General features: G+C 40.9%; 3 protein-coding genes across 4 annotated transcripts in view; 2 read left to right on the forward strand and 1 right to left on the reverse strand.

The window, feature by feature from the left end:
* Positions 1–14426, forward strand: part of LOC123775057 (uncharacterized) — a 39745-nt gene extending 25319 nt beyond the window's left edge. The window contains exons 2-11 of the mRNA XM_045769854.2: positions 1398–1513; positions 1849–2039; positions 2638–2824; positions 3385–3545; positions 5009–5096; positions 5998–6128; positions 6946–7084; positions 7633–7862; positions 8654–8829; positions 11207–14426. Coding sequence (XP_045625810.2) covers positions 1398–1513; positions 1849–2039; positions 2638–2824; positions 3385–3545; positions 5009–5096; positions 5998–6128; positions 6946–7084; positions 7633–7862; positions 8654–8829; positions 11207–12558 — 2771 coding nt within the window. The 3' untranslated portion in view covers positions 12559–14426. The remainder of the gene's footprint in view (positions 1–1397; positions 1514–1848; positions 2040–2637; positions 2825–3384; positions 3546–5008; positions 5097–5997; positions 6129–6945; positions 7085–7632; positions 7863–8653; positions 8830–11206) is intronic.
* A 3068-nt stretch (positions 14427–17494) lies between these two features.
* On the reverse strand, positions 17495–78099 carry LOC123775055 (uncharacterized). Of its 2 annotated transcripts, none has more exons than XM_069319338.1 (8): positions 77960–78099; positions 62954–63053; positions 48074–54607; positions 45481–45698; positions 43131–43306; positions 40338–40548; positions 37632–37772; positions 17495–20164 (listed from the first exon to the last, which is right to left on the reverse strand). In XM_069319338.1, exons 3-8 carry the CDS (start codon positions 54264–54266, stop codon positions 19982–19984), a joined length of 7122 nt encoding a protein of 2373 aa, XP_069175439.1. In that variant the 5' UTR covers positions 54267–54607; positions 62954–63053; positions 77960–78099; the 3' UTR covers positions 17495–19981. The 2 variants fall into 2 exon arrangements, with proteins under 2 accessions (XP_069175439.1, XP_045625804.2); XM_045769848.2 differs by having other exon boundaries at positions 48074–54893.
* Positions 30419–34949, forward strand: LOC123775056 (uncharacterized). Its single transcript, XM_045769851.2, has 4 exons — positions 30419–30554; positions 31787–31978; positions 33908–34138; positions 34510–34949. Exons 1-4 carry the CDS (start codon positions 30444–30446, stop codon positions 34690–34692), a joined length of 717 nt encoding a protein of 238 aa, XP_045625807.2. The 5' UTR covers positions 30419–30443; the 3' UTR covers positions 34693–34949.
* Positions 78100–123875: the final 45776 nt, after the last annotated feature.

A 123875-nucleotide genomic window follows, 5' to 3' on the forward strand; every position in this document is an offset into this window, starting at 1 on the left:
AATTCCTGGGTTAGTCTTAGTCAGCATAGTTTCAAGTATGTAATATTTCATGCAAGGAAATTAGACTCCAGATTCTTATGTGTAAACATCCCTGGATCTCCCCCTTTTGGCCAGGTCAGAGGTCAGTCACATGTAATTAATAACTCCTCTCTTGAAGAGTGTAGGGTGAATGTCAAACAAGCTTTTTGAAATATTTCTTGAGTGTTTGTACACTCTTGGTGGGTAGCAACAGCAGATCTCCCCCTCCCCCTGTGGGGGTTGTATATAGAGGTCCTTTAGTGACTTAGAGAGGCAGAGTGCGGTACACCGGGATCGAGAGCGGGGCTGTGAAGAACATCTCAGCCAGGGAGAGACAGATAGCTTAAGGTAATGTGTGTGATCTCTGAGTTTTTGTTCCATGTCCAAATTTCTTAACTTTTTGCCAGTGATAGGGTAGGATTTATAATTGGTGATTGACATAATTTTGGTCTCAATAAACTTACGTGAAATTTCCCGTCTGTGTCAATTGTTGAATTCTCTTAGCCTTTTGGATATAGTGGCTGACAACCGTTTTCATAATTAATGACAGTCATAGAAGTACTCTCCAAGTCAATCAATGTTTCTTGCCTCGTTGCTTGATATAGTTTCAATGGTCAAAGGCAGATGGTGGCAGCGTATTTAATCTTTGTGTTAGCATTTCCTTATTGGCAGTGTACCTTAATTTGGTTCCGGTGTAACCATCATATGTCAGCTCATAACAGTGTTATCAAGGGCAACCGATGAGGAAGTGTTACTCAGGATAGTTTAGTGTTCCATTATAGTGGTGTTCCATTATAGTGGTACATTTTAGGGTGGTGTTACCTTAGAGTGGTGTTACATTAAATCCATTTAGAAATTGATTTAAACATAGTGAGTTTAGAGGCGTTGCTGGTGTGGGTTACTGGTGGTGTTCAAGTTTATTAATAGTGACAATAAACTACATCTTATTGTATTGAGACTGTATTATTGAGACAATAAAAGGATAGTGGCATAGGCTATTTCTACCCTCAAGTGTTTGTTAATAGATGTAAGATATACAGATATATACATATATATATTATTTTAATTTGATTTAGATATATGAGTTGTTACATTCTTGTACAGCCACTAGTACGCGTAGCGTTTCCGGCAGGTCCTTAATCCTAATTTTTCCCCGGAATACGACCTGCTAAATCGTTTAACAACCAGGTACCCAATTACTGCTGGGTGAAGAAAGGCTACGGTTAAGGATTGGCGCCCAGTCAATCCTCCCCGGCCAGGATACGAACCCATGTCAAAGCGCTCGCGAAGAGCCGGACGAGTGTTTTACCACGGGGAGGGAGGGAGGGAGAGCAATACTACAATACATGTGACCACATATGTGACCCTCATAATGACAGGTGTACCGGCGCTTGAGGTGGTTGGGACGAGGCCTCCTTCCCTGTACTCTGGGCAGCCTGACCCTCTGACCTCTGACCTCTCCAAAGACCAAGACCTCGCCCATCCCAGCAACACAGTAAGTACACTATTACTTTCCTCACTTTATGTACATAACCCGTTATACTCTTGACCAAGTGTGGATAGCAACCAACGCTTAAGCTGCCTCATAGACACTTGACAGGAACTGACGCCTGACAGGACGGCTGACAGAAAAAACGTCCTCGCGGTCCGGTCTCCGACCAGGCCTCCAGACCTACACTTGAAACGATTCATCGATTCCTCGTTTATTCTGTTCCATAAATCAGCAAGTGTATACCAGTAAAACAATTGGAAGGTCTGTAGAATATCTTACCAAAGGGCTTGGTTCCAAATATGATGCATTTCTCACTAATTCTTTCTCTGTTCCTCCAGGTGGCGTCGCCGGAGAGGAAGACGGCTGCCGCGGGTGACGGCGGAGGGTCAGGGAGCCGAGGGTCACGTGAATCACGAGGGTCGCCGGTGAGGAATGAGGAGGGCCCAGGCAAAATGTCCCTCACGCTAAGCAAGCGTGACCTCCTCAACCAGATGGTGACCCAGACCAAGCAACACCGTCAACAGATCAGGTGAGTAGACCTCACCTCGTGCGCCAGCTTCGGCTCATCATCCTTGCAAATATTTAAATTACATCTTGGTATGTCAGGCCTATGAGAGGCTAGGTTATTTTAATGCCTTAAGCTTGAGGGAGCCGGTCGGCCGAGCGGACAGCACATTGGACTTGTGATCCTGTGGTCCTGGGTTCGATCCCAGGCACCGGCGAGAAACAACGGGCAGAGTTTCTTTCACCCTATGCCCCTGTTACCTAGCAGTAAAATAGGTACCTATGTGTTAGTCAGCTGTCACGGGCTGCTTCCTGGGGGTGGAGGCCTGGTCGAGGACCGGGCCGCGGGGACACTAAAGCCCCGAAATCATCTCAAGATAGCTTTAGTAAGGAAACCCTAGACCATCCCTGGCGATTTAAACAAGCCAATCTTCCCTACAATAGATGGAAGGTTGACTTATCATCACTCACTACAATATACACTACGTATACTTCAAGTCTGGAGAGTGACCTGAACTTGAAATGCGATGAGCTTGAAATAAATGCCCTTGGCGAATGAGCAGAATTTGAATTACGTGCACTTGGTAGAATGAGTCAAACTTGAAATTCACGAACTTTTGCAGGAGTCTGGAGAACGAGTTGGAGCGGCTGCGGTCCGGGGACATGTTGAACAAGTGTGAGGTGAGTGTGTCGGGCGTGGAGTGGCGGCCCGGGGACGTGGTGGGCGAGGGCTCCTTCTCCACCGTGTACCGCGGCGCCTACTGCGGCACGGAGGTCGCCGTCAAGGAACTCAAGTTCAAACTTTCTCAGGTAAATATCTCTGTTTATGTACTTGATTGTTATTATGTCACTTGTTAACTATTTCTGGGTGTATCACTTGATTACTTGTTTGTCATTTGGTGGCTGTCGGGTAAGCCAGGGTAAGAGACTGTCAAATTTTAACTGTTCATTCACGGCTTGGGCGGGTAGGCGGTTCCATTGGTTTACAACCCTGTGGGTGGAAAAGCGTCTGTTTTCAGTCCAATATTGTGGCTTTTTGAGCTTGAAACCGTTGTTCTCTTGTTTTGTTTTATTTTGTTCTCATCAGAGCTTTTAAAGACGTGGTCTGGATTAATATTCCTCAAAATTTCAAATATTACTGGAATCCAGCTTGATAAAATGATAAGACAATTATTTTTATTTTATTTATTTATATACAAGAAAGTACATTGTAGGAATACATAACATTTGTGTCCTTACATTAAAGCAAAGCCACTAACACGCATACCAGGTCCTTAACCTCTTATCTTTGACCTACACGTTAAAGTAACGTAACCTGTACACGGTAACCTAGTATTATAACCATCTCTCAAGTGCCTGACTCCCTGCAGGATGACAAGAACTACTTCAGGTCAGAGGCGGCTCTCCTGCAGCAGCTCCATCACCCACGGATTGTCCTCCTGATGGGGGTGTGCACTGGTGCCGCCCGGCCCTTCATGCTGCTGGAGTACCTCTCAGGTGGCACCCTCTACAACCTTATCCACACCACCACGTGAGTACCTGGATGTCTATGACCTTATCCACACCACCACGTGAGTACCTGGGTCTCTGTGACCTCATCCATACCACCACGTGAGTACCTGGGGTCTCTATAATCTCATCCACACCACCACGTGAGTACCTGGGGTCTCTATAATCTCATCCACACCACCACGTGAGTACCTGGGGTCTCTATAACCTCATCCATATCCCCACGTGAGTACCTGGATGTCTATGACCTTATCCACACCACCACGAGAGTACCTGGGGTCTCTATAATCTCATCCACACCACCACGTGAGTACCTGGGGTCTCTATAACCTCATCCATATCCCCACGTGAGTACCTGGATGTCTATGACCTTATCCACACCACCACGAGAGTACCTGGGGTCTCTATAATCTCATCCACACCACCACGTGAGTACCTGGGGTCTCTATAACCTCATCCATACCACCGCGTGAGTACCTGGGTTTCTATAACCTCATCCATACCACCACGTGAGTACCTGGATGTCTATAATCTCATCCACACTGTGTTCATAGAGAGAAGGTTACAGACACACGTAATGGGTTCGGTAACTGAACCCCCAAATTCATTTAGCTAAAACTAAAAACAAAAAAGCTAAGCAACTTACATATTCGGTAAGCTAGTTAAATAAGTTGATTTGCTTATCATGCACAACCTAACTAGTTGGCAACGGTGGAAAGGTTTCAATCCCTCGTATTTACTCCCTACAGTTAGCAAACTGGGGATATTTGGCTAACATTTTTAGCTAGTAGATCAGTTTAATGAAATATTTACAAATGCCTAAACATTTGTTATAGAACTGTCCCTAAATTCGTGTATTTTTTTGCTCTCAAGTGACACAGTGAATAATTTAGGTGACACGGTTTACATTTGGTCAGCAGGTAAGCAGACTCCCCCTAAAGATACTTGTAGCTGAGTCTAAGCCAAGCAGTAGTAACATCTAGGAGTCTGCTGATTTTATCGGATGATCCATATATATGTGGCTCTTCTCGCATGATAGCAACATGATAGATGGAATGGCTTATAATCATTTTGTCTCAGATCTAAAAGGTTTCGTTGAAGCTCTTGGTGTGTTATTTTACTCAGACTGCTTGTAGGCAATCCAAGGTTGCTTGTAGTTAACTCTAGACCAGGTAACATGTACAGGTAGGATTTCTTGCTCGTCTCAATAAACATACCTGAACTTGTACAGGTAGGATATGGATCAGATTGTATGTCATTTAATGTATCTTCTTCGAACATTTTCTTCTAAGTTGTTTTAATGTTCAATAAGAAACCATAAATTAAAAATATAATTTTCAGGAGTTCACATGTTTACATTAGTTAATTATATTTTGCTTATTTTGCATTTTCTTTTGAGAAAAAATAATTTCCTGTTTGTTTGAGTTGGGTTTTTGGTTAGGTTTTATTTCAATAATGAATTACTTCACTATTTTCATTTGGCAGTCGGGAGAGACTGGACCACGCTGCGTACTTCGTGGTGGCTAAAGACGTGGCTCAGGGTATGAACTACCTCCACCGGCACGAACCACAGGTAAATGGCACCTTTGGTGTCTACTTCAGCGGGTAGATGGCACCTTCGGTGTCTACTTTTGAGGGTAAATGACACCTTCGGTGTCTACTTTAGTGGGTAGATGGTACTTTTGGTGCCTACTTTAGCGGATAAATGGCACTTTTGGTGCCTACTTTAGTGGGTAGATGGTACTTTTGGTGCCTACTTTAGCGGGTAGATGGTACTTTTGGTGCCTACTTTAGTGGGTAGATGACACTTTTGGTGCCTACTTTAGCGGGTAGATGACACTTTTGGTGCCTACTTTAGCGGGTAGATGGTACTTTTGGTGCCTACTTTAGCGGGTAAATGGTACTTTTGGTGCCTACTTTAGCAGGTAAATGGCACCTTTGGTGTCTACTTTAGCAGGTAAATGGCACCTTTGGTGTCTACTTTAGCAGGTAAATGGCACCTTTGGTGTCTACTTTAGCAGGTAAATGGCACCTTTGGTGTCTGCTTTAGCGGGTGAATGGTACCTTTGGTGTCTACTTTAGCGGGTAGATGGCACCTTTGGTGTCTACTTCAGCAGGTAGATGGCACCTTTGGTGTCTACTTTAGCGGGTAAATGGCACCTTTGGTGTCTGCTTTAGCGGGTGAATGGCACCTTTGGTATCTACTTCAGCGAGTAGATGGCACTTTAGTGTCTACTTCAGCAGGTAAATGGCACCTTTGGTGTCTACTTCAGCAGGTAAATGACACCTTTAAGTCGCTGCTTTGAGTCACCTTATTGCTCCAGTTGATGTACTCATTTATATATACCACGTTAATGTGCTTTCTTTAACTAATGATAACAATAATGACAATAAAAATAAGAGTAATAAAAGTAACAAAGAATAATTGCATAAAGTTGTATAACCCTACAAGTGTTTTATTCTTGGTGTTGTAGGTACTTCATCTTGACCTCAAGTCTATGAACGTCCTCCTTGACTCCTACTACAGGGCAAAAATTGCGGACTTCGGCTTCTCTATCTTGAGGCGGTCACGAACTGGCTCTCCCGCCCAGCATGGCTCTATCAGGTGAGATGGTCACAAGCCGTGTGGTTCTATCAGGCAAGACGGTCTCAAGCCAGGTGGCTTTATCAGGCAAGACAGTCACAAGCCAGGTGGCTCTATCAGGCAAGACTATCTATTTTTTTTTTTTTTTTTGAGATATATACAAGAGTTGTTACATTCTTGTACAGCCACTAGTACGCGTAGCGTTTCGGGCAAGTCCTTAATCCTATGGTCCCTGGAATACGATCCCCTGCCACGAAGAATTGTTCACTCGGCTCTCAGGTAAATCCTACACAGTACATTCATATGGTGGAAAACTCCCAAATATGCATACAAGTCTTGGGAAATAAATTTAGAATTATGAACAGGTATTGATTGATTGTACTGTATTTTGTTACTGACATTGTGTGCCTCACCTCTTGTGAATCCCCACCTGGTGAGTACTGGAGTACTGGGCAAAAGCTCATTGAGGCAAAAGTTGATGTGGTGTGAATACAGTACTACACAAGGTGCTGTAGAGGTAATTTCATACTGTACTTATATTTTTGGTAATTTATCATTTCTATAAATACATTTTAGCCAATTTTTTTATTTTATATTTTTAAAATCTTATTTTTTTATAAATATTATATCAGTAAAGTATTATTATTATATTATTATTATTATTTATGATTTTATGATTATTATTATGATTATTATTATTATTATTAGTATTATTATTAGTATTATTATTATTATTATTATTATTCTCCCATCCCTTTTGCTGTTAAACCATGTAAGCTGTATGGGTGAATATTTGTTGTGTTTTGCCTTGTATATAAAGCTTTTCCTCTCTTGCTAGAGGGACGCCCGCATGGATGGCTCCTGAGCTGCTGACCCAAGGTGAGGTGTCGGCCAAGTGTGACGTGTACAGCTACGCTATCATTCTCTGGGAGATGCTCGCCGCCAGCCACCCCTTCAAGGGCCTTGATATCTTTCAGGTGATTACTGGTAGCATTATTAACTCAGAGATGGGGCCCCTTTGCTAGTGATCCTCTACATTGGTCATGCATTTTCGTAGACTGAGATTGTAGCAAAATTGTAGTGAAATTATTCATGTAGACTTGTATAATCGTCATGGTTTTAGTCGTATACAATGTTTAAAAGTAATTATATACTACTGTACATTAAAGTAATTACAAGAATGGTAAATACACAAGAAATACTAGACAATATGGATGTATTTTTAGCACTAACTGACATGGCTACAATTGTTCAGGGACTGTCCAGTATGAATGTCTTCATTCCCAAATTGTTTTTAATAGGGAAAGTTTCATGAAATTTTTCAATAATGACTTGTGTACCAAAAGCCAGAACTCCAAATAACATAAAAATTTCACTATTCCAATATTATGATTAAATTATAATGTTTGAATGAGTTATCACATCTGGTCTGAAGTTTGTGCCATCCTAAAGACTTATTAAAAATCGTTATTTTCTCCCATAGATCATGTAAAGACTTATTAAAAATCGTTATTTTCTCCCATAGATCATGGAGACCATTGAAGCAGGAGGTCGACCACCACTGCCCTCTAGTGGCGTATCTCGGGAACTGAAGGAGCTCATTACCTCATGCTGGGCCCAGAACCCCTCCCTACGACCAAGTTTCGAAGAGATCCTGGGCGCCCTGGAGTCAGCAGCGGTGCCCGCATCATGGCGAGGTGTTCTGCACAAAGCTAATATCACCCCATCTCTCCTCTCTGATGTCACAGCTGCCAGGTGGGTCTTGTGTTGCTCCTTTTGATAACTACAACACTGCAGTACATTATTCCAGATTAGTTTTAAATGCAGGATTTTATTTAGAATTTTTAAGGAAAGGTTTCCACATAGATTGTAGAAAATTAGTTTGATATGATAGGTCTTGTGCACAAATTTCAACAATGTGGTGTATTTATGAGAAATTATTATAGTGGGATCCAACTCTGGGGAATTCAGAGATGTGGGTTTGATCCCATACTATGACCTCTTATCATGGCCCAGTTGAAAGTGTTCCGTTTTGGGACACGGATTTGATCCCATTAAATGGCCTCAATATTTTCTCACAAGACCTATAGTGGTATTCATATTTTGTACTAAAGTTAAATACACTGTAGATTAGAGAAAGATAGCATAAGGTACACTGAAATTAGCTCATTTACATTGTACATTATGTACTCAGTTTCACAATTTAGATAAAGTTATTTTGAGAAGTCTTTAGGACTTTAGGAAAATAAATGCATTATGAATTTAATTTTTGTTTAATCTTTAGAAGTACATCACATCTTTATAACCAATTAAATAATGTAAATTGTCAAATCAGATCTTTGTATTAATGAAAAATAGAAACATTTACTGGTAAATTTCTGTTTACTTGAATTTATAAGTTTTTAAATGGGTGAGATGCTGACTGCTTGAACACTGGAGATACAGTGATTAATCCAAGCATCTAGTGGGTCACTTTTGATGAGCAGAACTGCCACTGGGATGATTCAAACATCAAGTTTAGGTGTCTAGCTAAATGCTCATTCCAGGACAATCATTGGTGTGGTTGAGCAGAGTGTGGAGCTCATGCGACGATCTCTGCAGCTCCAGAGAGCTAACAGCAATAGACACCAAGACCAGGTGGTGAAGGGCCAGCTTCACCATCATGACAGTGTGGATGGGGAGCAACCAACACCTGCCAGACACACCACCAGAGATGACAAAGGTTACTCATTTGATCACTTTAATTTTATAACATTTAAATCAGTTTTTTGTAGCTATCAATACAGTACTGTACTTGTCGAAGACTGGAGACTGGGCTCCAAATTACCAGAGAGGGTGAAGGGAGTTGTAGGAATTTCCCAACCCATATTGAGAATTTAGGATAGCTATTTATACATATTTTGCTTACAATATAGTTATTGTTTTAAATCTTTTACAAGATGTGATAGGTGTTCTCTTTGTATGTATTTGTGTATCTCTGTATGTATTTCCTGCCTGAAACGCATAGCATTTCGGGCAGGTCCTTAATCCTATGTTCCTGGAATAAGACCCCACCAAATCATTTAACAACCAGGTACCCATTGTACTGTTGGGTTAAACAGAGGCTACAGTTAAGGATTTGCACCCAGTAAATCCTCCCAGGACAAAGTACTCGCATAACGCCAGGTGTACGTCTTACCACTATGCCACGGGGACTTGCAATGTGGTTTAAGACACCACTCTGCTGCGAGATTCTGGTTAATTTTAACTCTTTGTGGACAAGCAGAGTCCACCCAGGGTGCACTCTGCCTCTGCACTCTGCGTGGCCTTACCCTGCATGTGTGCATTTCAACTATGACACCAAAGTCGGTTAAAAAAATCTTCCTCTTACAGCAAGACACACCAAGGTGTAGAATGTAGTGGTGAGAAGTAACATTCCACTTTTAACATTTTACAAACATGTTTTTTCTGTTATTAATAATACTATATATTCAATAAATACACTTTTCCATAATACAATAGTCTCACTAGTTAGGATAGAATATATTTCTTTGCAGTGCCTCTGTAATTTAGTCTACATATTATTTAACCTTTTTCTTTTGACCCTCACTGTGCAGAGATATCCTGGTTTATTTTGACCTTCACAGTGCAGAAATATCCTGGTTTATTTTGACCCTCACTGTGCAGAGATATCCTGGTTTATTTTGACCCTCACTGTGCAGAGATATCCTGGTTTATTTTGACCCACACTGTGCAGAGATATCCTGGTTTATTTTGACCCTCACTGTGCTGAGATATCCTGTTTTATTTTGACCCTCACTGTGCAGAGATATCCTGGTTTATTTTGACCCTCACTCTGTTGAGATATCCTGGTTTATTTTGACTCCTCACTGTGCTGAGATATCCTGGTTTATTTTGACCCTCACTGTGCTGAGATATCCTGGTTTATTTTGACTCCCACTGTGGAGAGATATCCTGGTTTATTTTGACCCTCACTATGCAGATATCCTGGTTTATTTTGACCCTCACTAAGCTGAGATATTCTGGTTTATTTTGACCCTCACTGTATTGAGATATCCTGGTTTATTTTGACCCTCACTGTGTTGAGATATCCTGGTTTATTTTGACTCCTCACTGTGCTGAGATATCCTGGTTTATTTTGACCCTCACTGTGCTGAGATATCCTGGTTTATTTTGACCCTCACTGTGCTGAGATATCCTGGTTTATTTTGACCCTCACTGTGCTGAGATATCCTGGTTTATTTTGACCCTCACTGTGCTGAGATATCCTGGTTTATTTTGACCCTCACTGTGCTGAGATATCCTGGTTTATTTTGACCCTCACTGTGCTGAGATATCCTGGTTTATTTTGACCCTCACTGTGCTGAGATATCCTGGTTTATTTTGACACTCACTGTGCTGAGATATCCTGGTTTATTTTGACCCTCACTGTGTTGAGATATCCTGGTTTATTTTGACCCTCACTGTACTGAGATATTCTGGTTTATTTTGACCCTCACTGTGCTGAGATATTCTGGTTTATTTTGACCCTCACTGTGCTGAGAGATCCTGGTTTATTTTGACCCTTCACTGTACAGAGATCCTTGTTTATTTTGACACTCACTGTGTGGAGAGGTCCTGGTTTATTTTGACCCCTCACCCTGCTGTGAAATTCTGGTTGTTTTGACCTCAACTTTTCCATTTGTGGTTTATACACTATATTTCGACCCACACTATTTGTGAGTTTTTTTTTAAGACCTTACCTGTGAGTCACTGTATTTTGATGCCCCATATAAAATATTATAATTTGAGATTTAATCTTGAGCATTGTGCATTGATACTAATGAGAAATATGTTTTATAGTTTGTCTAATGACTACATGTTGCATATACTATCATAAAATTACATATATAATGATTAGGTATATAAACTAAAGAATAAGATAAATTCCACAAGCATTGACAACATAAAATAATACTTGCCACTGAGATTCATATTAAAAGTTGTATTATATGTATCATATGCACATTTAACTTTGTATTGGCTTATATTATCCTGGCAAAGTTATAAAAAATTTCAGCAGATTAGCTGGATTCAAATAATATTGATATGTACTGCAGGTGGGAAGTTGTCCAGGTCACCGCGTGATAGGTCAAAACAGGCCAGACGATCCTCCCCGAGCAAGCAGTCTCGTCTTAGGGAATTGACACCTGTGCGCCAGTCATTGGGTAGAAGTTCAGAGCAGGACCCTCAGCAGGAATCTGTGCCATATAAGAATGATCGTCGTCGATCTCCAGATAAGAGATTGCGTCCACTCCGCAGTGACTCCAACAGAGTGGGCGATGCAAGGGAGAGTAGTATTGATCAACCCAGAGGGAAGAAAGGGCTGAGCAGAGACAGACGCAGGAATCACCTGGACGAGAATTCTCCTGAAAGTAAAGATCGTCGAAGAGGCAACGGGCACAGTTCAGAAAATAAAAGAGACAGAGAAGGCAGGGAAATGAATGCAAGAGATGGGAAAGACCGGGGCAGAGACAAACAGAGGATGCCGAGGGAAAAGATGAGACAAAGCAGAGATCGAGGTGTTGATGACTCTGAGTGGGATGACAAATGTGCTTATGACCGAGGACAACGTGCTTCAAGACAGGCTATTGCACAAAGAAATAGTATGAATAAAGAAAAGTCCTCTCATGACCGACGGTCCAATAGTCTAGAAAGTCACATAGAATGTGTAGATCGCCGTTTTAGTACCAGAGACCAGCACTCTAGTGGTAATGAGCGACGTTTTAGCAGCAGTGATAGGCATTCTGAACTGCGTCGAGAGATCCGCAGGCGCAAGTTCTACAGCAGGGAGCGGCAGGCACTGGGAGAGAAAAATGTGCGTGTAAAGAGAAATAGCAGACATCCAGAGCAAGCAGTAGACAGCAGGGACAGTCTCGGTGAGAGTCCTGAAGAGTCCTGGACCAGCCTTGAGGGAAGCAGTTCGACAGGCTCCAACAATGTCTTGGATGACCCGGATGATCATCACTTAGTAAGGAGATATTCAGCAAGTCCAAGACGGCTATCACCAGAGAGACGATATTCTCCTGCAGTTCGAAGTCCCGAACATAATCGCCGCTCACCAGATCGTTACCATAACTTCAATTTTCACCACAGTCCAGAGAGGCGGCACTCTCCTCGCAGCCCTCAGCGACGCTCCAGGATACGGACTCCTGAAACCAGACGAACAGAGTCGGGAACAAGGCTTGGTCCCATGGTGACATCAGAACAACTGATGAGCCAGAAACAGCGGTTGCGTCCTGTGCGGCCATCTGCTCTCTCTGATCTGACCCACATGCCTGAACACTCCCTTAATGACATTTCCCTCATTCTAAAGACGGCTATTACTAAACGTCGTGATGCCTTTGAGGAAGGACTTAGTGGCCGAGACACTTATCTTTCAGATGATATAGACTGGTCAGATTGGCACTGAGGAGTGATGCACAATAATGAAATACTGTACAGTACATCAGTGAAACACAAAATGCTCAATCTCATCACATTCATTTATGTATAATTCAGTTTATTTGTAATGCAGATAATTAAAAATTTCCATGTATGTTGTGCCCACTGGGAACATTCTAAGAGTGTCATTAGTTGATGTTGATGACAATTCGGTGTTACTCTAGGATATTGTGCCCACTGGGTTACAATACCTGTTTTATCCATAAGAATCTTTTTATTCCATTTTGTGGAAGATTTTTTTTTAAATACAGTAATATTGTTTTCCAAGTTACAGAGTTGGTAATGTGAATACCTACCACTGGAACTCAACATTATCTGTATAAAAGGAAATATTTTATTATATGTAATTAAGGTTTTGGTGCTGATTGAGAAGAGTTAGGACATGGTGATCTAGACCAGCCATCTTGCAACAGTAGGTATGGAATGTATCCTTCCGGATATTGTAAATACAGTACCACAGGCTTATATGATACTTCCCCTCTCTCTCTCTCTCAACTCAGCTTTAATGTGTATGTAAGGTGTCTGTATAAATACTGTTAATACTGTATTTCTTGGCAAGAACTGATTTGTTGTCTCAATAATTGCTATGCACAATTTCCATTCCTTTCCTAAGTTCTCATCTGAAAATCAAGCACGACCCTGACTGTAATGACACTATTCCTATGACACAGGTTCAGTGTCATAGGAATATCTATACATTCACAGCTCTTGAATAATGTCTTGGGAAAAACAAATCACAAAATTGCAGTAAAAATTGTTTGCTGACAGTAACACCTTAACCTACCTGTCTGCTGCCTTGATGTTGCAAGGTTGTCAGAAGTAAACAGTGCCTCCACAAGTGCTGCGACCATCATAGACCACATAATCAGTTATTGAATGTCAATACAATGATTGGGATGTCAAAACAATCATCCAAAAACTTAAGTCAACTCTCAAACATAACTGAAAAATTGGGACTGAATGAAATTTGAATTCTTTTCAAGGTCAATTGGAACTCTCACAATGGGCAACAGTATCAAGCTCAACAAGCCACAAAAGGGACAGAAAACAGATGCTTTTTCATCCATTGTGTTACTGTATAAACCCAAGACATTATTTATCTATCAAATCCATGAATGTCAAGACAAAAATCCAACTGGAAAAATCCTCAGGAAGAATCAGGGGGACCGTTGACAAGCTCGCTGGTTTTCTGTCCCAATCGACACCGCTAGAAATAGTGAGCCTCGGGTAAATTTGGATCCCTGGCTATAGATGAATGACAAGTGGATAATAACTTGAATTTGTACAGAGTCTCCAGTCTACTGACTGGAGTCAGTAGCAACAAAGATTCCTGAATGCAGATGTATGAATATTGGATGATCTAGATCACTGGTAGTTATATGATTTGAGGAAATGATAGCTAAGGTTGCTGGTTGTAAACAGACAATTTGATAGGATGATGCCCAGGGACATACACTACAGGTATGTAATGACTGTTCCTGATATGGTATGTAGTGTATGAGCTCATGATGCTTTCACCAAAGGAGGTATGTTATGGTGAAGGAACATGGCAGGAAGAGTGCCCCTGCCATGTTCCATGAGTTGATACATTCCGGTATTTTACCCGAGTTCAATGTTGTATAACTGCTGAATACTATGTATGTATAAAATGCTAATTTTGCTTTGATCTTCAAAGTGAGACGTCAGCATTATACATAAAAAGTTGCCTATACTTAGCTCTATTTTTAAGAGATCAAAAGATAATTTTGTAAAAACAAAGATACAGAAGTTTCTTTTATAACTTCAGTATTTGTACTCTTAAGCATCAAATAATTTAATAAAGTTTATTATTATTAATACCTGTTCACTTAGAAATAATTTTTACCAATGGAGGAAAATCAGTGATGAAACTTGCTGTGCATTTTAACCTTAGCTGACATGATTGCAGAATCCCCTCAAACACCACCACCACCTTGGCTGACATTACGAAGAGGTACATAAGGTTGCCTAATACATATCTGCAGACAAATTGTGTGAAGGACTGCTGATTTTTTTCACCTGAATTTGAGATTAGCTGTTTAGAAATCCATTGTGATTTTGCTATTTTTATTTTGAAGAGTGGTAATAATATAAAAAGTACAGAGGAGTCAATTACAGCTTTCATAATACAGCAGGTATTTGTATTTATCAAGCAGTCTCTTACTCTTGGTTGTTGGGATTTGACTTTGTTCTCTGCACTTGGTCTTGATTTTTTACAAAGAACTTTGTTGTTGTTGGCAATCTAGGTCTGTTTATATCACTGTAACTGTGACCACTCAGAAGATTCGTCACCCATGACCACTGTGGTCAAAATACTGGTGCAGTTGGTGGGGAAGACCCCTGGCGGCTTGGGTTCAGGTTCAAATCGTCTAAGGGTCATAATAGTGATATCTATGCTTGGGGACCATTTGAGCTTTACTCGCATACTGATATGTTTTAGATCTAGATTCAGGCCAGCTGTTGGGTATGTCATGGTGGTGGATGAGTCAAGAGTTAGTTTTTGGTAGATACATGCCTATCCCCTGACAGCTGAGTGGACAGCGCTTCGGATTCGTAATCCTGAGGTTCCGGGTTCGATCCAAAGTTTCTTTCACCCTGATGCCCCCTGTTACCTAGCAGTAAATAGGTACCTGGGAGTTAAGACAGCTGTCACGGGCTGCTTCCTGTGGGTGTGTAACAAAAAGACCCATGAAGGGAGGGGGGCAAAGAGCCATGGCATCATCATTGTTCTTGCCTCCATCATCACACCTTGCACATAATGGCACTTAATGAACAAAAACCCACACCTTATTGCCTAAACTACATTGTACTGTTTACAGTCACATGCTTTGTGGAATATCCAGTTTTCAGTGATGACCAAACCACAACTCATAAGATGGAGAAGCGACGACGTTTTGGTCCATCTTATACCACTATCAAGTCGTGTGGTACAACTTGGTCCAGGATGAAGCGAGACGACGTTGCTTCTCCATCTTCTGGTGTGTGGTTTGGTCATCATTTCTTCAGCCACGGTATTGTAACTCATCCTCTGCATCCAATTTTCAAGATTATGGAAAGTCTTGATTTTCCAGTGCCTTTTTTTAGTCTCTTACTTCCCTCTCCTTGATAAAATCATTGGTGAATTCAATACTTTTGACATTGCTCGACTTGTATCCTTTTTGCTCTTCTATTAGTATCTTTAATGGTATCCAGGACGCTTCTAAGGGAGCCCCTTGTGGCTCCCTAAACCAATCTCGCCGAGTTGGCTCCAAACTACTTAGCCCCATAAGCTGCAGAGTTCTGTTTGGCTTGTGTGTAATGTGTAAGGGTAAGTTTTGAAAAGTCTTGGGTCTTTGATGTTGAAAAGTGTTCTCTCTCTCTCAGCATACTTATTGCACATCTGCTTTTCAGTGTGGCTATTTTGAACATCTTTCCATGCTTTCTGGTTTCAGGTAGTGTTATTTTTATGTGCAGGTTTGGAGCCAGTCTTTCTATTATTTTCCAAGTGTGAGAGCTTATCTATTGGATTCTTGAGGTATCGTTCTCTGCACTGTTCACCTGGGAATGTAAAGTGCTCTTACGGATAGTCTCTCTCGCTTCCTTCCCATCTCCATTGAGTGGATCATCAATGCTGCCTCCTTCCAGTGGCTTTGCAAGTTGTTCAGGTGCACTGACGTGGATCACTCTTTCTCGGCTTGGACTCTGCACCTTCCACTTACATAGCTCCATTTCCTGGTCGTGAGGCTTTCACAGTGGATACCCTTCAGGTGAACTGATAGCAGTGGGGGTTTCTTTATCTCTTTTTCTCCTGGTCCAACTGTAGCTTAGAGTCCTGGAGAGGTTGATTTCAATTGGGGAAAGGTGGTTATTCTGACTACTTGGTGGCCTGCTCAGTCTTGGTTTTAGACACTACTTGCTCAGTGCCTGAACCCGGGTATTTTTCATCAGCTCCAGTAACATACCTTGCTGGTTCAAACTTTTCCATGACTCTTCGTGTCTAATCTTTGACATGTCTTTCTTGCCAATCTCTGTGGTGAGCAGATAATTGCTTGGTGCACTTTTTGCCACTTCTTCCTTTCATCATCATTCTTCTGTCTGTGTGTGGTGCTTTCTTTCCTTTCTTTGTCGTTTCTTGATCTCTCTCTCTCATGCTGAATACTGTTGCCGCTTATTGTTTAGCCCTGGAGGAGTTGCTACTGCTTGTGTTCAGCATTGGAGATACCTTGGCACCACTTAGGAAGCTGTCCCACATTCACCTTTGTTCTGGTCATGTATTTTTTGGTTGATGGGGTTCTGGGAGTTCTTCTACTCCCCAAGCCCGGCCCGAAGCCAGGCTTGACTTGTGAGTTTGGTCCACTAGGCTGTTGCTTGGAGTGGCCCGCAGGCCCACATACCCACCACAGCCCAGTTGGTCTGGGCACTTGATCCCTTTTGTATCATGTATCACTTGAGCCCTTTTGGCCTCTTGACTGTGTCTTCGTTACTCTTTCTGTCTTTCTCCTCGATTTAAGGTTTCCCCTTCGGTCGGTGTTCTTTTCCTAAGGCAATTTTCCTGTTAGCACGTGCCTCTGGTTGTAAGTTTTGGGAGCTTCATGTTCTCCGAAGGTGGGAGTTTTTTGTTCTTTTGGCCCTGATGAGCATTATGTTTGTTACTGCTGTCTCCTTTTCTGGTGAATAGCGAGTTGGTGGTCTTCTGAAAATGACCTTTGGTTATTGATGCTTGGTTGGTTTGACTAGGGGTGCTTCATGTGTTGTGCCCAGTGGTGGCACTTTGCTGCTACCTAAGTGTTACCGACTCTGCCTCATAGGGCAATTTGTGGGTCCTCTCTTTTGATAAGTTACTTTTCTGCTCAGTTCAACATTACATGAAATCAGTACTATACTGTAATAGGAAATCATACAATATATTGGTGAAAATATGCATGTATTTATACTTACAAACCGTACAAGTATGTACAATGGGTCGTGTACTACGTAACTAAAGTGATAAAGAGGAGGAGAGAAGAAGGCTATGAGGAAGGGCAAATCTGCCTTCACAAAATGTTGGTGCAAGTGATGAAGATTGTACTTTGGGGAAATCACTGAGATCTGTTACAATGCCACATATCTTTGATTCAGCAAAATCTTAATAAAATAAAAGGTATTTTCACAATAAATAAGTTTGCTGCATGATTATATTAGACACAGTGAAAGTCCATAAAGGAATAATTCATGAGCTGAATTCATTACATGAAATAAAAATTTGTTAAAGGTACAATTAGAAAATGGATGAAAAAGTTTCGATTACTTAAGGAAGACAGAATGAATACCAAGAGGTGTGAAGAACATTATTACTGGGCACCTCTTAACAAAACCTGTGGCCTGACCAGAGTCACTTTAGTGCTACTAAGTGATATACAAGAGTAAGGAAAACAAATAATAAGTTTGGATATCTGACTAGGCTAAATACAGAACAAAGACAGGAACACAATGTACATGGGATAAATAACCAAATTTACCCATAAAATTAACATACAGCACTTGATGAATAAGAAATTAAAGATTAAAAATATTTACAGAGTATATATGAAGATAAATTATGAAGCCACTTCCCTTACAAATTCATTCTAATAACACACTTTCCACTCAGGAATATTTCAGACATTTATGGTTTGGTATTAAAATAAATCATTTGATCAAAATTCAATAACTTTCATTGCATGAGAACGACATGTTTCAAGGACTGCCATAAGCATATAGGTTGTACTTTATCAACAACTCTCAACTATAAAAAATCAACTACAAAAATCACATATCAACATTCACTTGAAATATACAAAACGTTCACACCACAGGAACACATCCCAATAAAATAACTCTCATGTAAAATATAACTTGTGCATTGGTGAACCCTGGGAACATACACAAGTTGTGTGTAATTGGGAAGGGAAAGAAGGAAGGAGTGGGAGTGGAGGAGAAGAAGGGGGCGAGAGGGAGTGGATGAGAGGAAGGGCAGAAGACAAGAGAGTAAGGGAAGGGACAGGAAGGCTAAGAGAAAGAAGGGGTAGAGGAGATAGTGAGAGGTGGAGTAGAGAGGTAGGTTGGTTGTATTTGGTTAAGGTAGAGGGTGAGGGACAACATAATTATGAGGAGAAAGCACTAAGCCAGAATGACTACCTGTATATAGCACTTTAAAGGGGAATATGAAGACAAGGATCAGGGGTAAGAGTGAAGGGGAAGGATGTGGTACAGTGTGTGGAAAATTGGGAAAAGATGTGGGGGTTTCAGTTAAATAGGTGTGTGTTTGTGTCTATATTTAATATTTGTAGTGGCAGGATTGAGCAGTTAGCTCTTGGACTCTGCACCTCTAACCCACCCACACACACACACCCACCCCAAGATGCAGCCTATAGCAGGTATCTATTTACTGCTAGGTGAAGACACACATCGGGTAAAAAACCTCTGCTCATTTGTTTCTCAGCCAGGAATCGAACCCAGGCCCTTTAGGACTATGACCCCAGAGCACTGTTTGCTAGTGTGTACTCACCTATTTGTACTCACCTATTGTAGTGAGTGTGTGTACTTACCTAGTTGTGAGTGTGTATGTGTGTGTGTGTGTGTGTTTGTTTTGCATGTGGACATCTCGCCACACTTAAGACGTCAAGGAGTAGGATACATAGCTTCCCTGCTGTTCTCAGTAACTACATGTCGCACCATGCTATCGCAGTCTCTTAAAAGTAAATATTATCCACTTGCGCAGATACTCGGTTAACTGTACACTATACATTATTACCCACCAAGTGGGAGTAGCAGATGCCACTTGGAGGAGGGTGGGAGAGCTTGCAAAAAAAGGCCTCAAGTCACTGTGAAGTACAGCATTAGACATTATTCGCCAATATCACACTACTGCATTGTTCAGTCATCACATATTGAGTTCCACGTATAACAGTTCAGGCTGGGAACAAGTGAGCATCATTCTGGTGTGGATACCCAAAAATTTCCGTCTTTGAATAAGCGGATTGCTCAAGTGATCCTCTTAAATACTTCTCCAGAACAAAGAGTTTCATATTTTAAGTATGTCCACACCTGGGCACGATAATAATAATAATATAATTCTGCACAACTGTCCATAACTCTGGAGTTCAAGCAGCATCAAACTCAGTAAAAATTCATTGGTAAACATTATCTTTGAGCGGCCACAACAAACAATCCGACTCGTGGCTGCTATAGCTCGAGACAAAATTCATATTAATAAATTATCAATAGTTACATACAGTTCACTTGTGCACCACCGCCACTAATGGCCCACTGCCTACGTTGGTGCTGTGCAACCATCTTGGTGGCACACGAATGGAACTAAGGTGAAAACTTGTGTTAGGGTGACTGGGAGTGTCGATAAGTGGAGGGAGCATCCCCTACAGGGGCAGGTTGACGGGTTTCTGGAGGTGGATGTGATGGGTATCTAGGAATCTCTTGCAAAGATGATTGAAATGCGGCGATGTCCACTGCTGCAGGAGAAGCCTGCACTCAGACTCCAAGCTGAGTTCCAACTTTGTCACTAGGTGGTGGTTCATCAGTGCCTTCGTCGCCTCCATGCTCTGAAATCACAAACACACTTATCTAAAAACAATATTCTACCCCAATCTATTAAAGCTAGCCTACCTCAAATAGTGCAGACAACCCAATTATGCTTAAATATACTAAATTCAACCAATTAGCTTTATCAAACAAAACAAAAATTAAGGAAACAGTAGAGGGCCTATGAGCCCAAACGAGGGCTAATAGGCCATATCCAACCAACCTCAACCACGTCTAACCTTGGCTGAAGCAATCAAGTGATCCCAATTTCCACAAATCAACAACAGAAATATTACATATAACCAGCATATCGTTCTAAATGGGCCTAACCCAACCCAGTTAAATCAAAGTATCAAGCTTTATACACTGGGAAATCACAATAGCGTAATATATCTTTGCAAAAAGATGGATTATGTTCAAACTTCTACAGTGTATGTAAAAACAACCCAAATAAACTTTGACCCATAACAAATAAACACCTAACCTAGCCACCAAACATACCACACAAAGTATCTACCACTCAATGAATAATAGTTTGAGAGTATAAATAGACAGTTGAGCAAAACAATGGATAGGTCAGTAGCATCAAATTATACATAAGATGGGTCGAGACTGTTAGTTATATTGCCATTTTGAAAATCAGATATCTTTATGTTTTGATGAATTACCTTAGGTTTGGCTGTGTTAGACTCGGGTGGGTCAGGCTGGATAAGGTTAGGTGAACAATCGTATGTATGATGAGACCTGGACCCAAAGCAACCCATCATTTAATATAAAATCACACAGGTTTACAAAAATGAGTTTACACACAACTCACTACATTCTAAGTGTTTCACAAAAAGCGTTGCATTTTCCTTTCCTCGTGTAACAAACCTTTGAACACAGTTTTCATCAGGACCTCCCATCGTTGATACGAGGCAGCTCCTACTTACAAACCACCAAACCTCATTCATATATATCGGTATATCTAACCTACACTTGAAACAATCTAGTGAAGATAACCAAACCACACACCAAAAGATGAGATGACGACGTTTCAGTCCGACTTGGAACGTCGTTGTCATCTCATATTTTGGTGTGTGGTTTGGTCATCATATCCTCACAGCCATGTTGTTGTGGCTCATTGTCTGCACAGTCCAGCAATCTCACATCTATTATGTTACCTGGTAATTTGTTCCATCATAATTAAACAACCATCATTATTTACACGGGACATCCTGTACAACAAAACAAGATGGATTCTAAGTAAGAAAAGTATCTGAATTATTCATATGACATCAAAATACAGGTATAAGAAGAGAGCAAGGGAGGGGCAATAGCTAGCACAAGTAGGGGAAAAAATACCTGGCATTAGGCTTCTAATGCTCGGAGGAATCTGGTCAAAAAACGTTGATTTAACAATGAATCAACTTTGATAAGAGACTAGTTCATGGGACAGCATCACTCATCATGCAAGTGAACATCCCAACATAACCCCCCCCCCCCCAATAATAATAAAAAATGCAGAGTTGTTCATCTTGTCACTTGTGTCCAAATGCTGCAACAAGGATAATAATATGATCAACGGTAAGGAAGCTCCCCCCTCCCTCCCTTACTTGACCTTGAGAAAATCTGCCGTCCCACTCCAGAGGGGGGAGGGGGGACGAGCCATACACCACAAATATACCTGGCCGCCGCCAATACCCTCCCTCCCCTATTTTACATAAACAGTTACATAAACAGTGTTGTATCCTACCCAAGACGCATCTGCACCTCTCATCACATCCACAAACTATTTAACTTTTAATACCGCTGAAAAATATGACGACCAATACTCAAAAGTGAGCTCCAGGCCCTATTTCAGTACCACCAAAACTGCATAACTTTTACACCGTACGGAATCATATACAAGTAACATTCCTGAATAAAATATACAAGTGTCCCCGAAGGAACTAATTTATGCAGGTTGTGATTATTTTAGCTGGTGGGTTGCAAGCACTAATCACTTGGTTGATAAGGCGGTCATCAAGATTGCCTAATGCCCTAACCTATATTCGCAGACCACTGTCACAAGAGCCAAAAGAGTGTCACACCATCATTGTTATTATTATTAAATCAAAGACAATGGGAGAGAAGCAGGAGAGAGTGGGAGAAGGAAGGAAGGAAGGAGAAAAACTGCAGGGGAGGATAAGAGGGAGGAAGGAGAAAGATAGGGTGGGGAAGGAGAAAGATAGGGTGGGGAAGAAGGAAGATATGAATATGAAGGAAAATGAGACAGGAAGGTGAATATGAAAGAATATGAATATGTTGGAGGTCCACACCTCGGTCAAGTAAGCCATACATCACCACTCAACACCCATGTACACTACACATTACTCGAGCCACCAGGGCCACTCACACCAAGCTATTTATATCTGGACAAGGTTCCCCAGAGTACGCGTAAGAAGGGCCTAGTGAAAGGTGCACTTGGCACAGTATGGCATGGGGGAGGGGAGGTGGGATGCTGGCAAGGGGAGGGGAGGTGGGATGCTGGTAGGGGGAGGGGCAGGCAAGGTGAGAGGCAGGGATGGAGGAGTGAGTAAGTGGAAGATAAGAAAGGGGAGGAAGAGTATCAAGAGGAAGGAAGGAAACAAATGACAGCAGCAGCAAGGAATGAAAGAATTGATATAGAAAGTAAGAAGGCAGAGCAGGAGAGCAAACAGCAACTCCTTTATATCATCCCTCCACACCTGTAGCCCTAACTTCCTTTCAATCCCACTTTCCCCCCCCTCACTTTCTTCCATTCCCTACATTAGCCTATTTAACAGCTGCAAGAGTTGATGCCACCATCACCACCTGAATGCGTGAACAATGTACTGTAAGTTTGTGTACTCTTTTTGTGTAAATACGGTTATAAATGTTCAAACATCTTTTAATAGTTATGAACTTGAATCCCAGACAGCCTGATCTTCCACAACACTAAGTGCCTTCCCACGCCGGCCACACCACCGCAACAGCACCAAGCTGCCATAATACAGTTTACTCTTTGTGTAATAGTTTACTTTGTATAACACCCAGCAGTTAATTGTACCGGCAGGCAAGGAAAATATATTATTTCCAGCTATTTTCTATTTGTAATACTGTTTGAGAGAGGAGGCTACCTTGTTAAGAATGTGTTTAGGATATATATATTTATATATATATATATATTTTTTAATGAGGATACGATAGTGGTGGAGATACATATACTAGTACTGCAAAGGACCACCAAGAGTATGAGTTTATGTCAACATCTGGGTTCAGTTACATTCTGCACATGCGCGAACACTCAAGCCAATTCCAACACGACGAGGCACCACAATGACTCAAATGCATTGATAATATATTTGGTGCTGTGATGCGGTCATTATGGCCATACACACACACACACACACAAACTTCAGTTAACTCTCTAGACTCTATATGCACGAGCGCTACTCCCATCCTCACTTTGCAGTGGCGGGAAAAACATTACCCATTTCCCAGAAGTAGAAAGGGAAGCAAAAACCGTTGTCCCAGCAGTAGTGACAGAAGCCAAGACCCATGTCCCAGCAATAGAGATAGAAGCCAAGAATCATGTCCCAGCAGTAGTGACAGAAGCCAAGAACCATGTCCCAGCAGTAGTGACAGAAGCCAAGACCCATGTCCCAGCAATAGAGATAGAAGCCAAGAACCATGTCCCAGCAGTAGAGATAGAAGCCAAGACCAATGTCCCAGCAGTAGAGAAGCAGTAGAGATAAAAGCCAAGACCCATGTCCCAGCAGTAGAGATAAAAGCCAAGACCCATGTCCCAGCAGTAGAGATAAAAGCCAAGACCCATGTCCCAGCAGTAGAGATAAAAGCCAAGACCCATGTCCCAGCAGTAGAGATAAAAGCCAAGACCCATGTCCCAGCAGTAGAGACAGAAGCCAAGACCCATGTCCCAGCATCAGGGGTAGGAAGAGTGTGACCCCAGCAGTGGTGGCGACGACCCTCCCAGGCAGTGAGGCTTCAGTCGTGATTCTTGGCTCAGGTAGTGCACACTCGCCGCCACCGGCTCTACACGCACGCCAATTCCCGCCCACTTACCATATTTTCAATTATAACCATCTTAACTTTCACCCGGGAACCTCAACATGAATTCCAATCTGAAGCACAATTCTATATTAACAGAGAGATGTAATTTAAGCATAGTTTCAAAGCTTGTGAAGGTGGAGCTGCAGAGGGAGTTATAGAGGCAGAGGCGGGAGTGATCATTGTTACAAAGGAGAGGAGCTTCCACAGCCAGCCTCTTACCCACAGTGTTGAGCGCCAGTGTGCAAACATCTCATTATATCACCCATTGTGTTGCGAGCTGCGCCCTACAACGCACGGAGGAAGAGGTCTCTCCAGCGCTTCGCCATCTCAAACAGCAAAAATGGAATACTGTATACTGATTGCTAAAAATGGGACTATTTAAAGATATAGAAGTGGGGGTATGGAAGGTTAAGATTATGCAAGTGATTAGGGAAGATCTCTTTGGAAAAAGTGCTGTGGATGAATGGCCTATCAACTAGTATTACGTATTAAGACAATTCAACCATATACAATAATAAATTCATTACTTACATGGATAAGAGAGGGTGAATTTAAATGGGACCCACTTAGTATGAGCCCATAGACCTACTGAAGTGCAACCTATTCTTCTGTTAGTACCATGCAGTGTTAACTGGTTGGTGTGGGAGGGCAGCAACGTGTTCACCATGATAATTCCACCCACCTGACTGCCAACCTCCAGCACCACCCTAATTAATGCCTTAACATGTGAGGGATTACATGAGGGCCCCCCACTACCACAGCTGCACACAACACAACACCCCCCCACTACCACAACTGCACACAACATCCCCCTCACTATCACAGCTGCACACACCACCACAGTCCCCACTAGTATAGCTGCACACAACACCCCCCCCCCCCACTACCACAGCTGCACACAACACCCCCCCCCACTACCACAGCTGCACACAACACCCCCCCCCCCCACTACCACAGCTGCAAACAACATCCCCCTCACTACCACAGCTGCACACAACACCCCCCTCACTACCACAGCTGCACACAACACCCCCCAACTGCACACAAACCCCTCCCCCTACCACAACTGCACACAAACCCTTCCCCCTACCACAGCTGCACACAACACCCCCCACTACCACAGCTGCACACAACACCCCTACTACCACAGCTGCACACAACACCCCCCACTACCATAGCTGCACACAACACCCCCCCCACTATGACAGCTGCAAACAACACCCCCCCACTACCACAGCTGCACAAAACACAACATCCCCCACTACCACAGCTGCACACAACACCCCCCCACTACCACAGCTGCACACAACACAACACCCCCCACTACCACAGCTGCACACAACACCCCCCACTACAACAGCTGCACACAACACCCCCCCACTACAACAGCTGCACACAACACCCCCCCACTACCACAGCTGCACACAACACAACACCCCCCACTACCACAGCTGCACACAACACCCCCCCCACTACAACAGCTGCACACAACACCCCCCCACTACAACAGCTGCACACAACACCCCCCCCACTACCACAGCTACACACAACACCCCCCTCACACCCACAGCTGCACACAACACCCCCAACTACCACAGCTGCACACAAACACCCCCCCACTACCACAGCTGCACACAACACCCCCCCCCCACTACCACAGCTGCACACAACACCCCCCCCCACTACCACAGCTGCACACAACACCCCCCTCACTACCACAGCTGCACACAACACCCCCCCCACTACCACAGCTGCACACAACACCCCCCCACTACCACAGCTGCACATAACACCCCCCACTACGACAGCTGCACACAACACCCCCCTCACTACCACAGCTGCACACAACACCCCCTCACTACCACAGCTGCACACAACACCCCCCCTCACTACCACAGCTGCACACAACACCCCCCTCACTACCACAGCTGCACACAACACCCCCCTCACTACCACAGCTGCACACAACACCCCCACTACCACAACTGCACAAAACACAACACCCCCCCACTACCACAGCTGCACACAACACCCCCCCCACTACCACAGCTGCACACAACACCCCCCCACTACCACAGCTGCACACAACACCCCCACTACCACAGCTGCACACAACACCCCCCACTACCACAGCTGCACAAAGCCCCCCCCACTACCACAGCTGCAAACAACATCCCCCCTCACTATCACAGCTGCACACCCCCCCCACTACCACAGCTGCACAAACACCCCCCTCACAACCACAGCTGCAAACAACACCCCCCCTCACTACCACAGCTGCAAACAACACCCCCTCACTACCACAGCTGCACACAACACCCCCTCACTACCACAGCTGCACACCCCCCCCCTCACTACCACAGCTGCACACAACACCCCCCCCCCTCAATACCACAGCTGCACACAACACCCCCCCCCCTCACTATCACAGCTGCACACAACACCCCCCTCACTACCACAGCTGCACACAACACCCCCCTCACTACCACAGCTGCACACAACACCACCCCCCTCTCCCCAATACCAGTTCCTACTGACATTTCAACTATGATAGTCCTACTTCCACTACTGCTGCTGCTGCTACATAACTGCCCCCCCCCCCAAACTACCACAATTATCTATATCTGTATCACTTACAACTATAATGCTTGCCTCATCAGTCTTCTACTACCATTTAACACACTTTCCTCTCATCACTATTTCCACTCCTTTGTCTTCTCTCTCACCAAGAGACCATTAAGTTTACCAATAAACATACCCCTCTATATCCTTTTTACATCATCTTACACAATTACACACACACACAAACACACTTACACATCGGTACTTTCAAAGCGTTATACAACAAAGAGTGCTGGAAAGACGGGACACCATGAGCGTAACTCTTGTAACGGTTCTATTGTTACGTAAAGTATGGTGACAAATAAACACAGACACTAAGATACTATATATATATTTGGTCGAATATACAGAAGTACACAGGTGATACGTTGGTGTGAGTTGAGCGCACTGAGCGTTGGTACAGTATCTCGCAAGTGTCTGCTCTAGACCACACTTGAAAGTAGACTAGCCAATGTTCGCTACACCGCTGCTTATATTGCTTGGGCAACACCTCACCGTGTTGCCCGGGCAACGCCTCACCTCATTCATCTCCAAAGGTTGACAGGAACATTAACACTATATTTGGAGCGAGTATATTATTGGGATAATCTACTCGCTACAGAACTCCCCCTCCCAGGGGATGAAAGGAAAAATACTTGATCAAGGAACTTAGCTGGTCGGCGAATTGTACGCCCTGCTCGCGTTACATAACCATCAAAGTTAACTTCCTCCTCTTCGCTGATGTCATCTAACTGGGGTCGTAGGGTGGGAGGTCGCACAGGATCGTCCGTCGTCGCAGGATCAGGTTGTGGTGCGGCTGGTAACTGGGGTTGTAGGGTGAGAGGTCGTACAGGATCGTCCGTTGTCGTAGGATCAGGTTGTGGTGCGGCTGGTAACTGGGGTCGAAAAGTGAACTGCGTAGTTGGCGGATGTGTCTCTGGATTTAGCAGTGTCGCAGACGTTGAGACGAAGCCTGGAGCAGAGCAGAGAGCTGAGTGAGGCCGGAGTCGTGGAGCTCTATGTGGGAGAGCGTGGCGGCTCGATTGAGAATTGTGAGTGTCTAAACTCGGGGAGCGAGAGCGTGGCGGCTCGATGCGGTCGTAGTCTGCTGTCTGCTCTGTGTCGAAGCTGTAGCGTCTTGGGTTGATTAGGACTGTACACGCCGAGTACTACATTGTTGACTGTGGAAATTGTAGTCTGGTACTAAAAGATGTAGGCAGTGTGTGGACAAGCTCGGTGTAGCAGGAGAGAAGAATGTGCATAATTGTTGCGTCCTTGGGTCGCTGGTGGAGCATTTAGATCCGGGGCGGATGGGCTCGGGCACCAGGACATTAGGAGGTAATGTAGGCACGTAGTTAGGACAACGAGGTAATCACTGCTAGAGCTGAATTGTCCTGGAGGCGACGAAGAGTCGGAAACGCAAGCTGTAAGTCCTGTACTGCGCAAAGGGCTTGAGTCGGCAGAGTATCAGAATGCAGTGAACGTGTAGATGAATCTTACGAAAGAGCAGCTTTCGTGGGCGCCCCTGTAGAACAAGCAGTGCCCTGGCAGCGACGGAGAGTCGGCAGGACAGGCTGTAGATCACACATTATGTAGTTACTGATGAAGCTGCCAGATGAGTGAGTAGTGATTGTGGAGCAGCAAGCCGTAGTAGATGAAAATGCAGAGACGATCGCGATGAAAATCATAGCTATGGCAAGGGTGTTGGCAACGTTCCATGACAGGTGGCTGCGGTCCACAGCAGGCAGCAGCAGTGGAGGTCCAGTGAGAGTCCATGTTGTAGTCCATCGTGGCGTGTATCGTCGAAACTCTCTGGGGTCACCAATGTAACGGTTCTTGGTTACGTGAAGTATGGTGACAAATAAACACAGACACTAAGATACTATATATATATTTGGTCGAATATACAGAAGTACACATGTGATACGTTGGTGTGAGTTGAGCGCACTGAGCGTTGGTACAGTATCTCGCAAGTGTCTGCTCTAGACCACACTTGAAAGTAGACTAGCCAATGTTCGCTACACCGCTGCTTATATTGCTTGGGCAACGCCTCACCGTGTTGCCCGGGCAACGCCTCACCTCATTCATCTCCAAAGGTTGACAGGAACATTAACACTATATTTGGAGCGAGTATATTATTGGGATAATCTACTCTCTACACTCTCATCCTGTAACTACACACACCATTATCCCCAGCACCAGCCCAACCTAGTATTCACTCTGCCTCATCTCCACCTCACACATTTTTGCTGTACTTTTAAAGTATAGGTTAAACAAAATATAGTGTCGATAGTACAGTTGGGTTCGTTATTGACTCAGAATCGAGAATGCCGGGTTCAAATGAACAAAAATGGTTCGGCAAGTTTCTAATCACCTAATGCCTCTGTTTACCTCGCAGTAAACTGGTACCTAGGGAGTTAATCAACTGTTGTTGTGTTGCATCCTGGGAAAGGTTTGTAGTTCGATCTTGGGGGAGAGGGGCCTCCTAACATGTGTATACACAAACTGCCTGTCCTCCAACACAAATGAATTATATATAACATCCACAAACTCCCTTTCACATAACCCAGGGCTTAAAAATTACTTTTTTTAGTAACACAATAGAAGCATAAATAAAATCATAAGTGGGGGTGGCAGGTGACACTGTACCATAAAAAATAAAAAAAAATGGTGCCCACGACACACCCAACCTCCAAAATATATGAAAACCTCCAAACCTCTAATTGCAGCAATGTCCAGCTGCTGATCTGTGGTAGTATACTGAATTACCTTGGTTTATTCTTATAAAGCAACCTAAAAAAGTACACAGCAGCAGCACCAACACATTTCATCCCTTGAAAAAACGAATATTTCTCATGGCAAGTAACTTCACAAAACAAGTTATCATTAACAAATAAGAATTCTTGAGCAAGTGTGTGTACAGTATATCCAAGACCAGCAAATGTTACTATATGTTGTACTGCTATATATCATTAAGCAATCAAATGTTAAGGTGTACCTCTCAAGGATAGTACACACCGATCAGCTTCATGAAATTTTTATTGTTGTTAAATTTTCCAGTACTGTATGTTGAAGCAGATTTTTTCTATGATAATTGTCCCCTAACTCACTACCTATTTTTGGTATTTTATACTATCCTAAACACTGGCAGCACCATCACGATTTTTGTCCAAGTTCACGAGCTGCCACTGAGGATTCGGAGATTCCATGTAAAAGAAGATCGACCAAAAAATTTGTGAACTTGCTATATCTAAAATTTCTTTCATAACTTTTTGTTTTTATGCAGCTGGTTAAAACTCTTTCTTTTATATTTGAGAGGCACGTTATTAAATGTGAAGAGAAAAGTGGTCCCCTATGTGTGACATTGTGTGTGAAAAACCAAACTATAAGGTTAATTTCAAACATGCTCCCAATTTCCCTACCAATTATTACAAAATGTGCTAACATTTCTTAAATTTGCAGGAATGTAGAAAAGTGTACCTCTGGTCCCTTATAAATAGCACACACACACGGCACACATCAGTTATCCAGACCAGGTGTTCTCCTGCCCTCCCTGGTCAAGGCTCAACCTCCTCTAACATGGTGGTGGCTGAAGCGACACCCAGAGCAACAGTTGCTGTGACATTCCTGGCAGTTGTGGCAGTTATGCTGGTAGACTCCACACCGACCACTGCTCAAGCAAGTCACAGCCCCAGTGACCTCCTCAGACACCTCTCCCTCCTCTACAAGGGCACTTATGTCCTCTATGGAAATGGGGTAATAATGATTTTCTAGGATCAGCTCCTACACATTACAACAATGTTTTAACAATGTATGCTATACATTTGTTCTTGCCCTTTGTATAGTGAAAAACTAAAAAAATGTGAGTGTGTGTGTGTTTACTAGTTGTGTTTACTAGTTGTGTTTTTGCGGGGGTTGAGCTTTGCTCTTTCGGCCCGCCTCTCAACTGTCAATCAACTGTTTACTAACTACTTTTTTTTTTTTTTTTTTTTTTTTCCACACCACACACACACACACACACACCAGGAAGCAGCTCGTTACAGCTGACTAACTCCCAGGTACCTATTTACTGCTAGGTAACAGGGGCACTTAGGGTGAAAGAAACTTTGCCCATTTGTTTCTGCCTCGTGCGGGAATCGAACCCGCGCCACAGAATTACGAGTCCTGCGCGCTATCCACCAGGCTACGAGGCCCCCCCCCCCCCCTGTGTGTGTGTGTGTGTGTATGGGGTTACCAAGTTTTGGTTACAGTAAACAATATCTCGCTCTAGAGCCCCGCCTCCTAGCGGGGTACACAACACTGTGTATTGTGTACACAGTACACGTACACAACATTTTTATACTTCCACAAGTTCCACTACTGTTAAACTTGCTCTTGAAGCTGTGAATGTTGGTTGCTTTCACCACCTCTGGCTTAGGTTCAATCCACTTGTTTACCATTCTCACCGTATGTCCTTACATTCCTCTGGCTCCTTCATCTGATCCTAAATCCTCATATCCCTTCCAAGTGCTACATAGTTGTAATGGCTTACTGCTTTCTCCTGACAATTACCCACCCTTTTCTCTGGCTCATGTGTTTCCAACTAATTTGAAATGAAAATGAGTTTGGAAACATTTTGACATTAACATTAGCTGAACATTTATAAAAACAAAAATATGTCCTTAACAACCGCACCATTAAATTTTTACCGAAAACAGGTGTGTAGTCCAGTGGTTAACCATACCAATACATAGAAAAAGTGGACTTTTGTGAATCACTACTTTTCATAATAAGTTGCATTTGGTACGTGGGTTACTAAGATACCGTAACGTTGAATTATTATGACAGGTTGCACAAACACCTCCCCATACACTATGATTATGCTTAACTATGAGAAAAACAAAAGCCACAGTGATTCATTCACACTGTTAAGACTAGGTAAAAGTGCATCCTTCAACAGGTATAATTTAAAACTTTCTATTTATAACCAAGTTTCTTTACACATGCAGCGACGAAGTGAGCGCGACCTGCCCGAGTGTTCATCAGCCAACGAAGCATGTAACGTGGCACATCGGAGGTTCTGGCTGACGCCTATTACAGAACGACTCTGCCGGTGTGCTGACCGCTCCGAGTGCCCACTGCACTTCACTGGCCTTAATGATACTTTATCCCAGCATGTCTCAAATAGAGCACAACTTAAGGTATGATGTCCATTGCAAATTCAAGCTACTCTATCACCATTTACACAATGTTATGGTACAGTACTTAAACACTCTTTTACACCCTGTTATATTACCTGCACTCACCATTTACACCCTGTTATGGTACCTACACTCACCATATGCTGTACACCCCATTATTGTACCTACACTCTCACTATTTCCTCTCAGGAAATAGATTGCCTTCAAATCTTATGAATTCTGTACCTTGTATCTTACTCCCATTTCACTGTCATAAGATCTCAGACTTTACCATTTTGCCAATAACCCTTTCTCCTTCAGCTTCGAAGTTCCACTATATTGCCCGCATTCATAATACTGTACCTGAATTACTATTTCAATGCACTGAGTTACGTTCCCTAAGAGTTTGAAGGGTCTTTAGCCGACTTTATCCTGGGTGTGCAGCCACTCACTCGAGCCATTTACAAACATTATGAAAAAAAAAGAAAAGCTATTACAGTGCAGTACCTATTTATGAATTAAAAGAAATTTACACTGAACACAACTGATGAAATTCAATACACAGTACAGAGAAATCACATTATCGTGAAATATCAATGAGAAAATCCACAGGAGTCACGATGAGGATTCGAACCTCCACTGAAGCCAAACCAGGGTTTCACACGATTCCCACATGCACTCTGGCTCTGTCGTCCAGTAATTCTACCTCTGATGTTCCTCTTGTAATACACGATATTGTATCATTATCGTGATTTATCACGATAATGTGATTTCTGTGTATTGAAAGAGGGGCATCAGAGGTAGAATTACTGGACGACAGAGCCAGAGTGCATGGGGGAATCGTGTGAAACCCTGGATTGGTTTCATTGGAAGCCTCATGATTCCTCGTGGGTGCAGTAGTATCCCAGGTTGCAATTCGTTTGACCATGTTGTGGCATAGTCGACCAGAGCGTGCATCTGGGAACACCCAGTGCATAGGTTTGAATCCTCATCGTGACTCCTGTGGATTTTCTCTTCTGATGAAATTCAAGTTTTTTTCAATGAGGGTCCCTTATTTGTACTGTTTAAAGTGAACTTTCCAAAATGGTTCACCGATCTGAAAATTTAATTATGGAGCAGAAAAGGCAAACATATTTATCTTTGCTTATTTAATGATTTCATATATGCAAATGTTGTAAAGATAAAGCGTTAACTTCCATTAAGTTAACAATGTAATATAAAAATGGATTAATCTCCATTGCCTTTCTTATATGAACAAAATAGATAATGGGAACCTTCATTATGCAAACTTTAGAACTGCCCATACAAGAATAACCCACAGGCAACTGATGGTTAAGATACCCCCTCACTCTCCAAATTGCCTTGTTCTGCTTAGTCACACATCTTACAGAATGACCCAATTTTCAGAATTATAATTTTGTTCACATGCAAATAAGTCCCTAAAACCAAGCTCCTAGTAAAGCTGCTCAATGAACTGAGCCTCCTGCAATATCAAATGACTTGTTATGCCTACACAGGCATTTAGAATGCTACACAGGTAATTCTGATTAATTTTGTGAGATCCACAGTGCCATATTGCCATACTGGCTTGCTGCTGCTTTCATGACAAATGGGTACCAACTTATTTCTTTACTTGTGATCAAGTTTACTTCATATATAGTGAGTGAGCTACCATATGCTTAAAAGAGGTGCTTGCAAATGTCAAAATGTACAAGGACTGCATGAAATAGATTTAACAAGGAGGCTAATAAAGACCCAGCAGGCAAAACATGTTTAAGTCATTTTTAATAAAAAAGGGATCAACATTATTAATGTTGATTCAATGCCACATTGATCTTGTCTGCCTAGCATTGCCCAGGGTGATGATCATGAAAATATTCTTAATAGTTATGAAAATATCAATGTTAATAAATTTTAATTATACTAAAATAGGTATTGAAACACTTCTAGTTTTGCGGACCAGTAATGGAAGAACTGAATGAGTGTCGAGAAGGAGATGTGGCCTTGAAGCTGCGTCGTGTTGAAAGGCAAAACCAACCCTTCCCCAGCAGTGCCATTAGGGAAGGTGCAGACACACACACCACCATCCTGTGTCAATGTCCTTGGCCTAACTCATGGATGCTGGCCGAAACTGAGATGCCTTCCCCAACAGAGACTATTCATTTCTACACTTGCAACCCGGTTAGTTAAGTGAACTCTTCCCAATTGCTTAAATGTTGTCATATGATTATATGGACAAATTTTGATATACAGTAATGTTAAAAATTTTATGATACAGGTTGACCAGTCCTTATTGATACATCATGTGAATGTAATTTCATTGTGCACTAGTATATCATATTCATATTGATGAATTAGTTGGCATTTTCCCCACTTCTCTCCCTTTCCCCGTATGTTAAAAATTCATGACTTGGTTGTTTAACAATTCTGCCAAGATCTAAACCCTTCCAAGTTTCTAAGACATCTACCATTTTGAGGTCCAGATTTTTTAGGTTCTGCTGTAAAGTATTAATTTAAAACAGACCAGATTTTAACACACTTAACCCTTTCAGTTGCCCAAGTGCAAGAGGGGCGACGAGTGCGGCCATATACGTGCCGATACTCTGGAGAGTTACTACACGTGTTCATGTCCCGAACACCATTTGTGTATATTCAAAGGACCCCAGTTGACTCACAACACATCACGGCTGCACTTCAACGGTCATGCATACTCTGGAATGTGCACAGCTAACTGACCAACATTATATACCCTGTATATCCTTTATCTGCAAAACCATTGTACAGTGGAGTATCAGTTAAATGGATTGATTCATTCCAGGCTCCATCCACTGCCTGACAACCTCTACATTTAAATTGTTATTTACCGCGTTGCTACTCTATACCCACAAGTTCTAACGTTTCTAATAATACAAATTGTAGAACAAGCTTTTGTGCATATTTCAACTTCAAGAGCACTTTGAAAACATACATTTATAATAAAGATACTGTAATAGTATTGGTTTGATTTTAATTTTTTTTTTGGTACTGCATTCCAGTATAATAAATACGTGGACTCGCTCCACTGAAGGTCTTCCTTAATTTCGGTTGTAACCAGTCACAATGCTTTTACAGCTAGAATGGACCCCTTCCATTATGTACAGAGTACCAGTAGAACTGACTCCAAAGGAACCCCACTGAAATTACCTTCACAATGTCATTAAAATTTAAATTAAATATAAATATTGCAACAAGGATGTGGACTATAAGACTTTGCTTTGAACTAATTAGAGCATTATCCCCAAACCTTACTGGAAAGCTATAGTTTTTTCCAGTTTACACATACACACACACACACAAACACAAGCACAAAACACGCATACTTTCCCATGCCCACCGAATTATGTGGTACAGTGTTCATGAACTGTTAAAAATCAAGCTAAACAAAATTTTCTAAAGCAGTCGTATACTACAGCACATGACAAAATTATCTGACAGCATATACAAGTTTTGTGGTTAATTTGGAACATTTAAAACACATCATAGGCAAATTTTACTGTACAGTATCTAATTTCTCGTACCCCTCTCATCTCTGTATTTTTCACCTGCAAATTACTAAGGTAACCTCATGACTGCAGAATGATCTGAACGTGTCCTAATGTAAATAAAATAATATACTGTAAATAAAAGCATATACTGTATATATTTAGTATACTTAGTTCTTTCATTGTACTGAACAATTTTTCAAAAATTTAGAAATACAGTAATTTGTAATTTACAATCTTCTACTACTTGCTTATTCAAATATAATCCAGAAATCCAGATAAAGGTAGTGCTGTAGATATTTTTCTGACAATTCGGCCAAAATGATCACACACTGTTCATAAATGCTCATACTCCTTCCATAACTGTTCTTCATTTTCTTAACAATGGTCCTACCTCAACGCTGCACCGTACTGTATTTTCTAAGATACCAAAACCTTCGCTCCTGTAACCCCCCAAACAAAGGATTATACCGAAATACAGTAAGAAAGGAGATGTTTGACTGTGTTCGAGTGTGTGAGATCCGACACATAACTCAGTGGTGGTGTGCAGTGCAAAGTAGTGGGTCATGTATAAGATGGGAAAATGTCTAAGAGAGATAGTGATGTCATTATAAGTGAAGGGAGGTAGTCTCATTATGAGTGAGGGGAGGTAGTCTATGTAAGAGAGGGAAGGTCAGAGAATAAGAAATCAGTGTGTGTTTGATAGTGAGAGATCTGACTTGGAGAGAAAGAGGGAGGTCTTATAGGTAAGAGGAAATATGACATGTAAGAGGTTTTATGTCCCATAAGCGAGGTAAAAGTCTGACATGTAAGACAGAACAAATGTGCAACATTCAAGAGATCTGAAAAGGGGAGGAGTCTGATATGTAGGAGACAAGATTGGACACGTATGACAAGGAAAGCACAGACACGTAAGAAGGGTGAACATCAATACACCTAATGGATATCCTATCCCCCCGACAATGGTATACCAGTTTACCAAAAACTTTGTGCATACACTAGCCTGTACAGTATACTCTAAGGTATCTTCAAACCAACTTTGAAATGATTCAACGAAATTGTTATAAGAGATAATAAAAAATAATGAGGCTAAATATGTTCTGGGGTTGTAATTCAAACAGAGACTATTAAGAACACCCTCTGGCATCATAAACTTAGATGCTATTTAGAAGCACGTGGAGTTATCCTCAGTGGATTAATAGCCCCCCAACTTTAAATAATTTTCTTGAGATACATAGTGCTGTATGCTTAAAACTATAGTAATTTATGCTTGTACATTGACAAGCTAATAGTGCATTACCGGGAAGATATACCTCATACAGTTCATATTTCGGTAAGTGGCCTGATGAAATGACAATCTTTCTCCAATAGCATGGCATGGCATGGCTAAGATGTCTAATGATATTTTGGGTGAGGTATGGTCCAGCTCATACCATACAAACTGTAGTGGGGAATTACAACTCATACCAATAAGTGACCTGTCTCGTTGCACTTCCTAAGTTCGTGAGAGTTTGAAATGTTAAATATATGATAAGTATTAAATAGCAAATCTGGACATATTTAACAGTGCTCAAATTATGATTTTTTTGTTTTACAAATACAATATATGACACAGAGAAATTGGTTGAAGTAACTGCCTTAAACAAATGTAACAACATGGTTACCACATAAAAGTTCCCAAACCAGTAATGATATTACTAATTTGTAATGTAATGAGTAAATGAGTAAAAAAGACCCTCTAAACCCAGGGAAGGGTTTAGAGGCGGTCGAGGCGACCACTCTCGACAGTGTAGTGTAGTGTACGTGCATAGAAAGTTGGTGGTTAGGCCTAGTTACTGTTATATCACTCATGCTGGACCTCGTCAAGAACAGCTTTAAATATTTACTAAAACAAGGGCCTTAACTTTCACAAAATACTGCCCAACACCTCTTTACCACACCCTTACCTCTTCAACCTCATACTCTAAAAACAGACATTATTATTACACATTTAGAGACAAACATGCTTGCCTATTCAGTTGATAAAACTCACTTATATAAATTCCTGATGATGCTCCAGATGTAACCAACGGCTATTTTTTAATTATTACATAAGTAAGAACATTAAAAAAATAGGATAGGAGAACAAATTTGTCATGTATCTATCCACTTACCTGGGCCGACTGTGTTGCAAGGAGAGCGACCTTAGGTATGAGCTCCTGCTGGTAAGTAGCTGGCCATATTGACTCGGAAGCCAGACCCATTTCTTGGGCCTTGGACGCTGTTAATTTATGGCCCAAGAACAGCTTTGTCGACTGAAAAATAAAATGAAGCAATCTATACTAAACAATGATCAACCAACTAGATACGATTTAACTGCATGGGCCAAGAGTAATCATACTGGGGCAGGACAGAAATGGTTGGTCACACATCCTTTCACCTGATGTTCACCAAGTAGTAAATAAGTACCTGAGAGTTTGGTAATTGTTGTGGGTTGCATCCTGAGGAAGGTCAGTAGTTGGCCTAGGGAGGATCTTGATAAGCATAAGCACAGGCTTCCTGTCCCCTAACAACAGTGATTCTCTCTCACAATCAGGACCAAACAAAGACAGATGCTTTGAGCTGGTAAGTGAAATGCAACATTAAACCACATAATTTCCCCCTTTACTGATATATAAGTGACGACGTGTGCAGACTAGCAAACTTGTCCCAGCCCCAACACGCTAACTCCAAAGTCGGCTGCAACTGCATCCACTGGAGAACATATGGGCTAACCTGCTTAATATGTCCGAATATGACTAGACACCCATATATCGATTTTAGGTTAAGCTCTTGTTTACCAGACTAAAGTGCCTGGAGTATACCTGGAGTGGGTTCCAAGAGTTCTACTCCTCAAGCATGGCCTGGATCCAGACTTGCCTTGTTATAACTAGATCTAAAAAGCTGTTGCTTGGAACAGCCGACAGTCCTACACATTCATTATCATTTGGTTGGTTCGGGGTATACTGCTGATACCACAATATTATAATACTATCTAATCAATTTCTTCATCACTAATGCATGGTTTCTCCCTAATCATACTGTATATGTATTCAATAACTACATATATTCACAAAGGCAGTTAAATGACGTGGATTTCATTGTACAGACAATTGGCGAGTACAAACAAAGCTGTCGAATTTATGCTATGTACTTGTCAATTTTTCCCCCTAGATTTAAAGACCACTTATACGAACTCAAAAGGTTAACCGCCGGGTCTCAGCCCTGAGGGGTTCACAAAGCATGTTGTTGTCTGTATGTATGTAATAAAATACCATCAACACATTCACCATTGATTACATTTCTTTAGTCCACAGGTTATAAGGACACCATCCATATATTATAGTGCACATTTAAATAAACCTCTGGAAAGTTTTAGTGCCATCTCTGCTGGCTACCCTAAAATATCATAGACTTCATAAATAACCCAATTTACATAGCATATAAAACCTAATTGAACGAATTCTTTCAATCTGGACTCTTATCATGGGTCTAGAATTAGTTTAGTTATTTATTATGCCCCCCATACCCAGCCTGGGAGTGATGATGGAAGGATTACAGAGGCACATAACTGGCTCAGGAATTGAACCCCACAATTCATTTAGCTAGTGACTTTGATTTCATATGTGCGAGTTGGGTTATTTGTTTCAGCCTCATTAATGAGACTGCTTCTCTATTGTCTTAGTAAAGGCCCCCTTCAATAGACTAACGTATGTTGCTACACAAAAAATGCATAATACAAATAAATCATTAAATTAATCACTCCTTGTTCTCAGTGTTTATGTAAAATGGAAAATGTACACTTAATGGTAATAGGCCAAACACTCCTCATTCTTTTTTGGTCCCATTATTATTCCATACCTGTAATTTAAAGGCTAGGCTGTCACTCAGTCAACACAATAACAAATTATGTTCTCTCCTACACTTAATCACTACACATTAAAATTCCCCTAAACCTCCGGGTATTCAAAATAGATCACAGTGCACTTCACTTCAGCACCATCATCACTGTGACAAAAAAAAAACTAATAAAATTATTTTCATTCAAGTAACCGAAACTTGATAGGCTATGTCCTTAGAGTTCACATTACTTGCTCGCAAAATAGTCAGGACTTTACTCAAGTCTTCATCAAAATTCACTGACCATACATACCCTGTTCCCATGACATGACAAGCAACTGTCAAGTTGATCCTGTGAATTTTGCCAGTTGAGAAGCCATGCCTTCATGAACAAGGAGCTAAGTTTCCTAGCATCAAAGACCAAGAAACTGTTGGTGCCATTATTCCATGATGGCTAACACCCTGCGTGCCACAATGTTAATGTGTTTAAAAAGAGATAATGTAATAAAAACCAGCCATAATGAAGATTAAATAATCAGATATGGAAGAATGTATTAACAAAATGAAGCATGTATAGAAATACATAAAAACGTTGTGACTATACAACCCGACCAAGTCCAAATCCCAAGATTGTGTGCATGTGCCTGGGGGGAATCCAGAAATGTGGGTTTAACCCCTGCACTGTGCACCTGTTTTTGGCAAAAACTTCATAGTGCAATTGTTAAGGACATATTTTTGTTGTTTTTATAAATGTTCAGGTAAAGTTAATGTCAAAATGTTTCCAAACTCAACTATTTTCATTTCAAAACACAAAGAGTGATGAGAACATTAAAAAAACATTAAAATATAGCCTAATTAAAATAAAAAAAACGGACAACTCTCAAAATGACATTTGTTGGCCGGCGCAGTTGAGAGGTTAATCCCATCATACGACCTCAATATTTTCTTGTGGACAGAAGTACAGTAGAGGTAAAAAGCAGCCCACAATGTCTCCAACTCACCTGCAATTTACCAAATAGGTTGGGGAAAGTGTACGTAGCTCCACCTTCTGGCACCTGACCCAGTTTTGCATATGGTAGATAAAACTCTGCCTTGTCATTTGCAATAACCATATCAAAGAGTGGCAACATAGTGACGCCAAGACCCATTGCATTCCCGTTGACACCAGCTACAATAGGCTTGGGAAACTGCACCAACGCCTTTAGGAAATCTCTGAAAAATTATAATGTTATATAAATATTTGAGAGACTTTCAAGTACTGTACTATATAAAGAATAAGCCAAAATAATGTAAATGAAACAAATAACCCAACATACACAAACACGCAAGAAATTAAATGATTACATTTTTGGCCAAAATATCATCTCTCGTTTCATCTCGTGTATAGGTTGGGTTGTTTATTTCCAGATATACATTATATAACGTAATATACACTTTAATTTATGAAATGCGGGAATTCATGCAGATAATTTCTTTAAATTCTCACTGACTTACATGATAGCCAGACAAACGAATATATATATATATTGCATTTTCTTGCAGATGGCACATTTTTGGTCCACCACTACCAGATTATAAATTGTATTTACATGCACAAAATTCTTTGTTTTCCCTACAAAACCTCTTCAAAATCCCTTTCAATAAATGTTTGATGAAGCATACTAAAAGTGTTTTTATCCAGAAAATAGCCTTGTAAATTGGGTACATCTTATATACTGGAAAGTATGATGATTATTTATCAGCAATTCCACTTGCAAACTCTAGTTACAACTTTGGACCAATATGCAGTACAGGTATTTTGAGAAAAAGATATATAAAAAAAAATGGGGTACAGCTGAACACTTTTGCTGATTGAGACACTCTCAGTCATGAAGAGTATGAGAATGTAATAAGTAACACATTTACTTCTTCAAATTGAACAACCTCATTCAGCAACTCACTCAGTAATATGCAAATTGTTCTAATTAATTTTGTGTTTTGAGCCAATTTACAGGTAAAAAAAAAATCCATTTATCAAAATATTAAAAAATGAATGCTCTTGAGTATGGAACAAAAATATGGGATAAAATCATGGGCACGAGGTGCCGCTCACCTTACTAGAGTAACTTTTCTATACTGATCAGTTATTCACAGACATAAGTATTTTTTATGTATAAATGCTACCAAAAGATTGATCTGTATCAATTTAAAATGAACTAAAAATTACTTATGTTTAATCAATGAATTTTGAAAGCTAAGCATAATATTTTGCAAATGTATAATCACAGCTGTTTGACTTCATCTAACTCAATGTATGGAGACAATCAAAAACATTCTATAGTACCAGGAAATGTGTGTATAACGCTCACTCAAGCTTTCTATTGAGATATGCCACAAAGATAGACAATGCCTTTCCACATTGGCCACCAGGGTCACATTGCTAAATTTCCACAGACAGCTGTATTATCAGCATATACAAGTGTTTAAAGATATTTGTCTGCAAAAATATTCATCTAAAAAATATTGCCTACAAACTTGGGAAGCAAAAATACTCTTATGTAATAAACACAACAAAAACCCTAAAATATCTTCAAGTTAGAGATTCTCTACAATTAAAAAAAAAAATGATTAAATATGAAATTTGGGATGGAGAAAGGTTCGAGTGTTTTATTTCAATGGACGACAAGCTCTCTGAGAAAGTAACTGATCATTGTTTTATTTCACTCATTCATAAACGTTATTCATTTATGAGAGATTATAGGAATCTCTCATGAAAAAACTACAGAAAAGCCTTTTTGACCCATATGAGGCAGCTCCTATTTATATCCACCCAAACTCACTCATATATATTTGTCTAATCAATTCTTAACACTATTGCATCCTGTTAACGGTACAGTATTGACGTCCTAAAATAAATTCACGTAGTTATCCCAAGGACTTCATTGCCGTCCAAAATTAAAATATTTGTAAAAATTCCATTTATTGTCCGATTATTATGCGGTTTGTTTTAAAATGAGCGCCAACGTCTTCCCATTCTCTGTGACTATACATAATGCTTTTGTGTTATACAAGTACTACACAACTGATACCAAGCACGAAAATATATACACAAGCATACCAAGTGATGTAGCACGAAAATTGAGGTAAGAAAGCTGAAAAGAGTATAAATATCACTCGGGCTACCTTGGGGTGAGCGGTGGCCTGCCCTCCGGGGGACGCGAAAGTGCTATAATTATCCAGCGATCCCACGTGAATTACATTACCTAGTAATTTGACCCATAAATCACCAAACCGGTTACCAAACCAGTATTTATCCAGGTCTTTCCTGAATCTAAACTTAAGACAGACCACAAATGCAGTCTAAAGCATATGATGTAGGCAGATACACTTTTGGAAGTGAGGGAGTCAGCTAGACAGCATAATTCTGACTATTCTGACATAGGGAAGTGCACTGATGTGAAACTTGATTTAACAAGAAAAGCCCAAATAGTAGAATTATCTAAGAGCTGGCCAAGGAGTGAGCACTGAACTGAGTGAGGAATAAGGATCTGAACCAATATATGTACTATGTACACTAATGTTTATGAAATAAAGAAATTCAAGCAGAATAAAGATGTAACAATTGCTAGACTTGGATGTTCCAAAACAACAAATAACTAAATTGTCATGAAGAAAGTGCACATGAATAGGGTAAAAGGAACTAAATGAGGGAAACTGAGAGTACTATAAAAAAAATTGTTACATGGCATGAAAATCTACATAACTACAATCCCTTCTATTTTATGAAAAAAGATTCAGCTGATAACTGAACTTACTTTATGCCTCGCACAAGGTTTTCAGCATTCTTCTTCCGAGTTTCAATATTAGGGTGTTGAAGAGCAGTAAGATCAACACCCTGGCAGAACGTAGAGCCAGTAGCAGTAAGCAAAACAATTCGTACAGAATCATCACGCTTCAGGATGTTAAGTGCCTCACACAGCTCTCGTAAAACCTGTAATTAAAAAAAAAATTCCTCTATCAGTAATAAAATACATAAAATACAGGTTTTGTGTATTATGTAATGATTTTCTATGCAGAGCATTGTGATGCTTCCTAAAGTAAGTTCCAGTGTGGTAAATAGGAAAGTACAAGAGTCAGACAGGACAACACTGCACTGGTACCACAGGAGAGACCTTCAACTATTCCCTAAAGACTTCCATAGGGTTCAAGCAAGTCATAGGCACTTACACTAGAGAAAAACCAAAATTGTACTAATATTCTGACCCATTCCAATAATGTCTTATTAACCGATACCGATTCTCAAATAAATAAGGTGGACAAGGGCAGCCTATTTAAATTGAAAGGAAGGAAGGACAAGGGAATGTTGAAGGAAGCCGGATACACAACCAAGTAGTAAAAATTTCAAGAAGTTCCTGTACCGTGTACAGGTGGGAGGCAAGTGGAATGCATCTGAGGACTAAGTTTTTGAATGAACTTCCACCCAAACCTTCCAAGAAAATATTATGAGTTTGAATGTTAAGATATTAACTAGTGTGCCAGGTATAAAAGGCTAACAAAGGGCACTAACAGTCGGAGACTGTGGCCACCAAAATATTATTTAATAAACAGAAGATATTGCCTCATGCCAACCACCCTGTTGTTTGCAGTTTTGGCCACAGTATTTTCTATTTTGTTTTGGCCTGATATTTGGGCTCTTCTCCATCTCCTAATGACGCAGCCCAAAAAGAAATGTGGATCCTACCTGAACCCAAAATTGAAAAGGTGGTAAAGAGGGAGTGTTGCCTGAATTCACACTCTTACCAGCACCCTTCCATACTGCAAATGAAGATTATCCCATGAGAACTGACCCAAATGCCAAGCACCAGCATGCAAAAACCAAAATTTCAACAAGAACTAACACTAAACGGCAACATCCACAGGTTTGTAATTCGACAAGAAGCATTGTCCTCATAGCCATGCACAAAATGCAAACAGACTACGTGTACTTACAAGACCTCTGGCCAGTCACCAGGTCCTTTTTCTCCACCTGCAGAATGAAGAAGAGGCCAAAAGTGTTCCTAGTGATCACTAACCAAATGATGTTCACCTAAAGACAACAAGAGAATAGGGATACCAGAAAAGAGAGTAAAAGTTCACACAACTGTGCCAAGGTTCTTTTTGGTAGGTACAGAGCATGGACCATGCAAGCACACAATGACGAAACATAACTGAACATACCCAACTTGCCCCAACAAACACTAAAGTTCATGAATTAAATTCACCAGCCTGTCCACAATGAAATATTTCAGGTGTATGCTATGGATGTGAACATATAACTAGAATGTTTTAATGCAATAATACAAACATTGAAAATTGTACTCTGGTTGAACTAATAAACTAGGTCCAACAATTTGGAATAGTGGTGCACATTGCTATTGAGGAAAAACATATATTGTATGCTTAACACCTTCAGAGAACAGGCTGGAAGGCTCAGAAGACTGTAAATAATATGGGAAAATCTCACATATCAAAGCGAACTGCTGCACATGACTAATACTAAACCTCTTGAAAGAAGTAGTTCAGGAGAGAGGGGCTGCAACAAGCTGGTTTTTCACAAACAGCCCAACACCATTGGCACAAAGAGTGAAGTAGGCTCTTGGCAAATCACCAGAAATGCCCTCCCTAAGTGGAGCCAACCGAAGAAGCAGCAGATAGCTAAAGTGTGATCTGTATGGTATCATGGTCAAGGAAGAGTGAACATGCAAATGGGACAACAGCAATAACCAAAATCTCAGCCCCCAAACAGCAGGATTTGTGCTTCAGGTGAACATCAGCCGAGATAGCCAAGCAAGTTATTTTCTATGAGCTGCTGTCTGTCTTCATACATTACAAGTAATTCTCCAGTGACTCCCATACATCTTAAATGGCCCTGAAGAGAGTTTGAAAAATGCCTTGTGACATCCAAGCATTATGTGGGTCATGTTGAATGTTCTTAGCCTTGGATACAGTGGAACTCACTTAGAAAGCAGCAGAATCTGACAGCTCAGAAAATTAGCTAAAACAATTGAAAGAATAACAACAATAAATTATAATTACAATGATATTGTGTACTCTATACCCAACATAAATAATGAATGTTCAATTAAAAATTATAATTTGGCAGGTCTTGTTGACAAGTTTTCTTACCCTTGAATTTAAAGCATTCTTCATTTTAGTTGTTGAAGGGGATAGAATGATTTGCATGAAATTGTTAAATTTCCTGAGGGATATGTCCCGATAATGATAGTTGCCTTCACTCTGTCGGACACTTGCCCTCTGCGACTGACGAACGGATTCTCCTCCATATCGTTGCCTGCTTCTTTGATTTCCATTACCCTCAAAATTTCTGATTAATGATGTAAAGCCTGAAAATATTCAAAGATTGTAGATTTCTAGTGTACAAACAAATAGAATTGTGATTATCTTAAAAAAAGTCTTCATTAACAACATAGCATTTCATAACCTACTTACCTAACTTCCTATCACCCACCCTACCTACCTACCTTACTCTTACCCACCTTACTATCAACCACCCTACCTACCTATCACCCACCCTACCTACCTACCTTACTCTTACCCACCTTACTATCAACCACCCTACCTACCTATCAACCACCCTACCTACCTACCTGCCTTCCTATCAACCACCCCCTCTCTCTTTTTCCTTCCTCCCCACCCCCTCTCTCTTTTTCCTTCCTCCCCACCCCCTCTCTCTTTCACTTTATTTCTTTTTTCTTTCCTCACTACATTCGTGCCTATCTACTAATGCATTCCTTCCTATGAAACTTCACTCTTTTAATTGTTACCTTTCAATCATTACTACCATTATATACACACATAATGTGTGTATAAAACAAAAACACAGTTTTATTGTTCTAAAACTACACTATGTGTGAGTAATATGTGCACCATATTTTTTAGCATAGTCATGTTCCAAACATTTGATCTATCAATATGTTCAGGTCATGCATTTTAGCAAATTAGTAAAAAAATAAATTAGTTTAAAATTATTTTTTCTTGCACACCAGAGTTGCCACATGTAAGAGGTGTGCAGTACCAGGGTTAAGGCATCATCTTTGTATGCTAGAAATACAAAAAAATACAAAAATGCTAGAAATTTGATTCCTTAGTTTGTATGGATTGTACACTAGAAGCTTAAATGGTGTAAGTTTGCACTGTTAGAATTTCTGCCTCATATGTTTATGTGCATTAAAATATAAACAACATGCTTAAACAAATCTGTAAACAATCTGTTGGGGAAACGTGAAAATGTGTATTGTGAAATATGGCACACCATTTCCATAGACTTTGTCATATACTGTACAGTATGCATATGAACTTACATAACTACGAACCCACGACATGGGTATGGGGTGCATAATAAAGAAATTGAAAATTTTAATTGTAGGGCTGATTAGTTAAGCCTTAACGTTATGATATTTAATCCGTTTATAGCAAGTCCCTCAAAATAAAATGGAATGAGAACTGGATTTGCAAAGACAATAAATATTTCAACAGTTAGGGTTGCAGAATAAAACCACAAGAATTAATGAAATTGAACAAGACTATTGGTCTTTACGAGGCAGCTCCAATTGGATACAGGTCATGTTATACGCAAGACGTATAACATGACAAATGGATTTTGAAAGCTACCTAATTTGACCTAACTCAGCCCAACCTAACCTGACCCAACCAAGCCCAAGACAACCTAACCTAATGTAATACATCTTAGCCCAACAATACACATGGTTTAACAAACAGAAAATGAGCTTCGTCGAATTGTCTCGTATACGGAATGACCACACACTGCTCCTACTGACCAACATGCGGCAGTTCCTATTGGCCCATACGAGGCAGTTCCAATCGACCCCATATGAGGAAGCTCCTATTGACCCATATGAGACAGGCACTATTGGAGTATACTGTACAAGCAAGCTACAGTACTACTGAACTAAACGAGGTAGCTCCTATTGACCATATGAGGTAGCTCCTATTGGTCCAGTTGAGGCAGCTCTTATTGACCCATACGAGGCAGCTCCTATTGACCCATACGAGGCAGCTCCTATTGACCCATATGAGGCAGCTCCTATTGACCCACACGAGGCAGCTCCTATTGACCCATACGAGGCAGCTCCTATTGACCCATACGAGGCAGCTTCTTTTGACCCATATGAGGCAGCTCCTATTGACCCATATGAGGCAGCTCCTATTGACCCACTCAAGGCAGCTCCTATTGACCCATTTGAGACAGTTCCTATTGGCCATACGAGGTAGCCCCCTATTGGCCTTTATGAGGCAGTTACTATTTTTACCCACCCAAGCTCATTTATATCCAACCTACTCTTGAAACAATCCACTGGTCCCACTTTTATTATGTAACCCAGTAATTTGTTCTTTAAATCAGCAACACTTTCCAAACCAATATTTATCCGGCTCTTGCCTGAATCTAAACTTATCAAATTTATACCCATTGTTTTGTGTTTAATTTGTGCCTGTTATTTACCTGTTCAGTCAACCCCTCATTCTTTACAAAAACAAATTATTTTGATTCAAACTTATGTTAAATAATTTACCTAATGAAATACTCCAAGTCGTTAGTACTTTTTTATAGCATAAATCAATTTACTCAAGCACATTATTATGTATGTTTAGCTTACAGAATTAAAAAAGTGATGTCATCGCACAATACAACTATCATGAATATCAAAGATTATACTAAACATTATGTGTATGAACTTACTTGTAAGACTAGGAGGGTTGGACGACATGTTATCAAGTCTTGTAAATTGTGGTGGTGGTGTTCGTCTTTCTGGATAGGATCTGTGTTTCTCCATGGTACTTCTTGCTGACACTCTTGACTCTGGAGCTGACACTCTTGACTCCGAAGCCGACACTCTGGAGTCTGGCATTGACACTCTAGAGACTGGAGCTGTCACTCTTGACTCAGGAGCAGAGACTCTTGACTCAGGAGCAGAGATCGACCCAGGAGCCGAGACTCTCGACTCAGGAGCCGAGACTCTTGAATCAGGAGCCGAGACTCTTGACTCAGGAAGTGCTGTTGTAAGTCTTGGTACAGGTCTACTGGGAATGTCACTAACAGTTTGTCTGGGAGGTAATCTTTGCTGTTTCCCTATATCTAAACCTGCAGCTGTAGGCCTATGTTGAACAGGACTAGGCCTGGTCACAGACTTAATAGTAACACTTTCAGATGCTAATTTGATCTTCAGAGGAGGAACAGACTTGTCTGACACTTTCTCTATAGCAGTGCCTGTCAGAGGGGTTTCATTAAATGTTTCTTTGGCTTTCCTCAAGACTTCCTTCAGCTCTGCCAAATTCATGTTATCATCTTCCTTGAGTTGGGTAAAATCAGAAGCCATACCCTTCATCTGCTTCTGTTTTTGGAGTTTTAATTGTATTCTTATTGCTTTATTCTTTTGTCTTACAGACAATGGAAGAGATGGCCTTCCTTTTTTCTTCATTAAATTTACATCCATCTCAGAGGAGATGGGTTCGCCACTAATAATTCGTTCCTGGAATTCCTCAGCAGCATCCAGCGCATACGGATCAGCACTTGGATTCTGGCTTTCCAGGCAAGGCCTTTTGATATCTGGTGGTTGCATAGCTCTATTTGAGGTATTGCTAACTATACTAGCTCCACTTAACTTCCGTTTTCTGCTCTCAGAACTTACTTCAAGGGAAGATTTACCAAATTTATTACCTTTAACACTCCTAGAACTACTAGCTTGAGATGTGTCACTAGATGCATCATCTAAATGACTTCTTCTAGAATGGGTCTCCAAGCTGGTCAGAAGATTAAGGACACCTTCATCCATGTACAATGTGTCGAGCTCGGTGCCTCTTTTTTTCCTCTTGCTTCCACATGCAAAGAAAGCTTCTAATGCATCTAATTCTGGAGAAGAGGACAACATGGGTTCAGTTGTTCTTTTAGGACGCAACTTATGAGTGCCAGGGTCATTATTTGGTGAAGTTTCAGGTGCAACACTAGTGTCTTCACCCATACTCTTGAGCATATTCTGTACACCCTCATCTTGAAAAAGCTGCTTCAAAATTCTGGGAAGTTTTTCCTTTGATTTTGCAGTTAAAGACGGTGGAACCTCAGACGTTGTGGATGATGGTCCTGCGGCTGCCTTCTCTTCCAATATGGAAGTCTCATTCTGTACTAATTTATTTTTCTCTTTTACTTGATTAACAGCTGAGGAGGTGGATGCATTTAATGCCTGACTAGTTTTTAGATCTTTGGTAACATTATGATTACTATTATCTTTGTTACTCTTGACTTCATTATTATATATTTTAGCTGGTACATGTGTATGTTGTTGAGATTGAGAACTTTCACCACATCTTGAGGCGACTATTCTGCATTCTTTTACTTCGGTAATACTCTGACCACTCACACGTTGATAAATACCTGTTGGAGCTTGCTTCTTGCCTTTACCCTTTTGTGTTTGGCTAGTTACCTGCAATTCACTTTTCTGTTCACCATTGTTCTTTGGTGGTATTTCAACTTTTGCTATGTGGTTAACTTCTACCTCTGTTTCTTGATTTGGTTCAACCTCTCTCTCTAGTTTAGAAGTATCTTTAACAATCACAATTTCTTGGGATGCAGGACCTTTTCCCGTGATACAGTCTTTGGCAATCTTTTGCTCCGAGATACAAGAATTTGGCACTTCAGTTATTAGTTCAACTTCCTTTACCTGTTTTTCATTTGGCCTGTTTGATGGTGAGATGATGTTTGTTTTCATAATGTCTTTTACATACATGCTTCTCTGAACTTCACATTTTAATGGTGGACACACCTGACTATATGCAGAAGCAATTTTTGCCATGGGATTATCCTTTTGAGCAGGACCTTTATTAGTTGGGTTATTTTTCTGAGCGGTAATGCCTTTTGATACTGAACCTCTGTCATTACTGGAATTACCTCTCAAAGGTAGTCCACCTTTAAAAAGTAGACCATCATTCTCTGGCAGACTACCTCTCTGAACTGGGCTATTTTTCTGTAATGTCCTATCTTTCTGAACCTGGCTTAGATTTTTATCTAAATTCTTTTCCAAAGATGGAGTATGGTTCTCAGCTTGTCCAGCTACTTGGGCTTGGTATTCTCTTGGGTTTGGGCACGCTTGCTGAACATGTGGAGCATTCTGATTCTCAATTTTGTCTGGGTTAGCTTTGGTAAATGAAATGTCTCTCTGCAATGGTTGATTCTTGTGTGTTTTATCATTTTTCAACTGATTTCTGCTCAGTGCAACAATAACTTTTTGCAGTTTGCTATCTTTTACTTCCTGAATGCCTCTGCTTGCCTTATTTTCTTTAAGTGCATTTATGCCCTTCTGTAGAGGATCATTATTATTAGTAGAATTTACATTTTGTACAGGCTTACCTTTTTCTACCAAACATATTTTTGGCAAAACAATATTTTCGAGTACTGGAGGTTTCTCATTGATAAAATTTTCTTTTGATGATGGACTAGTTTCCTTTATAGAAGCATTTTTTTCTGAAGACATGACTTTCGGTGCAATACTACTAATCTGTAAAGACAGACCACCTATCGACTCTACTTTTGTCTGACAATTATTGTTCTGTGATGTATCCTTGTCTACAAACTTTGATTTTATCAAAATACTACTTTCTTGTACTGGAACATCTTTCTTTAAAGGCTCTACCTCAGGTATAGTACTATTTTCCTGTAGAGAAACATCTTTCTCTATAGACTCCAGGCTAGCCAAAGTATTATTCATCTGAACAGGTGTGTCATCTCCTGTACACTTTGCCACAGGCAAAAATTTATCCTTCCTTACAGAAGTATCATCATTGGACTCTGCTACTAGCAGAGAATTATCCTCCATCTTGGAAGCATTTTCTGTAGATTTTACTCTCAACAGAGATTTGTGGTCCCTTACAGAAGTATCTTCTGTGGACAAGTTGGTTGTCCATGTAGACGTCTCTTCTGTGGACTTTGCTCCCACCAAAGCATTACCCTCCCTTACAGAAACATCTGTGGATGTTGCTGCTGACAAATAATTGTCCTTTATTTTAGAAGCATTTTCTGTGGATTTTTCTCTTGGCTGAGATTTATACTTCTTTATAGAAGTATCTTGTGTGGGCAAGCTACCTTCCATTTTAGAAGCTGCCTCTTCAGTAGATTTTGCTCCTGGTAGGGATTTACGTTCCCTTACAACAGCATCAGTGGGCAAGTTACCTTCCCTTTTATAAGTGCCTTTTGTAGACTTTGCTCCTGGCAAATATTTACCCTCCCTTATAGAAGCATCTTCTTTGGACTTTGCTACTGGCAAGGTATTACCCTCTCCCTTAGATGTACTTTCTGTGGTCTTTGCTACTGGCAAAGAATTACCCTCTCTTTTATAAATATTTTCTGTGGACTTTGCTCCTGGCAAAGAATTATCTTCTTCCCTTATAGAAGCATCTTCTGTTGACTTTGCTCCTAGCAAAGAATTATAATCCCCTTTAGAAACAACTACAGAGTCTGCACTTAGCACTGATCTATGTTCTCTTACTGAGCCCTCATATGTGGGCAAGTTACCCTCCCTTATTGAAGTATCTTCTTCTGTTGACTTAGAACCTGGCAAAGATTTACCTTCCATTATACAAACATCATCATTTGACGACTTGGCTCCTGGCAGAGATCTATGCTCTCTTATAGAACTATCTTCTCTGGGCGAGTTACCCTCCCCTATAGAAGGATCTTCGATGGACTTAGCTCCTGATAAAAACGATACCTCCTTTGTTGACGTATCTTCCTCTTTAAGCTTACCTTCCACCACATTATTACTATCTAGTACACAATTATCTTTATCTATACAATCAGTTTCTACAGAACCACCACTCTTATCTAAAATATTTTTTCCAGAATTACATTGTGACAAATTATTACTTTCTTGGAGAGAAATATCTTTTTTTGTAGAGTTTATTTCTGACAAAACTTTGATGTCCATCCTAGGCATGCCATTCTCTACGGGTTTAGATTTGGTACTGTTCTTCTGTGGTGAAACGTCTTTATCTGTAGAGTTACTCAGATTTAAAATATTTTCCTTCTGAGAAATTGTTTTCTTAGAAGAATCAGAGGTTGGGGAGATGATGTTTGCTAAACTACTTTCATCTTTTTCACTAGAATTCATCTTCGGCAAAGTACTACCCACTTGCAAAAGCGTATCTTCAGTGATAACTTTTGGTGAAGGATTAACTTTTTCTGCAGATACTTCTTTATCTACAATAATAACCTTTGGTAAAGCTTTGCCCTTCTTTGGTGATATGTGCTTTTGCACGTTATTACTTTTTTGCGCTTGGCCACCTTTACCTTTCTTGTTACCTCCTGCTGATGTGATCTTTTTCCCTGCTGCAGTTTTTGCCGTAGTCACGTTTGTTTTCTTGATTTTGGCTTTAACAACTTTAAGTCTTGGACCCCTTTTGGAATATTTAGGTTCCTTATCAGCTATAAGGCTTAATGAAATGGCAGTGGGATTTTCAGGTTCAGGCAAAGAGGGCACTTCTTGATGGGAAGGCTTCTGGATGCCTTTTACCAACTTTGTACTCTGGGTTTTATCAGGGGGTATTGGTGTTTGATTACACATTGAGGCACTTGAATTCTCCTTACCTTCTTTCTCTCCTTGATCAGACTCACTATCTGTTTTACTCGCAACATATTTCCTTTTTTTAGAACTATGCACTGGAAGAATTAGCTGAAGATCACTTTGATTCTTGTCAGCTTTGGATTTAAATTCTTCATGAGTTTTTGGCTGTTTTAGTGGAGACAAGCCCTTGGTGCTTAAATCATCAGTATCCCCTTGGAGAACTGATGCTGCCACTTTCTGAGATTTTTTAGTTGGAGAAACTCTCTTCCCTCTTAAAACTGGCCTACTAACTGGGATCACAGTCTGTGGCTCGCCATTCATAGTATTATGAACATCAGCCACCACAGTCTTTAGTTTCTTACTTGATTTAACTGATGAGGTAGTACTGTTAGCTTTTGTAATCAAAGAGACTCTCCGAGGTGGTCTTCCTCTTGGTCGTCTCGACAGCGAGTCAGGCTCAAGAACATTGTCAGGGGAGCTCTCCTTGTTCATCTTATTTCGGTTCGGAGTAGAAGGTTCACTTACAGATGAACCTTCTGCCGGAGAGGAGCTCTTCTCTTCAGCTGAACCGTTTAGTAATATTTCAGCATGACCATTCATTATGCTTCTTGGTTCTGATTCTGATCTTCCTCCAGCTTTGGCAGCAGCTTTTTTAAAGCTTCCTTTTTGAGCACCAATTTTTTTGTTTTTTGCTAATGTGTTGTCTGCAGATCTTGACCTGGCAGATGGCAAAATCAATTTTGCAGCTGCTGTAACAAGGGGACAAGTAGTTTTAGTTTCTGATTTTTCTTCTGGTAAGGCTGGAATATGTTCTCCTAAAGATAAAGAAGAAATTGGGGAAGAAGCTGGTGTTTTCACATCCTCTGCTTTTACAGTAACTTCCCCATCAGTACCATTTTCTATCTTGCGGACCTCACGTAATCCTTTAGTTAGAGACTTGGGGTAGAAAAACTTTTTCTCAATAGATGCTGTAAGAGCTGGAGTTGAGGTAAAGGGTGTAGCTGGTGTGTTTGGCATACTTTGTGTAGTGTCTATAAGTGAGCCATTTCCAGAAGAATTATTCTTTACTTCAATTGCACTACGAAGATTTGTTCCTTTGGTTTCAGAAGGGCTTAACTTTTGAGGGGAGCTACTATTGGAGTTCACTCCTTCAGGAGTGCTGACTGACCTACGAGTTCGTCCCGATTTTCTCTTTTGAGTGGTGCCATTTGCGAGGGGCTCATCTACATTTTCTGTGCCCTGCAGAAACTGTTGCTTCATACTCTCCAGGACATTATTAGTTCCAACCACACTTAGTGGTGTACTTGCCATATCCACTTTCATAGTGCTTTCACTCTTGCTATTATTATTATTATTGTTGTTGTTATTGTTATTCACAACATTTGCATCATTTTCACTGTTCTCCACTTCCTTGTACTTTGACCAACGTGCATTTCTCTTTGTGTTCACGGGAGTTTTATTTGCCTCTTCAGCTTGCTTACGGGCACGATACTCAATCCATCGAATCTTCCGACCGTCAACCTTGGTTACCTTCCGTACCTTGATGGCCACTTCCAGCTCCTCCAGCTGGTTAAGTGCGATCTCTTTCTCCTCGTCTATAACAATCTTGATACCTTCACCCTCCGCAGGTGACTCAGAGGGTGTGGTCACAGCCAGCTTGGTGCCTGTGGGTGTAGATATGGATGAATGTAGTGAGGCTCCAACTGATGCAGGGGAACTGGTAGCAGCTTTGTTGGTGGCAGTGCGGAGTGCAGAGTCATGCAACAGAGTGGTGCCAGCGGAGGCTCCTCTACGAGGCTGAACAACAGAGGGCATATTGAGCTCCTCCTTGCTGGAGGAGCCAGCACCCTCCAAGGCAGCAGTAGCAGCCATCATGCAGTAAGCCACACACTACACAACAACATACACGCAGCCTTAGTCCTACTACAGTCCAAACGCCTACACCACAACCTGCAAACATAAACACACCAAATTAACAAAACTAAGGAGAAAAACTAAAGCTAAATAAAATAAATAAAATAAAAAAAAACTGGCTACAACACAACCAACACTAATGTAAAAAATAACAACAAATATGAAGCAGATCCAAGCAGAAAATTAAATCTTTTTCTTACCTTTAATTCACAATACAACTAAACTCTCGTGATGCCGAGAGATTATATCAAATTATTCCTACCCCCCAAACTCAAATATTGAACAATTATTAAAAGCTGAAGTGTTCCTACAGGTTACACAGCTGACAATATGTTGAATAAACCCTGATATAACTAAATAACTTATACCAAGTGCATACCCAGAATCCAAAATGGATCTCTCAAGTGTCATTTATTCTCCCAGTGTCCTCTCACATATCCAACCAGAGGTGATACCTCCTGTATACTAAACGACTTTTTCATTCTTCTGTACTTTTTACAGTCCTTAAACTTCGAGTTCTTTTTCTAGAACAGTATTATTATTGAGCATAGATGTGTGGGCCTAGTGTTAGATCCTAGCAATGGTTTGGAACTAAATGGTGATTTGGAACAATGGTAATTCAGAGCTAAAACTGGTCTAATATATTCCACACACAATCTTGAAACCTTATTCAAATTTAAAATATAATACACTGTAATTAGAATATGGAAAAGCATATTATATATATTGTATCTTGTTTACTACCCTTTCAGTCCATTTTAGTCAAATGGAGTTAGTATTTCCCCCTATTCTACAAACTATGAAAGTTCCAGTTCTGACTTTAATAACATTTTATAAATCGCATTACATTTTACTCGAAGCATTTCGGTTAAGAATATAAAATAAAAAGAATATAATTCCTGTATCACACTATTAAGAGTCAAAAGATCAGTACTGGTAGTAGTGTGTACTGATAATATGGTGCATCATTAGCTGTTGCATACCATTCATTGGAAACAAATCTTTAGATTTACCTATTTACTTGCATAGGGCATCTGGCTTCCTAGCCCGTACAAAATAAGGTGTGACAAACCTATTTTACAAATTCACAACATTAGGTTCTGTCATTTACATAACTTTAAATTCCCTTGATAATGGATCCACATACGAAAAACTAAACTTTATCTAACACTGCAGCAACAACATAAAATGAAGATATTAATACCAGGAAATGAAGCTTGGACAAACAGCATCTAGTACAAACTGGTAATTCTAACTAGGGACACAAAAGCACAAATCGTCATACAAAGCAACATACAATGCTGAGCAAAACATGAAAACAAACTGTTATGTAGAGTAGGCTTACAATAACAATACAGTACTTAAAAAAAAAGAGATGCAAAAAGCATACTAGATCAGAGGAAAATTTTGTACTATATCATGCATTACATACACGCACATGCACACAGACCAAGTGCTTATACCATGATAAAATACACTACAATAAAGCTGCCACATGCCACCGGGAGGTGCTGGCTGGAAAATGTGCTCACGAGCATCGTTATAAATTTATGAAATAATAATGTTGACGGAACACTATTAACAATACTCAAAACAAACCTTACATTATTACATGCAGTGTTATATGAGCATCAGCACTGTAAAAGTTTCCATAGTACTGTATAGAGTAGAAGGTTTGGTCTTGGATGTCTAGGGATGTGCTCCAGGAACAATCAAAAGTCAGTTCCATTTCTTCAACTGATAATTTTTTTTCCATTGCTTACATTCAATGCAGCAACACTGAACAGCTGCTTTCACTATACTGTATCACTCTACAAATGTCATTTCAATGATTTGGTTAACCATAATTTTTTTTACTTGTACCATGCTATCTATATTTCTCTCTTCCCAATTTTTTTTATTTACTGTATATGCCAAGACAATATCCTTTCCTTTTTTTTGTCACAGTTCTTGCTTAAATGTGCCAACTATTAGCAAATGATTAACCAACACTAACTCTTACAAGTTTCTTAACACAACCCAATACGTTACTTAGTACTTAACATCACTAAAATGTCTGGAGGCAGATTCTAGGTGACGTAACCTCCTCAGGAAAGGGAGGTTGCAGAGAGAAAGTAAAGTATCTGATGTAAAGACAATGCATTTATTACAATTTAACAGAAAAATAAGTATACAGTACTCTGAAATGAAACGTTAATTTTTCTTACCAAACAAGATTACTGTTTCCTTAAATCAATCTGAATGAATACTGTATATCCTCCAGCTATCTTTTATTGTTGATGAACAAAATCAATAACATCGAAAGAAAGAAAGAAAGAAAGAATGAAAAAGAGAGAGAGAGAGAGGAAAGGAGGGATAAATAGAGAAAGGAGGGATAAATAGAGAAAGGAGGGATAAATTGAGAAAGGAGGGATAAATAGAGAAAGGAGGGATAAATAGAGAAAGGAGGGAGAAAGAGAGGAGAGGGAGAAAGAGAGGAGAGGGAGAAAGAAAGGGAGAAAGAGGAGGGAGAAAGAGAGGAGAGGGAGAAAGAAAGGGAGAAAGAGGAGGGAGAAAGAGAGGAGAGGGAGAAAGAGAGGAGAGGGAGAAAGGAAGAGGAGGGAGAAAGTGAGGAGAGGGAGAAAGAAAGAGGAGGGAGAAAGAGAGGAGAGGGAGAAAGAAAGAGGAGGGAGAAAGAGAGGAGAGGGAGAAAGAAAGAGGAGGGAGAAAGAGAGGAGAGGGAGAAAGAAAGAGGAGGGAGAAAGAGAGGAGAGAGAAAGAGGAGTGAGAAAGAGAGGGAGAAAGTTTTTTTTTTTTTTTTTTGCTGCGTCTGCTAGAAGTTCTTCTTGAAGGGGAAGTAGTGGTAGTGAATTTATTTTGGTCTTCTAGTCTGTGTATAGACCAAAATACTGTACACAAATCCAAAGTAAAATCACCACCAATGCTTCCCTACAAGAACTCTTAGTGGAAGCAAACAAGAAGAGAGGCAGCTACAGAAGTAACACCCTAGAAAATAAACACAAAGAAGCAGCTAAGACATCTTAACTCCAAAATACAGTACAAGGCCGGGATTCATCAAGCCTCCTAAGTGTCCACTGTCTGATCTGTACCTCCTTGATCACGGCAGATTAGTCGGTACTACGAGTTCTCAAGTGCATCAACACCATTCATAGCATAGTAACAAACCTTGGATTGTGGGACCTCTTAAGAAAATCAGAGCTCATAAGGTGTTTAATAAATACCACCCGCACCACTATGCTGCCAAGATCAAGGTAAGGTATGAATCTCGTCAGTAGGCGCAAAGGCGATTCATGAATCGTAGTCCAGACAGTACCCTGAAAAGAATTGTAATGTCCAGCTATTGACCTAACAACCTGTATCAGGTTTTGGCAAATTTATCATTTTTTTTCCGTTGCATGTTTCAAATATCCTTCTTTCAACTGTGTGTTTAGTCTTGTTCCTCAAGATAAGCAAAGGATAACCAATTTGTTAAAACTAACATGCAGACTTCATCAAGTAATGTTCAAGCACAGCTGATGGCTCTTCAGGATGGTCTCAAGTTGATTGCGCGCTGAAATGCACTGAAAAAACCTAATTTAAATGCCAGAAAATGTGATACAGTACTATAAATACACACACACACAACAAACCTAATGAATTGTTAGATTAATCAGTTAATATATATATTTTTTTCAAACATAGCTGTTAGTTGCTTATAAACAAAATATCTTGCAAGCCATAACTTTCATAAGCAAGAGAGATCCATCAACATGCAACAATACACTAGATTACAGTACATAAGATCCACCTGTGGCAATATCGACATCAAAAGCTGAAACAGTAAATAAGAATACCTCACACCATGGGACATACACGCATGGCATGCACGCAAGCATCCTACCACATCCACCTACCCATATGTGCACACAGCCATCCATACATTTGAGTTATAATACGTGAACCAATTTAATTTTACTAAATACTTCAGCCCATCCTCCAGCAATGATGGTACTTAAAGCAATTATTTGGTTAAACATACAAAAAAATTAATGTTTTGCACTACTGAGTTAGCTGAATTAGCATGCTAAAAAAATGGAAAATTAACGAAAGATGCTAATCTAACTTGACCAAGGTGTAAATAAGAGATTTTAGACCTAATATGAACTATCTTAGGCCTAATTTAGCACATATATGTGTTATATTAGGACAAAATTTAGGTTTGGTTTTTGGTTATTTTTTTGTGCTCTGTACAACAGCAATACAGTACCTGTAATACAAAACAAACATTGTTGGCTGCAATAGTATATTTTTAAATGTTCCACCAAAAAAGTTTCTGTAAGTACTATCATTTTTGGAGAATGGGTTGAAATACTCAAGAGAAACAGAGTAGCACAGTAATTCGCATGTTGAGTACGGACCATATTTTCCAGAAGATAGGACGCATATTTTTGGTCCACCACTAGCCCCATATATTGTACAGTATTCACATGCACAAAAATCATATGGTTACCCTACAAAACCAATGAAAATCACTTATAATAAATGTATGATGAAATATATAAAAAATCACTCAATTTCCTCGTAAATTACGTGTGTTATATGCTGGAAAATACATTCCATAGCTGCATTTACAAAGTACAGTTAGCATTTTATGAAGTTGTAAAAACTGAGAAAAGTATCTTTATATGGAAATGTTTATGTGCAACATATGTGAAGGAATACAATGAAGCAACTCAATGAAAATACAATTAAAAATAAATTAAAAATATACCAATAGACTATGAACAATAGCAAGAGAAAAATGAGAAGCAAATGCTAACAGCATAAAATTAGTCTGTGTAAACTTATAGGACTGTCATGAAAGAAGAATACGAAACTATGTTTTGCACTGTGATAAACAACATGAAAGTTGAAGACTCTTCCAGCTTCTTCATGAACAATATCCTTAATTGTTGACCAAACCACATGTTAGAAATTGAAGAAACGACGACATTTCAGTCCATCTTAGACCATTATCAAGTTGATTGTGATGAGGCAAGGGCATTAAGTAAAGCAAGAGATAGGTGAGGAGACAGAAATATTAGAGAAAGATAAAAGCAAGGCAAAAGGTACAGGAGGTAAGGTGTAATATAGGGTGTAATAATTGGAGTAAGAATGGGAACATAAGAGAAACAAGAGGAAGAGAAAGAAAAAAGAAAGAGGAAATTCTGCCGGGAATTGAACCCGGGCCATTAGGATTACGACCCCTGAGCGCTGTCCACTCAGTCATGAGGTCCTGTGGATGTGGATGTGTGGACATACATGAGGGGGAGTGTGGATTGTAGTAATCACAAGGTGGTGGTAGATGGGTGTGGCTGGTGATGGGAGTGAGTATTGTGGTGTGGAAATGGGGGGGACCAAGCACGAGGTGAATATACAGTACAGTACTGTACTCTACAGTAAAAACATATCTCCTAAATTTTGTGACAAAACTCTATGGATTCTGCCCTTCTGCTTTCACACACTTATGAATTTAGGATACAGAAGAGTACAGTACCTATAATGCCCAATAACAATCGAAACTTGACTGCATTTCATTAATACGATCAATGCACAGAATAAGAAAAACAGTTATCAGTAGGCCTTAGTGTCTAAGAGCATACAAAAATTTTCTTTTAAAATCATATGTAAGTTGTAATTTTCACCATGTATGATGAGATTTTATCAAGGTAGAGTACAGTATAGCACTAGGTAGTTAAGGGTTCTATTGCTCAATTCAATATTCGTTATGCATCTTTTGGCCCAAACTGAAGTAACAAGGATAAGCAAATGGTGTTGTTCTCCAAAGATAAAATGTGTCCAATAAAATAAAATTAAACAATTTATGATTTCTCCTTTATCGGAAATTTGAAGTCATGCGATATGATAGAACCTGCATTCCTGAACTCCTCCTCAGTCTTGGCAAAGAAATACTGGCTGATATTTTATCTTCCAAAATTGAGACAGAATGGAACGTGTCATTATCTTGAATGAGCATTTCAAACAACTCCCTAATCTAAACCCAGCCCGTAATCTATTACTCTACATCCCATGTTTATTAAATCGACCAACTTTTAACAATCGACGTACATATTAGTCAAAATTAAAGCGTTGTAATATTGACATTTTTTTAAGCACTGGCCTCAATAGGTTAGGTGGGTTGCTTGGGTTTGCACATTTCTAGTTGGGCAAAACAGTTTCATTCCAATTCAAAAACTTTATTCATAAATGCCTGTTTAGTACATTTCTAGTTGGGTTAGTTTATATAAGTTTACAGTGAATTATTTATTTCTTAAAGGATGGAAAATCAAGAGAAAGAGTTGATCATAATACCTTGAACATATCAGGGACACGACTTTGATAACAGGGTATGAAATATATTTAAGGTCTCACTGCTTGTTCATTCTTAGCAATTAAAATGCATGTAGAATACGAGCTTCTAAACAAAAATAAACAGGATCAGCAGCACTACTACAAGACTGTATAACAGGTGAATAATGCAAAGCACTAATCTTTGAAGGAATATGTGAGGTGTTATTATATAATCCAGACTCCAAGTTAAATGGTTAAAAAAAATAAACATCAACATCTGAACAGATACCTCGGTGCCGTACATTTTTAACCAGGACCAACCCATCTACCACTGTATTAAACCTTCTGGGTAAGCAGTGTGTGCGCCGTGAGATGAATTGCATACACCAATTAAGCAGTCGATGAGTCACAATAACGTGGCTGAAGATATGATGACCAAACTACACACCAGATGAGACGACAACATTTTGATCAGTCTTGGACCATTATCAAGTCGATTATCAATCAACTTGATAATTGTCCAGGATGAACCGAAACGTCGTCATCTCATCTTCTGATGTGTGGTTTGGTCATTACACCAATTTGAAATACTCTGACGGAGATAATACATCACCTAACAACTGATGTGCACAATAAATTTGTGCACTATGTACTGTACTGTATTACAAATGCTATTTTTGATTACCATAATTTTCCAGAAGATGGGACACACGGGGGACAATGGAATGTTTTTGGTCCACCATCAACCGAATATATATATTTACATGCATAAATTCATATTTTTCCCCCTACAAAGTCACTTGAAAATCACTTTCAATAAATGTATGATGAAACATACTAAAAAAAATTCAACACAGATACTTATAAATTAGGCAAAACTTACACCTCGGAAATACAGTACTGTGCTGTACTATAATGTGTGTAATTAGCTTTGATAGTGCAAAATATAAAAAACTCAGTGTTAGTGTGGTAACATCAGATTACTAATTAATTTTACCTCTATAAATTCAGACATAGCCTACTTACAACACCTATATAACAACACTGCTTAAACAATTATCAGTTGACCATGGATCAGTATTTCTACCAGTATGAAAACTACCATATTTGCCAGCATATACAACACTTTTTGGTCCACCACAAACTCAATAAATAATTAAATAAAATAAATATATATCCAGTGGAACCTTGAGTAACGAGCAAGCCACTCGCAGAAAATATGTCTCGACTGACGAGCTTTCGCTCGATTAACGAGCGTTCCCACTGGTTCTGACACCTCCGACGACAGCTTTGTTGTTGTTTCACAAGACGAGTTTTCCACATGACGAGCTCGGTGCCAGAACGGATTAAACTCATTAATCGAGGTGCCACTGTATACTTTATATATATATATATATTATATATATTATATATATATATATATATATATATATATATATATATATATATATATATATATATATATTAATTATATGTCTACACACACACACACACACACATACATACACACAATATATTGGAATTAACATGTACAAATCCCTATATTTTAACCCTAAAACAATCACTTGAGCATCATCTTGAATAAATAATGCTGAAACATACCAAAACAGTTATTTTTTTACAAAACGGCCTTTTAGTAAACTAGAAGCATCTTATATGCCAGAAAATCTGAAACAAATATTGACAAACAAAACCAGTGCAAGCAATTCCCCGAAAACACATCGAAAAATGAAAACATTCACAATGAAACTGACAGGACAATGAGAGAGTCCAGTTACGGTACTTACTGTTTATCCTAGGAAATTCGGGTATTACGAACACCAACAGCAACCCTCAACACCACCTTCACTCCCGCCCACATGCAACACAACCAGTATGACCATCTTTCTGCAACACAATAAACATCACAAATTAAATAGCTACAATCTTTATGAAGAGCATTTCATAACAATTTCATTAAATGCATTGAAAGATTTGGAAAATTATTTAACACAGCTAACTACTGTACTGTATACTGAACTTATACTTAATATCATATTTAACCCTTAAACTGCGCATGGCGTATATATACGACAGGACCCGATGGGACCATAAGTTAAATTTTACAAACTTGATTTAACGCTTTCAAATTTTGTGTGCATAATCTTCTAGACAAACACTCCATCTTTGTCTAAATGATCATCAACGTAACTTGAAAAACAAGAAAATTAAAAATAACTATAAAATTTAATATTGAAAAAGTCAGATTGTCAGATCAGTTGCAACAATATTAAATATCGCCAATTGTTCATCAAGTGTTATTATGCTTTCTGAATAGTATATGATCTTCATTTTTAATAGATTTAGAATATAGATTTTCAGTGTACAGTAGTTTACTGTAAAAAAAAAAAATCGTCAATATGGCATTTGAAATATGCACCAAATTCAGACAACAAAATTTATAACTCTAAACATTTAAAGTTTATGAAAAATCCATTCTAATAGGATTGTAGAACAGACCGTGGCGCACACTACATGTAAAAATGGTGAGAATCGGTCAGAAACTGGATTTTTTTAAGCTGACTCAATGTTGAAACTCTAGTTTTAGAGATAATTGAAGTTGAAGTTATTGACAATGTAAAAGTTTATTTTAATTCATTAATTTTCTTGTATATTTTAATAAACATTGTTTGGCATTTGTACTCAAAAGTGAAAGTTGTAAGTCAATATGTGTTGAAATGAAGTCAAGAAAAAATAACCCTCCCAAAAAACAAAATATAGGGATAATTATAATAATTATAATGATTTAGGGGATTATATTTAGGGTATACTTTATCTAAATCAAAAAGCCCTAATCTGGTCCCTAATCATCAAAACAATCCAAACAAACAAGGAAAATAAAGTTTGAAATCTGTGAAAAAATCAGCCAAAAAAAATTCAGTCCCAAGTTCTGTCAGGTATGACTGACATATTTGTTGACCAATATAATTCTATCTTCACATAGTTAGGGACGGGTATGCACTCTCCAGGATGTAGAAGTTACAACAAAATCGGATAATAAACAAAGAAGGAAAAAAAAATCTCCCCTAAAAAAAAATGTGGACATTGGTGAAAGTAACATATTACTATTGGACAATGTATTTGTATGATATACTATAACAAAATAGAGCATAACAACATACATACTCATTATTATTTGTGCTATTATGTATTACTCAACAATGTTAAAAAGGCACCAGCTGCATATCCACTTTGTGGACACTTCTACTATTCTTCTTTGTACATCGGACAGGTGCTTGCATCTCTTATTACTGTATTATCCCTCAGTTCCTATGACAATCTTTCTGTTTCAAATGTGTTCCATTTGTTTTGTATTTTTCATTTATTTCTCAATAATGGTGCAGCCTACCCGACAAACACTGAACGAACCTTTATGGCATTTGTTCATTTTCAAATTGTTTCAACTTTTTTATTTTTCGTTTTTTTTTTTTATTTAAGAAACATGGTGCAGCCTACCTGCCAAACACCGAACGAACATTTGTTCTATTTTTCAAAATTCTTCACTTTTTTTATTTTATTTTTTAATAAGAAACATGGAGCAGCCTACCTGACACAGAATGAACTTTTTTGACATTTGTTCTTTCTTTAAAAACATTCATTTCATTTTTCTACAAAAAAGTCAATGCTTTGCAACATCCCAGCATTAATAGCATCTTTAAACGAAGAAAAATAATTTATTTACATCCTCGGAGGTGTCCGAGAATGTGCAAGAAGCAGCCTCCGACCCTACCATGTAGTGTTGACGTTATTCAAACGAGCGGTCACCTAACGAGACGAATTGTAGGCGATCGGGCCGTTCATTACCCAAAATAGTCGCCATTTGAGGCGGTCGTCACTTGAGGTTCCACTGTACTTGTCCTGTAGGTACTCAACTAATGATTGCCGCACATGGACAATTTCCCATTACTGTATCACTCAGTATTTTTTATTCTGAACTATATATTGTATGTATGCATATATGTGTGTATATATATACTGTATATTATATATATTACTGTATATATATATATTTCTATCTATCAACCACTGTAATAAGTTTTGTATTCTCCCAGTGTTTTGTAGTTTCTAAAGAAGTCATTTATGGGGAGCTATCAAAAGTTTCATTCAAAGAATATTGAACTTGTCAATCCATTTTTAATATAATTTCCACTATCATAAAACCCTAGCTACAGGATTTGGCTGAGCAATTACAGTACAGTAATTAATTAATATACTGAACTGCTGTCCTCAAGATGTCCTCTACTGTACTGGATTTCTGAAGTGTTTTGATAACTTGTAATTTAAGGACTCCTTCCCACCAGTCATTTTTGATGGAAAATAAAAATACAGCATGCAGATTTTTTTTTGTTTAATATACTACTACTGGTCTCTCACAGGCTGCATAAATTGTGCAGTCTTTGTTTAGATTCTAAACAATAAAAACCCTGTAAAGTACTTTTGCTTACCAGCTTTCTATCCTGTCTTCCCAGTACTCTGTCATATAGCGCTTTGAAACTACTGATGGGTTTGGCCTCCACCACCTTCTCATTTAATTGTTCTAAGCATCTACCACTGTTTGCAAAAGAAAACTTTCTAATATTTTTTTGGCACCTTTGTTTCTTTAGCTTGAATCTGTGTCCTCTTGTTCGTGAAGTTGCTGGTTTGAGGAATTCCTCTTTGTCAATTTGGTTGATTCCTGTTAGTATTTTGTAAGTGGTGATCATATCACCACTTTTTCTTCTGCCAGGAATCGAATCAGGGCCATTAGGACTACGACCCCCCAAACGTTGTCCACTCAGCTGTATGTGTGTGTGTGTGTGTGTGTGTCAGTAATGGATTTATATCTATTCCCAGTCTTTAAATCTACAATTTTTTTGGTTGCCTTTCTCGTATGAAGCAGATTTCTTCTGGTCCCCTGTCACCTATCCCTTTCTTCGTTACCTTACACTTGTTGAGTTTGAACTCAAGCAGCCATTTGCCCACCCACTCCTGTACATTAGTTTGTCAAGGTCTTTTGGCAGCACTTCAGAATTTTTCTCCCCTTTTACTGTTCCCATTAACAATGTATGTAATCATATAATGTACAAATGCATGTCTTCATGTGTGTCATGCACATAGAACTATAAGCAGTAACAGGCCTAGAAGCTTGAGGTTCTCCAAGCATCCCTCCACCCTGACATCATATCTCCGGCTAACCCTTTGTTCCTGATTTTAATGTGCAAGGTGCGTCTGCATGCTTTACTCTCATTTACAATTACTGACACTTGCAGGCGATGAGTCACAATAATGTGGCTAAAGTATGTTGACAAGACCACACACTAGAAGGTGAAGGGACGACGACATTTCGGTCCGTCCTGGACCATTCTCAAGTCGATTGAAACGACTTGAAAGTCGAAACGTCAACGTTTTGGTCAACATACTGACACTTGCTTTTGGTATCCAGCACCAGCACCTGGGATCCTGTGAAACTGGGTTTCACTGGAAGTTTTAACCTGCTTTACACAATTTTTATTACTAATATTATTATTAAGAAAATTCACACGGGCTGTGATGAGGGTTCAAACCTATGTGGTGGGTGTTCGCACGCACATGCTCTAGACCACGACATGGTATAAGGATTACAACCTGGCATTCTACTGAGCACACGAGGATTTCCTGAAATGCTTGTGTGTTCAGTAGAATTAGAATTTAGCCCCAGAAGAGCAGGGGGCTTTAATGCAAACTAAAAATTCACATTTTTATTCCAACTGTATTTTTAAGACATCTTTTACATTTCATCATGTTATGGTAGTGTACTTGAAGAGTTACTGACATTTAGGGAGGAGGGGTGTTTTGTTTTTAAGCAAATTATGTCAGCACCTGACTTTTTTTTTTAATTAGAAGTGGCCAAAAACCTAAGACCCTAACCCAAACTTAACCTAATTCCTTGAGTATTATTTGCAGCCTCAGCATCTGTGATAAAACCCTAGTACAGTATAAGGGTATGTGTGGAAATTTAAAGATGTGCATGCTTATTAATTTCTAATATATTGTACCACTCAAGAAAATCCCATCTTCTTCCCCCCCCTTCCAAAGATATTTTTAAAACATGCCTAAAATCTACCATAAGTGCACTCCGTAGCTAACAATAGGGCTCTTCCTCACACCACCATACACGGGATGGAAGTTTTTCAAGTCAATATTTAAGACAGGGCAAATCAAAAATAATAATACATAATTGTAATTCCATGAAAAGTATAATGTGTTCCTTCAGGGAATACCTAATAATGTGAAGCTCATCAATCCACACATTACCACTCGGTAATGTACCAAATTTGGCTACACTCCACCAAGAAATTTGAATGTCCAAAATTAAAAATTCAAACTTAAGATAATTACAAAATAAAAGTAAAGGAAAATTTCTTGAAAAGTATTTAAACTAACTAAAATGCCTTAAACTAGTGTCCTATTGACATGCAATAATGTATAAACAGAAGAAATACAAAAATATAATTAAAAAAATATAAAAAGTAAACAAAAATTACAAATTAAAAAGTTTGTTATTTAAAAAGAGGCAACGCGAGTGAAAATTTTACTCGAGAAATCATAACCGTTTAATTGAGTCGAGGAACGATAGGGGAGATTTCAATGCAGCTAAAGTAGCAATCCAGTTCGATGTATTTTTTTTTTGGGGGGTGGGGGGTGGGAAGAGCTTTATTATTCAAAAAGGACTGGTTACAAAAATGGGACACAGCAACATATATTACAGGCTGTCTAATTCTTGGAGATCATTACTTAAAAGACTGGAGCCACAAACACATCGAGCACTTCCCTTTTAGATACACATGCTAAGGAGCTAAAAAAAAAAAAGGAAGCTACCTGCTCCTGTTTCTATGATTGTCTCAATGAGTTTGGAACCCAAATACTTCTGAGATACCTCTTGGCATTTCTTCGCCTGCCTGATGTTTGCTGAAGTTAATACTATACAAGTGTCAGCGATACACACAGGTAGTCCCACATCAACTGCTTACATTCTTCAATGTACTATTATGTATGTTATGTAATTCAATCTTGGCAGTCAACAGGGTTGGCAGAATTTCAAGCCATCAGAAAACAGGATTCTCTCTCTGTTGGGCACCAGGTGGTGGTGAGGCTCCTCTTGATGAAATCACTGACTGCATTATCTTTAGTGTAACGTCCCTTTGAGTGCCCTCAATTTAAACCGTTGATCACATTTTTGTCAACTTTCACCTCACTGCAAAAACACTTACATAGTGTGGATTGGGAGGGTGAGAACCTAGTTACAGCTTCGCTCCTGTGCCAGGTAAGTCCACTACGGGCTCACCATAGCCCATGCTACTTGGAACTTTTTGTTCCCAGTAGCTGAATCTATAACAACAACAACAACAGAGGGTGAGAAGTAGTACCAGTTCGATACGGAGGTTATGTGGTACATAGTGTGTGCCAATTGTAGACATGGGAAAGGTGAAAAAGAAATCCCCCCTATATGGGTGGGTGAAGGCAATGCAGGTGAGGAGAAGGCAGGAGCAGAGATGGCAGTACTGGAGTGGGGTAGGCAGTTTAGGAGCAGGGAAGGCAGTGCAGGAGTGGGCAGGAAGCCAGGGAGGGAGGGAGGGAGGGAAAGAGGCAGGCAGAGTGGGAGACAAGCAATGTGGGAAGCAGACAATGTGTAGGGCAGACAGGCAATGTGGAAGGCAGGCAGGAAGTGTGGAAGGCAGGCAGGAAGTGTGGAAGGCAGGCAGGAAGTGTGGAAGGCAGGCAGGAAGTGTGGAAGGCAGGCAGGAAGTGTGGAAGGCAGGCAGGAAGTGTGGAAGGCAGGCAGGAAGTGTGGAAGGCAGGCAGGAAGTGTGGAAGGCAGGCAGGAAGTGTGGAAGGCAGGCAGGAAGTGTGGAAGGCAGGCAGGAAGTGTGGAAGGCAGGCAGGCAGTGTGGAAGGCAGGCAGGCAGTGTGGAAGGCAGGCAGGCAGTGTGGAAGGCAGGCAGGCAGTGTGGAAGGCAGGCAGGCAGTGTGGAAGGCAGGCAGGCAGTGTGGAAGGCAGGCAGGCAGTGTGGAAGGCAGGCAGGCAGTGTGGAAGGCAGGCAGGCAGTGTGGAAGGCAGGCAGGCAGTGTGGAAGGCAGGCAGGCAGTGTGGAAGGCAGGCAGGCAGTGTGGAAGGCAGGCAGGCAGTGTGGAAGGCAGGCAGGCAGTGTGGAAGGCAGGCAGGCAGTGTGGAAGGCAGGCAGGCAGTGTGGAAGGCAGGCAGGCAGTGTGGAAGGCAGGCAGGCAGTGTGGAAGGCAGGCAGGCAGTGTGGAAGGCAGGCAGGCAGTGTGGAAGGCAGGCAGGCAGTGTGGAAGGCAGGCAGGCAGTGTGGAAGGCAGGCAGGCAGTGTGGAAGGCAGGCAGGCAGTGTGGAAGGCAGGCAGGCAGTGTGGAAGGCAGGCAGGCAGTGTGGAAGGCAGGCAGTGTGGAAGGCAGGCAGTGTGGAAGGCAGGCAGTGTGGAAGGCAGGCAGTGTGGAAGGAAGGCAGTGTGGAAGGCAGGTAGTGTGGAAGAAAGGCAGGCAGTGTTGAAGGCAGGCAGTGTGGAAAAAAGGCAGGCAGCATGGAAGAAAGGAATTGTAGGTTGTGTAGGAGGCAGGCAGGATAGGAAGCAGGTAGTGTGGTGAAGCAGGTAGGCAATATGGGAGGGAGGGAAGCACAGCATTGTGGATGGGGGACAGCCATGCGTGGAAGGGGGGAGAGAAGTGTGTGGAAGGGAGGAGAGTAGTGTGAGGAAGGGGAGAGAGCAGTGTGAGGAAGGGGGGAGAGCAGTGTGAGGAAGGGGGGGAGAGCAGTGTGAGGAAGGGGGGGAGAGCAGTGTGAGGAAGGGGGGGGGGGGGAGAGCAGTGTGAGGAAGGGGGGAGAGCAGTGTGAGGAAGGGGGGAGAGCAGTGTGAGGAAGGGGGGAGAGCAGTGTGAGGAAGGGGGGGAGAGCAGTGTGAGGAAAGGGGGGGGAAAGCAGTGTAGAAGGGAGGAAAAGCAATGTGTAGAAGGGGGGAGAGTAGTGTGTGGAAGGGGGTTTACGAGCCCTGAGTGTTATCCACTCAGCCACCAGGCCCCCTCTAGTGGCTGGGTGCCTGCCTACTGTAGGCAGGTTAGTGTGGGATTTATTAATACTGTAGTAAGAATATTCCTTGTGCCCCACCCAACTCCTCCATTAGAGCAAGTTGTCAATCTTGCAGCCTTTTATTTTAACAATGGACTGTAATTTCAATACATGCAAAACAATTTCAGCCAATAATTTTTGCAAAACAAAATCACATTTATAACACGAAAAAACAAGGAAATTAAAAAAATATATAATAAAAACTATCAATATTGTACAAGAAACATGTGTGAAAAAGTTATTACAATTCAAGACTAAAAAGGATTAAACTTTCTGAATGAGAACCTGCACATTATGTTTTATACAGCAAAATCATTTTGGAAGGAGGGAGCTAACCTTTATGTTTGAATAAAATAATGGCAAGAGGTTAGGAATGTTTATCATGCTAGAATTCATTGTTTAACCCCTAGCCCTTTGACTGCTAACTGTTAATAATAGCTGACAGACCCCCATGTACTTAAGGGAAAAAAAAATTCTGCCATTTTTTTTTTTCTTATGACATTGTTAGACCTTTAGAAGCACAAAAATCCAATTAAAAAGTCTCTAGCTACTGTGGTTTAGCTATAGTGGCCTTGAGAAGTTGCATATTTTTACTTTAAGGTAAGATGAGTTGAGGTGCCACATGGGAATAACTTTGATTTATTTTTCATTGTTCCCACCTTATTTATTTAGTTTTTCATGCTAACAGGTTGTATTTTTGTGTCAAAGGTACTGTCTATTATGTATAACTTTGAAAACAGAAGTATGTATGGATATACGAGTACAGATATACAGACACCCACATTCATAATAATATACTGTATGTATACATATATTAAAGCCTAAATCTTAAAATTGCATACAGCACACATTTTGCCTCAAATATGTACATGGTAATCACTCATTTGCTGTTGCTAAAAGTTTAGTGTCTCCTCTATGGCTGCCCTAACCTTTCAGAAACTGGATGGTGATGTTGCCAAGCAATGGTCATCATTTTCTTACTAAGGCCCCTAGAAGGAAAGCGAGGAACTCGTGATTTTTTTCAAGTTGGGGGAGGGTTACTAGAGCCCCGAGGAAGCTGATGTGAACCACGTGTAGCCGCAGGACTTTTAAATCTTGCACGGTACACCCACACATCATGTGATGTGGTGAGCAATTCCGCGGAAGTTCACCACATCATCTGATGTATTCCACAGTTTAAGGGCTAGACTGAGCACCTGTTAATAGCCGACATCCCATGGTGTGTGGAATTTTTTCTGTTTTTACATTATTAATTAGAATCCAGGAAGCACAAAAAAATCTAAGTAAAAAGTCTCCATCTCTTCTGGTTTTGCTATGATTGCCAGAAAAGTTGCAGTTTTTGCTCAAAATGAGATAATATGCCACGTGGGAATAATTGTTCATTTATTTTAACTGTTTCTCCCTTATTTACTTTTTTTCATGCTAACAGGTTGTATTGATGTGTCGAAGTGGTGTTCATTATGTATAATTTTGACAATATACGTATATACGTAAGTACAGATATATATGAATGAATATACCCACACAATGTATTTATTCATACTAATAAATAAATTATATTATATATATATATGTCGTACCTAGTAGCCAGAACACATTACTCGGCCTACTGTGCAAGGCCCAATTTGCCTAATAGGCCGAGTGATTTTGTTTATTTTCAATAAATTGTTTCCAATTAGTTTATTTGAATTATTATTATTATATAATATTAGGAACATAAATTACTGACTTAATTTTGTTAGTTTAGGTTAGGTTAAGATAGGTTAGGTTAGGTTCGGTCATATATCTACGTTAGTTTTAACTCAAATTTAAAAAAAAAATACCTTATACATAATGAAATGGACAGATTTATCATTTCATAAGAACAAAATTTAAAAATTATATAAATTAAGAAAAACTTGGCTTATTAGGTAAATCAGGCCTTGCATAGTAGGCCAAGTACAACGTTCTGGCTACTAGGTACAACATACATACATTATATATATATATATATATATATGTCGTACCTAGTAGCCAGAACGCACTTCTCAGCCTACTATGCAAGGCCCGATTTGCCTAATAAGCCAAGTTTTCCTGAATTAATATATTTTCCCTAATTATTTTCTTATGAAATGATAAAGCTACCCATTTCATTATGTATGAGGTAAAAAAAATTTTATTGGAGTTAAAATTAACGTAGATATATGACCGAACCTAACCTAACCTATCTTTATAGGTTAGGTTAGGTTAGGTAGCCAAAAAAGTTAGGGTAGGTTAGGTAGTCGAAAAAACATTAATTCATGAAAACTTGGCTTATTAGGCAAATCGGGCCTTGCATAGTAGGCTAAGAAGTGCGTTCTGGCTACTAGGTACGACATATATACACACACACACACAGTATATATATATCAACAATGGACTGCAGTGTGTGTGTGGAAGGGCAGTGTTATAAACAGTTTTATAACAGCAGCTTTATAAACACAGTATAAACCTAAATCTTATAATTGCAAATAGCACACATTTTGCCTGTAAATATATACATGCTAATCACTCATTTGCTGTTGTTAAAAGTTCAATGGGTGCTAGTATGGCCACCTTGCACACCCAGACACTGGGTGGTCTTGTGCCAGATGATAGTTCTCATCTCTTTTACCAAGGCCCTAGGAGGATATTGAGCAACTCAGGATTATTATTATTTTTTTTTACGATAAGGGGACGTTACTGGAGGCCTGAAGAAGCAAATGTAAGCCCTGCGTATCTGAGGGAGCTTATAATGTACACTAGGAAATCGCCTGATGGGATGTGCAGTCCGAGCACAATTACCAACCCCATCACCTGATGGGATGTGTTGCCGAAGGTTAATATAATGCAGCCTGATCATAATACGAGTTAAGTAAACAAATAACTTTGGTGTGATAAATAAAATAAATTATTGAATTAATGCAGTCGAGCAACATCGAAGACAGGCAGAGGATTTGCCAATGTCAGTGCTAGTCATTAAACACACTTAACCTTGTCTAGTCTAACCTAGCCTATCCAATCCAAACCTAGTCTAACTGGTCCTAACCTAACAAAAATAAATACAGTTTTGTGTTTTATTTATTATATATATATATATATATATATATATATATATATATATATATATATATATATATATATATATATATATATATATATATATATATATATATATATATATATATATATATATATATATATATATATATATATATATATATATATATATTATATATATATATATATTATACTGTATATATATTATATATAAATATTATATATATAATATATATATATATATATATATATTATATATATATATATATATTATACTGTATATATATTATATATAGATATTATATATATAATATATATATATAATATATATATATAATATATATATAATATAATATACATATAATATATATATAATATATATATAACATATATATATAATATATATATATATATATATATATATATATAATATATATATATAATATAAATATATATATAATATAAATATATATATATATATATAATATAAATATATATAGTTTAGGTTGCCTTAGTGTGTGTATGAGGTGTGACACATCACTATGACAGGCCAATGTTAAGACCATTCAGGCAAAGTTACTCTGAGAAAAAGCACTGCTGCAGTTATATCCTAATTCCTGCCCAACACATCATGGAGATCCCATGTGCAGTATTCCCATTACATTATAACAAAGATGTTTTGGCATCTTGATGTTATTAGGTTGCCTTGAGAGACTTGTCACATTATCAATACTGTAGTTTGCATCCATGCATTTTGCTAACTAAATAAACAATGTAATCTGCAATTCACATTAAATGAATACATATTATAACATACTGATACATGTTGGATATGTTAGTTGCATGGATATTTTGAAAGGATTTAAATGAATATGGAAGTTCCCAAGGGCCATGTAATGTCACCCATGATAATTTATGGGTGGAGCATCAGGCTGAGGTAAGATTATAGAAATTCAGTGGAATAGGGCCAGTTCATTTTGGTATACAAGTATGTTGCAAGTGAAGTATTTTTGCATTAAATAAATTACTGTACATCGAAAGGTAAACAGTTTGCCAATATATGTAAGTAATGAATGTCTGTGCTTATTCAAGTACTGTAATGAAAGCAGGCATTTGTTCAAAAGATTGTCTTGGTATTTTTTTTTTTTTTGCATTTTTTTTGGGGGGGGGGGCAGGAATATTCCTGTACAGGCCCTAAGCCTCTGGCCGGCCCACTAAGTGTTGCTTGTTTCTATTTTACTTGGGCGGAGTATGAATATTTATGACTCGTATGGTCGCTTCAGTAAGATTTTGTCCCATGTGTTTAACAACAACTTCTGCTCTGATGAATCTTAGTTGAAATCTTAATGGGTTTGTAACTGTGCACTGTGTTAGATAATGTTCCAGTGGTCTGTTGGGCATTTCTCCACAGTGCTGACATTTCCATCTAGTACAGGTACTGTCTAATAACAGCAGCTTGAAGAGTTTCCTATATAGCGTACTACAAGGGGTTCCTGGCATTTCCTGGGATACTCTCTCTCTCCCCCACCACCCATTCCATTCCTCTTCTTCCCTTCCCCCCCATCCTTCTCCCCCTACCACTCTTGCCTCTTATCTCCTCCTTTTCCCCACCCTCCCCCTCTTCCCAACACTCCTCCCCACCATCCTCAAACCGACAAACATTTCCATTTATATATAAAGGGCAACCGGCTGCAACCAGATCTCCTTCACCTCCCCCCCTGGCCCCCCTTTCCCCATCCCCCCAATTGGTCCCTCTCTTAATCCTCAGTCTCCAGGAAAATTTATTATTAAGAAGCACTGAAACAACTGTATGGATCTTTCAGAAAATATATTATTATGATCACTAAAAGACCCAAGGTGAATCACACCAAATATTTCACTTGACTATGAAAATTGGATAGGGGTGCATTTAAGGTGCCTGCCTTGACCAGCCCATGTCCATCCCATACCCCAGACAATTCCCCCAGCAAAGATGAATGAGGCTAGCCCCAAGCATCTGGCCTAAAACTTTGGACAGATATTCTCTCTCAAAGTATACTCAGGATATTTGAGCTAAAATAAATATGAAACAAAGCATATCAAAATAGTTTACTTTAATTGTAAAGCAGAGCCCTCTGGCAAACCATGGTGAATTAATAAAAGCAATGTGTCAAACCAATTTAGGGTCCCAGTAGTAGAGTCAGGTTCATTCTGGACTCACAATCAAGAAGTCCGGGTTCGAATCCCGGTCAGAACAGAAATGGTTGGGCGAGTTTCCTATCACCTAATGCACCTGTTCACTTAACAGTAAATTGGTACCCAAGAGTTAGTCAGCTTATTGTGGGGTTGCATCCTGGGGAGGGTCAGTATTTTGACCCTAGGGGAGACCTCAGCGTAAGCCTAACATGTACTGTATGTATAAACTGGCTACCTGTCCCCCAACACAATGAATTAGGAATTATTTTTCAAGAAGCTAATTTGGAGTATTACCCAAGATAAAATCATTTGAGAAAACACAGTAAACAATATAGGAATTAACATATGAGGGTGAAGGCACTCTATTTGAAGGGAGAAAAATTAAATATGATATGATTAACTGCAATATATACAGGCATAAGAATAATAAAGATATATAATGTAAGAAATGTGTAAAATAAGTAGCTTCAGCACTCATGTTTGTTAATGCGCTTAGCACTGTAAGGGACATAAAAATGTTGATTTTTCCTGTACTTATTCAAAATTTATTTTTAAGTACCACCTGTCATATGAATGTTATACACATTAAAAAAAAAGTCCACACAACTCGTTAGTGCCTAGGCTACAGGTGACTGAACATAATATTGAGAGGAGTAATTATTTTGCCACATATAAATGGCTAGGGGGGGGGGGAGGGAGGGAATGAAGAGCTAAATCTCACTCCCTTGTAGTCACAAATAGGTAACCATTGTCTATCAGTGGCTTCTGTAATGACTAATTAAACTCTGCATCATTTTCTATTGTATAATTTTTAAATAAAAATTATTATTATGCAGTATCCCTAATTTCTTCCAGCGAGAGCACTTGCAATGTACTCACCTAGTTGTGCTTACGGGGCTTGAGCTCTGGCTCTTTGGGTCTGCCTCTCAACTTATTTTTTCTCACCTCCCCCCCCCCTCCCAGGAGGCAGCCCATATCAGCTATTTAACTCCCAGGAACCTATTTACTGCTAGGTGAACAGGTGCATCAGGGTGAAAGAAACTGCCCATTTGTTTCTGCCTCCGCCGGGGATCGATCCCCAGACCCTTAGGTCTATGAATCCCGAGCGCTGTCCACTCAGCCCTCAGGCCCCACGTGTCAGCTAGTAAATGTAAATATGTTTTTATCAACACATATACGATAAATAAAACAAAATCGCTGTCATGGGAACACTCGTGCCAAATCCTACGGCAGTCTCACAAGTGTACCATGGTCATTAACAGTAAAAAAAAATTATGACATTTAATGGATACCTCGCATAGGCCTAGGTATATTGTCATAAGCAAAGTATAATGTCATAGCTAGTCAAGGTCTGACAAATGCAAAGTATAATGTCATAGCTAGTCAAGGTCTGACAAATGGAACAATATGATGGCCACTGGAACAAACTAATGGAACCAAATTTTAGTCAGTCAATTGAATAACATGCTTGCCACTTGGCGAAAATGCTGGCTACTGAGAATTGCTTGTCAATGAGACAAACTAATGGACAAATACTGGCCAATGGAACAAAAATACTTACCAACTACGAACAAATGCCAGAAAATGGGACAAACTAATCGACAAACCCTGGCCAACGGAACAAAAATGCTGCCCAACACTCCAAAAAGCTAACCAACGGGACAAACTAACGGAACAAAACACCAACTGCACTTCAAAGCCATGATAAAAGTAGGGCACCCTCACCTCTTGAGAACATATGTATATAATTAGGTCACCTCCATGTCTTGCCACAACATCTTAAGACACGCACACCTCACACCTGCCCACCCTCTCACACACACACACACACACACACACAGTAAATATGAAACAACAAAAGCCTCAGTGTACGACCCTGCAATCTGGCCCAGAGTTTGACCCATAACCAACAAGCCCCCAAGAGTCAGCTGATGTTTCCTCATTAATACGTAACTAGTCAATCGGGACTGTGTTAAGAGCGGCCAATATCGGTGTCCAGAGGGGGGTAGGGTGTGAAGGAGGTAGGTCTAGGGGCAGAAAGAGAGGGCAGGAGCAGCAGGTTGCCTCACAAGACACCACAAACGCCTCAGAAACCCAGGCTTCGTAGAAACCTGGCAAATCCCTTCAAATACGTCCATTTCCAACGGTTTTCGCTATAATTCCTCTCCGAACACCTCCAATTGGCCTTTCATGGGGAAATCTGAACGTGTGGCGTCAAATGGGCAAGCGAGGAGGTGAGGGGGGAGGACTGAGAGGTGAGGACTGGGCGTGGAGAATAAAATCTTGTGGAGTAATCACACGCTCGCATCCTGAACTGTTTGTTGTTCTCCGTGTAAAACCTCTCTTAACCACCACCTACACTTCCCACTCCCTTTAACCCATAACTGAGCCAAACTACCTCCCAACGAGGCCGTCAACTTACGGTACGTGTCTTGTAGCATCAACTTGATTCAAATATCACGTCGAATAAATTCGATAAAGGCACTAAAATATAATTTTACATTTTACTCTCCACCAACCTGTTCTAGTGAGGAAGGCGGGAGGTTAATGCGCATGCGCCACCACCCACCAGTGCTGCCACTCGCTCCTCACCGCTCACCCCTCTACTTCTTATTATATTCAACTTTTATGCCAACGTTTTACCCCCAAACGGCTTCATTAGTCAATAAAACTCGTATTAGATGCGTTTGCCTGCAAGAATAGCGTTGTTTCGTGGAGGTATATGGTAGAATAAGAATAATTAAGGGGTGACTAGGGTTGGTAGGAGGTGACTGGTCGGGGAGAAAGGGGGCGAGCCGTGTGGAAAAGCCTCGCCACTGATAGAGACAACTTTGTGCGAAGGATTGAAATTCTTGGTCTGGGGACCGCAGACTCTTAATGCCACCAAAGTTACAACGCTTTATAAACTTACTCCTACCTCGCTCTACATTCCTTCCAGGCGCACTCTGGCGCGTTCTATGATATCTTGGGCTAAAATACTAATGAGATTTGGAGGAATAATGTAACAAGGGAAATATCGAGAGGTACGGGGAAGGAATCACATTACGTGCGTTTCTGCACGCCACTGAGCTATCATGAACAACAAAGTGGTGGCTGTCATGTCTATTCGCTCTCCTTCAGAGACGGGCAGAGTTGATATATCATGAATTTCAGCCAGTCTTGAGGCCGAGGATGATTCCCCTGTCCACGTCTCCGCACTCATGCTAATTCTTGCATCTCATTAACCGCTGCTACAGAAATATGCTTGATGAGGAAGCTGGCGAGTGTTCTGGTCTTAGAGAAGGATGGGGGAGATAGCCGGACGGATGAGGAGACGGGGGAAGGATGAGGAGGGGACGGGGGGAAGGATGAGGAGGAGACAGGGAGAATGATGAGGAGACGGACGGGGGGAAGGATGAGAAGGATGCCCTTTTCTTCAAGACCCTCTGACCTTAAACCTGCGCACTTGGTGCTTCACCCGCATGCGATCTTTATATATATATATATATATATATATATATATATATATATATATATATATATATATATATATATATATATATATATGTATGTATGTATGTATGTATGTATGTATGTATGTATGTATGTATGTATGTATGTATGTATATATATATATATATATATATATATATATATATATATATATATATATATATATATATGTATGTATGTATGTATGTATGTATGTATGTATGTATGTATGTGTGTGTGTGTGTGTGTGTGTGTGTGTGTGTGTGTGTGTGTGTGTGTGTGTGTGTAATTACCTAAGTGTAGTTACAGGATGAGAGCTACGCTCGTGGTGTCCCGTCTTCCCAGCACTCTTTGTCATATAACGCTTTGAAACTACTGACGGTCTTGGTCTCCACCACCTTCTAACCTAACTTGTTCCAACCGTCTACCACTGTGTGTGTGTGTGTGTATATGTATATGAGAGGGAGGGACGTATTTTAAGTATTCTTTACGTTGTGTCTTGTATGACTATTATTAAAATATTTTCCCATTGAGTATGAAAGGTGTATCTTCAGTTATGAAGCAATAAAAACTAATTTTATACAAATGTGCTATAATATGGTGTAAAAAAAATTTTTATTTAACGACTTTTTCTTCAAATTTGTTTCTTAGGAACGTAATTTTGTCGTTTAACGAGCTGTGATCGTGCCAACGCTGAGGTATTCATTATAATCCATAATAAACACTTGGAATGTGTAATATGTTCCAAGAATTAGGGAACACCTTAATGTCACTTCCAGTTTTTTATATTTTGATTATAATCTTAATCTACTCAGGTGTAGTGGAGTATTAAATCCTAAACCCATGTTTTCATTGTCTTACGGGCTATTCATGCCTGTGCCACCTCTTGGGTGGCTTAATCTTCATCAATCAATCAATTTTCTCTGTCTGTATGTCCTTTTGTCCTGCTACCCCCTTTCGGGTTATGTTTTATTTGACATTTTAAAGGTTACAAGATACATGTTGGTGGATACAATGGAAGGTTAAAGGTTGATGATATCCTAAACTCCTCAGTTTTTGGACAGGAGCCCAGTACACAACAGACTTATCCATCCTGGACCCTTATGTGACCGCCTGTGGGTTCCTCTTGGACCCTTATCAAGTCTAAACAGTTGTGACTTGATAAGGGTCCAGGGCTGACGGAACATCATCACTTTCTTTTCATGCGAGTCTGCTGAAGGTACCCCCCCACCCTCCTATACCTTGTCAATATAAGAAACCAGGTTATTTATGAATGTTATTGCATTACTCATGCGGTAACACGCGCCCTCTGCCGACTCACTCAACCTTGACTCAACACCACCCATGACCGGACCCCCTTATCCGTAATCATGTCTACCGTTACTTTGTATTTGTTCAACAACTTACTCTTACCTCCGCAAATATCATTTCCAAATATCGTTCCATAAATCTACAAAACTATCGCCAAACCAGTATTTACCCAGGTCTTTCTTGAATCTAAACTTAAGTAATGTATATCAATTGTTTCGTGTTGATATATTTGTACGATTTGATTTGTTGTACGCTACGCGTACTAGTGGCTGTACAAGAATGTAACAACTCTTGTATATATCTCAAAAAAAAAAAAAAAAAAAAATTAACACCGTTTTACCTTTTCATCCATTGATATAGTTCAGTCTTGTCTCTCTTTACTCTTCGTCCTTCTAGAGAACGTAAATTAATTAAGCTTGCTTTAATATCTCTCTTCATGAGGAAGGTTTCTAATTCCTAGGGTTATATATTCCTTCTCTGAAGACATTTGTAGCAAGTATATTACGAGGTAATATACTTGCTCCATATTCTCATCAGCGTCAATGCAGATAATTAAAAGTGCCTGTTAATTTTACTTAACTTATTCCTAAGGAACTCCACTTGCCAGGAAGTTCTACATTTCTCCTAGGTCCACTGTTTACAATTAATATATCTTCCCAAGGGTACACGATCAATCAGGCCAAGTGAATTTGTGTTTATTCTATAGTATGGAACCAACGCTAAGGGGAAGGGAATTGTTGGGAAAGCGCCAAGCCATGACGACTTGATCCCTTCCCATAGCATTGGGAAGGGATCAGGATAAGGATTTGGGATGAGACGGGGAGGGAAGGAATGGTGTCCAACCACTTGGAACGGTCGGGGATTGAACCCCGACCAGCATGAAGCGAGACCGTCGCTCTACCGTCCAGCCCAAGTGGTTGGGCGAACCAAAGCTAAACTGTGTAATATAAATGAAGCCTAACAAAGGCAATCTACGGATGAATATTATTAGATGTGAAATTACGGGTTATTCATGCCCGTGCCATTTTTTGGGTGGCTTCATTAGTCATTCAGGTGTGAAAATCACTAGAGCAGCTTAGAGTGAATTTCCGTGCGCGTTGCTGGATTTCTAACACTTCAATAAATGTCTCCCAGTATCATAGTTGTGTTATTCCCCACATTAATGCATTGATTTTTGTTTAATCCTAAGATCCCAAATAATTATGATTCTCAAATATTCTTTCACTTTCTGATTTCATAATTTCATGTGTGTTCCTGTATTTCACTTAAACTCTAAATAATAATGTTAACGTAGATTCGAATCCTCGTCACGGCCCTTGTGGATTTGTTCATTTAATAATGTTAAAAATATATTTATAAGACGCTCAATAATGATATATGAAATGAGAACTTAAGAATTTGCTTCTTTGAAACATAGGAAGGACAGCGGTGTGCGTGAAACAATGGTTGCGATTCCCGTAGAGTTATCCATACTGACTGTTAATTTATTTATTTATTTATTGGAAGGGAGTACCACCTCTGGCTGGAAAATATGATGTGTTTACATTCTTGTAAAGCCACTAGTACGCGCAGCGTTTCGGGCAAGTCCTTAATTTAACAGATAATATTTAGTAGGTAAATTCTAACAAAATTTATAAAAATGTTAACAGGTTTTGCAGAAATAATACTTGCATACAGAGTCAGGTTAAACAATTAGCAGCACTACAACTAGCTACCAGTCCACTGAGAAACACAGAAGGAATAATTTGTTGTGATTCAAAGTCTGCTCCTTAAGCACTTAAAAACTTCTGCAAGCTAAACAGCATAACAATCAAGGAAACTGCAGAAGGCCTATTGGCCCATAGATTGATAAAGATTAAGCCACCCAAAAGGTGGCACGGGCATGAATAGCCCGTAAGTGGTGGCCCTTTTGAGCCATTACCAGTACCAAGAGCTGATACTGGAGATCTGTGGAGGCGCGACTGCACCCTGCGTGACGGGAGATGTCTCCCGTGTTGGCCCATACCAGGCAGCTCCTATTTATATCCACCCAATCTCATTCATATTTGTCTAACCTACGCTTGAAACAATCAAGGGATCCTACGTCTACTACGTTAACTGGTATCTGTTCCATAAATCACCAACCCTGTTTCCAAATCAGTATTTACCCAGGATTTTCCTAAATCTAAACTTATCGATTTTCTTAACATTGTTTCGTCATTCTTCGGTGAACGCGTTATAGTGTGTTTATGTCCATTTTAAGTATGGTGACCACACCATAAGAACATATGAACAAAGGTAACTGCAGAAGGCCTATTGGCCCATACGAGGCAGCTCCTATTTATAACCACCCAATCCCACTCAGAACGGTATAAACTAAACTGTATGAACTGTATAATCTAAATGGGGCCTAACAAGATCATTATATATCTGAAGAATAACACCAGGTGTTTTATTTTCTAGAACGCTTCTAGAAATCAATCCCAGTGTCCTATTTGCCTTATTTCGAACAGTTATGTATTGACGTTTGGTTTTAAATTCTTACTAATTATGACGCCCAGATCTTTTTCCGCAATCTCAACACCGTCCAGGATGGTCTTAGTCACAGAACCTTACACTTGTCAACATTAAACTGCATCTGCCACTCTTTCGACCGTTTCAAAACCTTATCTAGATTGTCTTGAAGTGATTTTGAGTCTTCTTCTGAATTTCTGTCCTGCCCAAATGTCGTATCTTCTGCACGTATGCAAATATTTCTGCTCAAGTATGAACTTAAATCATTTATATATGTGGGGGCCGAGGACGGGGCCTTGAGGCACTCCACTTACAACATTTTCCCACTCTGACTTAACCCCATTGATACAATGTTTCCTTTGGTATAGCCATGCTCTAATTCACCTTAATATAGCACCCAAAAACCGTGAGCCTCTTTTTCAATCAGTCTTTCATGTGGCACTGTGTCAAAAACTTTGCTGAAGTCAAGGTACACAACGTCACAGTTCTTTCAACTATCAACTGCCTCAACTATGCTGGGATAGACTGAGAACAAATTTGTCATTCATGAGAGGTCCTTAGTAAAACAACGTTGAGAATCATTCATTAATCAAATTGTTCAAAAAGTAGAGAAATCACGTTTGCCGTTATCGACTCAAGCAATTTGTCCACAATATGAGGTAATTGGCTGATTGCTCGACGCAAGTGGTCCATCTCCCTTCTTAAAAATTTGTACAACACTAGCAAAGAAGGGAGTCAGTGGGGAGGCGAGAGGGAGGGAGGGAGGGAGAGGTAAGGGATGGAGGAAGGGAGGGCAAGAGTGGAGGGAGGGAGGGAGAGGTAAGGGATGGAGGAAGGGAGGGAGGGGCAGAGGTAGAGGGGCAAGGGTGGAGGGGCAGGGGAAGGGGAGGGGGGGCAGGGGAAGGGGAGGGGGGCAGGGGCAGGGGCAGGGATGGAAGGGCAGGGGAAGGAGAGGGGGAGGGGCAGGGGAGGGGAGCAACACCAACACATAAAGTGAGTCAAGATCATCTCAGGTGATGACGTCACACCAACGCCCGCCACTAGATGTAAGCCTAAACCTTCCCGCGGAGAATATACAACACTACTCAATATTTATCGTAATCCACACACACACATTTTTATAACAATTTTGCGAGCACTAAATTCGCAAAATTTAGTTCCGCATCACTCGTTCGTATGTCAACACTTGACATTTACGTTAAACAAATGACAATCACATTGAAACACTGATATTTATTTGAATACGAATTACAAAATCATCAAATTGCAGTATATTCCGTGTTAATATCATAGCTCGTATAAGCGTGCCCAAACAGCTAGGTCGAGGAATCAACCCAAATAAGCCGCCATCTCATCAATCCTAATCAATCCAGTCAACTCAGATAATGTCCGCCGAACAGACTGATGATACGGACCACTGAAACAAGCTCTCAAAATAATTTAATGGGGTAAGGACCTAAATTATTTCATTGGGCACAAGCCTAATTACCCCTAAGTATAGGTGGGAGGGGGAAAGAGGAGTGCGAATTAAATTCTACGGTCACGACAATCCAGTTTTCACAGATTAAAGCTAAATTAATTTACACACATTTATTTCTATATTTAGGGGTACCACCACTGGTTTAATTAAAGGGACCCACATCCTCGAAGTAGAAAATAAATAGTGTTCAGAGAAGACCTTGTGGATTCTCACTGAATACTTTAATCTTTTCCTCTCCTACCACCCCTATTATTTTATATATATATATATATATATATATATATATATATATATATATATATATATATATATATATATATATATATATATATATATATATATATATATATATATATATATATAAAAGCATGAGGTATTTACATTCTTGTAAAGCCACTAGTACGCTCACCGTTTCGGGCAGGTCCTTAATCTGACAGATAATATTAAGTGGGTAAATTCTACCAAAATTTATATAATATTAACAGGTACATTGTAAGAAAATTTGATAAAGATTAGTAGGTATATTAAAGCACATTGATAGTTTTGATAATAATAATAATATTATTGTGTGTTATGACACACACACACACACACACACACACACACACACACACACACACACACACACACACACACACACACACACACACACACACACACACACACAAGCAAATATAATGTAATGAAGATAGGTGTAGGGAGCAGGAGGCCAGATACAAGGTATCATTTGGGAGATGAAATTCTTCAAGAGTCAGAGAGAGAGAGACTTGGGGGTTGATATCACACCCGACCTGTCCCCTGAAGCTCATATCAAGAGGATAATATCAGCGGCATATGCCAGGTTTGCCAACATAAGAACGGCCTTTAGAAACTTGTATAAGGAATCTTTCAGAACATTATATACCACATATGACAAACCAATCCTGGAGTATGCGGCTCCAGCATGGAGTCCATATCTAGTCAAGCATAAGACTAAACTGGAAAAGGTTCAAAGGTTTGCCACCAGACTAGTACCCGAACTGAGAGGTATGAGCTACGAGGAGAGACTACAGGAATTAAACCTCACGTGACTGGGAGACAGAAGAGTTAGAGGGGACATGATCACCACATACAAGATTCTCAGAGGAATTGATAGGGTAGATAAAGACAGACTTTTTAACACAAGGGGCACACGCACTAGGGGACACAGGTGGAAATTGAGTGCCCAAATGTGCCATAGAGATATTAGAAAGAATTTGTCAGTATCAGAGTAGTAGACAAATGGAATGCATTAGGCAGTGATGTGCTGGAGGCTGACTCCATACACGGCTTCAAGTGTAGATATGATAGAGCCCAGTAGGCTCAGGAATCTGTACACCAGTTGATTGACGGTTGAGAGGCGGGACCAAAGAGCCAGAGCTCAACCCCCGCAAGCACAACTAGGTGAGCACACCCTCCTGTTTAGCGTGATCCAGTCATGCTGTCACGGACTCAGTCCAGGTGAGTCAAGATGAATTTCAGAGCCCAGTGAGTTATGAGTCTAAACGATGCATACTAACGCAGGAACTTGCTAACTATAGTGGGAATCAACAGTAAACAAAGGGGGAATAGGGTGGTGGTAGTGGGAATCAACAGTAAACAAAGGGGGAATAGGGTGGTGGCAGTGGGTATCAACAAAGGGGTTCCCGCGGGCGTCAGGGTAGGGGGGGGGGGGCACGCCTTAACCATCCCCCCAAGTACCCCTTCTTTGGGGGGGGAATAGGGGGGTGAGACACTGGGGATAAAACGGGGGAGAGGGATGGGAGAGAGGGAGGGAGGGAAGAGGTAGTCGAGATGGAAGTATTGGGATGGAGTGAGCCCAACCGCGCGGGCCATGTAACTCTCCTTCCCTTGGGCGAGGGCCCATGGCAGGAAATGGCGTCTCCACCGCAGTAATTATCTTGCCATCTGCCACATTGCCACTGTTCACTTACTCGTCTCAGGTACCCAGGTTCACTCCCCAGGCGGGACGGAGACGATTGGGCAGCGTTTCCTTGCACCTGGTGTCTCTGCTCACCTGCAGTAAATATATACAATTTAGACATCACTGAGTGGTGGACACTCCAAAAGGACTGGACTAACTTGTGTATATTTGTGTACCTATTTACTGTCGGGTGAACAGGAATATCGGGTGTAAGGAAACGTAGCCAAACGGGTAACCCGACTCGGGAATCGAACCCAGGACCAACCTGTTGTGACCCGCCTGCGTTAATAAGTCTCCCTTTCTATAGAATTCTATACAAATGTGTCGATTTGCATCCAGGCCGAATGTTAACTCGTGTTTATATGTTGAGTTATGTTGATTCCTGCTATGTTGCACTTTGTTGATTTATGTTGAGTTATGATGAATCATCTTGATTTTCACTTGTAGTGTAACGCAGGCTTGCCCGATCTATAAGTAAGAGGAAGAGATATTCCAGTAAAATATTCCCAAAATCATCTAGAGAGGCATATTATATTCCTCTCAAAGGGCCCACTTGTCCAAATTGTTTTGGTGTTATTATAGACGTGAAAGTCAGAACAAATGTTATGATGAGAGAGTTCGGTCACCTTGACATCTGGATGAAAGTAACTGATCAACCAGTGTCTAAGGTTGTGTGGTTGTGGACTAAGGCGCCTCCACAGTGCTCAGCTTGATAAGTTTAATGGAGGAAATGGTGGACTAAGGCGCCTCCACAGTGCTCAGCTTGATAAGTTTAATGGAGGAAATGTTCAAGATGAGTCATGAGTCAACCATGAGTGCCCATCCTCGCACTCATCACAGTCTCTTGCGTCTCCTCATATCCTCACTCACACCCGAGTGAATAGTTCACAAATGAATGATATTTTGACTAACAGGAATTCAGTAAATTCAATCAACAATATTTTTTTTCAGGCACTCACTTATATCACCGGCCACTCTTACTCTTCCTACCAACCACTTGGGGTTAGACTGTCTCGCTTCGTGCAGGTCGGCGTTCAATCCCCGACCGTCCAAGTGGTTGGGCACCATTCCTTCCTTCCGTCCCATCCCAAATCTTTATCCTGACCCCTTCCCAGCGCCAAATAGTCGTAATGGCTTGACGCTTTCCCCCTGGTACTTCCCCCTTCATACTCTTCCTGAAAGTGGACAAATACATGGTTGCTGGAACTCAATCCCAACAAATGTAAGGTAATGAAGACAGGAACGCAAATAAGCCAAAGGATATGTAAGGAAATACTCGTACCCTGTACGGGCGATCAACACGTGGAATGCATTGAAAGAGGAAGTTAAAGAAGCCACCTCCATCCATAACTTTAAGCCAAGATTCGACAATTAGAATGTCACCATAGTTACAATATAACACAAGAGGTACAAGAGGTCAGAAGACGGGGGACCGAGAGCTAAAGCTCACTCTCAGCGTAGTCACTGGTATGCAAGTACCCACACCACCATCAAACATTCTATATAAGTAACATTCTATAAAATCATGCAACAGTTTATAAAATCATGCAACAGTTTATTAAATCATGCAACAGTTTATAAAATCATGCAACAGTTTATAAAATCATTCAACAGTTTATAAAATCATGCAACAGTTTATAAAATCATGCAACAGTTTATTAAATCATGCAACAGTTTATTAAATCATGAAACAGTTTATAAAATCATGCAACAGTTTATAAAATCATGCAACAGTTTATAAAACCATGCAACAGTTTATTAAATCATGCAACAGTTTATTAAATCATGCAACAGTTTATAAAATCATGCAACAGTTTATTAAATCATGCAACAGTTTATAAAACCATGCAACAGTTTATTAAATCATGCAACAGTTTATTAAATCATGCAACAGTTTATTAAATCATGCAACAGTTTATAAAATCATGCAACAGTTTATTAAATCATGCAACAGTTTATTAAATCATGCAACAGTTTATTAAATCATGCAACAGTTTATAAAATCATGCAACAGTTTATTAAATCATGCAACAGTTTATTAAATCATGCAACAGTTTATTAAATCATGCAACAGTTTATTAAATCATGCAACAGTTTATTAAATCATGCAACAGTTTATTAAATCATGCAACAGTTTATTAAATAATGCAACAGTTTATTAAATCATGCAACAGTTTATTAAATCATGCAACAGTTTATTAAATCATGCAACAGCCTATTTAGGCATGCACCATTCTTTAAAAGTATGCAACATTCTTTTATAAAAGCACTACATATTCTATAGGAACAATTTAAACATGTAAATATTGCACAAACCATGGGCTGAGTGCTAGTATAAACAGTTTAGTGGATCATCTGATACTGCCGCATCGTGGTCTCTTGAAAAACAGGTTGTTTGATCAGAGCCATTAACACTTAAGAGATGTTTGTGGTGACTGACAGTGTTGTGTGATGTTTGTGGTGACTGACAGTGTGATGTTTGTGGTGACTGACAGTGTTGTGTTTGTGGTGACTGACAGTGTGATGTTTGTGGTGACTGACAGAGTGATGTTTGTGGTGACTGACAGAGTGATGTTTGTGGTGACTGACAGTATTGTGTTTGTGGTGACTGACAGAGTGATGTTTGTGGTGACTGACAGTATTGTGTTTGTGGTGACTGACAGAGTGATGTTTGTGGTGACTGACAGTGTGATGTTTGTGGTGACTGACAGTGTGATGTTTGTGGTGACTGACAGTGTTTTTTGTGGTGAAAATAGTTACCCAAGATGGAGAATAATTGCGAGTATTCAGAAGACTTCCAAAAATCTTAACATTCAGAACGCTGTATAGACCACCACCTACGTCAGAGTAATTCAATACTATGCAGTTTGACCTAAACCCTCACTTGAAGTTAGAACAAATCCAGAGGTATGCAATAAGACAGGTTTGTGATTCAAGGAGATTTAACTAAGAGGAAAGGCGAAGGAGCTGTTTCTCGCTACAAAAGTATAAATCATAGAGAACACATGATGACGACATGCAAGATACATAAAGATACACATCACGAATGGAAGGTAGAGTTGAATAATGATGTTAGTAATCTCCTTAAGCACGTAAATTACAAAAATATACATAAGAAACAGCTGGAAGTATATAAAGACCGAAAAGGCGGATTTGAGGAGCTATAGAGAGAAAAAGATCTGACAGCCAAGACGACACCTCAGGGGAATCACAACAGTCTACAGGAACAAGAACACCCATGGAACAAAAACCATTGACAAAAGAGGAAACACATAACAAGAAACAAACAAATGTATCACACTAAGCATTCTCAGGTAAGTGGCTGAGGACTCTTTGTTTAGATTTATCTCATAGAAAACGGGGTGGAGTGTGATGCCTTTGTTAGCGTGGAGGGTTACCCCTCGAGTGTGGCACCACTGTGGCACCTTGGGAAGGTTATCTCAGTGTCTGGCACCACTGTGGCACCTTGTGAAGGGTGATCTCAGGGTCTGGCACCACTGTGACACCTTGGGAAGGGTTGTCTACGCATATGGCACCACTATGGCACCTTGGGAAGGGTTATCTACGGGTCTGGCACCACTATGGCACCTTGGGAAGGGTTATCTACGGGTCTGGCACCACTATGGCACCTTGGGAAGGGTTATCTACGCATCTGGCAGCACTGTAACATCCTGGGAAGGTTAGTCCCGCCTTCAAGTGATCTAGCGAGTGAGTATGCGACATACTACACACTAACACATAGTGATCTAGCGAGTGAGTATGCGACATACTACACACTATTACTTCATACAACTTTACAATGTGGCTGCTGCCCGCTATTATAGACCTCTTGACGTTCTCTGTATTCTCTTAGATCAACTAAATCTTTGTCTTAATTTCTTTCACAGTTATTTAGCATATAACATCGACAAGAGTTTTTCCATGGTGCTCCTCGCTAGTTGGTTAATTGCCTAGTTTAACAATGTTCCCACATGTGAAGGGATTCACCTAAATCTGAGTTTATAACTACTGTTCGCTTGTAGCTTATTGATTCTCAACATGGTTTTACAAATGGCCGTTCATGTTAAACAAATTTGCTATGTTATTCCAGCATAGTTGAGGCAGTTGATAGTGGTAAGGATTGTGATGTTGTGTACCTTGACTTTAGCAAAGCTTTTGATACAGTGCCACATGAAAGACTGATTAAAAAGATAGAGGCTCATGGTATTGGGGGGGTGCTATATTAAGTTGGATTAGGGCATGGCTATACCAAAGGAAACAGAGTTAGTATAAATGAGGTTAAGTCAGAGTGGGAAAATGTTGTAAGTGGAGTGCCTCAAGGCTCTGTTCTGGGACCTCTGTTGTTTATAATATATATAAATGATTTAGATTCAGGTTAGAGTAGCAACATTTGCAAATTTGCAGATGATACAAAAGTCGGGAGGGAAATAAACACAGAAGAAGACTCACTGTCACTTCAAGTCGATCTAAACAGGGTTTTTCAATGGTCGAAAGATTGGCAGATGCAGTTTAATGCTAATAAATGTAAGGTTTTAGGAACATAAGAACAAAGATAACTGCAGAAGGCCTATTGGCCCATACGAGGCAGCTCCTATCTATAACCACCCAATCCCACTCATAAACATGTCCAACCCACGCTTGAAACAATCGAGGGACCCCACCTCCACCACTTTACGCGGTAATTGGTTCCACATATCAACAACCCTGTTACCGAACCAGTATTTACCCAAGTCTTTCCTAAATCTAAATTTATCCAATTTATACCCATTGTTTCGTGTTCTGTCTTGTGCTGATATTTTTAATACCCTATTAATATCACCCTTGTTATGTCCATTCATCTACTTGTAAACCTCTATCATGTCACCCCTAACTCTTCGCCTTTCCAGTGAATGCAATTTAAGCTTTGTTAATCTTTCTTCATATGAAGGATTTCTAATTTGGAGAATTAACTTAGTCATCCTACGCTGGACACGTTCAAGTGAATTTATATGGTATAAGAATCTCGGACGAAGGTTCGAATCCTCGTCACGGCCCTTGTGGATTTGTTCATTTGATGCATCACGCTATTGTGATTTCTGTGTGTAATAAGGACACAGGTCTGTACCTTCCATTAGGGATAGGGATGGTCATAGTTTTTTTCATTTACTTGGAATACTATCCTCATTATAACTATCATTAAAAAGGTTTAAGAATGTAGTTTTCTCCATAAGAGCTAGTTAAGTTATTAGCTAATACTTCATAATACTACTAAAGTCCTACTTAATACTTCATCCCAAGTATTAAGGATGAAGTATTATTGTATTTCCCCAATTTTAATTGTCATTAATACTTCACCTCGGGTAATGTCTGTGCAAGTGACAGCAAAACTGTTTCCTGCTCTAAACATTAAACGTTGTTGTTGTTGTTGTTGATTCAGCTACTCGGAACAAGTTCCAAGTAGCACGGGCTATGGTGAGCCCGTAGTGGACTTACCTGGCACAGGAGCGGGGCTGTAAACATTAGACTCTAATGACTCTGGTTATAGCCGACAATGAACTACGGCGTCTGCCCGTATACCTCCAAGACCGTTTGTAATTCCTTGCGAGTTAGGATTTAAAAATAAAATTATTTTTTCCCCTTTATTTACATCTTGCCAGATTTCTTTCAAGTCTCTGTTATTCCCAATTTTCTCTGTAAACTCCTATCATTACTTACTCTCAATTTCTTTTCTGTTCTTCCCAAACAGTTTAGGAAGAGCCAAGTGTTCTACTCCACTGCCCGTGAGGTCTCCTCGGTGTTACTAGGTAGGGTTACTCGCGCATCTGGCAGCACTGCGACAACTTGGGGAGGCCAAACATGTTGGGGTGAGTGGTTGGGGCAAGGCTTGCAGGGAGGACTATGTTGTCAGGCTCTACGGGGTGGGCTTTGGGGAGAGGCTTTCTAGCCGTGTGGGATAGAATTGTGGGCTAGGGTGTGTGGGCAGGAATGTGGGATGGAGGTGTGTGGGATAGGATTGTCTTGAGTAATGTGTGACCCCCCCCCCACACACACACCTACACACATTAGGCAGTGATGTGGTGGAGGCTGACTCCATACACAGTTTCAAGTGTAGATATGATAGAGCCCAGTAGGCTCAGGAACCTGTACACCAGTTGATTGACGGTTGAGAGGCGGAACCAAAGAGCCAGAGCTCAACCCCCGCAAGCACAACCAGCTGACTACACATATATATATACATGGGAGGGCACACTACCAGGAAGCGAAACTGTACATCCAGCCCAGTTCGAACCCCGAACTGGAAATAAGATATATTGTAGCTTGCATGAGTCGGCGGCCATCACACCAGGCGATCCATAACCAGAAACCCTGGGGCCCAAGAGCTGAAGCACAGTCAGAGGAAGTTAATAACTCCGTAAAAAATGCAAGTGTTTTGTTCTATTAGGAAACGTACGAACCCAAACAACCCTATCGAGGTAGATGCACTGAAAAAACGTCGATATTACGGTGGTTTAATTTCTATTAATGCATCGCATTTTTAACGCGTTGGTTGATTCGGCAATGAGAATTAGCGTTAAAACTCTACGCAATGTTCCACCCCAGTTTCACAACACTACTCCGGACACTCTATCCCTCTCCCTTCCCAACCCTCTCTTCCTATCCCTTTATTTTCCTATCGTTTTCTATTCCTATCTCTCTTTTTTATCCCACTCACTTCCTATCCCTCTCTTTTCCTATCCATGAGTGGTGTATGTGTTCCACATGTGTTACATGTGGACCGCGGCAGGTGTGTGTTGCCCTCTGGTGCTGTATAAGGCCCCCGCCAGGTGTATACGACACTGGGGTGCTCTGTATGGGTCAGACGCGCCGTTCTTGTGCCAGGTAAGTCCACTACGGGCTCACCATAGCCCGTGCTACTTGCCCCGCTCCTGTGCCAGGTAAGTTACGGGCTCACCATAGCCCGTGCTACTTGCCCCGCTCCTGTGCCAGGTAAGTTACGGGCTCACCATAGCCCGTGCTACTTGCCCCGCTCCTGTGCCAGGTAAGTTACGGGCTCACCATAGCCCGTGCTACTTGCCCCGCTCCTGTGCCAGGTAAGTTACGGGCTCACCATAGCCCGTGCTACTTGCCCCGCTCCTGTGCCAGGTAAGTTACGGGCTCACCATAGCCCGTGCTACTTGCCCCGCTCCTGTGCCAGGTAAGTTACGGGCTCACCATAGCCCGTGCTACTTGCCCCGCTCCTGTGCCAGGTAAGTTACGGGCTCACCATAGCCCGTGCTACTTGGAACTTGGTCCGAGTAGCTGAATCTATAACAACAATCTGTATGGGTTGTAGGGTCCCTGTAGCACAGTTGGATTCGTTCTCCACTCACACTCCAGCATCCCGGGCGAGACAGAAATGGTTTGACGCATTTCCTATCACCTAATGCACCTGTTCACCTAGCGGTCAGCAGGAGTTAGTAAGCGTGTTGTGTGTGTGGGGGGGGGACCGGTATAAGCCTAACGTGTATGAATATACCCTGGCTGCCTGTCCCCCGATACAATGAATTATTATTAATGTTAATTATAGCTGTTGTATTTGGTCCCATGCGAAGAAAGTGGTCCCTGAGTGAAGCACGCAGTACCTGGGTGAATCACGTCGTCCCTGGGTGCTGCACGTGGTCCCTGAGTGAAGCACGTGGTCCCTGGGTGAAGCACGTGGTCCCTGGGTGAAGCACGTGGTCCCTGATACAACGAGAGGATGAACAAAGACCGATGACGCCACGGCCGGGCGGGGCGGGCGCGGCTCTTGGCGGCTTCCCGCCTCATGCAACACTTACCCCAGGATGAACGAGGTCCTACCCCAGGATGAACGAGGTCTACCCCAGGATGAACGAGGTCCTACCCCAGGATGAACGAGGTCTACCCCAGGATGAACGAGGTCTACCCCAGGATGAACGAGGTCTACCCCAGGATGAACGAGGTCCTACCCCAGGATGAACGAGGTCTTAATACTGTCAGTATGTCGGTATGTTCACTCACAGCATGAGTGATACTGCCCAATACTGCCAGTATGGCGGTATGTTATGTGGAATATGTGGATAAGAAGCTAGGATATGTGGACAAGGAGCTGGGCTATGTGGACAAGGAGCTGGGATATGAGGACAAGGAACAGGGATATGAAGACAAAGAGCTAGGATATGAGGACAAGGAACTGGGATATAAAGATAAAGAGCTGGGAAATGAGAACAAGGAGCATCGGGGAATCGAACGCCGCCCTGCAAGAAGCGAGGCGGTTGCACTACCAACCAGCCTAAGTGGTTTGTGTAAAACGGCCAGATCCACGAAAATCTATATAAGACATATTAACCTTTGCAGGGTTGTTAAGGTCACCAAAATTGCCTACTGACTAGAAGAAAACATTTGCATTTTGTACGATTGTAGTCAGTCAAAAAAGAGTGGGAGTGGATGTGGATGCGAGGATGGATGCTGGGGGTGGATGCTGGGGGTGGATGCTGGGGGTGGATGCTGGGGATGGATGCTGGGGGTGGATGCTGGTATTTGGAAAGAGGCAGTTAGGCAAAAATAGAAAAGGCGGTCCGCTCATTCGTGGGGGCAAGGTAAGGCGCTGATTGGCTGCTCTCCAACATGACGGCAACTACCGTCACCTACCATCTTCCCTTCAACTACACCCGTGCCTCCATCTTAACACGGACCCGTCTAGCACAACCTAGTCTAACCTAGCACAGCCCCCGTCTAGTCTAACCTAGCACAGTCCCCGTCTAGTCTAACCTAGCACAGCCAACGTCTAGTCTAACCTAGCACAGACCCCGTCTAGTCTAACCTAGCACAGCCCCCGTCTAGTCTAACCTAGCACAGACCCCGTCTAGTCTAACCTAGCACAGCCCCCCGTCTAGTCTAACCTAGCACAGCCCCCGTCTAGTCTAACCTAGCACAGACCCCGTCTAGTCTAACCTAGCACAGCCCCCGTCTAGTCTAACCTAGCACAGCCCCCCGTCTAGTCTAACCTAGCACAGCCCCCCGTCTAGTCTAACCTAGCACAGACCCCGTCTAGTCTAACCTAGCACAGCCCCCCGTCTAGTCTAACCTAGCACAGCCCCCGTCTAGTCTAACCTAGCACAGACCCCGTCTAGTCTAACCTAGCACAGACCCCGTCTAGTCTAACCTAGCACAGCCCCCCGTCTAGTCTAACCTAGCACAGCCCCCGTCTAGTCTAACCTAGCACAGACCCCGTCTAGTCTAACCTAGCACAGCCCCCCGTCTAGTCTAACCTAGCACAGCCCCCGTCTAGTCTAACCTAGCACAGACCCCGTCTAGTCTAACCTAGCACAGACCCCGTCTAGTCTAACCAAACACAGCCCCCCGTCTAGTCTAACCTAGCACAGCCCCGTCTAGTCTAACCTGGCACAGCCCCCGTCTAGTCTAACCTAGCACAGACCCCGTCTAGTCTAACCTAGCACAGACCCCGTCTAGTCTAACCCAGCACAGCCCCCCGTCTAGTCTAACCTAGCACAGCCCCGTCTAGTCTAACCTAGCACAGCCCCGTCTAGTCTAACCTAGCACAGCCCCGTCTAGTCTAACCAAACACAGCCCCCCGTCTAGTCTAACCTAGCACAGCCCCGTCTAGTCTAACCTAGCACAGCCCCGTCTAGTCTAACCAAACACAGCCCCCGTCTAGTCTAACCTGGCACAGCCCCCGTCTAGTCTATCTTAGCACTGACCCCGTCTAGTCTAACCTAGCACAGCCCCGTCTAGTCTAACCTAGCACAGCCCCGTCTAGTCTAACCTAGTACAGCCCCGTCTAGTCTAACCTGGCACAGCCCCCGTCTAGTCTATCTTAGCACTGACCCCGTCTAGTCTAACCTAGCACAGCCCCGTCTAGTCTAACCTAGCACAGCCCCCGTCTAGTCTAACCTAGCACAGCCCCCGTCTAGTCTAACCTAGCACAGCCCCGTCTAGTCTAACCTAGCACAGCCCCGTCTAGTCTAACCTAGCACTGAACAGCCTAACCTTCCCCCAGAACTCTTACCAAACAACAAGACAAGTCCCATCTTAACTAAGCGGCAGCAAAGCGGTTTAGCTAGAGTGGGACACGGCTATAAGAGGCAGCTACTCGAAGTGGCTGTTAGCGGAAACATTACCATCGCCCCTGATGGGGTGGCCAGGGTTGCCAGATTCAAATTGCGGAAAGTAGCGAGCTGACGGCCTAAAAGTAGCGAATTTGTAATAAGAGTAGCCCAATTTTTTTTAGTGAATGATATGGGTTTCAAAGTAATATATTTTGATACGTAGATGTATCTACACGATGTTAATTGTTTTATTAATATTCTGCACATACACACACATTATATATATATATATATATATATATATATATATATATATATATATATATATATATATATATATATATATATATATATATATATATATATATATATATATATATATATATCACAATGTCAGACCACGGAGGAAAAATGAAACAGGAAATTTCCTTAAGTACTTTCGTATATTAAATACATCTTCAGAAGGACCTTCTGAAGATGTATTTAATATACGAAAGTACTTAAGGAAATTTCCTGTTTCATTTTTCCTCCGTGGTCTGACATTGTCACATTCTTAATCACGTGTTTATTTTCGTGATATACACACACACACACATATATATATATATATATATATATATATATATATATATATATATATATATATATATATATATAACTGAAAACTCACACCCCAAAAGTGACTCGAACCCATACTCCCAGGAGCAACGCAACTGGTATGTACAAGACGCCTTAATCCACTTGACCATCACGACCGGACATAATGAGGTGATAGCCGAGGCTATTTGAACCACCCCACCGCCGGCACTCGGATAGTAATCTTGGGCATAACATTTTACCAAATCACCTCATTCTTTGGGGCACACGTGAGGAACACAAATGCGAACAAGCCTGAATGGTCCCTTCAGAACAAGTCACTTCTGGGGTGTGAGTTTTCAGTTGCATATTGTCCTGGGGACCATTCAGGCTTGTTCGCATATATATATATATATATATATATATATATATATATATATATATATATATATATATATATATATATATATATATATATATATATGTCGTACCTAGTAGCCAGAACTCACTTCTCAGCCTACTATTCAAGGCCCGATTTGCCTAATAAGCCAAGTTTTCCTGAATTAATATATTTACTATAATTTTTTTCTTATGAAATGATAAAGCAACCCTTTTCTCTATGTATGAGGTCAATTTTTTTTTATTTGAGTTAAAATTAACGTAGATATATGACCGAACCTAACCAACCCTACCTAACCTAACCTAACCAATATTTATAGGTAAGGTTAGGTTAGGTAGCCAAAAAAAGCTAGGTTAGGTTAGGTTAGGTAGGTTAGGTAGACGAAAAAACATTAATTCATGAAAACTTGGCTTATTAGGCAAATCGGGCCTTGAATAGTAGGCTGAGAAGTGCGTTCTGGCTATTAGGTACGACATATATATATATATATATATATATATATATATATATATATATATATATATATATATATATATATATATATATATATACATATATATATATATATATATATATATATATATATATATATATATATATATATATATATATATATATATATATATATATATATATATATATATATATATATATATTATTAAATATGACCGAAAAAGTAAGATTAATAATTCTAACACGAATTTTCTCAATCTTTCGTACATTATATATAATTAATAATATATATATATATATATATATATATATATATATATATATATATATATATATATATATATATATATATATATATATATATATTATTAAATATGACCGAAAAAGTAAGATTAATAATTCTAACACGAATTTTCTCAATCTTTCGTACATTACGCTTCACTGTTGGAGGTAAATCAAAAATCACTTCTCCAAAATTCATTTTTATTTCTAGTCTGACGCGACACGGGCGCGTTTCGTAAAACTTATTACATTTTCAAAGACTTCACAAATACACAACTGATTAGAACTTACGTATCTCTGATTTTATATCTACATTTGAGTGAGGTGGGAGGGGTGATGTGGCATTAACACAAGACAGAACAAGAGGGGATATTAATAGGGTATTAAAAGTATCAACACAAGACAGAACAGAAACAATGGGTATTGAATAGAAGTGTTTGTAGAAAGCCTATTGGTCCATATTTCTTGATGCTTCTATATTGGAGCGGAGTCTTGAGGTGGGTAGAATATAGTTGTGCAATAATTGGCTGTTGATTGCTGGTGTTGACTTCTTGATGTGTAGTGCCTCGCAAACGTCAAGCCGCCTGCTATCGCTGTATCTATCGATGATTTCTGTGTTGTTTACTAGGATTTCTCTGGCGATGGTTTGGTTATGGGAAGAGATTATATGTTCCTTAATGGAGCCCTGTTGCTTATGCATCGTTAAACGCCTAGAAAGAGATGTTGTTGTCTTGCCTATATACTGGGTTTTTTGGAGCTTACAGTCCCCAAGTGGGCACTTGAAGGCATAGACGACGTTAGTCTCTTTTAAAGCGTTCTGTTTTGTGTCTGGAGAGTTTCTCATGAGTAGGCTGGCCGTTTTTCTGGTTTTATAGTAAATCGTCAGTTGTATCCTCTGATTTTTGTCTGTAGGGATAACGTTTCTATTAACAATATCTTTCAGGACCCTTTCCTCCGTTTTATGAGCTGTGGAAAAGAAGTTCCTGTAAAATAGTCTAATAGGGGGTATAGGTGTTGTGTTAGTTGTCTGAAGAGACAACTAACACACCGATACAGCGATAGCAGGCGGCTTGACGTTTGCGAGGCACTACACATTAAGAAGTCAACACCAGCAATCAACAGCCAATTATTGCACAACTATATTCTACCCACCTCAAGACTCCGCTCCAATATAGAAGCATCAAGAAATATGGACCAATAGGCTTTCTACAAACACTTCTATTCAATACCCATTGTTTCTGTTCTGTCTTGTGTTGATACTTTTAATACCCTATTAATATCCCCTCTTGTTCTGTCTTGTGTTAATGCCACATCACCCCTCCCACCTCACTCAAATGTAGATATAAAATCAGAGATACGTAAGTTCTAATCAGTTGTGTATTTGTGAAGTCTTTGAAAATGTAATAAGTTTTACGAAACGCGCCCGTGTCGCGTCAGACTAGAAATAAAAATGAATTTTGGAGAAGTGATTTTTGATTTACCTCCAACAGTGAAGCGTAATGTACGAAAGATTGAGAAAATTCGTGTTAGAATTATTAATCTTACTTTTTCGGTCATATTTAATAATATATGTCTACAGGAAAGACTGCTACCAAAATATATATATATATATATATATATATATATATATATATATATATATATATATATATATATATATATATATATATTGATTTTTTGCCGCCAGAGGTGGATAGTTCATTAAGCATCCTATATTCAACCAGTGAGTGGTGGTTTATTGTGCACCCCGAACCCCGACCAGTTGTGTAAGCGGACCCCGACCAGTTGTGTAACTGTAAGCCTAGCATGAACGAACCGACAATAAACATACTTGAACTTGAAATGGACTTTAATGTTTTTTCGGCAACTTTATTTCCTTAGTTTCTGAGCTGTTTTCTTTACCGTGTATGTTGTAATAAACTATTCCTATATTTACAGTTGTTTCTCCCTGTGAAGATTATTAAACAATGGTGATTATAAGGGCGCGGAAGTTCAGCCTGGCCAGGGCCGCCAGCAGCCCTTGGGCCCGCCCCGGCAGCTCCCAGTCTTTAATTTGGCACCTTTGTGGCACCTTTGTGGGACCTTGGTATAAGCCTAACATGTATATATACACTGGCTGCCTGTCCCCCTACACAATGATTTATTATTACCTATTATATTTCGTTTAATATAAATATTAAATAAAATAATTTATTTAATTATTATAGTAAGTACTTAATAATTTAATAATAAGTAGTAAGTACATAAAAATAATTAAAAAGTACAGTTTAGTCATAGGAGATTCCTAGATTGGAATTCACTACCAAATTTCAATATATCCAAGTATTTTTAGTGTGAAATGCTGTTATTATATGCATAAATTGTTGTTTTAATAATATTACGCTTAACCACTTGGGCTGGACGGTAGAGCGACTGTTTTTTTTCCTACAGGCCCGCGTTCAATCCCGGACCGCCCAAGAGGTTGGGCACCATTCCTTTCCACCGTTCCATTCCAAATCCGTATCCTGATCCCTTCCGAGTGCTATATAGTCGTAATGGCTTGGCGCTTTCACTTGATAGTTCCCCCACCCCCCCTGAATAATATTACGAGAGCAGTATTTACGGGCTATTCATGCCCGTGCCACCTCTTGGGTGGCTTAATCTTCATCAATCGAGAGCAGTTCGTCCTAACAAGACGTTATATGATATCCTGAACAGTTGATAAATAAAAGTAATTGCGTATCTCCAGTTATCTAATACTTATCATAAATGGTATAAAACCTTATCATAAGCCAAGGGATTTGTAGATCAGTGTTTAAAAGGGAATTCGGAAGTAATAATAACACAGCTGATGCCATCTGTCGGCAGAAGAGAACACTATCAACTGGCTGGTCAACAGTGGCCATAAGATACAGCTTACGCCATCTGTTGACATCAAATTGCACTTATAACAAATTACCCTGCAAAATACAACTAACGCCATCTCTGTTTTTTCCAACGCACTATAAATAGCCAAACAGCAACCCATAAGGTGGGTTGTTGTGCTCGGGTAGGAGGTTCCAAGCTCCGCCCACAGATGGTATGGGGTGCGTAATAAATGGCATATCATTGGTAGACATTCTTTGTTGACATTCACACAACAGCCAATCACAGGAAGGGATCAGCTAAAGGCTCCATCCACTTAATAAATCATCTTTATTCAGCACACCATCCTTGCTTATGACATTCTGCTTCAACTTTAATCTATCTAAAAAGTGAAATATTAAGTATTTAAAAGTATTAATATAGTGATAATTAAATACTGCAGGATGTAACGAGTGTTACAGAAACATGGGCTATAGGCTACCTGACTTGTGACGTCATCAGTGGGAGTTGCCTCACACAAATAATATCGGCGATACAATGCCTCCGTCCTCTTATTGGTCTACATTATTCAGTTAGATGGAAATATCTGTCTTGTATAAAACAGAAATTGTTGTTCTTTTGTACAACACCAAGGTTATTGAGCAAAATGACGTATTTCTTATTTTGCATTTTATTCATATAAGCGTTGGCATTCCCCGCACCAGCCAATCACAGGAAGGTATTTGTTGGAAACTCTGCCTTCAACACAGTTGATTCCTAATGAACTCTAACAATAAATTCGTTTAATAAACGAGTATTTAGGGTCAAGCTACAGATGAACATTATAGGATAACGGTGTTTTAGCTTGCAGCTTCGTTAGACATAATCCCTGGTCTTAATTTTATAAATAAAGAACTAGAAAGCGTATTTTATTGCTAACTTTTCGAGAAATAAATCCCAGTCTCATATTTCTGCCCGAAACGCTGCGCGTACTTGTGGCTTTACAAGAATTTTATTACTGTGCTATGTATCCTCACAATCACAATGTACCCTCTTGTATATATATATATATATATATATATATATATATATATATATATATATATATATATATATATATATATATATATATATATATATATATATATATATAAATAAATAAAATAAATAAATTTGCGAACATTTATGCATTGATTTTTTGGCTTAAGTTCTAATGATAATCCCTTTTGCAATCTTAGCACCATCTGGCTCCTATCTTGTAACTATCTTCGTTACTTAGCCTCAAAACCTTACATTTGTCTTACATATCCTCAACAGTAGATAAAAAAAAGCAATTGCAGAATTCTAGTTACCTAATACCAGCATGGTATAAAACCTTATTGTAAGCTACCAGACGTATAGATCAGTGTTTAAAGTAATAATAATACATTATTATTAATGTAATAATATTATTAATATAATAATAATACAGCTGATGCCATCTGTCGGCAGAAAAGAACATTATCAACTGGCAGGTCAACAGTGGCCATAAGATACAGCTTACGCCATCTGTTGACATCAAATTACACTTATAACAAATTACCCTGCAAAATACAACTAACGCCATCTGTTGCTTTTCCAACGCACTATAAATAGCCAAACAGCAACCCATAAGGCAGGTTGTTGTGCTCGGGTAGGAGGTTCCAAGCTCCGCTCACAAGATGGTATGGGGTGCATAATTAATGGCATATCATTGGTAGATATTCTTTGTTGACATTCACACAACAGTCAATCACAGGAAGGGATCAGCTAAAGGCTCCATCCATTTAGTGAATCATCTTAGTTCAGCCCACCAGTCCTGCTTATGGAATTCGGCTTTAACTTTAATTTACCGAAAAAGTGAAGTGTTAATTATTTAAAGTGTCAATAAAGTGATAATTAAATACTACAGGATGTAACGGGTGTTACAGAAACATGGGCTGGCTACCTAACTTGTGACGTTATTATTGGGGGTTGCCTTGACACAAATAATGATACAATGCTCTGCCCTCTTATTCGAGTAAATTATTCAGTTAGATGGAGATTTCTGTCAGGTGCAAAACAGAAATTGTTGTTCTTTTTTACAACAACCTTGTTGTGCACAAGCACCTATTTCTTAGTTTAAATTTTATTCATAAAAAGAGTGTTGGTATTCCCTGCAACAGCCAATCACAGGAAGGTATCTCTGGAAGCTCGGCCTCCTTATGGACTCAGTACATCGCTCTAGCTCATGGCTTTCTGTTTCATCTCTTGTATATACAAACTATGACTTTTTACGATTACTGTTATAATTAATAATATGAGATATAAAAGTTTTTACACAAAATGGCTAAATTCTGCCATTAAATGGACTTTGTCTGGTATACATACAAACATACACCAATTTATTACCATTCATCCATTATTAATTTCAATTGTAATGTATACTGTCTAGTTTTTTTCCTCTCGCCATTACTTGGTGCAATATTTGAAAGTTGTCTATTTTTTTATCGATCTATCAATTATCTTGTATTTATATTTACAAGTTTCTGTGCTTGGAAGAAAACTCTGCATTGAATTGGGACTAATTTATTAAATAATATTATTTAGTATTAATTAATATTTACAATTATTATTAATTACAATTATTTATAGCTTAGTTACTTTCATGTAACTCGCAATCGTACATTCTTCCCGATGATTGATTGACACATTTGTCAATCACACTGCACACATTTGTGAAGTGTGAATTTAATCCTTACGTAAACAATAATCATAGTCTTAGTTAATTATGGGTTAAATGAGTCACAGAAGTTAACTAAGTCTGCTGAGAGCAGACTGTCATGTCTGGTCCTTGTGGCCCTCAACCGTTCTTGGCACAGGAGCGGGGCTGTAACGGCTTATTTGTGATTGATTGATGAAGATTAAGCCACCTAAGAGGTGGCACGGGCATAAATAGCCCGTAAGTGGAAATTTTTTTTTGGAGTGAATGTGATCTTTGTGGTCGTGAAAGGATATACTCTGCGTGTTATGCTCGCATTTATATCGTCAGTCTGTGGCTGCTATCGCGGGGTGCTTGTTTGTGTTGATCCTAATTAATCATAATTGAGTTTCTTAACATTAATAGCCCAAATTAGCACATCTTGCTTTTAAATTAGCCCAAAAAGTAGCAAGTAGCGAAATTAAAAATTTGGAGCGCGGGGCTCTCAAAAGTAGCCTAATTCGCTATTTGTAGCCCAATCTGGCAACACTGGGGGTGGCGAGATTGGGCCCCCCAACCACGCGTCATTGTTTACGTGCGGTTAGAGTACAATTACGAGTCGGCGGTTCCTATAGCTTTCAGAGAAAACGGGTCAAAAATACGCATTGCAGCGCCATACCCCTGAAACTTTCTTTCAGGGCAGGCGCTTAACTTTAAGTGGTTCTTGTAGTGGTAGCAACTTGACCCGGCGGCCCACTGTGACCTGACCCGACGGCCCACTGTGACCTGACCCGGCGGCCCACTGTGACCTGACCCGGCGGCCCACTGTGACCTGACCCGGCGGCCCACTGTGACCTGACCCGGCGTGAGGTGAAAGGAACCGAACCTGGGTCCCATGATTGTGGGTCGACGAAGCAGACCAATGTAACATGCCGCACCAGTTCGGAAGCTAAAACAAAAATACAATCGTGACAATCACCAAAGGTATACAATGATGATTGTACCAGAATATGGCAGGGAACAAGGGGACATGTAAGAGAAAGTTAAGTGTGGTGGCGGTGGTGGTGGGGGGGGGGGAGCAAGATCGTCAGTAATTTCAAAGTATTATATCACAAAGAGTACTGGGAAGACGGGACACCACGAGCGTAGCTCTCATCCTGTAACACACTACTGTACACACACACACACACACACACACACACACACACACACACACACACACACACACACACACACACACACACACACACACACACTTCCTGAGTCCACAGCCCAGCAGGCAACGAGTTATCAGCGTGAAGATAAGGCACACGCTCTCACCAAGCTGACAACATTATTTCATCACACACACACATAGCTGAGAAGGGTCTGATAGCTGAGTAGACAGCGCTCTGGACTAGTAATCCTAGATAAGGGGTTCGATCCCCGGTGATTGCAGAGACAAATGGGCAGAGTTTCTTTCACCCTGATGCCTCTGTTGCCTAGCAGTAAACAGGTAGCTGGGAGTGTGTGTGTGTGTGTGTGTGTGTGTGTGTGTGTGTGTGTGGTACTTCTCCATCCTTCTCTCCCTTCTCTCCTTTCTCTCATCAAAATGACATAACGTACAGAAAGTGGCGAATTAGTCTACGGAAAACACAACCCACATTTCAGTTTAGACCTTGAAAATCACACCGGGGAGGGAGGGGGTGGGGGAAGACGCCGATATTTCTTAAAGTGTGTCACTGGGGCTTACCCCGACTGGTCTATGGTTGGGTAGAGGGGTAGAGGTACCTCTACAGGAATAGAGGGGTGAAAATTGGGATGGTTAAAGAGGGGATATTTGAAGAGAGGGAGCTGACAGGTGAAGATGTGGGGGAGAGATTGGTAGAGAGGGGAGGGAGAGAGACGTAGGTGTCCCCCCTAAAAAATAAAAATATATTTAATCACTGTACCCTGTACGCTTGGGGTGTGATCCTGGGTGGCTGGGGTTCGAATCCTAGCCGGGTCAGTATAATTCCTAGTAATGGGGGAGGATGAGAGTGTAGTGGGGAGGGTGTAGTGGGGAGGTGTAATGGGGAAGGGTGGCTGTCTCCTCTTTCTACACCTCTCCTCCCTCTATGTATCCACTCTGTATTGCTCTCCCTCCCTCCCTCCCTCCCTCTTCCTCTCACCCCCCCCCCCACCGCACTAACGAAGGTCAGAGTCTGGCCACTGTGACATTTGACACCTTAGTGTCACACCCTCTCTGTGTGTGAGAGAGATGGGAGTGAGGGAAGGAGTGAGGTGTAGCCTCACACCATGGTGAGGGTCAGCGACCCACGCGCGGGCGGGTGTTGGAGCTGCCCAACACCCCATGACAAGTGCTCACCCCGCTCTCTCTCTCTCTGTCTCTCTCTCTCTCTCTCTCTCTCTCTCTCTCTCTCTCTCTCTCTCTCTCTCTCTCTCTCTCTCTCTCTCTCTCTCTCTCTCTCTCTCTCTCTCTCTCCCTCTCTCTCTCTCTCTTTATCCCTCTCTCTCTCTCTCTCTCTCCCTCTCTCTCTCTCTCTCTCTCTCCCTCTCCCTTTCCCTCTCTCTCTCTCTCTCTCTCTCTCTCTCTCTCTCTCTCTCTCTCTCGCTCTCGCTCTCGCTCTCGCTCTCGCTCTCTCTCTCTCTCTCTCTCTCTCTCTCTCTCTCTCTCTCTCTCTCTCTCTCTCTCTCTCTCTCTCTCTCTCTCTCTCTCTCGCTCTCGCTCTCGCTCTCTCTCTTTGTCTGCGTCTGCACCTTCACCGCGATGGTACAGCCCTCCACGTCCTCGACTGGGACGAAACGGTTCGAAACGTTTCCCTTCACCTGACGCCTCTATTCACCTAGCAGTAAACAAGTTCCTGGGAGTTAGGCAACTGTTGTGGGTTGACTCCTAAGCAATTTCAGTAACAGGCCTAGAAAGGTGAGTCTGTGTCCATCAAACAGAGGGAGAGAGAGGAGGGAGAGAAGGGAGGGGAGAGAGAGGAGGGAGGGGAGGGAGAGAAGGGAGGGGAGAGAGAGGAGGGAGGGGAGGGAGAGGAGGGCGAGGATCTGTGTATGTGTAGGTTGGACAAATATGAGATAATTAGAGAAAGATTATGCAGATAAGGTGATCCCACTGATACCAGCAGCCGTGCTAGTTGACTTGTTAGTCCGCGTGTGTCGAAGACAGGTCTAAAGTCATTGTACGTTAGACAGCAGAGGGTTAGAAAGGCGGGGTCCAAGAACTAACAAATAGTTCAATACACGTGGACTGTTTAAAACACATAAATTCACATACACGCATGTATGTATCAGCTATTACGCCCACACACGCGCACTGGCAATTGTGTGTGAGTGTACACACACACAGGAGGGAGCCCTGTGGCTAAGTGGGCAACGCTATGGACTCATAATCCTAGCGACCAGGGATCAATCCCTGGAGCGAGTGGAAAAACAAAAGTACCAACACTTTTGCTGCTTTTGTAGGCGGGTGGAGTACTAAGACCTGAATACTACACCCCAGAACAGGTACACATACACCCCACAACACTCGACTACACTAATACAGTACACCTGCAGGATACAGCTCTTTGGGCACACAGCATTTCTCAATGCATGGCATCCAGGTGTTTCCTGTTGTGAGTCAACCGCTCTGACTCACAACAGGAAAAGATAAGCTGTTATATCTGATATAGCTTCTGACTCATAAGCTCACACGTACTCATACTTGCGTCATACCATTCCATACACCAGTATACTTTCGTCATACCACTCCATACGCCAGTATACTTGCGTCATACCGTCCATACACCAGTATACTTGCGTCATACCACCCCCATATACCAGTATACTTGCGTCATACCACCCCATATACCAGTATACTTGCGTTACACCGCCCCATACACCAGTATACTTGCGTCATACCCACCAATACACCAGTATGCTTGCGTCATACCACCACATACACCAGTATACTTGCGTCATACCACCACATACACCAGTATACTTGCGTCATACCCCCCATACACCAGTATACTTGCGTCATACCACCACATACACCAGTATACTTGCGTCATACCACTCCATACACCAGTATACTTGCGTCATACCACCACATACACCAGTATACTTGCGTCATACCACCACATACACCAGTATACTTGCGTCATACCACTCCATACACCAGTATACTTGCGTCATACCACCACATACACCAGTATACTTGCGTCATACCACTCCATACACCAGTATACTTGCGTCATACCACTCCATACACCAGTATACTTGCGTCATACCACCACATACACCAGTATACTTGCGTCATACCCCCCATACACCAGTATACTTGCGTCATACCACCACATACACCAGTATACTTGCGTCATACCACTCCATACACCAGTATACTTGCGTCATACCACCACATACACCAGTATACTTGCGTCATACCCCCCATACACCAGTATACTTGCGTCATACCACCACATACACCAGTATACTTGCGTCATACCACTCCATACACCAGTATACTTGCGTCATACCACTCCATACACCAGTATACTTGCGTCATACCACCACATACACCAGTATACTTGCGTCATACCACCACATACACCAGTATACTTGCGTCATACCACTCCATACACCAGTATACTTGCGTCATACCACTCCATACACCAGTATACTTGCGTCATACCACCACATACACCAGTATACTTGCGTCATACCACCACATACACCAGTATACTTGCGTCATACCACTCCATACACCAGTATACTTGCGTCATACCACTCCATACACCAGTATACTTGCGTCATACCACCACATACACCAGTATACTTGCGTCATACCACCACATACACCAGTATACTTGCGTCATACCACTCCATACACCAGTATACTTGCGTCATACCACCACATACACCAGTATACTTGCGTCATACCACCACATACACCAGTATACTTGCGTCATACCACCACATACACCAGTATACTTGCGTCATACCACCACATACACCAGTATACTTTCGTCATACCACCACATACACCAGTATACTTGCGTCATACCACTCCATACACCAGTATACTTGCGTTACACCGCCCCATACACCAGTATACTTGCGTCATACCACCACATACACCAGTATACTTGCGTCATACCACTCCATATGCCAGTATACTTGCGTTACACCGCCCCATACACCAGTATACTTGCGTCATACCACCACATACACCAGTATACTTGCGTCATACCACCACATACACCAGTATACTTGCGTCATACCACCACATACACCAGTATACTTGCGTCATACCACCCCATACACCAGTATACTTGCGTCATACCACCCCATACACCAGTATACTTGCGTCATACCACCACATACACCAGTATACTTGCGTCATACCACCACATACACCAGTATACTTGCGTCATACCACCACATACACCAGTATACTTGCGTCATACCACCACATACACCAGTATACTTGCGTCATACCACCCATACACCAGTATACTTGCGTCATACCACCCCATACACCAGTATACTTGCGTCATACCACCACATACACCAGTATACTTGCGTCATACCACCACATACACCAGTATACTTGCGTCATACCACCCATACACCAGTATACTTGCGTCATACCACCACATACACCAGTATACTTGCGTCATACCACCACATACACCAGTATACTTGCGTCATACCACCCCATACACCAGTATACTTGCGTCATACCACCCCATACACCAGTATACTTGCGTCATACCACCACATACACCAGTATACTTGCGTCATACCACCACATACACCAGTATACTTGCGTCATACCACCACATACACCAGTATACTTGCGTCATACCACCACATACACCAGTATACTTGCGTCATACCACCACATACACCAGTATACTTGCGTCATACCACCACATACACCAGTATACTTGCGTCATACCACCACATACACCAGTATACTTGCGTCATACCACCACATACACCAGTATACTTGCGTCATACCACCACATACACCAGTATACTTGCGTCATACCACCACATACACCAGTATACTTGCGTCATACCACCACATACACCAGTATACTTGCGTCATACCCCCCACATACACCAGTATACTTGCGTCATACCACCACATACACCAGTATACTTGCGTCATACCACCACATACACCAGTATACTTGCGTCATACCACCACATACACCAGTATACTTGCGTCATACCACCACATACACCAGTATACTTGCGTCATACCACCCCATACACCAGTATACTTGCGTCATACCACCACATACACCAGTATACTTGCGTCATACCACCACATACACCAGTATACTTGCGTCATACCACCACATACACCAGTATACTTGCGTCATACCACCCATACACCAGTATACTTGCGTCATACCACCACATACACCAGTATACTTGCGTCATACCACCACATACACCAGTATACTTGCGTCATACCACCACATACACCAGTATACTTGCGTCATACCACCACATACACCAGTATACTTGCGTCATACCACCACATACACCAGTATACTTGCGTCATACCACCACATACACCAGTATACTTGCGTCATACCACCACATACACCAGTATACTTGCGTCATACCACCACATACACCAGTATACTTGCGTCATACCACCACATACACCAGTATACTTGCGTCATACCACCACATACACCAGTATACTTGCGTCATACCACCACATACACCAGTATACTTGCGTCATACCACCACATACACCAGTATACTTGCGTCATACCACCACATACACCAGTATACTTGCGTCATACCACCACATACACCAGTATACTTGCGTCATACCACCACATACACCAGTATACTTGCGTCATACCACCACATACACCAGTATACTTGCGTCATACCACCACATACACCAGTATACTTGCGTCATACCACCACATACACCAGTATACTTGCGTCATACCACCACATACACCAGTATACTTGCGTCATACCACCACATACACCAGTATACTTGCGTCATACCACCACATACACCAGTATACTTGCGTCATACCACCACATACACCAGTATACTTGCGTCATACCACCACATACACCAGTATACTTGCGTCATACCACCCCATACACCAGTATACTTGCGTCATACCACCACATACACCAGTATACTTGCGTCATACCACCACATACACCAGTATACTTGCGTCATACCACCACATACACCAGTATACTTGCGTCATACCACCACATACACCAGGGCTTCTCAGAGAAGATAAATTTAGCTATTTTAGTCACTCCGCATAAGAGAAGTTTCAAGCTGAGGAATGTACTTAGTTACCTTTCTTACCTTTGGGACGAACTTAGTTACCTTTCTTACCTTTGGGACGAACTTAGTTACCTTTCTTACCTTTGGGACGAACTTAGTTACCTTTCTAACCTTCGGGACGAACTTAGTTACCTTTCTTACCTGAGGGACGAACTTAGTTACCTTTCTAACCTTCGGGACGAACTTAGTTACCTTTCTTACCTGAGGGACGAGCTTAGTTACCTTTTTTACCTGAGGGACGAACTTAGTTACCTTTCTTACCTTTGGGACGAACTTAGTTACCTTTCTTACCTTTGGGACGAACTTAGTTACCTTTCTAACCTTCGGGACGAACTTAGTTACCTTCTTTACCTGAGGGACGAACTTAGTTACCTTTCTTACCTTTGGGACGAACTTAGTTACCTTTCTAACCTTCGGGACGAACTTAGTTACCTTTCTTACCTGAGGGACGAGCTTAGTTACCTTTCTAACCTTCGGGACGAACTTAGTTACCTTTCTTACCTGAGGGACGAGCTTAGTTACCTTTCTAACCTTCGGGACGAACTTAGTTACCGTTCTTACCTTCACAGCCATCACAGGGAGGCTGATCAAGTAAATATAGAAGGAATCGCAATGTGATGTTATCTATGAGAACATTTTTGGAACAGGACCGGGGATCGAACGGGGGGGGGGTCTTGGGTAAGTGGAGCAGAAACTGTCCACTGCTACTCCGTCGATATTGCTGACAGGAGGTTGAGAGCAACCCGTCCTCTTAAAAATAACGTCAATTTTCGCTCGTGTGCGCGCTATGGCCAAGATCTCTCTCGCTCTCTGTCTCTGTCTCTCTCTCTCTCTCTCTCTCTCTCTCTCTCTCTCTCTCTCTCTCTCTCTCTCTCTCTCTCTCTCTCTCTCTCTCTCTCTCTCTCTCTCTCTCTCTCTCTCTCTCTCTCTCTCTCTCTCTCTCTCTCTCTCTCTCTCTCTCTCTCTCTCTCTCTCTCTCTCTCTCTCTCTCTCTCTCTCTCTCTCTCTCTGTCTCTCTCTCTCTGTCTCTCTCTCTCTCTCTCTCTCTCTCTCTCTCTCTCTCTCTCTCTCTCTCTCTCTCTCTCTCTCTCTCTCTCTCTCTCTCTCTCTCTCTCTCTCTCTCTCTCTCTCTCTCTCTCTCCTGAGATAGCTTCGGTACAGGGACGGTTCGTTCTCTGTAATCTACTTCCTGCCCCCCCGCTCCCTATCCCTCCCCCATCCCTCTCTCTCCATGTGATGGGCATGGAGAGACTCTGAGAGAGAGGGGTGGGAGAGTGGGAGAGGGATGGAGGAGTGAGAGAGAAGTATGGAGAGATCATGAGATGTGATCTGTCACACCTTCCCTCTCCCAAAACCGAGCCAGCATCCACCAACTGGTTCTCCCGACTCGCCTATCATCCACCTACTCTGTACCTGGGCTATAACCGCCCCTCTCCTGTATATGTCTACCCCCTTCATTGTCACATCCACCACCACCCTTATATCAGCGGGTGATGGTGGAGGGTGACGGTGGAGGGGTAATGGTGGAGGGTAATGGTGGAGGGTGAATGGTGGAGGTACAGTCTGGCACCTCAGTCCCTCAACTGTCTAATTTTACCCCGGAGTGGTGGCGGGGCCTCCTGGGGTAGACTGTCACCCCACAGGCTACAGCCCCATTTATCTACCTGCTCCAGGTAACTCTACAGTCCTCTATTCCAATCTACTACTAGTTTTCCCTGTTTATTTCATTCAACTATTCATCAAGCTTCAAATACTACCTCGATCCTCCTCATCTCTCATTCACTACTTCTCTCTGCTTCAGTGCACTCTGCTATCATCTCTTCCAGTCAACTCTAAACCTTACCCAGTATTTCTCTCTACTTCATGCATCTCTAATCCATTCTCAAATCAGATCTATCTGCATCAATTTGCAATATCTTGAAGTTTCTTGGCGCAAAACAAAGAAAACCGATATTGCTGTCCCAACATGTGGTCACGACGTATATTCAAACGCCCTCAGGCCAGAGCACGTGGTGCCAATGTTGTTTGTTTACCAAAATCAGCTGATCGTCGCCCTCCCGCGGCCACGGATTCCCGCGCTCTTATAAACAATTTGGTTTAGTCTTCAAAGGTTAAACAAAGATAGTGACTCATAAAATTCAACGATGAAGCCGCGTATGCTGCAGTGACAATTGAATTCCCGCATGCTGTAGTGACAATTGAATTCCCGCATGCTGCAGTGACAATTGAATTCCCGCATGCTGCAGTGACAATTGAATTCCCGCATGCTGCAGTCATAACTGATGCCAACATGCTACAGTGATAACTGAAACCAACAAGCTGCAGTGACAATTGAAACTATTTTGCTGCAGTGACAATTGAAACTATTTTGCTGCAGTGACAATTGAAACCATTTTGCTGCAGTGACAATTGAAACCATTTTGCTGCAGTGACAATTGAAACCATTTTGCTGCAGTGACAATTGAAACCATCATGCTGTAGTGATAACTGAAACCATCATGCTGCAGTGACAATTGAAACCATCATGCTGCAGTGACAATTGAAACCATCATGCTGCAGTGACAATTGAAACCATCATGCTGCAGTGAATTTCATATAAAGTAGCTATTTCAGCCACGTTATTGTGACTCATCGCCTGCATTTGGAGAGTTACTTTTTCAGTTACCCTCGACAATGAAGAAAAACGTAAGAAATATTGAGAAGGTTCGTGTTAGAATTATTAATCTTACTCTTTCGGTCACATTCAACATATATATTTATGGAAATATGGAAGGGAGTACCACCTCTAGCTGGAAGAAGGGGGACCCATAGCCTCGGAGGAAACCACGCATAACGCATTAGAGGGAATGTTTAGATCCCCTCCAATACAGTTTCTGTGTGCTTTTCTCCTACCACCCCCTTCCTTTTTTATTTTTTGTGCTTTATTATGCATTTGATGGTTACAAGATATACATGGGTTGATACAAAAATAATAATGCAAAAAGGTGCTTAAAGGTTATGGATCTCTTGAAAAACACAACAATGGGAAACATTGATGAATGTCACAGACGGGTTCGATCATTGTTGCAAGTCAAACACTTCTTCGAATTCCTCTGAAGTTGGACTAGTGCCCAAGACGCAACAGGCATTTCCCCTCTGAATCGCAACACTGAGGCGCTGGAACAAGAAACTTTTTGCTCTCTGGTCTTTTGTAGCGCTGATCAATTTGTCCCCCAATTCCTTCAGGAACTTCAATGCACATTTTCCCCACGAACCGAGGGTCTCCGAGCCGATCGGAACAAAACTGTAGCAGTGTGCTAGACCTCTGTATTTAATAATTTTCTGCGATTCCCTGAAAGAAGCAGCACCACCGCTTTCACGTGTGCTGTAGTGGAGGTAGGTACTGGCCAGTGTGGCAGCGCACGTGTAGTCCCATACCACTTGCTTACCATCCTTCCAAGGTAGCAAGGTGACCCCATCAGGGCGCTTCTGAGGGTCGTTAGGGTCGTTATATATATATATATATATATATATATATATATATATATATATATATATATATATATATATATATATATATATATATATATATATATATATATATATATAGGGGCTGCAGAAGGCTTATTGGCCCATACGAGGCATCTCCTATCTAAACACAAAGATTAATCCAGTGTAATTGGATTAATGAACTTGAAAATGAACCATGGAGGTTCGAAACGTCGTGCAAATTATACAAATAAGTGTAATACACTCTATAGTAAATCACTTCTTTTCTTCACCTTAAAAGTACGAAAATGAGTTTTGGAGAACTCCTATTTCAATTAAGCCCTGATGCTAAGAAAATAGTTAGAGGGATAGAAGCCCTAAACCAGAAAATATTAAATACAGAATATGCGGTCATATTCAATGAAACATGTTTGAAAGAAAACCTGCTGCCAGTATACACCAATATAAACCCACATGACCCAGCAGTCCGCAATACAGAGTTTACCTATAGGTATAGGCAAGAGCTCATTCGGCATCAACTAAACAAGAAGAAGGAAGCCCTCCAAACCCTTATAGAGCAGGCGGAGCATCTGTTAAACAAATGGACCCAGTACGACATCCCTATCCAACTCAAGCAAACCATCAACAGTGAACTATTTAACCTGAAACAACAACATAAAACTCTTGTCGAAACAAAGACACTCCGTAAGTTAACATCCCTAAACGGTGGACAGATAAAAATCCCTCGTCCTAAAGATGGCTACTTTAACCTGTCTTCTTATGATCTTACCCAGGACCAACGAGACCTCTTAAATCTTGGTCTAAATTGTCAATTCTTATCTAAACCAAAGATGCATCAAAAACGCCTGGAAATCGAAATGCTTCTGGACGATATCCATAAGCTAGAAGACAACAAAAAAGTCATCACCACTGACACACTTCAAGCTGAACTACTTGCAGAAGCAGGGAAAAAACGAGGAACATATTCATCTACAATCTTAACCCCACGACTCAAAGAAGCAGCGAAATAACTAAAAAATCTGAAAGACGTAACAATAAGAAAAGCCGACAAAACAGCAGCATATGTATTGATTCCTACCCATGAATACATGAACAAAATTAGCGACATCCTAAGTGACGACTCCAAATTTCAACGAATCACGAGGAACCCCGTAGAAGACCTTAAGCGGAAAGTAAACAAAACAATTACAGCAATCAACGCAAAGAAAGGTAGTGTGCATTTCAATAAACTTCAAGGCGACTATGGCTTAGGATATGCCTACGGCAATGTTAAGACGCATAAACCAGGTAACCCACTACGCCCTATAATCAGCCAAATACCAACCCCAACTTATCACCTGGCAAAGAAACTCAATGAACTCCTAACTCCATACACTCCAAGTAAGTTTAGTCTACAATCATCAGCAGATTTCCTAGAATTGATCAAATCTACCCAGCCCGATGGAATCATCGCTTCCCTGGACGTTGAATCCCTTTTTACCAACGTCCCAGTCGACACAACCATAGGAATGATACTGGACAGAGTATACAGAGACGAGAGCACCCCCAAATTAGACATACCTGAGCCACACTTGAAAAGTCTTCTCGAAGCATGTACAAAGGAAGCCCCTTTCATCAGTCCACAAGGAGACATGTATTTACAAATAGACGGAGTAGCAATGGGCTCCCCCTTAGGAGTTTTATTTGCTAATTTTTATATGGGAACCATCGAAGATAGGGTCTTCAGTAGCAGACAAAAACCAACTGTATACTGCCGTTATGTAGATGACATATTCGTAATAGTAAAAGACTCAGATGAACTAATTGACTTAAAAAGACACCTAGAGAGAGAGAGAGTCAGTACTCCGATTTACACATGAAAATAGTGAAAATAACAGTCTGCCATTCTTGGATGTACTAATAACAAAAACAGGAACCTCTTTAAGCACCAACGTATATACCAAGCCCACCAACATAGGATTATGCCTGAACGGTAGAAGTGAGTGCCCCCAAAGATACAAAGCCAGTGTTCTCAATGCTTATATTCGTCGAGCGCTTACCCACTGCTCTGAATGGAGCAACGTGAGTAGAGAGTTTGAAAGAGTAACTCAGGTATTGGTGAACAACGGATATAGCAACGCGGAAATAAACGCTGCTATAAGAAGACACTTGGACCGTTGGTATAATTCAGAACCTAGAACAGAAACCACAACACCCCCAATAAAATTATATTACAAATCAACCATGCACAGTGAACATATAAAAGAGGAAAGAATAATGAAAGAAATAATCCGTAAAGGAGTAAAAAGCACTACTCCTAACCAAAACATAAACCTGATAATATTCTACAAAACCAAGAAGACTTCCGAACTCCTTATCAAAAACAGCCCGAAGCCGACGGAGAACCCTCTACAGCAGTCAAGCGTTGTATACATGTACACTTGCCCCCACGAAGGATGTAACCTTCAATGTAAGTACATAGGTATGACGTCGACCAAGCTGACGAGGCGTTTGACATGCCATCTTCAATCTGGTGCCCCTAGGAATCACATGAGACAAGCCCATGACATTACTCTAACAAGAGAAATGTTGAACAAGAATACTTGCATAATAGACAAAACCCAAGATTCAAGAAGATTACAAATTCTTGAGGCAATTCACATAAGAATAGAGCGACCTACCATGAACACCCAAATCACGGAACTATTTACTCTACCCACCATGAGAGTAAGGACAAGACAAGAACATATCGATGCCAACACAGAAGACAATGTCCAACATAACAGGCCAATTACACTGGATTAATCTTTGTGTTTAGATAGGAGATGCCTCGTATGGGCCAATAAGCCTTCTGCAGCCCCTATGTTTATCCCTTATGTATCCCCCCATGTTTTCACCTTCATTGTATTATCACCTGACCTAATGCGGGTATAAAATCAACTAATATATATATATGTGTATATATGAGTTTGGGTGGATATAAATAGGAGCTGCCTCATATCGGCACAATTCCTGACATTTGATGATTGTTTAAGAGTAAATAAGAACACGTTAGCAATACGACTGTTGTGGGTTGCATCCTGGTGACGAGCAGTGGATGGGAGGTAACACCCAGCACCGCAGTAGTGTCAGCACGCCATTGCTAGTTCCACCGAGACGCTCACACCAGCTGCAGTATGAGATGTGAAGCTCACCTTAAGACGCCATCAAACATCTGGTGTAAGGATCACCCACGCGCCCCCTCCCGCCTCCCCCCATCAGATATTCAGCAGGAGGTGACAATAAGATGCTTCTGATACCTCATGTGTTCTGCTATTTACCAGCAAGACAGCGACTCTTCCTCCTCTTCCTAGGCTGGTGAGTCCCTCAACCGCGCATAACGGAGGTAATACGGCTGTCCACCGCCGCTACGCTTCGTCAGGGTCACCTACACTATTCCTGACGGCTCTCTGGTAGGCCCTGAACCGCGCGTAATTGGGTAGTCCGGCGCCCCTTCGGCAGTTATGCTCCGGCCTGGGGCCCACTCGCCATTCCTCGCAGTTCCCCTCAAAGTCCCGAACTGCGCATAATGATGGTAATAAGGGCCCCCTTGACTATTACGCTCCGCCCGGGGTACTCATATTTATTCCTGCGAATCTTGGTAGGCCCCAAACTGTGTATAATGGAGGTAAGGCGCGCACCACGGCAGCTATGCTCCGCCCGGGGCACCCACACCATTCCTGACAGCTATTGTTCCCATCTAAGGTTTTTGTTGATGCCTCTTGAACCGATTCACTGACCTTACTACCCTCTGCTCTGCGTTCCCAGATTATCTTAATAAATTATCTAAAGTTGCATCACGTCCTAGGGTTAATATGCTCCTCGCAGCCTAATTAAATGTCTTAAAACAACGACTTTCAACACCGATTCGTCGCAATATTTGTAAAAGGCAAGACATTCATCAATAAGGAGCCTGTTGCAAGAGCATCCTCATGGTTGCAAGCCAAGTGCGCACTGCCAAGGGATCACCGTCTATTGATACCAGTAATGCATTCCGGCCCACGGTCTGGCCGCTTTGTTAGCCTAATCTCCTAGTGACTTCATCCACTCTTACCTGCAGGCGCACCCAACCAAACTTATACAACTTGTATTAAAATGATATTAAAAATGAAATTTTACGTGTTTTTTTTATCTGTGAGTTGCATAAATTATTATTGTCAATATTTGAATAGGCTACTTATTCTTTCAGGTTTAATTAATCACTATTATATCCACTGGTCAGTATTTTCCCAACAGTCTTAATATTCACTCTATAGATTTTGGCATATGAAACATTTTTATCAAGTGTATTACAAATAGACACTGCATTCTATGCATATGTCTATTTCGCACTGCACAAGCATTGCAAAGAAGACATGCAAGTTATTTGCTAGAGGTACATATGTGGAGAAAATATTACCAAGAGGGGAACAGCGCCTCCGTCAGCAGCTGAGACGAAGTGAAAGCACAGCCAATGTTCACAACTGTAAACAGCCTTGTCTTAGGGGACATGCTTAAGGCTTTATAGGCTACGCGCGTGCGTTTTCATGCACACGCATTCCTGTGTTGTATATTTGTGTATGTTAGTATTCTTGGCGTACCATGCCACAAATAAACATATATTAAATGTGTCCAATGCCTTCAAGGATGTACACAACACTTCCTTTGTCACTCTCAGCGAAACTGATACAGAGCAACAGGAAACTTCTTGAGGCTATCAGCAGCTGCCAAGTGTGTGAAGTGTGTGTGCGTGTGTGTGTGTGTGTGTGTGTGTGTGTGTGTGTGAGTAATTACTATTTGTGCCTGCAGGATCCAGCTCTTAGCTCTTGGATCCCGCCTTTCTAACCGTCGGTTGTCTAATGTACGGAGTCCCGAACTATTTTTCCTCTATCATATCTATTGCACATTTGTATATCATACACACATCCCCAGGAAGTAGCCCGTAGCAGCTGTCTAACTCCTAGGTACCTGTTTACTGTTAGGTGAAAAGGGGCATCATGTGAAAGAAACTACCCATTTGTTTCTGCCTCGACCGAGAATCGAACCCGGGCCCTTAGGACTACATTTAAGTGCTGTCCGCTCGGTTGCCAGGATTTTGTGTGTTGTGTGTAATAACCTAATTGTAATTACTTAAGTGTAGTTACAGGATAACTGTAGCTCAACAGTTATGAGAGCTACGCTCGTGGTGTCCCGTCTTCCCAGTACTCTGTCATCTGGGGCCAGATTCACGAAACAGTTACGCAAGAACTTACGAACCTGTACATCTTTTCTCAATATTTGGCGGCTACGTTTACAATTATTAAAAAGTTAATGAGCACCGAAGCACCAGGAGGCTGTTTTTAACAATAACAACAGTTGATTGACAAGTTTTCATGCTTGTAAACTGTTTAATAAATGTAACCAAAGCCGTCAAAGATTGAGGAAAGATGTACACGTTCGTAAGTACTTGTGTAACTGCTTCGTGAATCTGGAGCTTTGAAACTATTGACGGTTTTAGCTTCCACTACTTTCCAAAATAGCAATAACTTAAAGTTCAATGCACTGACACTTTTCGGGTTAAATTTACAGTGTCTTCCTAGATATTTATTGCTTTGTTGAATGGTTTATGTAGCTGGTGCCATCAAGTGCCACTTGTGTACTTACCTACTTGTGCTTGCGGGGGTTGAGCTCTGGCTCTTTGGTGCCGTGTGTGTGCATGAATGTATAAATATCAAGTTGGTAGTGAGAGAACGAACTTGTACAAGCATATCTTATAATGTAACCTTAATGTTCCGAAATACAAGACCAATTGCATCCTGCAATCCTTGCAAGAACCTCAGCAAGCACAGGTGCGCAGCCTAAGAGGTGGTCGACCGCCTCACGGTAAACTCTTCTTTACCGTAAAGAAAACGGGAACACGGAACTAAAAAGGAGCGTGGCTGAGACGCCTCGCAGTGCTTACCAGTAAACGTGTTCGATTACGAGTTAATGTTCTTGGTGAGCTGTGCGTGTTCCTCTAGCCGGGTGATAATGTCACTGAACCACGCGCGGTGCAACCTTCCTCGGGCAGAGGCCGCCACAGTCGTGAGATTCCTGAATTGTATTAACCGGGGCTTGCCATCTGCAGCTTTGTGAACCACTAGGGCGCCTGACAGCTGGGTGGACAGCGCTTCGGATTCGTAGTCCTGAGGTTCCGGGTTCGATCCCCGGTGGAGGCGGAGACAAATGGACAAAATGTTTCTTTCATCCTGATGCCCCCTGTTACCTAGCAGTAAATAGGTACCTGGGAGTTAAACAGCTGCTACGGGCTGCTTCCTGGGAGTGTGTAACAAAAAGGAGGCCTGGTCGAGGACCGAGCCGCGGGGACGCTAAGCCCCGAAATCATCTCAAGATAACCAACTCCTATTTATAGGAGTTCCATGGTGGGCTTCCCTTTAACATATATAATAACACAAGAACAACAATAGTAATGATAACATTATATAGAGTCGGGAATCCCCCATAGCACACAGGAGGATCGATTGGGTACCGATCCTTTTAACTGTTCGCCGTTACATATTTATAGAGCATCCTATCCTCCTACAATGAAGGTACTTATAGTAAAAATATGTCGTGATGGACCACTAAAAAGTTGCCTTTTGTTTTAATGGATTTGGAGAAACCGGAAGCGTTGTTATATTTATATTGCTAATAAAACCTAACCTATCCTTCCTAGGCCTAATACACGTTATCTGAGGCCTAATGTAGTACATATATATGTGCTAAACTAGACCTAGGAATATTTAAGTGTGTTTTTTCTATCCTCATCTATACTTCACACCAATTTGGTACATAATACAACACCCAAGAACTACAGGGACTACTGGGCTGTAGTCCTTGATCAGGAAAGGTGTATATATCGAGTCTCTTGGGCCCTGGGGCCAGATTCACGAAGAAGTTACGCAAACACTTACGAACCTATATATCTTTTCTCAATCTTTGGCGGCTTTGTTTACAATTATTAAACAGTTAATGAGCTGCGAAGCACCAGGAGGCTGTTTATAACAATAACAACAGTTGATTACCAAGTTTTCATGCTTGTCAACTGTTTAATAAATGTAACCAAAGTCATCAAAGATTGAGGAAAGATGTACAGGTTCGTAAGTACTTGCGTAACTGCTTCGTGAATCTGGCCCCAGTTTATTGAATATTGGCATGAGTACGATGCCTACGAATGAGTCACAATGTCCGTCACAATCAGTATGATATATCGATCCTACGGTTGATAGAAAACATGTCACAAAAATCACAAATGCTCTGTTTTGACATTTCATGAATTATGTTATTAATGATAAATATTTTGGATTAGCAAGTAATTATAGTGGTTACCTTGAGGTTACCTTGAGGTGCTTCCGGGGCTTAGCGTCCCCGCGGCCCGGTCGTCGACCAGGCCTCCTGGTTGCTGGACTGATCAACCAGGCTGTTGGACGCGGCTGCTCGCAGCCTGACGTATGAGTCACAGCCTGGTTGATCAGGTATCCTTTGGAGGTGCTTATCCAGTTCTCTCTTGAACACTGCATATAAGGTTGCATATAAGGATCAGCGTGTAAATAGTTTGTTAGTCCCTTTGTGTGTGTGTATTCACCTAGTTGTGCTTGCGGGGGTTGAGCTCTGCTCTTTCGACCCGCCTCTCAACTGTCAATCAACTGTTACTAACTATTCCCCCCCCCCCCCACACACACACATCCAGGAAGCAGCCCGTAACAGCTGTCTAGGTACCTATTTACTGCTAGGTACTTACCTAATTGTGCTTGCGGAGGTTGGGCTCTGGCTCTTTGGTCCCGCCTCTCAACCGTCAATCAACTGGTGTACAGGTTCCTGAGGTAACAGTGTGTGCGTGCGATTGTGTATGCATGTGCATGTTTCTAGGCGAATTTGTTTTGAGAATGTAAGTGCATGTACGTGTCTGAGTTTGAGAGACATTAGAAAGAATAATTTAAATATCAAATTAGTTAAATGGAATGCATTAGGAAATGTAGTGCAGCCAGGCTAAACAAAAAAAATCAAAAGTTGATGTGATAGACCGCAATAGGCTCAGGAACCTATACATCAGGTAATGGTTGAGAGGCGGGGACCAAAGAGCCGAAGCTCAACCCCAGCAACCACAACTAGGCGAGTACAATAAGGTAAGTACCAGAGATGTGTACATCCACACTCTGCTCATCCTGCCTCCCCCTCCCCCCCCTCCCCCCCTTCACTTTCAATACCTCCCGCCTGTGTATTGATCACAAACTGTTCGTGATGCTACTGTAATCCGCTGATTATAAATCCCGCCTCCATTATAAATTAAAGAGAGATTTATCGAAGTATACAACAGAGTAAAGTTAAATGACACGGCACGAATACCAACGACATAGCTGGACCGCATCTACAGTTGCCAAGTTCTCATGAATGATAACTAATATTTCTTTGAAATTTCACACCTACATATCTAAGATCAATTTACCATCGATTATTAAGAGGATTTGCAAATTCTTATATAATATGGACACGATGTATGCTACTATAAAAAGTATTATACAAATATGTCTAGCCTCCCGAATTTGGTATCACAAACAGGAAGTGATACACAGTTAACGTGAACGAAGCGTTACGCGTCTGAACGATGGTTGAGGAGGTAGCGGCCTTGAGCGGCTATAGCTAGAAGTCTATGGTCACATCTTGCCACCTTTCACTTGAAAGTCTGGACGGCTCGAGAGATCATTATTTCCCTCCAATAAATGGGGGAACATAAAATACTTATGCAATGGAAGCTTAGCAAAATAAATATTCAACACATGTTTTCTGAATAGTATATGTATTCCCTCAATCTATAAATGCATCAGTTTTTATGAATTCCTATGAAGTCTGGCCCATACAACAGTTCTTGCAGGTCAGCGCTCGATCCCAGATGGTCCAATGTGGTTTGTGGTTTGTGCGCTGTTCCTTTCCTCGGTCCTCATATCCCCTCCGAGTGCTATATAGTCATACTGACTTAATGCTTTCTTCTCATAATCATCATTTCCCCCCTTGCACCACAGGTTTGACTATCAAGCTTAAACATGAGACATTTAACAATTCTTATTCTTGGGGACAGGAAGCCTGTATGTACGTATGTATAGGCACTTTCGACCCAAGAGCCGAAGCTCAACTAGGTGAGTACACAAAAGCACACACATACACTTAGACTTGTATCAAGGCCTCTTCCAAGAACAAACTGCTGACCACCTCCAGGATACAACCTCAACTGTTGCCTAATTCCCAGGCACCTATTTACTGCTAGGTGAATAGGTGCATTTGATGAAAGGAAAAGTGCTCAACGATTTCTCTCCTGCCTGGGAGTCTAACCTGGGATCCCCCGAATGTGAGTCAAGAATGGAACCTCTAGTAAAGTTCGCTGCAAGGTCACAAAAAGGATCTATGACACCTAAGCTGCTAGGAATACCGAGTTAGGTGAATAGCATAGTATTTATGTTGGAGGTTAAGCTCTGTCATGGCAGTTATTCTGTGCTAGATGGCAGAGGGTTACAAGTATGATAACTCATCAAACAAGCAATGACAGGGC

Source organism: Procambarus clarkii, chromosome 92 (assembly GCF_040958095.1).
Source record: "Procambarus clarkii isolate CNS0578487 chromosome 92, FALCON_Pclarkii_2.0, whole genome shotgun sequence".
Classification (NCBI taxonomy): Eukaryota; Metazoa; Arthropoda; class Malacostraca; order Decapoda; family Cambaridae; genus Procambarus; species Procambarus clarkii.

Coding starts and splice junctions, on each gene's coding strand:
- LOC123775056 (XM_045769851.2), top strand. CDS start 30,444: ATGCTGGTAGACTCCACACCGACCACTGCTCAAGCAAGTCACAGCCCC. Junction 30,555..31,786: donor ATGTCCTCTATGGAAATGGG/GTAATAATGATT, acceptor TTACACATGCAG/CGACGAAGTGAGCGCGACCT. Junction 34,139..34,509: donor ATTTCTACACTTGCAACCCG/GTTAGTTAAGTG, acceptor TAACCCTTTCAG/TTGCCCAAGTGCAAGAGGGG.
- LOC123775055 (XM_045769848.2), bottom strand. CDS start 54,818: ATGATGGCTGCTACTGCTGCCTTGGAGGGTGCTGGCTCCTCCAGCAAG. Junction 43,307..45,480: donor AGAATGCTTTAAATTCAAGG/GTAAGAAAACTT, acceptor TTTTAATTACAG/GTTTTACGAGAGCTGTGTGA. Junction 37,773..40,337: donor ACCTATTTGGTAAATTGCAG/GTGAGTTGGAGA, acceptor TTTATTTTTCAG/TCGACAAAGCTGTTCTTGGG.